This window comes from Trematomus bernacchii, unplaced genomic scaffold (assembly GCF_902827165.1).
Source record: "Trematomus bernacchii unplaced genomic scaffold, fTreBer1.1, whole genome shotgun sequence".
NCBI classification, from domain to species: Eukaryota; Metazoa; Chordata; class Actinopteri; order Perciformes; family Nototheniidae; genus Trematomus; species Trematomus bernacchii.
Genome location: NW_022988098.1, coordinates 907,204 through 1,051,382, shown reverse-complemented (window position 1 = coordinate 1,051,382; position 144,179 = coordinate 907,204). Strand labels below are relative to the sequence as shown.

The following is a 144,179-nucleotide window of genomic DNA, read 5'->3' as shown; positions in this document are numbered from 1 at the left end:
GCATCTCAACTGGGACTACAGTAACAAGTGGAAAGAGCAGGTGTACCAGCCGGAGTATGACAACCTGAAGGAGGAGAAACAAAGAGTGAAAAAGACCCCGAAGATGGACAACTTGAAGACTAAAGAGAAACTCAAGAATTCGGGGTCTGGAGACATGAACCAGCTGACGCCCTTGCCCCCCATCTCCCAAAACCCCCGATCCCCAGCTGAGGAAACCGCCAGGGACCAGGCTGTCTTCGGCTACAAACCTCGGCCAAATCGCGTCCTCATCAAGTCCAAGTGTTTGCCAAAAATCCTAAAGACCGTCCCCCTGCCTCCCACCGGCACCATGAAACTCCTGCCTCACCCGCCTCCCAAACCGTTGCAGCATCCTGCACCGTGCCGCAGAAGATAAGTTATCGGATCCACCGTCGAGTAGTGGGCTCAAAGTTTTAGTTTCAGTGTTAGTTAGTTCAATTAGTTTTAGTTAGTTTTTAGTTTAAAGTTATTATAGTTAATAGTAAGTCAGTGAGTTAAGACAAGTTTTGATTGATAGTTTTAGTTAGTTGTTTTAGTTTAGTTAGTTCGTTTTTAGTGTTAGTTAGGTTTTAGTTAAGTTTGACATTAAAGTTTTATAGTTAATAAGTTATAGTTTATAATAAGTTAGTGCATTTTCAATGAGTTATTAAGATAAGTTTTAGTTGATAGTTTAATTTTTATAAGATATGCCTTCCATCGGCACCGTGAAACTCCTGCCTCACCCGCCTCCCAAACCGTCGCAGCATCCTGCACCGCGCTGCAGAAGCTTAGCGTTATCGGATCCACTGAGAACTGGGTCGCCTTAACGCAGCGTCCACACGACAGCGTGCGTTGAAGCTTGTCGGCGGGCGTGTCTGAAGCTGGACCAACAACCAATCACACACAAGCACGCAGTTTGATTGTCTAGAGCTTGTACTGGCATATGATTTGATTGGCTGACGCTTCCGTCGTAGCTTGAAAAGTTCAACTTTTCTCAACTTTTGAAGCGAGCAAAGTGAAGTGACGGAACCACAATGCAGTTCGGCAAAGCGTGACGTCACCCGATTCAAAGTGAATGGGCAGCAGCGTTGAAGCTTCAACGCACGCCGCCGTGTGGACAGGCCGTAAGAGCAGCGGGCACAACGTTTTCGTTTCAGTGGTAGTTAGTTAAATAGGTTTTAGTTAAGTTAGTGCATTTTCAATGAGTTATCAAGATAAGTTTTAGTTGACGGTTTTAGTTTTTATAAGATATGCCTTCCATCGGCACCGTGAAACTCCTGCCTCACCCACCTCCCAAACCGTCGCAGCATCCTGCACCGCGCTGCAGAAGCTTAGCGTTATCGGATCCACCGAGAACTGGGTCGCCTTAAGAGCAGTGGGCACAACGTTTTAGTTTCAGTGTTAGTTAGTTAAATTGGTTTTAGTTCGTTTTTAGTTTAAAGTTATTATAGTTAATAGTAAGTCAGTGAGTTAAGACAAGTTTTGATTGATAGTTTTAGTTAGTTGTTTTAGTTTAGTAAGTTTTAGATTGAAGTTATTATAGTTAATAAGTTATAGTTTATAATAAGTTAGTGAATTTTCAATGAGTTAAGATAAGTTTTAGTTGATAGTTTTAGTTTATATAGTGTGTTAGTTTTTATAAGATAAGTTTCCGTTGATTTATTTAAAACATGTTTTTCTTTTTTTAGTTATAGTCATAGTGTGGTTTTCCAAAGTATTACGTCTGCTAAGGACATTTTAGGTTCAGTAAGTCTGCTTTTGTTATTGTCTGTCAGTAGGGATGCTCCGATCAGGGTTTTTGGGGCCGATCACCCGTATCAGAATCAGCCGATACCGACGTTACATTTATCAGACTGTTAGCGAAATATAACAACGTCTTATAACTCGAGTATAAGCACTGTTATAACTTGGAGTAATGACATTTCATCACGAGTGTAAATGGATCACATACCAGTACTTAATAAACCTTAGAAAACAGAAATGTATGTGTCCAAAACTGAATTATTTATATATAGGAACCAACTGTTGGGTTCAGAATTCCAGAAAAGACAGACAACTTCTAAGTTTAACTATTTATTGTAAAGAGAGCAAAAGATATATATTACTTGGCCAAGGACTCATTACGTCTTTTGGAATCACAGGCAGCAAAGCTGTAATCTGTAACCACCAAATCCGTCAAGAGCCTCGAACCTCGTGCGACAATACATTTTATTACACAGGGCGTTGCCCGTACATTTTTGATTGGTCAAGACTAGCTGAAGAGATACCATGGTTTAGACTTGGTTCTCTTTGGTTGGTGCGCAGACTCAGATAGGGTCTCTTGGCAACACGATCCTCCAATCAGCATTCGGCCGGCCTGTGGAAGTCCCTCCCTACTCTGGCACCATCATACTAATTTGTTTTCTCTAACGTTTCTTCAGATATAGCGCGAAACCATAATGTTGCTTCCTAGCTTTGCGGGGGCTCCCATACACAAGGCCGGTGCGATGTGCTGTTCTGACTATCTCTTTGTGTTCTCTCAGTCTCTGCACATGACCTTGCTACTTTCAATATTGCAAGCTAAACACTTTCTCATGTAACTTTTCCCTCCGTTCCTGTCCACCCCATCAAAACTTGGGGGGGTGATTGGGTCCATTTATTCCAAAGTCACAGCCACATACAATGAGCACAATAAGCTTATAATGTAATAATAAGACTCAGTCTTTCTAATGTTATATAAAAATAGACTCCACATTGTAACAGAGTTGAAAGACTTTAATTAATGATATCTTTCCTTTCAGTGCATATAGAGTGAAAGGCCAGTTGTTCGTTACCCTGAAACGTTACATTTTGTGCTGATGTCATATTTTATATTTCAGAACCATGGAACACACCTGGCCAGTGAGGGTGGTGGTTGGCGAAAAAGACATTCAAAAGGTCACTTTCCCTGCAAGACCTTTGATTTTGGAAGAACTAATAAGCGAGTTGAAAAAAGAACTGTCTGCACTTTGACTTCATGCTTCACTATGAAGACCCGGAGTTCAACAATGCTCTCTGCAACCTCACGGATATGACCGAATTCACTGATAGACCAACTTTGAAGAGACCCAGGAGAAGTTAGACCAATTTCCTCCCAAATTTTCCACAGGGTCATGATGCATCCACACTTGAAAGCTCTAGACAGCTACTTGAAAATGAAATGAAGAAAAGGTCACCAAATGTAACACTTGTGAATCAGCTGATGACCCAGACCTTCTCATTAAGACGTAAAGAAATAGTTGAAGAGCAGCCCTCTGTGAAACAGATATTGGAGCGCTGGCCGGCACTTTTCAGAAAACAGCAGGTAAGCCAGGGGTGGGGAACCTTTTTCCTCTCAAGGGCCATTTCAATTTTTCAACATCCTCCGAGGGCCGTACAAATGATTGACCTCTGCTTAAAAATACTAAAATCACAGCCCATTCATTTCACCTTTCTTTCATGCTGTGCAAAGAAAAAGCAACCTCTTAATCCAGATATCTTACCATCACTCGCGTATGCATGCATGTGCATGGTTGTGGCATGACCACCACAACAGAAAGATATGGACACAAGATGTGTGCAAATGCATTTAGTTTCTTATTCATGTCGACATGATTTAAGTGGGGGGGGGGACCTAACCTCCTCTAGGGGGGTCCGGGGGGCATGCTCCCCCGGGAAGATTTTTTTTTAAATGTTGAAGTTAAAAGCATCAATCTGGTGCACTTTGAGAGCAACATTAGGAGATCTATGGATACATCTCTCAACACCCATATGAAACAGAACTGTAAGCAGATTTTCTTTATGGATATTTTACAAATCACTCCCCTTTTAAACTGTATTCTTGTTTATTAATAACTTTTTTTTACCGTCATATAGTATTTTTATAGTTTACTTTATTCTCTTATTTTTTTATAACTATAATGATCATATAAAGATGTGCTTTTACCTCACTAGTTGGAGAAAAAGCTTCTTATATTCGTTAGCATAGCTAGCTAACCAGATGCTAATAACAACAAAGTTATTGACTGTATGATCAGTATGACAGATGAACAGATCGCCACTGGGCTTTCAACTAAGAAAAAGCCACGCAAAAACTGCGGCATGTGTACGGCTCCTTATGGGTACTGCAATTTGTGAAGTCCCGGCCCGGAGCCGCGTTCTGGTGCTCTCCGTCAGAACTGCACCCCTGTCAGACGGGACATATACCACGTGATGACACGTTAGGCTCGTGTTGTGTTCAATGACCTAACCCAGGAAAAACAGGCACTCGCTTGTTTAATTTTTTTGCGGTCTAGATTTCTTAAATTTTTTTCTTTTTTGCGTGTGTTTATAAATTACCTCGAGGGCCGTAGGCCTACCAAATGGTCTACAAGTGCATTAAATATAATATAATAAACAGTATGTTGCTTACTGGGGCAATGAAGAACAAAACACTTTTTCTAAATAAAATATATAAATTACAGTATAGCATGACATGAAAATATCTGGCCCATAAACAGTTTGTGTACCAAAATATTGTGGTCATCTCTTAACTTTGTACAATTGTTGTGTGGTTGTTGCTTTTTTCTTTGAAGGTTTTTGCAGAGTTCACAAGAGTGGCAAGTAAAGATCTTGAGCGAGACTTCTTTGAGTCCTTGGATCACCAAACTCCCGCTTCCTTGAGATCAGTGGCGTCGCCTGGCCTGGGCATCCGGGGCTTTAGCCCCGAATGTTTTTTCTGTAGCCCCGGACAATTCTCCCTCAATAATATAATACATTAACCGTGCTTTACGTGAACCTCATCATGACACAAGAGAGGACGGCAACACTGTAATTTCCCGTGTTCAGTGAATGCAACAGAGGCATGACACCAGACCAATCAGAGAGTTGCATGGAAATAAACGTGTGCTTGTGTCATTCAAGCTCGGCTCTGTGTGTGTGTGGCAATAGCGCATTTAGTGTGATAGAGAGAGAGAGAGGGAGAGAGGGGGAGGGAGGGACCGCTGCCAGCAGGGACCTGTTGTTAGCATCTGGTTAGCATCTGGTTAGCTAGCTGCACTAGCAAGCTGGAGGAGAGTCCTCTCCTCTCAGACTGAGAGACTCAGGTGAGCTAAAGGACTCTCTGAGTGTTTAGATACTTAACTTTAGTCTAAGTTATCTCAGTGGGTCTCAAACTGTTTGGTCACAAATTATTCAAAAGATTATTTCCGCGGCACACCTTCATATGATCATTATAGTTATAAAAAAAATAAGAGAATAAAGGAAAAACAGTTATGAAATACTATATGGCAGTAAAACAAGAATAGAGTTTAAAAGGGGAGTGATTAGTAAAATATCCATAAAGAAAAAGTACATCTGTTTACAGTTCTGTTTCATATGGGTGCTGAGAGAGGTATCCATAGATCTCTTCATTTTGCTCTCAAAGTGCACCAGATTGATGCTTTTAACTTCAATATTTAAAAAAAAATCTTCCCGGGGGAGCATCCCCCCGGACCCCCCTAGAGGAGGTGAGGTCTGCCCCCCACTCATAAAAAATATCACTTTACCCCTGCCTATATGCCGTGAGCTGATTATCGAGCCTTTATTGTAACAGTCGCGGGTGTACTGTGTGTGTGCGTGTGGGGAGTGTTGCAGTAAAAAATGCCACTAGTGCCGCCGCCACTGTGGGCTAAGCCCCGAATGTTTTCAGGCCCAGGCGACGCCCCTGGTGCCGCCGCCACTGTGGGCTAAGCCCCGAATGTTTTCAGGCCCAGGCGACGCCCCTGCTTGAGATATTCAAATCTAAAAGGGGCATTGTCGGCACAACACTTGCAGATATTCTTGCCCAAGTTGAAAAAAGGGTAAGGTTCCTTCACTTTACACCACACTTACCCAAAGCCTACAGCCCCTTTCAGTTGCCTTTATGCTATTAAAGCTAGGCAGATGCTGACTTTGTGTTGATATTTATCTAACAGACATGGTGGTTCTATTGATCTTCTAATCTCCCACCTCCGGTAGACCCATGATGTCGCAGCCATGAGGACAGCTGTCCTCCGATGTCTCCCAGTTTTCCTTGGAGATGATGGGAGTGATTTCTTCAAAATGTGTTTTGTAAGTATTGCATAATGTGCTATGTAGAAGTTTTTTCACAGAGTAGCAAACATTTTCTCCTCAGTTTTTCACATTGCTTTGTATCTGCAGTATTTAAATGCCATTGAAGATTACAAAGAGGTTCCTGTTGGGGTATTGACAGTTATCCATGAAGAACGACAGCAGCCAGGTCCAAATACCCTGCACCGTGAAACATCCAACATCGCCGTACTACTGGAAGCTACTGTCGTCCTGAATGAGATCGAGAGCCACGCTCAAGCTACAGTATTTGCCTTGCTTTTGCACTCATCTATAATCTTCATCTGGATTATCCCAAAAAACTCAAAAACACCGTTGACTTCATTCAGAGGGTGATGCTCAATCTGGGCGTAGGTATCCTGAGGCCAAAACTAGACCAGATCTAAATGACACACTCACACTTTTCTTCTGAGTGGACCAGGTGGTTGTTCCACTTCCCAAACTCATTTCTGAGCATGGAGAAGACATTGAACCTGTCTCCACACTTGAATCCTTTTTTGTATGTATTTTTTAATAAAGCTGACTCGCATTGTTCACACATTTTACCAACATTTTGTATTTGCATACGTATGGAAATGCACAAGAAAATAAGTTATTGATGAAGATAAACTGGAATTGCAATCACCATTTCATCTGAAACCACAAGGGGGAGCTAAAGGACGTAGTTTAATCTGGAAACTCATTAATTGTGGGAAGTCAGGAGAAGTTTGATTTACAAAGTGTATATCTGTTAAGAATCAAACGGCTGGAAGACAACACAAGGCAAACTAAAAAGTGTGGTTTGTTAGATTTTAGTATGACCCGTAGAAAAAATATTCACTGTCCTGTTTGTTATTATTGTTTTCTATATTGCAGGGTAGTAAAGTAGTTGCATGAAAGCCCTTAAAGTTGCAAATTGTTCACGTTAAGAATACCTAACCTTTAAGTGAGAAAATAGAGTTTTAATTTAACAGTAGAAAAGATTTGTAAGATTGAGTAGTTTCACCTGTGAAAAGCAAGTTGGAATAGCCAAATTACACAAACAATCAATTAAAGTCAAATTGTTTATTTTATTTAAACAAATATGTTTGAATTATAACAAATGTTATATGCATATTACAAACAAAAATGGCAATAGGAGTACATATTACACTTGTGATGGAAACTTCTGAAGCAATGGAGACGAGACTCAGAGAGACACAGGGAGAGCAGGAACTTTGATGGCAAACGCTGATGGTTTATTTGAAGCTTCGGCCAGAGAAGTCACCAGACATGTGCTGTGTCCCGAGTTGACACAGCGGTTGCCAAACCAATTCTGAAGAACTATTCCCCAGACCCATGTATTTAGCTAGTTCTGAGAGAATAATCAACATTGTACATAACAAGATAAAGCACTATAAGACCTCTATCAGCTGACGCCAACTGGCAGGAATAGGGAGACAAAACCCTGAGAGCACAGCAGCCAAGGTTGCAGGCAAACTGGGTCAAAGGTGTGGGCCTAGGAACATATTTCCCCAACAACACTACATTTAAAAGACTCCCTATCGACGTAGGACATTGACCTGCTCGGACTTTATATTTAAAGCAAATGTGTCTATTCTTCACTGGACAGGGTAACATTTTTTAAATAGAATATCAATCCTACAACAACAAGGGAAGTGTATTTTATATTGAAAAGAGGTTCAGTAGACTCATAGTTGAGAGCTTGACCCCCTCTAGAACTCCACCAAGTATGTGCGAGCCTTCATGAGGCGTTTAAGGCGACTCTGCAAACCAGCCCTCTGCATGCCAATGTCGCAATCCTCCTTCAGGTATAGCTCCAAATTCTCCTTATCCTGGATCATCAGCAGCATCTCCCTCTCCAGAGCAACGGCAGACTCCTGCAACATCTGGTAGCGGATCACCAGTGGGATCTGGTCAGCCAGACGCTGGCTGGCAATCTGAAGAAGGAAAAAGAAAGGGAGGTTTGAGAAAACGGGGTACAGGGTCTAAACCCTGCTGTATTTGTGCTTTTATTCATGAATCATCTCTATATTAAAACTTACTTTGTAATAAGATTTAAGGTGCGTCATCAGCTCCTGAAGTGTAGCATGATTATCCGTGCTGTACACCAAACTCCTTTCTTTATGATGTTTTTGGCTTAAAGTTGGAGCTTCCTCCTCCTCTTCCTCTCTCTTGCACTCACTCAAACTGCTGCTGTAGGTCCTGTCCTGAGAGTAAACAATCAGCTCCATCTTGAACTGAGTTCTCAGCATGGATTCAGCAGCGGACTCTTTTTCTTGCTTGATGGCTTCGATCTTTGCCTGAAAAAATAAGATTCCAGTCAGTCTGCAAGGGGACAAAAATGATGCATATCAAGTTTTAAGAGGTTCATAGAAGATGGCTACCTTGGCTATTTTGACCAGGTTCGGATATCCAATGAAGCTGCTCTGGGCAAGCTGTATGAAAACCCTCCTAACAGCATCTGGAGGAAATGGGAAAACAAGAAGACACAGCAGCTTTGAAGAATGGAAACTTGTTGGAAATGGTGAAAGCTGCTACTGGATGAATATGTAATTCATGCAACCATTTACCTCCTACATCCTTGAGTTTTTTCACAGCTGGCTCCTCCAGCTGTTTGATCTGGTCCTTGACCATGGTCTCAAAGGTCCTGTAGTTGATGAAGCCCGGCAGTTCTCTTCCACGATACGTCGCTTCGTATTCCTCCACCTCTTTCTCAATCTTTTTGTTAACTGGAAAAAACAAACGGACATTTCAGACTCCTGATGTTGCTCAACTGTAGACCAGATCTAAATGACACACTCACACTTTTCTCCTGAGTGGAGCAGGTGGTTGTTCCACTTCCCAAACTCATTTCTGAGCATGGAGAAGACATTGAACCTGTCTCCACACTTGAGTTCCTCTCCTGTAGTCAAGTTGATGGCATCATGAGTGAATGCAGTCACTTTCTGCAGCACACACATGACAGCAGAAACAGTTTACAGGGGATTTGTATTTATTTGAAATGCACACATGATGGTGAGTATATGTCTTGTGTAGCCAAGTGGATGTTATGCAGAGTTTGGGAGCTCACATCAAGGAGGTAGTAGATTCTTTCGGCTGTGTCTGACGGGGGGCCGTTGCCATATTTCTCCAGCTGTGCCTGAGTCTCTGCTAGTTTCTCCTCTATTTGCTCTTCCAGTCGAGGAAGAGATTTCTACACATCACACATAATAAACTTTAACGTAAAAAGTAAGCAAAAATACCTTAAGTTATTTTGGAGTAAGAAGTTACCTCAATGTGATGCACAAGCTCCAGTGTGAGTTTTTCAGCCAGTTTGGGAATAGTAGCATGGCCGTCATTATAGAGAGAGCTACAACAAGAATAAAAGACTACTGAGTACATGTCATATTACAAATCACAGTGAACAATGAAGACATTTGTCAAAATTACCCAAAAAGTATGAACTTACTGGAAAAACGCATGATCACTGAAGAAGGTTTTCTCTCTTTCTATTGCTTCAGTAAGAGACACTTTCTCTGTGATCTCCTTCTGACCTCGGCACTTGACGATCATGTAGCCTTTCTTCAAGTGGATGACTTCATTATTGACAATTTCCACAACGTTCTCCTCTGTGCCTCTGTCCACCAGGTCAGGCTTGGTCAAGATACCTGAGAAACATAGAGACAAATAGACAGTGATCTAAAAGTAAAGTAACTTGTCCAAGGAGTTGATTTTATAAAATCAGTTCTCTTTACCCAGAGTCCTCTCTCCTTCAGGATCCACTTCCTGGGCCATCTTCAAAGCTTCTGTGGTTGCTATGTCCACATTGCAGGGGACAACCACCAAGCTGATGGTTTCTTGTCTTCTGATGAACTTCTGGATCATGCTCTTTATCTGAAAGTAATAATTCAGATTATACATTAAGTTATTTTTTAAAACGTGGAGCTCATATTCTTTTATCTGTCATTTATTAGGCACTGTGTCGGCGGGGTGTGGTTAGAGCGCCGGCTGCTGGAGTGATGGGAGCGGCTCGGCCGGAGGCCAGACAGCTAATCAGAATCGGGTAATAATTCACTAAATAAAAGCATGCTGGTAACCTGGTTCTGGTCTCTTGCAGTAGGCTGGGTCGTGAGAGGGGGATCCACGGATACGGAGCCGCCTCAAAAAATAGAGGACGGCTATATTGTTTATAATATTTTGTGTGGACTACCTCAGTTTCTGCCACCCGGCCATTTTTAATAAAATGTGTTTCTTTTGCACAACTACTAACTAGCACTCTCCTTCCGTCATTGTTGTCCCTGTTCAGACGCCACTGTGAGCGTTCTGGCTCACACTTGAGTTAAACATGACGGAAGGAGGGCTTTTATTTAGTGACGTATTACCTGATTCTGATCATCGGTCTGGCGTCCGGCTGAGCTGCTCCCATCCCTCCAGCAGCCGGCGCTCTAACCACACCCCGCTGACACAAGCACATTTCCAAAGGTCTGGTTGACTTCATGTAAACACCATAGCTAAATACATTAGATAAAGCGGGGCAACAGCTAACCTTCACAATTATAGGAATGTTTCTACTATTTTAATGCCTGGCAAATAGTGAATAATCGGCTTAAAGCTGATTAAGCATCCACGGCATCATCCCCAGATTGTTTGTGTCTCTCACCTGGCAGGTTGCCTGGATTAAAGTTTATGTCTGAATCATGAGTCATAGCTGGGCCTGTTGCTCTGGTCCTGTCCTGGAAGTTGACAGTATCCTTATTAATCTTTAAGGCTGTCTATGTTGTAATTTTATTATGTTTTATCCATACACACACTGAATCTATTGCATGTCTGAGAGTCGTATGCTGTACACACTGTAAAGCTTACTGAGACTAATGTGATATTGGGCTATACAAATAAATGTTGATCGATTGACTGACACTAAAGTATCATACCTTGTCTCCAATGTTTGCATCCTGTCCCTTTACAGCCACCCTGGTGATGCCGGGCAGGTCAATGAGCGTCAGGTCGGGAACATCAGGAGAGGCGATCTCCAGACTGATGAGTTCATCACTGATCCCCACCCCTAGTCCAGCTATTTCATCCTGAGCTGGAGAGAGAGGAAGCATGTTGAATGATTACAGGATGGAGGTGCTGAACACTGAAACCTTAAGTAGCAGCTCCATCAATACTCTGTTTTTGGTAGTGACATTTAAGAGCTCTGTATACCGTACCTTGTCTGATCTTTTTCTCCACATCTACGGGGTCGTCTATCTCTTCCTCAAAGTCCTGGTAGCTTATCTTCCCGTACCACTCCTCTCCTTCTTTCTTTCTCTTCATCTTCAGTTCGAGAGGACATCTTGTCACAATGCCTGAGTTTATGAAGACAGAAGGATGATAATGAGAGGGAAAAGGGAAGTCCAGTATGATTGGTGAAATTAGGAGAAAAGCAATAGGCAACACAACTGATATCATCTTTATAAAACTGGTATTTATATTACATCTCCAAAATATCTTCTATGCATAATACATATGCTAGAGAAGTCTAACTAAACTAAAGAATGATGTGTCCTGCTCTGCTGATTTCTAACAATAACACAGATATTGTGTGATGTAAGGTGACCTGAAGTGCAACGTATTATAGCTATATTATATTTTGTAAAGCTCTATTTTGTTGATGCAATCTTTTTGTAACCTACAATTTGGCTTTGGGCCCTCATTTACATGGTTTGATTAACCAGCCATACAGGTTTTGTAATCTCCATTTCCGTGTTGAGAATTAAGACATGCCAACTGTAGCCTATTGAAGAAAATATGAAAACAGAAATGTGTCTTTCCAGTTTTATGTTTCATTTACTCCATCGACAAACACCAATCACTGCAGCTTTAGTTTTTGACTGATACTGATGGTTGTGTACTGTTTACTTTTTCTTTTTTTTCTTAATTTCCCCAATGACACTTATGAACTTTATTTGTCCAATAACTTGTGCGACGTTAGGCAAGCCACAACTTCTAAGCATCCATAATTTCAAAGAGAGAAAGAAAGAAAGATTTTATTTTTATTTATTTATCTTACCACTTCCTCTTGGTAGAGCTACCCCTGACAGCGCCTCCAGCACGGAGCTCTTCCCCGAGCTTTGGTCTCCAATGACGGCGATAGCAGGCAGAGCCAAGTCCTTTTCTACACCCAGAGAGCGAAGAGAGTCGATGAGGTCGATGCAGGGACGCACCTTCTCCTCATACTGTTGGTTCAGAGTGTTCATAATGATGACTTCTTCAATCCTGCCAGTAAAGTGCTTTTTGTTGTATATATTTGAAGATGTGTTCTTGGTTGAATCTGCAGTAGCAGCCGGTCGGATGCTGAGATTTGAGTGTGTCGGATGCGAGCTGCCGGGTAGCCTGTCCAATGAGAGGATAGGTTTCGTTTCTTTACCCGAGTTTCATTTCTTCGCAAAGTCTTTTCCAGTCTTGTACCAGCAGCAGGGGCTGATCGGCTCGGTTCGCTGCCGGCACCGCCCTTTATTTTTATTTTTTTAAACGGCATCATTTAAATTGGGCTGATAGGCGACTGAGGTCCACAGTTTCCCCGCAGCGAGGCTCCCCCCGCCATCCTGTTGACAGTTCACGGAGCGTCTAGAAATCCCCCCCACCCCCGTTGTTGTTTAAATTTGAGTTTATTGGTAGAATTTCGTACTTATAGCCAACTGTTATTGCCATTCAGTTTCCTGAAGTGTATTATTTTTTTCAACCAAGTGACCGGAAGAACCTAAATACAATTCTCAGTAACTTGATTAAGCCAAAATGTATTTTTTGAAAAAAAGGCACCTTTTTAAAACGAACTAACATGCCAGTTATTTTCATATTTTTGGACCTTATGTAGACTACTGTATCTGTGGCATGACATTCAGGCAATAGGCAAGTTGAATGAAAATAAGATATGATAAAATAGACCTTTATTGGTGCCCGTAGGGAAATTCAGGTGTTAAAGCTGCCACAGATTAAGAGAGAAACAAAGGACAGTACAGATAAGAGTTCACACAAGTGCAACAAGAACATAAGAGTAAACATGTAGGTATTAATATGAAGAAGAACAACCAAATTAATTAAAAGGCAAATAATGAATAAGAATATTACATTGGATCACTTATCAATAGCCACTTTGCTTTTCTAGCTTAAGTGACTAATAATATCACAAATCTGCAAAAGAAAAGAAATGTGATGAATGTGAAAACCCAACCAACTTCTTCCATCAGGAATCTGATTTTAAGGTTTGCGCTTTACTTGGGTTGTGTTGAAGTTGTATATGTTCATGCTAAAGTCATTCAACAGAACACGGGCCCCTGACATGCGCTTGAGGCTATTCTGAAGTTGTCTTCTCTTTGTTTCCATTGAAAAGTCCTCTTGAAGCAAGCACTCGGTTTTCTCCTTGTCCTGAGGCATCTGCAGCATCTCCCTGTGCAGCTGGTGGGCAGACTCCTGCATCACATGGTAGCGGATCACCAGCGGGATCTGGTCAGCCAAACGCTGGCCAGCAATCTTTAGTTTGGAGAAGAAACAAGTAGATATAACACGATGTTTAAAAGCCACCTTCAAAACACTTAACAAATAAGTGTGCATTTAATTGGGGGGTACAGATTCAAATGCATGATGTTTTTCTTTCCATCTTTATATAGTAGGTGCAATATTTTGATGTATCACATTTGCGAGGCAGAACAATAAAAAGTACTGCATGTAGATAACACCAGTGGTGAAAAGTAACTAGTACATTTAGATTTAGAGATATTTGTACTCTACTTAATGCTACTTTATTCTTCTACGCTGCCACATTTCAGAGGCAAATATTGAGCTTTTTACTCCAATACATGTATTTTAACACTTGTATACACTCATATATCAAAACACATAATATGCTGATATGGTATAATGCAGTACTGTACTACTAATCTACACAGTATTACACATATCTGAATTACTCCACATTGACCAATTCTATATTGCTCTCACATGTATAAAAACAGGATAATATAGTAAACAAAATATAATAATGTCGAAAGGAACCTGCAATAATAACTTTTAATTTTGATACTTGAAGTACAATTAGCTGATAATACTTCTTTATATTACTCTGAAATGGGACATTCTGCAGTATGAGTACTTTTACTTTTTGCACTTTAAGTATATTTTGATGCTAATACTTTTTTACTTACTTACTTAAGTAAAGGATCTGAGTACTTCTCAACACTGGATATCACTTACTTGGTAATAGGATTTAAGGTGTTTGAGCATCTCTTTAAGGGTGGCCCCACTGTTACTGCTGTACACAGTACTGATGCCGAACGTATTCGTTTGTGAACCAAAGGATGGCACAACAGTACTCGTTTGTGCACCAAAGGGTGACGCAGCAGTACTCGTTTGTGCACCAAAGGTTGGCGCAGCAGGCTGTTCTTCTTCCCTCTTCCTCTTGCCTAACTTCTTGCTGTATGTGCTGTCCTGGGTGTAAACAATCATCTCCATCTTAAACTGAGTCCTCAGCATGGACTCTGCAGCAGCCTCCTTCTCCTTTGTGATGGCTTCGATCTTCATCTGAAGGACATACACATTTGTCAGTTAATATTCAACAATACAGTACAGTAGCAAATGTTGCAATTTATTTGATACCTGGGCTGTTCTGATGAGGTTGGGAAGTCCAACGAGGCTGCTCTGCGCCAACTCTAACAGCTCCTTCTTCACAATTTCAGATTAATTTTTTTAAATCCAGACAATACAAGATCAATTTAAAATAACTCAAAGGTCTCACATTTTCAGATGGTCTGCAATAATTGTAGTATCATAACACATGCCTGTTACTCCCTTGAGTTTCAGTACAGCAGGCTCTTCCAGCCGTTTGATCTGCTCTTTGACCATGTCCTCAAACGTCTTGTAGTTGATGAAGCCCGGCAACTCTCTTCCACGGTACTTTTGTTCATACTGATTCACCTCCTTCTCAATGTTCCTGTGGACTGCAATACAGATGAATATGTGAAAGAAAGACATAATTACACTTTATAAGTCTCTTCATAAAGTGAGAAGGAGATGGCAATGTTTTATTATCTTGCTTAATGATTTACTTGATATATATTAATTAACAGCTTTGTAGAATCAGGAACAGGTTTATTGCCATGCAGGTTTACACAAGGAATTTGCTTTGGTGTATAATTCTGCATACATAAACGTAGTCAGAGGAAGTACGTTGTAAAAAAGGAGCAAATATAGAACTATATATATTTTGAAAATATTATAAAAGTAAAAGAAATCTTAACTTTCAATTATTAAAAGGTCTACAATATGGAGTATGGGAACATTACAAGTGTAATACTGACCAACTTGATAAGGCACTTACATGTTACCCCAGAGTCCTCTATGACAACTTTCCATGCAGCAAACTCTTTCCTGAGAATGGAAAAGATGTTTGGCCTGCCTCCAAATGTTAGTTCCTCCCCTGTTGCGAGACTGATGGCATCCTGTGTAAATGCTGTCACTCTCTGAAATATGACAAGTTTAGATATAAAAGAAGGCTAGTTATTAAAGGTCCCTATTATACTGTTTTTCATCAATATGTTATAGGTCTCAGATATGTCAGGGTAAGTGAAGCAGGCTCGGACGGACATCCCGGGGCAAAGCAGAGGCCGAGAAGGGGGACTCGGGCGGACGGCCCGGGGGCAAAGCAGAGGCCGAGAAGGGGGACTCGGGCGGACGGCCCGGGGGCAAAGCAGAGGCCGAGAAGGGGGACTCGGGCGGACGGCCCGGGGGCAAAGCAGAGGCCGAGAAGGGGGACTCAGGCGGACGGCCCGGGGGCAAGGTAGAGGCCAAGAAGGGGGACTCGTGAGGACGGCCCGGGGGAATAGCAACAGAGCAGTGAAGTCCGCGGCAGGGAAACTCAGGGGGTCGAAGACAGGGGTGAAGGCCTCGTCGGGGTAAATTAGGGGGGCGGACTCGAGGGAGAAGGCAGCGGCTGGGAAAGTCAGGGGGCCGGGCTCGAGGGCGAAGGCCGCGGCTGGAGAAGTCAGGGGGCCGGGCTCGAGGGCAGCGGCTGGGGAACTCAGGGGGCCGGGCACAAGGACGGGCAAGAAGGCGGCGACAGGACAGCTCCGGAGGACGGGCAGGAAGGCAGCGCCGGGACAGCTCCGGAGGACGGACAGGAAGACGGCGTAGGCCGCGATGGGACCCCTCCAGTGTCAGCTGGATCGCCAGAGCACTGGGATTGAGAGCAGGAGCTGGTGGAACCCCTGGTGGGTCAGGCGTAGACGGGACCCTGGACGGAACATGGGCTGGTGTTGACGGGACCCCAAACAGGACAGGACAAGATTTTGGCGGGACCTCCGGCGGAACAGGTGTCAGCGGGATAATCACCGGTGTTGCCGGGACAGGTGTTCCCGATGAAACAAGGGCTGGTGTCGGCAGGACCCTCGGCGTAGCACATGTCGGCGGGACCCCCAACAGGACAGGATATGGTGTTGGCAGGAAACCCGGCAGAGCAGGTGTCGGCGGGACCCCCAACAGCACAGGACATGGGGTTGGCAGGACCCCCGGCAGAACAGTAGTCGGCGGAACCCCCAACGGGACAGGACATGGGGTTGGCAGGACCCCCGGCAGAACAGTAGTCGGCGGGACCCCCAACGGAACAGGACATGGGGTTGGCAGGACCCCCGGCAGAACAGTAGTCGGCGGGACCCCCAACGGCACAGGACATAGAGTAGAGACTTGAGTAGGGACTCGAGTAGGGACTAGCTGCTAGACCATACCATACATCCCAGGTATGCTAGACTCCAGCATACCTGATTTTCAATGTTTCCTTTTGTCCGTTCACAGCCACCCTGGTGATGCCGGGCAGGTCAATGAGCGTCAGGTCGGGAACATCAGGAGAGGCGATCTCCAGACTGATGAGTTCATGACTGATCTCAGACCCGGGCCCGGCTATTTTATTCTGAGCTGAAGAGAGAAGACACGATGTATAATCATATCTAAGGATGGATGTGATTATTACTGAAAATAAAACTGCCTTCAATCTTCATCAATACTTGGCTTGGATAGTGACATTGATAGTAAAACAGTGTATACTGTACCTTCTCTAATCTTCTTCTCCACACCTGCAAGGTCTTTTAGCTCTTCTTCAAAGTCCTGGTAGCTTATCTTCCCGTACCACCCTCTCCTTCTTTCCTTCTCTTCATCTTCAGTTCGAGAGGACATCTTGTCACAATGCCTGAATTAACGTAAAGTGAATACAGAGACAGGGAAGAACAAGTTAAATCCAGGAGTTCTCGGGGAAATTATAAAAGAAGCCCACAGTAGAAATCCTTTCAAATAAATAGTTGGATCTCTAATAATTTAATCTTGTCAAAAGGAACTCTTTGAATAAAAGGGAACTCAAGATTCAAAGGTTTAGATTCAACTCCACACTTTCTCCCTTTCAGCTGGTATAACTTGTATATTATTAGTATCATTAAGTTCCCTGCAAATAACAATTTGCGATTGAGATATAATGTAGTAATAGTGAGAGAGAATGATTTAGAGGTTGTGTGAGGAGAGTGAGGATGGTATTTGGTTATTTGTTAGACTCTTTGTTTATTTAATTGTGTCATTTTGTATTTGGTGGATAGTTAGGCCTCATCGATGGGTAAATAGTTAAAGGTCACCTATTATGCAAATTCCACTTTTTCATGTATTTTATGCATAAACATGTGTCCCCTCTGTGTAAAGAGATTCTGAAGGTTTCAGGAAAAAAGATTCACACCATTTATATAATGTAATGTAATGTAATATAAAAACCTGTCTGAAAATGTTGGCCACTTTATGATGTCATAACGATTTTTTTGGCTTGTGTAACCATTAGCCAATAACCAACCAAGGTAACACCCACCCACCTTATCACCTGAATCTCCTCCTAGAGCACCATTGTGTTCTTTTTAACCAAATATCTCGCAGAGGGGGCGTGGGGAGTGGCTCCTTATTTTCATCTAAAATAAAAGATGAGAATCAACACTTTTGAAACAGGGCTGAAACAGAGGGGTTTATGGGATGCTACAATGCATGATCTGTTTGGTATTTCGAGCCAAACACTTCAGAGACATGTTTTGTATATATCTGAGACCTATAATATATTGATGACAAACAGTATAATAGGGGACCTTTAATGTCTAATAATTGTTATCACAATGCTTTTGTTTTCAATGAATCATTTAATTGACCCACCGCTAATGTTAATGTATGTGTTGTGGGATGAGTTATTTCTAGCTATTAAGTCAGAAGCAAAGTGTTTTTATTTATTTAACTTACCACTTCCTCTTGGTAGAGCTACCCCTGACAGTGCCTCCAGCACAGAGCTCTTCCCCGAGCTTTGGTCTCCAATGACGGCGATAGCAGGCAGAGCCAAGTCCTCCTCTACACCCAGAGAGCGAAGAGAGTTGATGAGGTCGATGCAGGGACACACCTTCTCCTCATACTATTGGTTTAGAGAGTTCATGATGATGACTTATTGTAGCCTAAGGTAATAGAAAACAGGAAACTGAATGACAATTCCTGCATCTGTCGCAGATAAGTGTAGTACAAAGTGCACAGGCTGTTTCTACGAGCTTGGTGTGCGGTACTCAACTAACACTGCAGGTGCAACCAGAAAATCAAGTTGGGCTTATGGGAAATCAAAACTACACTTAGGTTTCATTTTCCTGTCTGCCCTTTTCCTTGCAATGTTTGCTTGTAACTTCAATTACAAACCGGTTCTTCATGTGACATGCTTTGGTTATGATGCTGTAAGCCTACGCCCAGGGTCACTACTTTTGTGTTAAATTACATTTACAAATGTGTTTTTATTTAAAAAATAACCACATTTAAAAACATTTTTTTTAAATATATTGTTTTGTTGTTCAATACTTTCAAGTAAGCCCATTACAACTTCCATGTTAAAAAGGTGACTCTACTAGAAACAATTATATTCATTTCACTTTTATGCGAGCTCCTCTAGCTTGGAACACTCTGCAAAAAGAACTGAAACTGAGCATCTTGGTTCCCCTGCAACATATTAAAGCATGGCTAGATGCAATGCAATTTGATAATCTTGGTACCTGTCAATGTTGATAGGTTTGTAAATTGTACCCCTGTAATTATGTTGTATGATGTCCTTTTTGTTTTCTGTTGTATTTATGTTTTCATGTGTAACCAACTTGCTGCAGGTCTCCCTTGAAAAAGAGATCGTTTGATCTCAATGGGATTTTACCTGGTTAAATAAAGGCTACAAACAAACGTTTACCTACTGTGCTGGTATTGTCCAATGTTCAACACTTGCTCAGTTGTGTCTGGTATGTATAAATCGCAATGTGGGGTAACAATAAGGAGGTGGGAAATGTAAGAGAATATTTAGTTTATTTGTTTTTTGGTTTATTGTTTTCAGGATGTGCTGTTTGTCTCCCAGTCACAAACATAAGAGTTCATAAAATAGTAGTAGATATACACTAATCTTGACAGTTTCCATTTCACAGCAAGTAGAGTAAAATGGGCTAGAATGTTAAGAAAACAAAACAGCATTTTGAGATGATTTCCTGACATTTCGCTGCCAAAACAATTGAGAAATACAGAACGTGCAAATGTATTGTTAAAGAGTAGAGTCAAGTTCAGGTTATTTCAGTGGGACATGCACATTAAACACATAAGGGGTCCTTTGCAGTGTTGAAAGAAGTATCGAGATCCTTTACTTAAGAGAAAGTACAAATACTATGGTCTTAAAATAATCCACTACAAGTAAAAGTCGTGATTTCAACATTCTTCTTATGTAAAAGTACAAAAGGATTAGCATCAGAATGTACTTAAAGTATAAAAAGTGCTCATTCTGCACAATGTCCCATTACAGAATAATATAGTACAGAAGTATTATCATCTAAATGTACTTCAAGTATCAAAAGGGAAAGTACTCATTAGGCGCGTTCACACCAAGTACTTTGCAGTACTTAGTTCCGGCACTCAGTGCCCCGGCGGGTTTTTACCCCAGGGCACTTATGGAGCATTTCCACCATGGCGCGGAGCGCGGTTTAAGCGTGCCGTGTCGTGCCAGGCCCGTTTTTGGTTGCACTTCCACTAGGCCTAGTTCCGGCCCGGGGGTACTTTTTCACCTCTTTTCTGGCCCGACAAAATCGTGGTTCTATCGGGGCCAACAAACAGGGCTGAGTCGGGCTGAGTATGCTAAACTAGAGAGAGAATCGCTGGCAAGGAGGCTACAACTACAACAAGATGAACATATTTGACCGTGATTTAATTGTAATACACGTTTCAAAATGATGCCGAAGTAACAACATACTGATACCGGTTAGTAAAAACCATGAATTAATGCTTTGGCAAGTTTGCAGACAGACGGCAGGTGAAAAACCTTTTAAAATGCGTGTTTTCTAGATGGAGATTGGCTAAGCTAACTCAATATATGCTCCGACCGTCCACACTCACAACAACGGCCTATACAGACATAAATAAAGCAGCGACTGTACTCGCCATGACACAGGCAGTCTGTGGTGTGTACTTGTTTAACTTTTGTCTAGTTTCTGAACATATATGAGGAGCTGTGAGCTCTGAGTGCTAACAGCTAACGGCTGTGTTGTTTTTCTGGGGTTCTCATTGAAGATGACGTCACGGCTCCGCCTACACTGCGTTACTATAGTAACTACCCCAGTTCCTAAACTGTAATGGAAGCGCAGCATGAAGTGAGCCGGCCCTAACAAGGCCCAACGCGGCCTAGCAGTACCGAGCGAGGCCGAGGCCGACCGTGTGGTGGAAATGCGCCATTAGTACAGTGCAAGATGGACAAGATCAAAATCCAGGTGGCAGCATGTTGCATATTACATAACCTTTGTGAAAGTAATGATGAGTACAGGGACGAATGGACTGCCTTACCGGCAACCCAGCTTGATGGGCCAGCCATTGCCGAGGCTGGGGGGCAAGACACGCGCACAGCCCTTATGAGGCATCTGAACAGCGTGTAAATTGTACATTGTAAACATTTTGACAATAAAGCTGATCTTTTGTACAGTGCTTTTGTTTCTCTCTTTTATTTTCCAGTCAAGACAGGCAACATTACAATAGTGTACAGTGTGGCAATATAATAACAATAAACTGTGCCAGGTGTGTTGTATGCACAGTAAATAGGCTCAGCAGCAAACCCACCTTTATTATTTATTATATATCTTCCTGAGACCCACTGCATCCGTCTGCCATAAACACTATGGAAACCTACATGTTAGTTTCGGCCCATAGTGGACTCCATTTTGTGTTGTGTAAAATGGGGGGGGAATTAAAAGTTTGCAAATCCCCATGTCCTCCTCAGAGGATAATCATAAAAACATTTAGTTTTAGGTCAAATCATATTTAAAATGATATAAATTATCATATTTGTGTAAATAAATGATGATAAATGATGATGATATAATAAATGATAAAATGATAAATGATGATGATAAATAAATGACAAATAAAGCTTCGCCAGTTTATAACCGATGAAACATGATGGTATCAGAATAATCACTTACATGTGATGTATAGGATGCTACACAGGTCACTAAAGATAAAGTGTCAGGAGAAATAAGCAAGATACAGGATCTGTTTAATCGCCATGTAGGTTCTCTTTATTGCACTCTCAAGACATAACAGTAAATAGAAGTTCACATTTTTAATGTAAATAAAATAGAAGTTGTACATGTAAATTAACATTATCAATATAAAATAAAGTGTCAGTTGTATCAAGACTATATAATAACAGTAATAAAAACAATACAAAATGAACTGTCCCAGGTGTAGGGATAGGCTCAGCAGCAGACATTGTTAACAGTGGCAACTATAGGGAGGAAGACCTGTTGGCTTTCACTAGCTGGGAAAGCACTTCCAGAAACCCATTCTGAAAAGTGGTTTGTCGCTCATCCTGCACCGACACTTCATCCTGGTGCTCCATCTGGTGAGCATCTTGTCCTCCGTTTCCTGGACCTTGGTGAACAGCACCATCTGATCCCCGTGCATCAACTCTTTCACCACGGCACGCCGGTCCTCCAACGCCTGGACGGTGTCAAAGAAATTCGCATCCCGTGTCCGCTTTCCTAAGAGGGGAAAATAAGCAAGATACAAGATCTGTTTAGTCACCATGTAGTTTTACAACATACTAGGAATGTGTTTACTAGTCAACATTGGACAGTGTACACAATGGAGGTGTATAGTAGAAGATAATATAGGATCAAATAGCATAAAATATATATTTATATATATATATATATATATATATATATATATACACACACACTGAGTGTACACAATGGAGGTGTATAGTAGAAGATAATATAGGATCAAATAGCATAAAATATATATATATATATATATATATACACACACACACTGAGTGTACACAATAGAGGTGTATAGTAGAAGATAATATAGGATCAAATAGCATAAAATATATATATATACACACACACTGAGTGTACACAATGGAGGTGTATAGTAGAAGATAATATAGGAGCAAATAGCATAATATATATATATATATATATATATATATATATACACACACACTGAGTGTGTGTGTGTGTGTGTGTAGCTGCCGCTCAAAGTGCCCTTCTTTATTGTTTTGTATTTTTGAAGAGTGCTTCATGTATGCTTGAACTTTGTTTAATGTTGTTGAGGCAAGTTTTCTTACCGGAAGTCATGTGACCTCTAGCCCGGATGTTTACAATGTTTGTGAGAGAGTAAAAAGGCGCGAACATTTGTAAATGCCGGTCTAGGCGAATACGTTTTCACGCTGTTTCATAATTGTACCAAGAAGGAAATAAACATGATTGTGAACATCAGTTCGATGCGTAACGTTCTTTCAAGACAAAGTTACAGTGTGTGTACCTTTGCGTTTGGTTGCTGGTAAGGGAGACGAGCAAGCGCTGTGATCTTGAAGGCAAAGCTCGCTTGTTTCCAATCAGAGTTGTCCATCCTCGCCTGAAACACACGATTAGTGCCATGAGTTAGTGAAGCAAATTACAGAAACACTGCACAGTTATTCACAAGTCAAAACGTTTTCATACGGCCGAGAATATCTAGCTAGCTAGATGTAGCTAGCTCGGGGCCGGTGTTAGCCAGTTCAGCCTAGCATGGCTAGCTTGATCTACTGAGCAAATAAAAGTACATCTGAGACCATTATTGTGCAGATTAAAACCCCAGTGCATGTAGTTGATTTTACCTTCGTCGTGGTCGTCATCGTTGGCCACTGAATCCGCCGTTTGAGCGGCCTCCCACACCATCGTGCCCGAATCGAAGGTCGATGCTGTCCGGGAGAAAAGGTCTGTGGCCTAGCAGAGCATCCAAGCGCTCGTACCATTTACTGGTCTTCTGGTCGTTACCACTCTTGTTATAATAGTCTTTAATTTGTTTGTAGTCCTGCCTGAGTTTCTTTATTTTTAGCCGGTATGCCGTGGCGCTGTGCACGATTCCCAGGTCGAGTGAAAGCTACTGAACTGGCTTCAGTAGCATTCCCTGGGTCGCGTCCTCGGCGTAGATTTCCAGAAGCGCCGACACCTCCTCATCACTCCACCGCTTCGATTATATATTGATGCTTGCCATAACTGCTTTCAAAACAAACTACTCTCCGTTGGTGCGCTGGGTTTTTGTAGCGAGCAAATAAAATGGCGGCTTTACAAAACATTTCAGAGTTTTACGGGGCGCGGTTTGCAATTCGCCCAGCCAATCAGAACTGGGGCACTTTTTTCCCAAAGGAAAGTACAATCTCTCAGCAGGCACTAAAAATGGGGGTAAAAGTTCCCGAGATTAAGTAGGCCTACTCTTTTTGGTGTGAACGCGACATGAGGGGTACTAACGGAACTAAACGCGAAAAGTACGGTGAAAAGTACTCCGGTGTGAATATGGACCAAATTTGGATAGTTGAAATACTTTGTAGATTAGAAGTACAGTACTGTATTATACCATATTAGCATATCATGCGTTTGATATGCACGCCACTAAAAAACAACTAAAATATTGGAAATGATCAACATTGTCTACTGGCAATGAAGTGAGAGGTACAAGGTGACCACAGCAGTATGGGAGCTGGCTTTTTGCATGAGACTGATATCTGCTCTAAAGCTGATGCTGAGGACTTCCTGTTGTGAATGGTTCAGTGTCTAAATGCGTGTTGTCGCCCCCTGCTGGTCACTCAGTAGACTGCACACGGTCCTGAGTTCATTTCAGGTTCTAGATATGACTGCAGGTGGATATGACAGCAGTATGTATACTTTTAAATTAGTGTCAGTTAAAACGACAAACAGTACTTTCAAAATAAAAGCCTATGTAATTGTTTGACGTATTACGTGAATGACATATTTACAATTAGTGGCCTTAGAATATGGTTCTGGCTGAGGTTAAAATGTGACTTTCGCTCTTTTCCAGTAGTAAAAAAAAATTGATATTGAGCAGCTCATCTCGTCAGCATCAACTTGACTGTAAATTGAGTTTTTAATGTAAATTAATTGTAATATTGTAATTGTATTGACACATGCTGGTATTTACATTGTAGTGGTCTGTATCTGATCCGTCTGTATAATTGATAGTGTAATAGAGATTATTTCATGTTTTATGTCTGCAAATGGAAATTAGCTAATAGCTAAATCTGGCATAAATCATCTCTTCTCTAATAGAGATGAACTTATTTGTATACATTGTTCTTGTTTGATAAAGATATAAACAATAATTGACAGTTGGTGTGTATTGTGTTTATCACTAATAAAGGTATTCTGATTCTGATTCTGATGTATTAGCTACAAGAGAATGACAGAGGTGTCTATTTTCTCAAACATTTTTTGTTTATCTGGTAACATAGAAAACATCGGCAAAGTTCAAACTGTACATTTGACAGACAATCCCTGTTTGTGCGGACAACAAGGCAACAGGTCAAATGTCTTCTGGTGACACTTCAGTCTAAATAAGACATTATTTGTAATCTTATAAATGACAACTGTTCTTTTCTTTATGACATACAGCAATGTCAGTGAAGCAATTTCATGCAGTTGTACTACTAAAAAAGAAAAAGATCACTATAACAAACATGCCAGTTATTTTAATATTTTTGGACCTTATGTAGACTACTGTATCTGTGGCATGACATTCAGGCAATACGAAAGTTGAATGAAAATGAGACAAGATAAAATAGACCTTTATTGGTGACCATAGGGATATTCAGGTGTTAAAGCTGCCACAGATTAAGAGAGAAACAAAGTACAGTACAGATAAGAGTTCACACAAGTTCAACAAGAACATAAGAGTAAACATAGAAGTGATATATAATATGAAGAAGAATAACAAGTCATAATATTTATGAACAAAATTAATTAAAAGGCAAATAATGAATAAGAATATTACATTGGATCACTTATCAATAGCCACTCTTTATTTTACTTGCTGTTCTAGCTTAAGTGACTAATAATATCACAAATCTGCAAAAGAAAAGAAATGTGATGAATGTGAAAACCCAACTAACTTCTTCCATCAGGAATCTGATTTTAAGGTTTGCGCTTTACTTGGGTTGTGTTGAAGTTGTATATGTTCATGCTGAAGTCATTCAACAGAACACGGGCCCCTGACATGCGCTTCAGGCGTTTCTGAAGTTGTCTTCTCCTATTTTCCATTGAAAAGTCCTCTTGAAGCAAGCACTCGGTTTTCTCCTTGTCCTGAAGCATCTGCAGCATCTCCCTGTGCAGCTGGAGGGCAGACTCCTGCATCACATGGTAGCGGATCACCAGCGGGATCTGGTCAGCCAAACGCTGGCCAGCAATCTTTAGTTTGGAGAAGAAACAAGTAGATATAACACAATGTTTAAAAGCCATCTTCAAAACAATGAACAAATAAGTGTGCATTTAATTGGGGGGTACAGATTCAAATGCATGCTGTTTTTCTTTTCCATCTTTATATAGTAGGTGCAATATTTGGTGTATTACATTTGCGAGGCAGAACAATAAAAATTACTGCATGTAGATAACACCAGTGGTGAAAAGTAACTAGTACATTTAGATTTAGACATATTTGTACTCTACTTAATGCTACTTTATTCTTCTACTCTGCTACATTTCAGAGGCAAATATTGAGCTTTTTACTCCAATACATGTATTTTAACACTCGTATACACTCATATATCAAAACACATAATATGCTGATATGGTATAATGCAGTACTGTACTACTAATCTACACAGTATTACACATATCTGAATTACTCCACATTGACCAATTCTATATTGCTCTCACATGTATAAAAACAGGATAATATAGTAAACAAAATATAATAATGTCGAAAGGAACCTGCAATAATAACTTTTAATTTTGATACTTGAAGTACAATTAGCTGATAATACTTCTTTATATTACTCTGAAATGGGACATTCTGCAGTATGAGTACTTTTACTTTTTGCACTTTAAGTATATTTTGATGCTAATACTTTTTTACTTACTTACTTAAGTAAAGGATCTGAGTACTTCTCAACACTGGATATCACTTACTTGGTAATAGGATTTAAGGTGTTTGAGCATCTCTTTAAGGGTGGCCCCACTGTTACTGCTGTACACAGTACTGATGCCGAACGTATTCGTTTGTGAACCAAAGGATGGCACAACAGTACTCGTTTGTGCACCAAAGGGTGACGCAGCAGTACTCGTTTGTGCACCAAAGGTTGGCGCAGCAGGCTGTTCTTCTTCCCTCTTCCTCTTGCCTAACTTCTTGCTGTATGTGCTGTCCTGGGTGTAAACAATCATCTCCATCTTAAACTGAGTCCTCAGCATGGACTCTGCAGCAGCCTCCTTCTCCTTTGTGATGGCTTCGATCTTCATCTGAAGGACATACACATTTGTCAGTTAATATTCAACAATACAGTACAGTAGCAAATGTTGCAATTCATTTGATACCTGGGCTGTTCTGATGAGGTTGGGAAGTCCAACGAGGCTGCTCTGCGCCAACTCTAACAGCTCCTTCTTCACAATTTCAGATTAATTTTTTTAAATCCAGACAATACAAGATCAATTTAAAATAACTCAAAGGTCTCACATTTTCAGATGGTCTGCAATAATTGTAGTATCATAACACATGCCTGTTACTCCCTTGAGTTTCAGTACAGCAGGCTCTTCCAGCCGTTTGATCTGCTCTTTGACCATGTCCTCAAACGTCTTGTAGTTGATGAAGCCCGGCAACTCTCTTCCACGGTACTTTTGTTCATACTGATTCACCTCCTCTCAATGTTCCTGTGGACTGCAATACAGATGAATATGTGAAAGAAAGACATAATTACACTTTATAAGTCTCTTCATAAAGTGAGAAGGAGATGGCAATGTTTTATTATCTTGCTTAATGATTTACTTGATATATATTAATTAACAGCTTTGTAGAATCAGGAACAGGTTTATTGCCATGCAGGTTTACACAAGGAATTTGCTTTGGTGTATAATTCTGCATACATAAACGTAGTCAGAGGAAGTACGTTGTAAAAAAGGAGCAAATATAGAACTATATATATTTTGAAAATATTATAAAAGTAAAAAGAAATCTTTAACTTTCAATTATTAAAAGGTCTACAATATGGAGTATGGGAACATTACAAGTGTAATACTGACCAACTTGATAAGGCACTTACATGTTACCCCAGAGTCCTCTATGACAACTTTCCATGCAGCAAACTCTTTCCTGAGAATGGAAAAGATGTTTGGCCTGCCTCCAAATGTTAGTTCCTCCCCTGTTGCGAGACTGATGGCATCCTGTGTAAATGCTGTCACTCTCTGAAATATGACAAGTTTAGATATAAAAGAAGGCTAGTTATTAAAGGTCCCTATTATACTGTTTTTCATCAATATGTTATAGGTCTCAGATATGTCAGGGTAAGTGAAGCAGGCTCGGACGGACATCCCGGGGCAAAGCAGAGGCCGAGAAGGGGGACTCGGGCGGACGGCCCGGGGGCAAAGCAGAGGCCGAGAAGGGGGACTCAGGCGGACGGCCCGGGGGCAAGGTAGAGGCCAAGAAGGGGGACTCGTGAGGACGGCCCGGGGGAATAGCAACAGAGCAGTGAAGTCCACGGCAGGGAAACTCATGGGGGTCGAAGACAGGGGTGAAGGCCTCGTCGGGGTAAATTAGGGGGGCGGACTCGAGGGAGAAGGCAGCGGCTGGGAAAGTCAGGGGGCCGGGCTCGAGGGCGAAGGCCGCGGCTGGAGAAGTCAGGGGGCCGGGCTCGAGGGCAGCGGCTGGGGAACTCAGGGGGCCGGGCACAAGGACGGGCAAGAAGGCGGCGACAGGACAGCTCCGGAGGACGGGCAGGAAGGCAGCGCCGGGACAGCTCCGGAGGACGGACAGGAAGACGGCGTAGGCCGCGATGGGACCCCTCCAGTGTCAGCTGGATCGCCAGAGCACTGGGATTGAGAGCAGGAGCTGGTGGAACCCCTGGTGGGTCAGGCGTAGACGGGACCCTGGACGGAACATGGGCTGGTGTTGACGGGACCCCAAACAGGACAGGACAAGATTTTGGCGGGACCTCCGGCGGAACAGGTGTCAGCGGGATAATCACCGGTGTTGCCGGGACAGGTGTTCCCGATGAAACAAGGGCTGGTGGTCGGCAGGACCCTCGGCGTAGCACATGTCGGCGGGACCCCCAACAGGACAGGATATGGTGTTGGCAGGAAACCCGGCAGAGCAGGTGTCGGCGGGACCCCCAACAGCACAGGACATGGGGTTGGCAGGACCCCCGGCAGAAACAGTAGTCGGCGGAACCCCCAACGGGACAGGACATGGGGTTGGCAGGACCCCCGGCAGAACAGTAGTCGGCGGGACCCCCAACGGAACAGGACATGGGGTTGGCAGGACCCCCGGCAGAACAGTAGTCGGCGGGACCCCCAACGGCACAGGACATAGAGTAGAGACTTGAGTAGGGACTCGAGTAGGGACTAGCTGCTAGACCATACCATACATCCCAGGTATGCTAGACTCCAGCATACCTGATTTTCAATGTTTCCTTTTTGTCCGTTCACAGCCACCCTGGTGATGCCGGGCAGGTCAATGAGCGTCAGGTCGGGAACATCAGGAGAGGCGATCTCCAGACTGATGAGTTCATGACTGATCTCAGACCCGGGCCCGGCTATTTTATTCTGAGCTGAAGAGAGAAGACACGATGTATAATCATATCTAAGGATGGATGTGATTATTACTGAAAATAAAACTGCCTTCAATCTTCATCAATACTTGGCTTGGATAGTGACATTGATAGTAAAACAGTGTATACTGTACCTTCTCTAATCTTCTTCTCCACACCTGCAAGGTCTTTTAGCTCTTCTTCAAAGTCCTGGTAGCTTATCTTCCCGTACCACCCCTCTCCTTCTTTCCTTCTCTTCATCTTCAGTTCGAGAGGACATCTTGTCACAATGCCTGAATTAACGTAAAGTGAATACAGAGACAGGGAAGAACAAGTTAAATCCAGGAGTTCTCGGGGAAATTATAAAAGAAGCCCACAGTAGAAATCCTTTCAAATAAATAGTTGGATCTCTAATAATTTAATCTTGTCAAAAGGAACTCTTTGAATAAAAGGGAACTCAAGATTCAAAGGTTTAGATTCAACTCCACACTTTCTCCCTTTCAGCTGGTATAACTTGTATATTATTAGTATCATTAAGTTCCCTGCAAATAACAATTTGCGATTGAGATATAATGTAGTAATAGTGAGAGAGAATGATTTAGAGGTTGTGTGAGGAGAGTGAGGATGGTATTTGGTTATTTGTTAGACTCTTTGTTTATTTAATTGTGTCATTTTGTATTTGGTGGATAGTTAGGCCTCATCGATGGGTAAATAGTTAAAGGTCACCTATTATGCAAATTCCACTTTTTCATGTATTTTATGCATAAACATGTGTCCCCTCTGTGTAAAGAGATTCTGAAGGTTTCAGGAAAAAAGATTCACACCATCTATATAATGTAATGTAATGTAATATAAAAACCTGTCTGAAAATGTTGGCCACTTTATGATGTCATAACGATTTTTTGGCTTGTGTAACCATTAGCCAATAACCAACCAAGGTAACACCCACCCACCTTATCACCTGAATCTCCTCCTAGAGCACCATTGTGTTCTTTTTAACCAAATATCTCGCAGAGGGGCGTGGGGAGTGGCTCCTTATTTTCATCTAAAATAAAAGATGAGAATCAACACTTTTGAAACAGGGCTGAAACAGAGGGGTTTATGGGATGCTACAATGCATGATCTGTTTGGTATTTCGAGCCAAACACTTCAGAGACATGTTTTGTATATATCTGAGACCTATAATATATTGATGACAAACAGTATAATAGGGGACCTTTAATGTCTAATAATTGTTATCACAATGCTTTTTGTTTTCAATGAATCATTTAATTGACCCACCGCTAATGTTAATGTATGTGTTGTGGGATGAGTTATTTCTAGCTATTAAGTCAGAAGCAAAGTGTTTTTTATTTATTTAACTTACCACTTCCTCTTGGTAGAGCTACCCCTGACAGTGCCTCCAGCACGGAGCTCTTCCCCGAGCTTTGGTCTCCAATGACGGCGATAGCAGGCAGAGCCAAGTCCTCCTCTACACCCAGAGAGCGAAGAGAGTTGATGAGGTCGATGCAGGGACACACCTTCTCCTCATACTATTGGTTTAGAGAGTTCATGATGATGACTTATTGTAGCCTAAGGTAATAGAAAACAGGAAACTGAATGACAATTCCTGCATCTGTCGCAGATAAGTGTAGTACAAAGTGCACAGGCTGTTTCTACGAGCTTGGTGTGCGGTACTCAACTAACACTGCAGGTGCAACCAGAAAATCAAGTTGGGCTTATGGGAAATCAAAACTACACTTAGGTTTCATTTTCCTGTCTGCCCTTTTCCTTGCAATGTTTGCTTGTAACTTCAATTACAAACCGGTTCTTCATGTGACATGCTTTGGTTATGATGCTGTAAGCCTACGCCCAGGGTCACTACTTTTGTGTTAAATTACATTTACAAATGTGTTTTTATTTAAAAAATAACCACATTTAAAAACATTTTTTTTAAATATATTGTTTTGTTGTTCAATACTTTCAAGTAAGCCCATTACAACTTCCATGTTAAAAAGGTGACTCTACTAGAAACAATTATATTCATTTCACTTTTATGCGAGCTCCTCTAGCTTGGAACACTCTGCAAAAAGAACTGAAACTGAGCATCTTGGTTCCCCTGCAACATATTAAAGCATGGCTAGATGCAATGCAATTTGATAATCTTGGTACCTGTCAATGTTGATAGGTTTGTAAATTGTACCCCTGTAATTATGTTGTATGATGTCCTTTTTGTTTTCTGTTGTATTTATGTTTTCATGTGTAACCAACTTGCTGCAGGTCTCCCTTGAAAAAGAGATCGTTTGATCTCAATGGGATTTTACCTGGTTAAATAAAGGCTACAAACAAACGTTTACCTACTGTGCTGGTATTGTCCAATGTTCAACACTTGCTCAGTTGTGTCTGGTATGTATAAATCGCAATGTGGGGGTAACAATAAGGAGGTGGGAAATGTAAGAGAATATTTAGTTTATTTGTTTTTTTGGTTTATTGTTTTCAGGATGTGCTGTTTGTCTCCCAGTCACAAACATAAGAGTTCATAAATAGTAGTAGATATACACTAATCTTGACAGTTTCCATTTCACAGCAAGTAGAGTAAAATGGGCTAGAATGTTAAGAAAACAAAACAGCATTTTGAGATGATTTCCTGACATTTCGCTGCCAAAACAATTGAGAAATACAGAACGTGCAAATGTATTGTTAAAGAGTAGAGTCAAGTTCAGGTTATTTCAGTGGGACATGCACATTAAACACATAAGGGGTCCTTTGCAGTGTTGAAAGAAGTATCGAGATCCTTTACTTAAGAGAAAGTACAAATACTATGGTCTTAAAATAATCCACTACAAGTAAAAGTCGTGATTTCAACATTCTTCTTATGTAAAAGTACAAAAGGATTAGCATCAGAATGTACTTAAAGTATAAAAAGTGCTCATTCTGCACAATGTCCCATTACAGAATAATATAGTACAGAAGTATTATCATCTAAATGTACTTCAAGTATCAAAAGGGAAAGTACTCATTAGGCGCGTTCACACCAAGTACTTTGCAGTACTTAGTTCCGGCACTCAGTGCCCCGGCGGTTTTTACCCCAGGGCACTTATGGGGCATTTCCACCATGGCGCGGAGCGCGGTTTAAGCGTGCCGTGTCGTGCCAGGCCCGTTTTTGGTTGCACTTCCACTAGGCCTAGTTCCGGCCCGGGGGTACTTTTTCACCTCTTTTCTGGCCCGACAAAATCGTGGTTCTATCGGGGCCAACAAACAGGGCTGAGTCGGGCTGAGTATGCTAAACTAGAGAGAGAATCGCTGGCAAGGAGGCTACAACTACAACAAGATGAACATATTTGACCGTGATTTAATTGTAATACACGTTTCAAAATGATGCCGAAGTAACAACATACTGATACCGGTTAGTAAAAACCATGAATTAATGCTTTGGCAAGTTTGCAGACAGACGGCAGGTGAAAAACCTTTTAAAATGCGTGTTTTCTAGATGGAGATTGGCTAAGCTAACTCAATATATGCTCCGACCGTCCACACTCACAACAACGGCCTATACAGACATAAATAAAGCAGCGACTGTACTCGCCATGACACAGGCAGTCTGTGGTGTGTACTTGTTTAACCTTTGTCTAGTTTCTGAACATATATGAGGAGCTGTGAGCTCTGAGTGCTAACAGCTAACGGCTGTGTTGTTTTTCTGGGGTTCTCATTGAAGATGACGTCACGGCTCCGCCTACACTGCGTTACTATAGTAACTACCCCAGTTCCTAAACTGTAATGGAAGCGCAGCATGAAGTGAGCCGGCCCCTAACAAGGCCCAACGCGGCCTAGCAGTACCGAGCGAGGCCGAGGCCGACCGTGTGGTGGAAATGCCGCCATTAGTACAGTGCAAGATGGACAAGATCAAAATCCAGGTGGCAGCATGTTGCATATTACATAACCTTTGTGAAAGTAATGATGAGTACAGGGACGAATGGACTGCCTTACCGGCAACCCAGCTTGATGGGCCAGCCATTGCCGAGGCTGGGGGGCAAGACACGCGCACAGCCCTTATGAGGCATCTGAACAGCGTGTAAATTGTACATTGTAAACATTTTGACAATAAAGCTGATCTTTTGTACAGTGCTTTTGTTTCTCTCTTTTATTTTCCAGTCAAGACAGGCAACATTACAATAGTGTACAGTGTGGCAATATAATAACAATAAACTGTGCCAGGTGTGTTGTATGCACAGTAAATAGGCTCAGCAGCAAACCCACCTTTATTATTTATTATATATCTTCCTGAGACCCACTGCATCCGTCTGCCATAAACACTATGGAAACCTACATGTTAGTTTCGGCCCATAGTGGACTCCATTTTGTGTTGTGTAAAATGGGGGGGGAATTAAAAGTTTGCAAATCCCCATGTCCTCCTCAGAGGATAATCATAAAAACATTTAGTTTTAGGTCAAATCATATTTAAAATGATATAAATTATCATATTTGTGTAAATAAATGATGATAAATGATGATGATATAATAAATGATAAAATGATAAATGATGATGATAAATAAATGACAAATAAAGCTTCGCCAGTTTATAACCGATGAAACATGATGGTATCAGAATAATCACTTACATGTGATGTATAGGATGCTACACAGGTCACTAAAGATAAAGTGTCAGGAGAAATAAGCAAGATACAGGATCTGTTTAATCGCCATGTAGGTTCTCTTTATTGCACTCTCAAGACATAACAGTAAATAGAAGTTCACATTTTTAATGTAAATAAAATAGAAGTTGTACATGTAAATTAACATTATCAATATAAAATAAAGTGTCAGTTGTATCAAGACTATATAATAACAGTAATAACAATAATATAAAATAAACTGTCCCAGGTGTAGGGATAGGCACAGCAGCATACACACCTTAGTGCAAAGTTGTGTGTCAGTATTAATAAAAACAATACAAAATGAACTGTCCCAGGTGTAGGGATAGGCTCAGCAGCAGACATTGTTAACAGTGGCAACTATAGGGAGGAAGACCTGTTGGCTTTCACTAGCTGGGAAAGCACTTCCAGAAACCCATTCTGAAAAGTGGTTTGTCGCTCATCCTGCACCGACACTTCATCCTGGTGCTCCATCTGGTGAGCATCTTGTCCTCCGTTTCCTGGGCCTTGGTGAACAGCACCATCTGATCCCCGTACATCAACTCTTTCACCACGGCACGCCGGTCCTCCAACGCCTGGACGGTGTCAAAGAAATTCGCATCCCGTGTCCGCTTTCCTAAGAGGGGAAAATAAGCAAGATACAAGATCTGTTTAGTCACCATGTAGTTTTACAACATACTAGGAATGTGTTTACTAGTCAACATTGGACAGTGTACACAATGGAGGTGTATAGTAGAAGATAATATAGGATCAAATAGCATAAAATATATATTTATATATATATATATATATATATATATATATACACACACACTGAGTGTACACAATGGAGGTGTATAGTAGAAGATAATATAGGATCAAATAGCATAAAATATATATATATATATATATATATACACACACACACTGAGTGTACACAATAGAGGTGTATAGTAGAAGATAATATAGGATCAAATAGCATAAAATATATATATACACACACACTGAGTGTACACAATGGAGGTGTATAGTAGAAGATAATATAGGAGCAAATAGCATAATATATATATATATATATATATATATATATATATATATATATATATATATATATATATATACACACACACTGAGTGTGTGTGTGTGTGTGTGTAGCTGCCGCTCAAAGTGCCCTTCTTTATTGTTTTGTATTTTTGAAGAGTGCTTCATGTATGCTTGAACTTTGTTTAATGTTGTTGAGGCAAGTTTTCTTACCGGAAGTCATGTGACCTCTAGCCCGGATGTTTACAATGTTTGTGAGAGAGTAAAAAGGCGCGAACATTTGTAAATGCCGGTCTAGGCGAATACGTTTTCACGCTGTTTCATAATTGTACCAAGAAGGAAATAAACATGATTGTGAACATCAGTTCGATGCGTAACGTTCTTTCAAGACAAAGTTACAGTGTGTGTACCTTTGCGTTTGGTTGCTGGTAAGGGAGACGAGCAAGCGCTGTGATCTTGAAGGCAAAGCTCGCTTGTTTCCAATCAGAGTTGTCCATCCTCGCCTGAAACACACGATTAGTGCCATGAGTTAGTGAAGCAAATTACAGAAACACTGCACAGTTATTCACAAGTCAAAACGTTTTCATACGGCCGAGAATATCTAGCTAGCTAGATGTAGCTAGCTTGGGGCCGGTGTTAGCCAGTTCAGCCTAGCATGGCTAGCTTGATCTACTGAGCAAATAAAAGTACATCTGAGACCATTATTGTGCAGATTAAAACCCCAGTGCATGTAGTTGATTTTACCTTCGTCGTGGTCGTCATCGTTGGCCACTGAATCCGCCGTTTGAGCGGCCTCCCACACCATCGTGCCCGAATCGAAGGTCGATGCTGTCCGGGAGAAAAGGTCTGTGGCCTAGCAGAGCATCCAAGCGCTCGTACCATTTACTGGTCTTCTGGTCGTTACCACTCTTGTTATAATAGTCTTTAATTTGTTTGTAGTCCTGCCTGAGTTTCTTTATTTTTAGCCGGTATGCCGTGGCGCTGTGCACGATTCCCAGGTCGAGTGAAAGCTACTGAACTGGCTTCAGTAGCATTCCCTGGGTCGCGTCCTCGGCGTAGATTTCCAGAAGCGCCGACACCTCCTCATCACTCCACCGCTTCGATTATATATTGATGCTTGCCATAACTGCTTTCAAAACAAACTACTCTCCGTTGGTGCGCTGGGTTTTTGTAGCGAGCAAATAAAATGGCGGCTTTACAAAACATTTCAGAGTTTTACGGGGCGCGGTTTGCAATTCGCCCAGCCAATCAGAACTGGGGCACTTTTTTCCCAAAGGAAAGTACAATCTCTCAGCAGGCACTAAAAATGGGGGTAAAAGTTCCCGAGATTAAGTAGGCCTACTCTTTATGGTGTGAACGCGACATGAGGGGTACTAACGGAACTAAATGCGAAAAGTACGGTGAAAAGTACTCCGGTGTGAATATGGACCAAATTTGGATAGTTGAAATACTTTGTAGATTAGAAGTACAGTACTGTATTATACCATATTAGCATATCATGCGTTTGATATGCACGCCACTAAAAAACAACTAAAATATTGGAAATGATCAACATTGTCTACTGGCAATAAAGTGAGAGGTACAAGGTGACCACAGCAGTATGGGAGCTGGCTTTTTGCATGAGACTGATATCTGCTCTAAAGCTGATGCTGAGGACTTCCTGTTGTGAATGGTTCAGTGTCTAAATGCGTGTTGTCGCCCCCTGCTGGTCACTCAGTAGACTGCACACGGTCCTGAGTTCATTTCAGGTTCTAGATATGACTGCAGGTGGATATGACAGCAGTATGTATACTTTTAAATTAGTGTCAGTTAAAACGACAAACAGTACTTTCAAAATAAAAGCCTATGTAATTGTTTGACGTATTACGTGAATGACATATTTACAATTAGTGGCCTTAGAATATGGTTCTGGCTGAGGTTAAAATGTGACTTTCGCTCTTTTCCAGTAGTAAAAAAAAATTGATATTGAGCAGCTCATCTCGTCAGCATCAACTTGACTGTAAATTGAGTTTTTAATGTAAATTAATTGTAATATTGTAATTGTATTGACACATGCTGGTATTTACATTGTAGTGGTCTGTATCTGATCCGTCTGTATAATTGATAGTGTAATAGAGATTATTTCATGTTTTATGTCTGCAAATGGAAATTAGCTAATAGCTAAATCTGGCATAAATCATCTCTTCTCTAATAGAGATGAACTTATTTGTATACATTGTTCTTGTTTGATAAAGATATAAACAATAATTGACAGTTGGTGTGTATTGTGTTTATCACTAATAAAGGTATTCTGATTCTGATTCTGATGTATTAGCTACAAGAGAACGACAGAGGTGTCTATTTTCTCAAACATTTTTTGTTTATCTGGTAACATAGAAAACATCGGCAAAGTTCAAACTGTACATTTGACAGACAATCCCTGTTTGTGCGGACAACAAGGCAACAGGTCAAATGTCTTCTGGTGACACTTCAGTCTAAATAAGACATTATTTGTAATCTTATAAATGACAACTGTTCTTTTCTTTATGACATACAGCAATGTCAGTGAAGCAATTTCATGCAGTTGTACTACTAAAAAAGAAAAAGATCACTTTAACAAACATGCCAGTTATTTTAATATTTTTGGACCTTATGTAGACTACTGTATCTGTGGCATGACATTCAGGCAATACGAAAGTTGAATGAAAATGAGACAAGATAAAATAGACCTTTATTGGTGCCCGTAGGGAAATTCAGGTGTTAAAGCTGCCACAGATTAAGAGAGAAACAAAGGACAGTGCAGATAAGAGTTCACACAAGTTCAACAAGAACATAAGAGTAAACATGTAAGTGATATATAATATGAAGAAGAATAACAAGTCATAATATTTATGAACAAAATTAATTAAAAGGCAAATAATGAATAAGAATATTACATTGGATCACTTATCAATAGCCACTCTTTATTTTACTTGCTGTTCTAGCTTAAGTGACTAATAATATCACAAATCTGCAAAAGAAAAGAAATGTGATGAATGTGAAAACCCAACTAACTTCTTCCATCAGGAATCTGATTTTAAGGTTTGCGCTTTACTTGGGTTGTGTTGAAGTTGTATATGTTCATGCTGAAGTCATTCAACAGAACACGGGCCCCTGACATGCGCTTCAGGCGTTTCTGAAGTTGTCTTCTCCTATTTTCCATTGAAAAGTCCTCTTGAAGCAAGCACTCGGTTTTCTCCTTGTCCTGAAGCATCTGCAGCATCTCCCTGTGCAGCTGGAGGGCAGACTCCTGCATCACATGGTAGCGGATCACCAGCGGGATCTGGTCAGCCAAACGCTGGCCAGCAATCTTTAGTTTGGAGAAGAAACAAGTAGCCTAGATATAACACGATGTTTAAAAGCCACCTTCAAAACACTTAACAAATAAGTGTGCATTTAATTGGGGGGGTACAGATTCAAATGCATGATGTTTTTCTTTCCATCTTTATATAGTAGGTGCAATATTTTGATGTATCACATTTGCGAGGCAGAACAATAAAAAGTACTGCATGTAGATAACACCAGGGGTGAAAAGTAACTAGTACATTTAGATTTAGACATATTTGTACTCTACTTAATGCTACTTTATTCTTCTACGCTGCTACATTTCAGAGGCAAATATTGAGCTTTTTACTCCAATACATGTATTTTAACACTCGTATACACTCATATATCAAAACACATAATATGCTGATATGGTATAATGCAGTACTGTACTACTAATCTACACAGTATTACACATATCTGAATTACTCCACATTGACCAATTCTATATTGCTCTCACATGTATAAAAACAGGATAATATAGTAAACAAAATATAATACTGTTGAAAAGAACCTGCACCAATAACTTTTAATTTTGATACTTGAAGTACTTAGCTGATAAAACTTCTTTATATTACTCTAAAATGGGACATTGTGCAGTATGAGTACTTTTACTTTTTGCACTTTAAGTATATTTTGATGCTAATACTTTTTTACTTTTACTTAAGTAAAGGATCTGAGTACTTCTCAACACTGGATATCACTTACTTGGTAATAGGATTCAAGGTGTTTGAGCATCTCTTTAAGGGTGGCCCCACTGTTACTGCTGTTTACAGTACTGATGCCGAGCGGATTCGTTTGTGAACAAAAGGATGGCACAACAGTATTCTTTTGTGCACGAAAGAATGACGCAGCAGGCTGTTCTTCTTCCCTCTTCCTCTTCCCTAACTTCTTGCCGTATGTGCTGTCCTGGGTGTAAACAATCATCTCCATCTTAAACTGAGTCCTCAGCATGGACTCTGCAGCAGCCTCCTTCTCCTTTGTGATGGCTTCGATCTTCATCTGAACGACATACACATTTGTCAGTAAACATTCAACAATGTACAGTTGCAAATGTTGCAATTTATTTGATACCTGGGCTGTTCTGATGAGGTTGGGAAGTCCAACGAGGCTGCTCTGCGCCAACTCTAACAGCTCCTTCTTCACAATTTCTGATGTAAAATAAAAATCCAGACAATACCAGATCAATTTAAAATAACTCAAAGGTCTCACATTTTCAGGTGGTCTGCAAGTATCATGATAAGACATGCCTGTTACTCCCTTGAGTTTCAGTACAGCAGGCTCTTCCAGCCGTTTGATCTGCTCTTTGACCATGCCCTCAAACGTCTTGTAGTTGATGAAGCCCGGCAACTCTCTTCCACGGTACTTTTGTTCATACTGATTCACCTCCTTCTCAATGTTCCTGTTGACTGCAATACAGATGAATATGTGAAAGAAAGACATAATTTCACTTCATAAGTCTCTTCATAAAGTGAAAAGGAGATGGCAATGTTTCATTATCTAGCTTAATGATTTACTTAATATATTAATTAGCAGCTTTGTAGAATCAGGAACAGGTTTATTGCCATGCAGGTTTACACAAGGAATTTGCTTTGGTGTATAATGCTGCATACATAAACGAAGTCAGAGGAAGTAAGTTGTAGAAAAGGAGCAAATGTACACTGTAAGAAATGGCTGTGAAATCCACAGGTATTTACAGTGTTTGTGCACAGTAAATTACTGTATACCATTTTAGAGTATAATACCGTGTTTCCAACCAAAAATTACAGCAACTCTGGAGTTACTGTAGAAATAGCAGTAGTAATGTCCCAACTGTAGAAGATCACAGTAACCAACAATGTACTGTAGATATTCACAGTAACCAACAATGTACTGTAGAAGATCACAGTAACCAACAATGTACTGTAGATATTCACAGTAACCAACAATGTACTGTAGATATTCACAGTAACCAACAATGTACTGTAGAAGATCACAGTATATGTTCTGTAGAAGATCACAGTAACCAACAATGTACTGTAGATATTCACAGTAACCAACAATGTACTGTAGAAGATCACAGTAACCAACAATGTACTGTAGATATTCACAGTAACCAACAATGTACTGTAGATATTCACAGTAACCAACAATGTACTGTAGATATTCACAGTAACCAACAATGTACTGTAGATATTCACAGTAACCAACAATGTACTGTAGAAGATCACAGTAACCAACAATGTACTGTAGATATTCACAGTAACCAACAATGTACTGTAGATATTCACAGTAACCAACAATGTACTGTAGAAGATCACAGTATATGTTCTGTAGAAGATCACAGTAACCAAAAAAGAAAGAACCAACCGAAAAACGCCATTTCTAGAATGTCTAGAAATATCTCAAATATCTTAAATAAACCAACATCTTTTTCTTAATATACATAATTTTGATGCAGTGTAATAACTAGTTTGTCTATACTAGATATTTTATATACTTAGTAGATATATATTTTTAAGACCCTATATCTTTGCAAACCGGAAGAACTACAACTGTGGTGCTTCCGGTTTCTGAGATAATGATTTTGGGGTTTTCATTAGCTGCAAGCCGTAATCATCAAGATTTAAAAAAAATAAAGCCTTGAAATATTTCACTTTGTGTGTAGTGAATCCATATAATATATGAATTTCACTTTTTGAATTGATTTAATGAAATAAATTAACTTTTCCACGATATTCTAATTTATTGAGATGCACCTGTGGCTATATATAGTGGCTTGGCCAAACCAAGTTGAAACCAAGGGATAATTAATAGTAACAGAAAACACAAAGGACACTGACAAAAACCCAAATCCCCCCTTTAACATGGAAGCAGGTGGTTTGTCCCAATCTGTCCCAATTGGCTCCTTGCAGTATTTAGGAGTCCTCAGCGCTTGGCCACACACTTTGCTGAACCAGGAAGTAACCTCCCCCAACAGCCACGGTAACTCAAGAGACAAAGAAAGTAATTAATACAAACAATTTTGTCAGTTCATTTATGTAATCAAAATGTCTTACAGGTGTAAGGTTTGTAAGTTCAGTACAGGGTCCATTCCTGCATGCATTTGGTTGTTTGTATTCAAAGTGTTTTAAAATATTGTGTATTATCTAAGAATAGTGATAATGTATTTGCCAAACAGTGCCTTTTGTTGTGTCTCGTCAAATGTGTTAGTTATGCTTATGTATTATGTCTGTCATTTCATGTTTAGTCAGTTCATGTTTATTCACGTCATGTCAGGTCTGTCTATTTATGTCATTCCTCTCTAGTTAAGTCCCCGTGTTTCATGTCTCGTTTTCCATTTCCTGTTTCATTTTGTACTTACCTCTCTCATTTCAGGCCCTGTTACTTCCTCCCTTTGTGTGTTTTCTCGCCATCGTCAGTGTCTGCCCCGCCCCTGATTGTTTCCACCTGTTCCCACTCACCTCATGTTTAAAGGGGACCTATCATGCAAAATGCACTTTTGTACGTCTTTCATACATGAATATGTGTCCCCGGTGTTCCAGGGAACTCACCAAGTGTCAGAAAACACAACCCTCTCTATTTTCCTCCATACCCAAATCTCTAAAAAAGGGGCTGCAACGGATCTGATAAAAACTGATCCAGATTTGAACACTTCAATGACGTCACAGAAGTGGCGCTACGGCTATTGGGCCAACTCTCCACCTATTATGGGGAATGTGGGGTTGGGCCACGGCCGGCCATTGCCGCTCGAAAGCGCTGGAGACGCTGTAGTACATATGCCAGGCCTGTAAGTGGCGCTGTAGTCTGCCACAAAAGCAGCGAAGAAGACTTCCCGCCCATAGTTACCATGGTTACCCTTCTGTTTATTCTCCGCTGTGGCTTTTTTTCTCCCTCCCCGAGGCAAGCGTTTGCTCCCGCTGCAATGCAATCCCTCCCCGTCGAGGCAAGCACTGTAATTCTCTCCGGTTAGTCCACCAGCAGATGACAAACACCCACCTCTCCGCCTCTTCCAAGGAACAAGGGGACCGTGCGGCAGAGTTTCAGTTTCAGTTTCTTTCGCCGGTCAAGATGTCCGTTAAAGTTTAAATCTTCCGGACAAAATTTGAAAAGTGCCGGTCAAAGGTCTTTGTTATTTATTGAGCTTTAAAACAAATGAATAACGATTCTATATAATAAAACACGGAGGACGGAGATCTCTTTTTCTCCTCCTCTTGACTTGATCAGAGCACGGCTCCCCTCTCCTGCAGGGGGGCGTGGTCAGCTGCAGCTCACAGAATCAGCCCCGTAGACAGCAAACAGCACATAGAGCGAAATGAGGCATGGCTAAAATGCATGATCTGTTTGGTATTTTGAAAACAGAAACATATAAATATACCTTTATATAGGTATGGCCCTACAATATATCATTTAAATATAGCATGATGGGTCCACTTTAAATAGTCCTGTCTCCCCCCTGTCCTGTGTTTGTTCCCACGTGTGGTCGTGCCAGGCCTCAGCAAAGAGAGGATCGTTTCCAGTCTTGTCAGGTTTTGTTAGTTTAAGTTTATCTTAAGTTCTCTTTTTGTTATGCTTAGTTTTTTCCTCCTTGTGAGCGTTTATTTTGTTATTCCAGTACTTACTCTGTTAAGAGGGATTTTCTGTTCAATGACATTAAAAAGACCATTTTTGTTACATTCAAGACTGTGTCTCTGGGTCGTGCATTTGGGTTCTCCAGTTTGTGTCGAGGTCGTGACCTTTTCAACTACAGCACGTCTCTAAAATGGCTTGGCAGAAGAAATGGCTTCATATTTTTTGTGTTTTGTTATCGCCACTGTTTTAAAAATGCAATCTCCATGTTTTTGGATATTAATATCGATTGTTTTATGGATGAAAATATTTATAATTTAGCACAAGAAAATACATGTTCTTGATACCGTTCAACAATTAAGAATACATTGTTAAAATGTATTGTTTGCTGTCTCCCTGCAGTTATTGGTGAGCTTTAAAATGGTGTCAAGAATTTCTGGTAATATGTAAATTACCAGCATGACATGAAGTATACTATAATAAATTGTTTTACAGTTACAATACTGATACTGTAACTTAAAATGATAGCATTAAAGTTTCTATTTTACAGTTGAAACACTATTACCATAAACAAAAATACAGTACTTTTTAAATGGCAGTGTTTTATTTTATAGTTAAAATACTATTACCTTAAACAAAAATACAATGCTTGGAAATTACTGTGTTTTATTTTACAGCTATAACACTACAGCTGTAACAAAAGACAGTACTTGGAAGTTACTGTGTTTCATTTTACAGTTAAAACACCATTACCGTAAACACAAATACAGTACTTGGAAGTTACTGTGTTTCATTTTACACTGTTACTGTTAATAAAAACCTGTAAATACTGTGATACCTTTACAGTATTTAACTGGCAGCAATTGACAAGTTACTTACTGTAATTCATTTTACAGTATTTAACTGGCAACAATTGACAAGTTACTTACTGTAAAATGAATTACAGTAAGTAACTTGTCAATTGCTGCCAGTTAAATACTGTGAATTTCACAGTACGTTTCTTACAGTGTAGAAATATTTATTAAAGCTATTTTGAAAATATTATAAAAGTAAAAATACATCTTTAAATTATTAAAAGGTTTACAATATGGAGTATGGGAACATTACAAGTGTAATACTGACCAACTTGATAAGGCACTTACATGTTACTCCAGAGTCCTCTATGACATCTTTCCATGCAGCAAACTCTTTCCTGAGAATGGAAAAGACGTTTGGCCTGCCTCCAAATGTTAGTTCCTCCCCTGTGGTGAGACTGCTGGCATCCTGTGTAAATGCTGTCACTCTCTGAAATATGACGAGTTTAGATATAAAATAAGGCTAGTTATTAAGCTTTATTAACTCTATCTAGAATGTGAGTCTGAAAACTGTCAGCTGGTAAACTCACATCAATGAGATAACCAATCCTCTCCGTTGCGTCTGGTGGGGGTCCATGGCCACATTTGTCCAGATTTGCCTGAGTAGTCTTAAGTTTCTTCTCTATCTGTTCTTCCAGTCGAGGCAGAGATCTCTACAAATCACACATGGTTAAGACCAGTAACATCTGAAAAGGGCTAAGCAATCTGTAGTTAACCATAAAGGTGAGGCACAACAAACTAGTTACCTTGATATGATGCACCAGCTCAAGAGTGAGTTTCTCCGCCAGTTTAGGAACAGTGGCATGGCCTTCATCGTAGAGAGTCCTACAGCAAAAGTTAAACCCTTCTTAACCAGTGAAACCGCTAATCGTTGTAATTAGTACCTAAAAAATAATTAGCTTACTTGAAATAGGCATGTTCGCTGAAGAAGGCTTCCTCTCTTTCTAGCGCTTCAGTAAGAGACACTTTGTCTTTGATCTCCTTCTGACCCCGGCACTTGACGATCATGTAGCCTTTCTTCAGGGGGAAAACCTCATTATGGACAACTTTAACCACTGAATCCTCTGTGCCTTTGTCCACCAGATCAGGCTTGGTCATGATCCCTAAAAGAGAAAGAGAGGGAGAATCCACTTAGACCTACAAAAGTACATACAAGTTTTGAGTGAAAAAGAGTACAACTCGGTTTAGTCAATAAACCTCATCCTCATTGGTCAATTAAGGTTGGTTCAAACTCATTACTTGACAAACTGTGGAACTTATGTCTGCGATGTACAGTATTACCTGATCCAATGATACTTTGCAATGTACAACTTTAATCTGTTTACTCTGAATATAAGACCACTAACACAACTCCATTATATATACAGCATATATATATTGTAACCTACAATAACCTACACATTCGTACAAAATAATCCAAATCATTCTTAATAATCCAAGGTATTTATTACCCAGAGTCCTCTCTCCTTCAGGATCCACTTCCTGTGCCATCTTCAAAGCTTCTGTGGTTGCGATGTCCACATTGCAGGGGACAACCACCAAACTGATGGTTTCTTGTTTTGTGATGAACCTCTGGATCAGGCTCTTTATCTGAAAGTATGAATTCATATCATGTGAAGTATAATCGTTTAAATCAGTGAGGATCATCCCAAAGACAGCTAAAGAGCGGCTTTTCCTCCTCCAAATGTTGTGGAGGTTAAACATGGACTGCAGGATACCCTGCAACTTCTACAGGCCATCAAGAGTATCCTGACCAGCTGCATCACATCCTGGTATGGCAGTTGCACCCCTTTAATTGTAAGTTGTTCACTATGTATGTGTTACAGTTAGGTTAGATTACAACTTGTTAAATCAATTGTATTTATATGTATTTCTACGATAGGACATCATTCTAATGAAGCCAATTTGCCCAGAGGTCAACAACAGTGTGATGAGTGTTATTTGTCATTTGATTTGTCCACAACAAATAACATGGGAGAAAATGCTTCCACTTCTGGGGTCTTCTGCCATGAACGGATGTGTTGGGGAATTGGACATGTAACCTGTTAAGTGTTTTTGGCACCAGAGCACTCTGGGAACACCAAAGTCATTTGAGGATTAATCTTTGAGTACCATAGTTGTCTCTGGACCAAAGTAAGGTCTAGCATACCTGATTTTCAATGTTTTCTTTTTGTCCCTTTACAGCCACCCTGGTGATGCCGGGCAGGTCAATGAGCGTCAGGTCGGGAACATCAGGAGAGGCGATCTCCAGACTGATGAGTTCATGACTGATCCCAGACCCGGTCCCGGCTATTTTATTCTGAGCTGGAGAGAGAAGACACAATGTATAATCATATCTAAGGATGGATGTGATTATTACAGAAAATAAAACTGCCTTCAATCTTCATCAATACTTGGCTTGGATAGTGACATTGATAGTAAAACAGTGTATACTGTACCTTCTCTAATCTTCTTCTCCACACCTGCAAGGTCTTTTAGCTCTTCCTCAAAGTCCTGGTAGCTTATCTTCCCGTACCACCCCTCTCCTTCTTTCCTTCTCTTCATCTTCAGTTCGAGGGGACATCTTGTCACAATGCCTGAATTAACGTAAAGTGAATACAGAGACAGGGAAGAACAAGTTAAATCCAGGAGTTCTCTGGGAAATGATAAAAGAAGCTCACAGTAGAAATCCTTTCAAATAAATAGTAGGATCTCTAATAATTTAATCTTGTCAAAAGGAACTCTTTGAATAAAAGGGAACTCAAGATTCATTCAACTCCACGCTTTCTCCCTTTCAGCTTGTATATTATTAGTATCAGGGCCGGTTTTGGCATAGGGCGCCAGATCTGGGGGGGCGTTGCGCTGGTAGCTCCGGGAGGGAAAAAAACATTTTTGACTGTTGGCGCTCATCCTAATTTTCGGCCTCGATGTAACAACATTCATAATTAAGTAAATGTAACACCCTTTTCACCCCGGTTACACTTTTCGTTTGCCCTGTACGATGGGCGCTGTAGGCTAAGTGATGAAAGAGGGGGATGTTGGCTTTTCAGGCGCCCGCAGCTCACAGCCGAAGTGCGAGTGGGCGTGGCGAGAGAGAGAGAGAGAGAGAGAGAGAGAGAGAGAGAGAGAGAGAGAGAGAGAGAGAGAGAGAGAGAGAGAGAGAGAGAGAGAGAGAGAGAGAGAGAGAGAGAGAGAGAGAGAGAGGAGAGAGAGATAGAGAGGAGAGAGAGAGAGACCCGGCCGCACCGGTACCGGGGCTTGTTGTTATTAGCATCTGGTGCTAGCTGCTCTAACGGATATAGAGTGGCGAAGTCACGCCCATCTACTTCCGGTCCATGGGACCTTATTTCGGAAAAATAATGTATTGAAGTCAATGGAGAGAGAAAACTTATCTTTCGATCCCGTTTGAATTGTGCCATGAATTACCAACCCAGTCACACGGCATTTCGTGTTAGAGTCACGAAATTAATTTAATCTATTGATTCGTGTTCACCAACACGATTTTCACCTTTTTTTCGTGTCACACAGAACGATTTTAAATGCAATGTATTTCTATTGGTAGTATGTTTCGTGCCTGCACCACGTCTTTTTGTCCGGTCGGGTCTTGGAAGACCAGAAGCTGTGTGGTTCATAAAAACATTTTCTTACTCAATATCTTACCCTAAACCTAACCCTATCCCTTTTATTTTAAATTGAATAATGTCTGAGTTTTTTTGCCGTCAGTGAGGAAAAGAAATGGGGCAAAGAGCCTCAGAATACTGAAATCTGTATTTTTTGTCATCTTTTTTTCCTTCTAATTTATTATTATTTGGTGCAGGCACGAAACACACTACCAATATAAAATACATTACTTCTAAAATCGTTCTGTGTCAGAATACTGAAATCTGTATTTTTTTTAATCTGTTTTTCCTTCTAATTTGTTATTATTTACATTGCTTTTAAAATCGTTCTGTGTGACACGAAAAAAATGGTGAAATCGTGTTGGTGAACACGATTCAATAGATTAATTTCGTGACTATAACACAAAATGCCGTGAGACTGTGTTGGAATTACACATATGATGTTTGTCAATCTTAAAAAATAATTTCCATGTCAAAAAAGTCACAATTTGTCGTAAAACTGTTGAAATATAAGACTATGAAAAATACGCAACTAGAAAGACTACAAATCCCAGAGTCGCGTAAGTGATGTCACAATTGTTTTCCTCCACTAAGAGATAGCTAAGATCAGCGCCATATAGATATAATCTATCTATATGGCGCTGGCTAAGATAAGATAACTTTAACAAGATGCCTGTGTGCTTAGTACCAGGTTGTTCATACCAGCAATGGGTCTTGCTCGTTCTTTTGCTTCCCGTCTGATGAAAGGACCAGGAGTGGCTTGATCAAGTTAGCTACCTAGCTAGTAGCTAGCACGTTAGTTAGCATTACAGCCTTGTCATTTGTATTAGCCTTAACATGAAGTAACATTAAGTAACCCAAAATGTTAAACAGTAAGAGTAGTAGTCATATTTCGTGAACCCTTTGAAGAGTACTGTCACCGGTGTGATCATTCTATAATACACAATTTAAGCCCGGGGGAGAAATGCTAACGCTAACGCTAGCATCGGCGATCGGCGATCTTTTCTACTTCATGCTATCTGCACAAATGGTTGAAATTAAAAAGACCAGGCAGTTCAGAGAGAATCAAAGGAAGGCAGGCAGGCAGCTTTGCATGACATTCTTCTGGACGTGTTTCATTGTGGTGATAGGGTAGTCAATCGTTTTGTTGACAAGACAGTAGTGACGGCCATCTTGGTGACGTGTGTTGTTGACCAGAGATGTAGTTCATTGAGCGTTTCAACACAAACAAATGTGTTACTTCACAGTTTTACGACACATTTTATTTTTTTTGACTTGCAAAATTATCTTTTAAATTGACAAACATCATATGTGTAATTCGTGGCACAATTCAAACGGGATCGAAAGATAATCTTTCTCTCTCCATTGACTTCAATACATAATTTTTCCGAAATAAGGTCCCATGGAGGTCCACCGGAAGGGGAGGGACTTCGCCACTCTATAAGAAGTAGATGTTTCTACAACAACGTGGAGGAGAGCTCTCTCCTGTCAGACTGAGAGGCTCAGTGAGGTAAAGGACTCTCTCAGTGTTTAGATAGTTAACTTTAGTCTAAGTTATCTCAGTGGGTCTCAAACATTTTGATCACAATTTATGTAAACAAATATTTCCAAGGCACACCTTTATAATGATTGGGATGAACAGGTTTGAAATCATTCCAATGTATAGGCTACTATAGGATAGTAAACCAAAAATGTCGTTTAAACTGGAGAAATACAAAATATGCCTAAATAAATGTTAACTAGGTAAAAAAAGATATGAATAAACAACAAAAATAAAATAAGTTACATTTATTTGTTATTGACTATGGTAGGTTATTGGTTATGTTCACATACTTCTACTTTTACTGAAGCCTTCCGAGTAAATCGCCAGAACGCCGACACCTCCTCATCACTCCACCGCTCCAATGTTTTTTTTTGTGTTGCCAGAAGTTATTCTCTCTCCGTTGGTGCGCGGGGCTAACGCTAATGCTTTAATTTGATTATTAAAATATAAACCGATCTTTTTCACATGGGTTTTTAGAGTTGTACCCCCTAGATCAGGTCTCTAGTAATTGTGTGCTCAAAGTGCACCAGATTGAAGCATTTTACTTTAAAATGTTCAAACATTTCTTCCCGGGGGGGCATACCCCCAGACCCCCCTAGAGGATGTGACGTCCACACCCCAATTAAAACATGTTCATACAATACTGAATACATTTGAAGCCTTATTGATGTATATTACCTATGTCAATACGTTTCTGTTTTTGTAGTGTATTGGTCTTTTGTAGAGATTTTTCATTAATTTTTTATATTTTCTATTGTGTATTCCTTGGGTACTCTATTGATACAGCGATAATGGGTTAGAACCGGCCCTGATTAGTGTCATCAAGTTCCCTGCAAATAACAATTTGCTATTGAGATATAATGTAGTAATAGTGAGAGAGAATGATTTAGAGGTTGTGTGAGGAGAGTGAGGATGGTAATTGGTTATTTGTTATACTCTTTGTTTATTTAATTGTGTCATTTTTTATTTGGTGGATAGTTAGGCCTCATCGATGGGTAAATAGTTAAAGGTCACCTATTATACAAATTCCACTTTTTCATGTCTTTTATACATCAACATGTGTCTCCTCTGTGTAAAGAGATTCTGAAAGTTTCAGGAAAAAAGAATCGCTCACTTTTTGTCCTGATCCATTTATATAAAAACCTGTCTGAAAATGAGCTGTTCAGATTTTGGCCACTTTATGATGTCATAACGACTTTTTGGCTTGTGTAACCATTAGCCAATCATCAACCAAGGTAACCAATAACTTTTTTCTCCCCAGGAAAGTGCCACCTCTCTAGCAGGCACTTAAAAGGGGGTAAAAGTTCTCATGAACTATTGGAACTGTACGGGGAAAACCCCCAGGGGCGTGGGGAGTGGCTCCTTATTTTCATCTAAAGTAACAGACAGAGAATCAGCACTTTTGAAACAGGGCTGAAACAGAGGGGATTATGGGATGCTACAATGCACGATCTGTTTGGTATTTCTAGCCAAACACTTCAGAGACATGTTTTGTATATATCTGAGACCTATAATATATTGATGAAAAACTGTATAATAGGGGACCTTTAATGTCTAATAATGGTTATGACAACGCTTTTTATTTCTAGCTATTAAGTCAGAAGCAAAGTGTTTTTTATTTATTTAACTTACCACTTCCTCTTGGTAGAGCTACCCCTGACAGCGCCTCCAGCACGGAGCTCTTCCCCGAGCTTTGGTCTCCAATGACGGCGATAGCAGGCAGAGCCAAGTCCTCCTCTACACCCAGAGAGCGAAGAGAGTCGATGAGGTCGATGCAGGGACGCACCTTCTCCTCATACTGTTGGTTAAGAGAGTTCATGATGATGACTTCTTGTCGCCTAAGGTAATAGAAAACAGGAAACTAAAGGACAATTCCTGCGTCTGTCGCAGATAAGTGTAGTACAAATTGCACAGGCTGTTTCTACGAGCTTGGTGTGCCGGACTCAACTAACACTGCAGAGGTGCAACCAGAAAATCAAGTTGGGTTTATGGGAAATCCTTGCAATGTTTGCTTGTGACTTCAATTACAAACCGGTTCTTCATGTGACATGTTTTGGTTATGATGCTGTAAGCCTACGCCCAAGGTCACTACTTTTGTGTTAAATTACATTTACAAATGTGTTTTTATTTAAAAAATAACCACATTTAAAAACATTTTTTTAAATATATTGTTTTGTTGTTCAATACTTTCAAGTAAGCCCATTACAACTTCCATGTTAAAAAGGTGACTAGTAGAACATGTTATATTCAATTCACTTTTACCTACTGTGCTGGTATTGTCCAATGTTCAACACTTGCTCAGTTGTGCCTGGTATGTATAAATCACAATGTGGGGTAACAATAAGGAGGTGGGAAATGTAAGAGAATATTTAGTTTAGTTGTTTTTTGTTTTGTAGTTTTCAGGATGTGCTGTTTGTCTCCCAGTCACAAACATAAGAGTTCATAAAATAGTATTACATAATCACTAATGTTGACTATTTCCATTTAACAGCAAGTAGAGTAAAATGGGCTAGAATTAAGAAAACGAAACAGCATTTTGAGATGATTTCCTGACGTTTCGCTGCCAAAAAAAAAAGAAAAATACAGAACGTTCAGATGTATAGTAAAAGAGTAGATTCAAGGTCAGGTTATTTCAGTGGGACATGCACATTAAACACATAAGGGGTCCTTTGCAGTTTTGAAAGAAGTATCGAGATCCTTTACTTAAGAAAAAGTACAAATATGGTCTTAAAATAATCCACTACAAGTAAAAGTCATGATTTCTAAATTGTTCTTATGTAAAAGTACAAAAGGATTAGCATCAGAATGTACTTAAAGTATAAAAAGTGCTCATTCTGCACAATGTCCCATTACAGAATAATATAGTACAGAAGTATTCAAATCTAAATTTACTTTGAGTATCAAAAGGGAAAGTACTCATTATGCACATTGGATCTTTTCACCTATTTTATTATTATGGTTTATATTATTATCCTGTTTTTATACATGTAAGAGCATTTAAGTATTGTAGTTGGTCAATATGGACCAAATTTGGATAGTTTAAATACTTTGTACATTAGTAGTACAGTACTGTATTATACCATATTAGCAGATCATGTGTTTTATATATGTACAAAGTAACTAGTATCGGAGAGTGTTATATACATGTAGTGTGTAGTAGAAGTATAAAGTATCATTAGATGGAAATACTTAAGTAAAATAAAAATGTGTCATAAAAAGAGTACAATACTTGAGTAAATGTACTTAATTACTTTCCACCACTAAATAGACAACAAAAATATTGGACATTTTCAACATTGTCTACTGGCAATAAAGTGAGAGGTACAAGGTGACCAGAGCAGTGTGGGATCTGGCTTTTTGCATGAGACTGATATCTGCTCTAAAGCTGATGCTGAGGACTTCCTGTTGTGAATGGTTCAGTTTCTAAATGAGTGTTGTCGCCCCCTGGTGGTCACTCAGTAGACTGCACACGGTCCTGGGTTCATTTCAGGTGCTAGATAGGACTGCAGGCAGATATGACAGCAGTATGTATCGTATGCAAGGGTGTACATTTGGTTTGAGAAGTGGGGGGGACACAAAACTGTCTGTGAATAGAAAACATCGGCAAAGTTCAAACTGTCATTTGACAGACAATCCGTTTGTGCGGATACTAAGGCAACAGGTCAAAGGTCAAGTGTTAAATCTACGAGTCCTTGACTAAATCTAATTCTCAGTTGACTGACACTCATGCAACTTCTTAACTAATCAGTTAAGTGCTTTGTTTGGCAGATCCGTAAAACCGAATTTTTAACTTCTGCAAAAGCAACGGTGTTAGCCAGAGATGTGTTCATGGGTGTCTTGGAGACAAGTCATTCAACATTAAAGAAGCATTCAAAAAATTATAATTTTTCACAGTTCAATGTTAGTTTTCATACATATCAGAGAAAGAAAGAATCGAGGGCTGAAGTCGAATAGTCCATTTAGCTTAGGAACCTTCCTAACGGAGTGAAATGACCCGGAAGTACCTCAGTGGCAGCCATGATAAGTGCCGTTCGAATTCTCTAGATGATAGCAAAGGAGGTTTCAAACTTCCTTTATAACCTCCTTTAGCTTAGGAACCACTGGAAAATGCTGCCCCACAATGCCTTGCGGCCGCAGCATTTGCCGTCACACAACAGTCGGCCGTTCACGGAAACAACCGATTATGACCGAGAAATGATATCATGAAAGTTACGGTGCTTCTTAAGCTTTTTAAAACGTATGTGGTAACTTGCCATTGCCAAAGTCCTTTGTTTTGAACGTTCATCAGTATTATAATCAAAAAGAGAAATATGAACGTTAGTTTTTACTGCAATGATCAGATAAAGTCAACATTTCACAGTCTTTACTGAGCTGTGTGGGGTTTGTTCAACTTTTAAAAGATGTTTGAATGGTGATATACACAGTGTTAAGGACTAACGTTTATAATAAATACATTTGTATTGATTTTAAGATCTTTTCACAGTTCATACAATCATACGTATTGGGATCATTTGTATTAATGTGGACCGGAGGGAGAGGGGGACGAGCATAAGTTTCACTTTCCTTTTTTATTTCAATTCCAACTTTGGTCATGAAGAATATGTTTCTCTGTTGTCCCCGTTCATAAAGCATAAAGCAACAGCATCAGAGCATGGTGCAGAGTCTCTAGATGAGTTTACAGTAGTCCCTCGTTCTTATTATACATCCATGTTGTAGTCCGCTGTATAGAAAACTGTAGTTTCCATAGTTTTCCCACAGCAGCAGACGCACATTTATGACGTCCGCTGGCGCATCATAAACGCGTCGGATAGTGAAAGTGCAGTCGGATTCTCTAAAGTACCGCAGTCTCTTCTCCTAAATCCTTTTGAATTCTCCTATCCACTATCCCTTAACCCTGTGACGTTTCACTCAGAGGTCAAGGAATAGACAATAGGGTTAGAATTTAGGAGCTGATTTTTGGATTATCCGAACGCAACAGAGGTATGCAAACAGGTTATTTATGCAAATATGTGCATCTTTAATAGCATGAATGCCTGTAAAATACCCACACTCATAAAGTAATTGTGATTGTCAGAATATAGACCCCTACACATCTATCATGAATATTCAATCTGCTTTATTACACTGATGCAAGCCACATGCTTAGGAGTTCAAGAAACAGGGTTGCACATTTCATATTAATGATAACAAACAGCATTATCTTGGAATAAAACATATTAATGCGCAGTTGTTTTTTTTATTTATACAAATCTGGATTGTTATTTAAAGTCAACAAAAGCTCAGTAGTGGTTACGTACAGATGAGTCCACGATTCGCTGTTATCACTGTGGTATGGATGTGCTTTTTCGCTAGGCTTAAGCGTTTCTCTGGTCATGCTTTAGCGAGGTATAACGTATATGGTTATAGTGTCCCAGTACTCTGAGGATAGCATAGAAAACAGTCACAGTATCGAGCAGGAGAGGACACTTGTAAACATGAAGGGAGGCAATCTCTATGGGATTAGTTTTGTATCATAAAGATAAAGCAACACTTTCTCAGAATAAAGCAAAACTATGAGTTTAAAAGAAAACAAAACTGAGTCAAGCAAAATAAAATAAATTTCAAAAATAAAACTATAAGTTGCAAACAAATCATTTGTGTAATCATGTAAACTATAAGTATTTTTTCTTTGTTTTAACATAGGTTTTTGTTTGCAGTTCTTGTTTCTTCTTTCTCAATGATCAGACTTTTGATCTCGCTGCAGCTTTCTCATTTGCGCTCCTTCACTTTTTGTTTGAGATTCTGACACAAACCTCCCAGGTGGGCGGGACTTTCAGGGGTGCGTCCCCATTGGCTACTCAGTTTTTGAGTGACAGCCCAGTCCTCCAGCGATTGCACAGTGCAGGTGATACCGATCACAATTAAACTGGGCAGATCACAGCTCCACAGCTGAAGACTTCTCCACGCTGCTTTCAAACTGTGAGTAAACTACGTGTGCTTCACTTGTAGGCTGTCTGAAGGTGTACACAGGTCTCAGATGGACTTGGTATGTTTTGAACACACATCCCCAGTCACCTCATTGTCATTTTGTAGTCCTCACTGTACGCGTCCGGATTTCAGCATCGCAACCACCTCTCACACTGGTACTGAATGTGCATCAAAATGTTCCTATCCAGCCAAATATACCAAAAGATAAATGTAAACGACAGAAGAAGCGATCGAAATGTGTATTTCCTGGTTATTCGACAATGGCTCCTCAAAGTACACGCCCCTGATACATTCCTACCGTTATAGAATATCACGAGTTCCCCGCGCCACCAGTTAAACGGTAACACCTGCACTGTACAATCGCTGGAGGACTGGGCTGTCACTCAAAAACTGAGTAGCCAATAGGGACGCACCCCTGAAAGTCCCGCCCACCTGGGAGGTTTGTGTCAGAATCTCAAACAAAAAGTGAAGGAGAGAGCAAAAGTCTGATCATTGAGAAAGAAGAAACAAGAACTGCAAACAAAATCCTATGTTAAAACAAAGAAAAAAGACTTATAGTTTACATGATTACACAAATGATTTGTTTGCAACTTATAGTTTTATTTTTGAAATGTATTTTATTTTGCTTGACTCAGTTTTGTTTTCTTTTAAACTCATAGTTTTGCTTTATTCTGAGAAAGTGTTGCTTTATCTTTATGATACAAAACTAATCCCATAAATCTCCCTCTTTAGATGGACAAAATGACAGTGTGGCGTAGTCTGTGCAGATGCAATGATAAAGAGGAAACCATGGGAATAGAAACAACATGCTGCAATGGTTGCATACTTTTGTTATAGACATCCCTGTATGCACTTTAAAGTCATTGCTGCTACCTGCTGTCTGACAGGATCAATGTCACATTTGGGTTGGAATGTATTTGTTTCTAGCAAATATAAGACATACATACGTATCACTAAATTACTTTCTGAATTAGAAATACCCATTATCAAAACTTAGTTCCACTTAAATAAGAAGAAAGTAATAGCATAGATCTTAAATAAAATGTCAGTAATAAGTCAGGGCAGTGTGATTGTGGTAAACTTTCAGAGAGAAAATGTTTCTTTAATTAATTTCACATAGAGCATCTTAGCAAAGACATCATGCACTGAGTCGACACTGTTTTGCCAACTTGAAGAATGATACGAACACAGAGCACTTTTCCCTTTCACAACAGGGCAAACCACTTACAAAATACATCCCTCGTAACAATTACCAAGCACAAAGACACCTTCACTTTTGAAACAACGACAAATACGACATTTAGCAAACAACACCTCTGACAGATAAAGAGTAAAAGACTCTATCCAATCATTTTTTTTACAATAACCAACAATACTTATATACACAATAGGTGACACCCTTAATGCCTTTTTTTCTTAGTTTTTTGACAAACCTACCTCCTCTCTGATCCTCCCCTGATTGCCCTATTTGAAATGCAGAAGTGCCCGCTATAAGAAAAGGCACGGCTACATCTGGTTGGAGAAGGAGGTTGGCCCTCCCACCTGGCTGTACTCAGACGGCTGGTCGTAGTTGCCCTGGGTGTTGTAGCTCCCTGATTGGTCAAAGCTTCCCTGGCTGTAGGTCTGCTGCTGGTTAAAGGTGCCCGCCTGTTTCTCTGATGCCCCGTCTGCTGACCTCGAAGCACCCTTGTGCCAACCGGTCTCCTTAAAGACAAACCAGATGTTCCCTGCCCATAGAACGAAGTTGAGGAACCCAAAGACCTGAAGGGGAATAAGACAAAGCAATATTTTTAAAGTTAGAAAATGTTACTTAGTTAAAAAGTTCTTATTTCAACTTATTTTCCTACCAATTTCATTAATCAACAACACATAACAAACTCCTCTTCATCCTACTACGTTCAACTGACATTTGAATTCTTTCCTATGTGTATTTTCATACATGTCTATATTTCCCATTTTAATATATGTATACATGCCACTAAGTGGAGTTGATTGCCAACAAAGATAATTTTGTTTTGTTTAACATGCAATGACAATAAACTCAATATCTTGGATATTCTTTTCGAAGGTTCTATTCTCTTTTGTATTGCATTGCATTTGATAAAGCATCTCATCATGTTTGGGAGGAACATTCATATTAAAGTAATGTATCTTGTTGAAGCCGAATATCAAATGCAATGCAAATAACAATGAGAAAATTATAATCAAAAATGTTTCCTCTGCTCAGTGTTTTATTTATAGGAAAACCTGCCTGTCATAAAGCATATTCAGGCAGTAGCATATACACCAACAAGTCAAATAATAACTTTTTGTATCTAAATACATAATCCTGGTACATGTAATCTGTCAATCCCCAAACCTGTGTACATATGTTTAATTGCACACTTTCACCCTATCAGGTGATCATGTTTGAACAACAGAGAAACCTTTTTCCGTTTGAACTATTTCCAGTTTATACAGAAGTTACACCAACTGCCATCAGTTTCAACACTTCAGCCCACTTCTTTATTTTAGTTCCAACACTTTCTTTCAGGATTTCAACATCAACTCAAATCTCCTACTCAATACAAAAATGTTTTACTAAAGCGTACATTTAAACTCCTTTCAGTAATTCAACTTCACTCAGGGCGTACACTTAAAAACGTAAGGTTCAGCATTTCAACGTATATGTGTGTAACTGACTTTTCCACTACGACTGTATCAGTATTTCAACTACTTCAATTATTTTCATTGCCTTTTTCTGGTTGATTTATGTATTCATGCGCAGTGTTCGGGTCACACATCCTGCGAACCTACCACTGAGGTGTTGAGACCCGACCAGCGCGGTCCATGCACAGAGCCGCACTTGTTAGACTGGACTTTGCAGGCAGAGATGAGGAACTGCACCTCATCTGGATCAGTGGCTGTTTTCACATCAGACAGAGCTTTGGTCCAGGCGGAGGAACTGACCAGCCACATGAAGGAGAACACCACTGTCACTACAAAGTCCTGACGGCGAGAAAGAGAGAAGAGACAGGGTATGGAACGATTAAACTCAAGGGTAAGATTATACAATGTGAGTAACTGTTAGGACAAATATCACTCGTCACCGGCTTCAGCTTCAATATCAGGATACATGTATTTATTATCCTTGCAAAAATGGAAGTAGTCATCACATACAGAGCTGCATGGGACAAATAGTTCCCCGAATAGTGTCCTTCACATGCCTTATATACAAGAGAGGGTGTTACAGTCACAAGATGGAGGAATACCGGTTCAAAGCCGTATACAATGTTTTGTTCAGATTAGCTAAGGCCTGCGTAAGCAATAAACATGACAGTCATATGCCTATCTCCATAGAGGCTGAATCATGTTAATCGTTGTCACATAGCTATCATATTCCTAAAACAGTGTGTCCTGATGCTCTTCGAGGTAATCATACATCCTGTCACAGCTACAGTTGGGCCTTTGTTATCATGTGCTACTCTGATATTAGAAGAGTACATTCAGTATTTTCCCAACAGTAACTAACACTAAAACCTAAGATGTCCTTGGTCCACTGTACTCACAATGAGAGGTCCTCGGTTGTTTTCACGATACTTGTTCTGAAAGAAGATGTAGACAATGGTGGCCATGAGGGAATAGAGGAAGGCAAAGACCGCAATGGTGACAAAAAACTCTGCAGACGATGAGAAGTCTCCGATGAGGAACACACGCTCGTTTCTAATGCCTTCACACGCGGGCGCTTCAAAGGACACCTGGTGCAACCTGAAACACACAGAGGGAAGTGCAGTGGTCAAATCCTATTCACTTTACAAATTGGTATCAATAGCACTCTTTTATATGTATATGTTTAACCAGGAGGTCCTAGTAAAAGATGACACAGCAATCTATTCATATCTTCCCTGTCTTTAGCTCTTGCATGACATCTTCCGAAATGCAGTATTTTACCGTAAAGCATTTGATAAAAGTAGTTATTTGCAGATGAGAACAGTAAATTAATCATTTTATTTTATTTTATACAGATTGCAGCTGTAAGGAATTATATATCTAGAGATGCAATGATTACTTCACCACCAGTAAAAACATTATTTAAGTAAATAAAGTCCCTTTGGGGGTCACGTTATCATGCACAGGTTCATACTCATGCCGGTAAACTTGAAAACAATGAATGAAGACCTCTCACCTGAAAGGATAAGCAAAGTCGATGCCGATGCTGAGGTTGCTTCTGGCCTTTTCCATGCAGTCCACACTGACCCGCAGCTGCCCAGAGTAGCCCCCACATGTTGCAAATGCAAAAATGGCAAAAAGCTGCAAAAAGAAAGAACAGAAAATCATATATCGATAGCAGATTAGGACCAACACACTCCTTGGAAACATAATCATTTATTTTTTGCCTATGAGTCCGGGCAGCCAGATGAGAAGGCACACAGTATACAATATTGTTAATCTATTACACAACAGGTTTTTTTGTTATACCCTCCTTACAAAATGTCCTTATACAATGAGCCTTTCACATAAACGTGAGCCACAGAAAACTTTAAAACTGTCCTTGAAATTAATTCCTAGTAACAGACCCAAGTGTCGAATAGTGAGTGTCAGCAGTCCCCCATTTCAAACATTTTGCTCACTTACATCTCAAGCCAATTTAACGCCAGCTGATAGCGTTTTGGCCACATCAGCACATGGACTATAATAGCTGCAGAGAGTGTGTGGGCTGAGCTGAATCAGGACAGAGTCCGGGGGTCCAGAGGAAGACATCACTGTTTGTCCTCCTCCTCTGGCACCTGATGATGATTCCAGCAGGCTTTTAAGGTTAAAATAAAAAAAACATTTGACATTATTCTTATTTTTTATTCGTGGACGTGTGTATGAATTGTAATGACAGATACAATACGCATAAGCAATGTATTAGAGAAGGATGACTGAACTCTCATTATCGGGCCACAGTTTTTTCTTTAGGCAGAACAGATATGAGGGTGCAACAAGCTGAATAAACTTGAGCCGAAATGGCCGTGATACCACTTGAACAGCAGGAAACAGCACTGAATGTTAGTAAGTGCAGCGTAAAGTCAGACCTAAGGTAAGAGGATGTAAATCAAACGGATGTGAGGAATGTGATGTTTTCACCTCGAAAGTTTGAACTTCAAATGCATTTTCAAAAAAAAAAAACGTTTTTTAGAATGACACATTTATTTGATGTTCTGCTCTTGTGTGGAATTTCCCATAGCTATGCCATCCTTGGTTAGGGCTTGGTCTACTCTTTAGATAAAGTTCAAGGAAATGGGAATTGATTGGAAAACAGAATTTGACACAACTTTATGGATCAGACTTTTTGAAACAATAATTGAGATCCAGCATTGGGCCAATATCTGCCACATCACATTTTAAGGTAAAAACAATGGTGGAGTCAGATAAGACATGAGATGAAACAAAGAGCCAATAAGGAAAATTGAATGGTTTACTGAGTGACTGCCAGTACAGACAGCAGCTTGTCAAAGTCTTTCTGTGTCTCCAGTTAAAAGTGGATGACTTGAACCCAAAGTAAGGATCTTCCACATAAACATGCTTCTCATTACTATCATCAAACATGACCGAGCACGCACATATGATCCCAGACACACACACATACCCTCTGCCCTTAATATGCTCTGCTCAGTTTTCTATACAAGGCTCCAATAGCCTGAAGCCTTCTCACAAGCATGATCACCATAATCAGACCTGATGCCTGGTTAGCTCAAGCCTCCCCTCTCCCATATTACAGGCAGCTGGACTTGAGGCTGGCCAGCAGCTGGAGAAGAGATATCTCTGTAGTTTGAACGCCCTCAGCCTCTGGAGGGCGCCATGTAATAAGCATCAACATTACAAGATCATGCAGCAGCACTGTTTACACTCACTCTGGCAGTAGCTGTGAGCCTGTCATTGAAGAGATGAAGTGTGCATGTTTGTAGCAAGCATGTGTTTGCATTCACAATGTATACATATGTACTTAGTAAAACAAAATTCACTTATTAAATGCATGCCAAAAGTGTGAGGGTTAGGGTTAAGGTACTTCATTGGTGTTACATTCTCTGGCTTATTATCAGTTATGATGCAAATCCACCACTATGCAGATGACATTGCCAAACTGTAAAATGTGTCTGCTCGTGGCCTGAATCAACTGTTTTTTAGCGAACACATGTTCTCTTAAATGAACAAATATTGAAATAGATAAGAAAATACAGTCCCTACTGAGTTTTTATGTGACATATAAGAGTTAGAAGTTAGAAACATGTCAGTCACACAACTTATAATCAGGTAGTTTATGCCCCCTTGTGGATAAATGCTATCATTTAAGGACAATCTATTCATCAAATCTCCATGCAGAGCAGATTTAAGTGCATCGACTGATTTATTTTAACGATTACAACCTCAAAGAGGGATTTGAATCAAAGCACAATTCATACAAAATTATCTTAACAAAAGGGATCAGTGGGTATTATCAAAACGTAACCATATTTGTTCTCATCACATTAACAGGCAGAAAACATAAATCTGAGAACTGCTAACAGGGACAGTAGCAGGTGATGTGAGGGTAACTCAGGGCTTTAACTACGTGTGGCTGGGTCAGCCCAGAACAGAGCCAAGTGCTGTATGAAAAACAAAAGGACTTGAATGTCCACTTGTTTCCTGCAGCGTCAGGCCTCAGGTGGAGCTGGATGCTGTCACGGTGTACAGCTGGAGCCTCTGCAGGGAATTCCTCTATACTGAAAGGTTTTAAAGTGATTCACTCACTTTACCTTTGGTTGGTTTAGAGGCAAAATGAGGACACACACAAAAAGCAAAGTGCTTATACGTCTGCATAACCCCTTAACAAATTCACATATGCAACTACAGTAAAAGGATAAATACTGTAAATGCAGACTGTGGCTTATCTGAGCAAACAAATGGTGGAAGAAAAGTGACCGAAGGAGCGAGAGAATAAATACTCCCCCCTAATTATCACAAACACTCCCAGATAAACATCTCTCTCTCTCTCTGTACGTCGTTATACTCTGTGTCTCTCTGCTGCAGCTGCCTCCTCTCCCTGTGATTTTCAGCTCGGGTTTAGCCCCTCTCATTTCTGGCTGGGGCCTTTGAACAGGAGAGCGTGGCATTGTGAAAGGAGGGTGGGTGCTAAGCCCCGCGCCCCGTGTGTTTATCTGCCTCTCCCAGCTGGGCTCCTCAGGGAACAAGAGATAGACGGAGGGAGAGAGAGACAGAGAGAAAGAAAAGCCAGGGTACAGGAATGAAAACTGTATGCAGTGCAAAACACAAGCTCTGAAACATCTCCCTGTTTGCCCCCTTCTCCACTGACCTACATGGCGTTGACGATCACAATGTGTGAATATCAGAATTTGCTTTCAGACCAATGCAAGGTTTAATGAATACACCTTGTGATATTTTAAACAGATTCAGGTGGGTGGATAAGGTTGCATGGTTTCTGTCTGAGGAGATGTAAATGTTTCTCCAGCAGCACTGGAAAAAATGCTGCTCCAAAAACAAGTTAAACAATAATAAAAACAAGGTGATTTCACTTTAAATAAGTTAAAAAATCTGCCAATCGAACAAGTGAAAATTTGCTTGGTAAGAGAACTTGAAATAAGAAGGGATATTTAGATAAATTAGATCTTGTAATTAGCTGGGAGAACTCATTTTGAACTATATTTGACCCGAATCAGGAAATGTTGTGTTACAATATAAGCCGCAAATACTCAAAGGTTTTCTGTTTTCTGATGTTAGTTGGTGATTTTCTAATAAATGTGTAAGAAAATATGTGTTTCATCTGAGATACAACTCAAAATAAGATTGTTTGACTTAAACAAGATGATGCATTGTCTAAAAACAAGACCCGATATCTCACTGCAGTGCTACTTCTGAAGTTATTATGTCTTATATCAGGTGTGAAGACATATTCTGACTAGATAGACAAATATACTTGGCAAGATTTCAAGTTTTTATAGTGAGGGTTGGAGGCATGAATGAAGATATGAATGACAGCTGTGGAAGAGCGGAGGCTGCCTGCGGATTATGAAACAGATCCTCAGGCTTCAGGGCTTTACCAGCATAAATCAGACCCACTGTTTAATACAAACAGCCCTCCATTGTAAAATAGGGGAAAGTGAAGGGGGTGGAAAGACTGAGGATTTAAGGAATGGTGACTCCGTATGATTAGGAACATTTGACTGTAAAGTAAACACATTATTCAGCTGATTGAACAAGAGGAGAAAGCGGAGGAGGCTTGGAGGTGAGGATCCCGTCAAGTGGCAGACAAACTAAAAGGTGTGTTCTCTGATGATCTGCACTTGACTTTTTCGCAAACGGGACAAAAATGGCCACACACACATGGTCCACCTGCTATATTCAAGTGGATAGGAATTGTTACAATGTCGAGTGGCTGCGTTGCGAGGAGAAAAACGCCTCAGATGTTCAGCCCCTCTCCCTGCCTGACTGAGGGGGAAATATCTAGGACACTCTTTATGAAGACAGAAAGATTAAACACAGAGAGGCACATCCCTTTCAAATTGCTTATCTTATGCTATAATTTAAAATTAAACTCCACTTAAAAACCACACAAACCATCTGTATGGAGTGTGTTCTTCAGGGAGCAGAAAAGCATGCAGTTAGGACAATCTTTTGGGTTTAGGATATTCGAGAAGGACGTATTCGTTTTGATAATTTTCTCATTTCGGAGGGATCTGACTCGGTCAGGGGTCATGTTGAGCTCCATAAGATTTCCATATGAACTTAAATTCGACCTGAATCAATTGAAAGTAACAACAGAAAGTATCTAACGGGATGTGGTATTGTAAATGCAATCACCATTAGCTTAAAGCTAACGTTAACATTTCCTGGTTTTCGGATCCTTTTCCTGTTTTTGTAAGTTCTAAATAGCTGCTATCAAAAGCATTTTGTTGCGTTACTGTTCTGTGAAGAAGTTCATGTCTGCTTGCCTGTTATCTATTGGCAACCCTGCAGATCAAGCCATTTTCCACTGATTTCCTGCAGATTGTCAATGATGCGTTGTGTTTTCTAGCCACATGAACCCATACCTGCCTGATCCACAGGTTGATGACTCCTGCCTGTTGTCTTTTTGTCTAATTTTGACATTTGCCTGCGTTTTGATTTAAGTCAATGTAAACGTTGATCTCAACCTGTCTGTCTGTCTGTCTGTCTGTCTGTCTGTCTGTCTGTCTGTCTGTCTGTCTGTCTGTCTGTCTGTCTGTCTGTCGCTTTATGATCAATTTTCTGTTTTGGCGCACTTAGCTGTTTTAAGTCTGGTGATCTTTATTCATGTAATATGCTTCTGTTGATGGAGAAGCATGTGTCATGTGTTGTGTATTCATTCAGCATTTCCATTCACTAACAGTACATGTCAATGTTTGTGTGTGCATGGCTGCATGTGTGTCACATTGTGTGTAATCTCTCTGTGCATGTGTGCATTAATCTATATGTTTAAGGGCCTGGATGTGAGTTTGTAATGTGTGTATGTATGCGAATAGTGCAAAAATAACTCACTTCCTCCACTCAGCCAGAAGCATTAGCCACACACACACACACACACACACACACACACACACACACACACACACACACACACACACACACACACACACACACACACACACACACACACACACACAACACACACACACACCAAACACACACACACACACCAAACACACACACGCCAAACACACAGTCTTACACTCACTGCTAGTGTGAAAACATGAGCAATTTCACAACGCCAGCTAGTTGAGTCCCAAAAACAAAGAACAAATTGAGATTCGGATTGGGGACAGTGCAGACAAATGCACATTTAAATGGAACCCTGACATCAGAGTAATGAAGGGTTGTCACCCTAACTGAAGCACTGTTGATGGGGCAAAAATACTCCTACAGATGTGCTTTTGCCGATGATTTGGATAATGGCTCTTTGTGTGAAATCCAAACTACAGTGACACAAAGACGCGACGAGCACAAGCCTTCATGTGAAAGCTGCCTGATCTTTGCTTCGCTAGCAGCTCCACAGAACACAAATCAGTAGCTCATTTAGCGGCGGCTAATCCCTTCCTGCACGGGGAGCGCTTTGTGCCCTGCATAGCCCAGATTCATCTCTCCCACTATCTCTCTGCTCCCTCCCTCTGTAAGCTTCACTGACCACCACAGAAAATCTCCATTTTATATTTGCAACAGTGTCCCTTCTTGGTGCTCCTTTTCTCTCCATAGGGTTTCACCGGCTACTTAGCCCTGTGACCCAGCTGGATCCCGACCCCTGTGCCCCGGGACAGTCACTGCACTTATTAAGCTGGGGGCACCCATCAGAAATATAAAACCACCCTACTGTGTTTGTGTTTTTGTATGGTGTTTGTTTTATATCTGCAAGGAGGAATTGTCTTCATAGGAATTTAAAGATGATCCAAAATCATGTCAGTCCCTGTGTTTCCCTTTTAGAAGGTAAATTAGAGGGCCAGATTAAGGACTTGGATTTGGGGTCAGTTACAGAAACGTCCTATTTTAAGTGTTGAGTTATGATAGAAAGGGGCAAAGATACGATTTTCAACAAGATAGTTTTAGAAGCAAACCTTATCTCAGGTTGGTAAATCCTAAATACTCAATCCAACATCAGGTATCAACTTGTATACTTTTATTTTTCTTTCATTCTATTAAATCTCCAAACTAATTTAAGTAGATTTGATGCGAAAACAGTACTGTAAATATACATTTATATATGACATAAATTAATCTTAATTTAATTTTAATTGATTTGGAAATGTTAGCAGCATGTAGACCATACTGTGCAATTCAGGCCATATGTAATTTATAAATGGAGTTTCAGGCATGATAAATATAATTTTAATATAGTGCTATTTATGAAATTGTACCTTAACAACTTTTTAATAAAATAAAGTATATACAGTAATAAATTCTCTTCAAATGCATACAAATAATTAATGTATTTCTAATTACATTTGAATTCAGCAAATAAAAAATATAGTTTAGAGTTGTTTTTGTCCCTAATATTGTTTTCTCATCTTGAATAATCTCAGTTATAACAATCATAGTGTAGTAAAATAAATACAGTGTGTCTTTTCTGTTTCTTCATGCTCTTGTCCTCGTACACACTCTCTTGCCACCTGTGCTCTTCCATGTACGGTGTTGGTGTGTGTTGTTTGAGAAGACACATCCACCTACAGGAGAAGACAGGCCAACCTTTCCCTGCCTGAGTCACAGATGGCGGACCATCGTCTCCGGGTTGAGGGGAACACGGAGGTCCTGCTCTGAGCTGAAAGTCAATAAAGTCACATCCAGGAGCTCCAGGACTAACACAACCCTCAACCCCATGTTAAGATCACATCATAAGTTAAATGTAGCTCAGATATGACTAGAGAGGGGGAAACGATGACCCGTTGCTGGCTCTGAAAGATGGACCACTAAACCATTTGAGAATTTTTTTTTTTTTTTTCAACCAAACATTTAATTAGTATAATTACAATTGCAGTTTGTATCATTAGACATCAAATATTTAAAGATCAGAGACATTAGAAGATACCAGACTTTCTTAGATTATATTGACTGAATGATATGGGTTCTGGTAGATGTCACCAACGTTTAACATGTGTGACAGTTATTAAGGAAGGTGTGCAAAAGTCTCATTGTCATTGTTGCTCTAATTCCCCTTGTCAAAGTGAGTGATCTTAGAGCTGTAAACCAGATCTTTGACCTGGCAAGTCTCTTGTGATATCTGTCATCCCCCTTTCATCACTTGTTTTCCTCTCGTGTGTGGGCTTATGATCCCGCACAAACGTTTATCATGAACATTGTGCCGCAATCTGTCACAACCTGTAACACATTACCAAGGTGAAAGGTCAATAAAGAAATAACACAACATGTGATGGAGGAAAGAGAGAGAAACAACGAGAGGGTGAGGAAAGGAACTTTTTACACATTTTTTACAAAGAAACCGAGCATCTTATTTTGCCAATCCTGCTGAAAATGTAAGGCTTTGTTGTATATCCAGGACTGCAGAGAAATGCTGGCCCATCTCATTCAGCCTCACAACGGCAATAACTAGTATTCATTTGTTCTAGTGATCCACTCCCAATCTGTAATTCATCATCAATACAAATTCAGTCTGCATTAATCAGAGTAGGATGTCGATGTTATGCCTTCTTGAGACAAACCTAATAATAGGTATTTCATATTAATTTGAACAATGACCAACATAATATGCATGACAGCTTTGACTCCCAGATCATTTGCAAAGGATATGTTCAGTTCTGGGATGTAATGAAGCAAGCAAACTATACACATGTATTATCAGTTTGACTACAATTTGTTTCTAACTAAGATTCATGAAAAATGTCAAGAAACACATGTTCTAGCTAAAGAGAGCGAGTCCTTGATCTTTTCATTTACAAACATTTAGAAATGGGGTAAAATGACCATCATAATTCCCCAGGGACCAACATGAAGTCATAAAGTATCCATCGAAACCCAAAGATATTCACTTAACGATACAAAACTGAGAAAAGCAGCACATCCTCACACCTTGGAAGCTGAAACTAACATATGTTTAACATTTTTAAATAGATTAATTGTTGGTGGGTTTCGAATGAGAGGAGGACCCTTACATTAGACTCATGACGACTCATTCTTTGTGACTCATCCTTAGCCGGAGGTTTGCTGCAGTTCAGGAAGATGCTGAGTTTATACAGTACTTGCAAAAGTGCCCCGTGTGAGATAATAGAACAGCCATCCATGATGATGCACCGGTGCATAAAAAAAAAGCATGTATATCATTTGCATCATGTGCTCTATCAACTGTACGATGTTGTTCCCTTTCTCCTCCCATACACACATGAAGAAACACACACACACACACACACACACACACACACACACACACACACACACACACACACACACACACACACACAGTGAATGGTTTGGGCACATCTCAAAGGACAGCTTCTGCATGACTTGGTCCATGGTGGAGAGGAGGGGACCTTACAGCTGTTTTGTAGCGGAATATGCCATCCACTGACAGTGTGCCACACAGGCCAAGAGCTACACACACACACACCACACACACACACACACACACACACACACACACACACACACACACACACACACACACACACACACACACACACACACACACACACACACACACACACACACACACACACACAGTGAAACCATCCTCTAGAGTCTAGAATCTCCTGCAGACATGGCTGATTATTAATTTGCCTCGCTCTTGTGCAGACTCAGTACTGACTGAAGATTCAGGAAACCTACTACTATGCCACAACTATGCTGACTGAAGTAAACCTTTAAACCACAAAACCAGTCAGCCACACAGTGTAGGGTTCATTATTATAAGCCAAGTAAATGTCAATAGCTGCCTTAACTACAGCCTTTAATGCCTCAGGGCATGTTAACAAACCAAACTGACAAGCGTGTGTTTCTACTGGTGTCATAACCTGGGAAGAATTTCACTTTGGGCCTTTTTGATGATTAATTATGTGATTGCCAGAAGCACAGGAGGTATGAGGATGATATTGTTTGTTTTTATTACTAGTTTTTGAGTCTTGCATTCTACTGTGAGGTTTTTCCTATTCTCAGGTTTCTCTTGAAAACGTGATCTAAATCTCAGTTGCTTTTTTCATGGGAGTCATGGGAGCCTGAAAACCCATAGCATCAATTACATCAATATTTGACATTTCTACAATTCATCCAAATCCAACATAAAGTGCAGGAAGTGGTGTGGCCTTTATGTAACAATGTAAAACATATTTGACTTTACTCTGGGAGACCAGAGATTGCATCTTATCGCAGATTTGCAATAAAAATAACCTTTTCTTAACCTTAACTGAAGGAGCCAAATGCTAAGATAGCCTGCGTTCATTAAACATCGTTAAACCCTAACTTCAGTATGGACTATTCTGAAGAACGCGTCACAGCAGTGAGACAAGTTTATACCAAAATATCAGATTTATTTGGAATTATGTCGCAACATTAACCATATTTTTAGTAACCTAAACCATAACATAGCCAAAGGTGAGCTGAAGGCTAACATAAAAAAATGGCAATGGATGTTAAGAAAACGTTGTCGATGGAACACAATCTGGGATTTTTGCAGAATTGTCCAATATAAACATTCTACTAACAGTATACTTCTGTCCTCCTAGTCCCCTTTATAGTGTGCTCAGTGGAGTCAGAGATTGGTCAACTGAGGGCAAATAGTTACATCATCTATACTCCAGATGTAGGCTGAAAAAGAGAGATCATTCTAAGACCAACTTTCTGGGAGATCCCTTTTCTCTCTGGTACCGTCTTAAAACACAACTATAACACCGCTGTTGACGCTGCAGAATAAATCACCCGTGTTGTAGTTTGATTTGTTTGCACATGGCCATCAAAGAGGTTGAGATGCTGGTGAGGTGAGAAAATAAGGAAGGCACTGCAAGGAAAAGGTCACTTTTATAATTGTGTTGTGAAGGTGTGATGATGAGGATTGTTTGTGCATGTAGGGGAAGTGGAAAAATGTCAAGTTAATTAAAGCCTGCATAGCATCGCGTACATCAGAGTGATCAGCAGGTGATCCCTGGATCAATATGAATGTTACAGAGTGCAGTCATGCTCACAGAATCACACACATGCTGCCCTTAACCTCTCACTCTCACACAGACACAGACACGCACACACACGCACGCACGCACGCACGCACGCACGCGCACACACTCACACACACACACACACACACACACACACACACACACACACACACACACACACACACACACACACACACACACACACACACACACACACACACACACACACACACAGAGTAGCAATAAGACACAGACGGCACTATGACAGTGCTATCGTAATCATACAGATGGTGCTTTGGATCATCTGCTTGTTCTCTGGCTCTGGCCCACAAATATCAGTGAATCTGGACACTCACACACAAACAAGCTGAAAGGGACGCACTGGGGAACTCACCTCACTGATAGACATCTGCCTTTTCTCAGTTAAAGTGTCACATGTCTGTTGATGAAAGTGAGCGAGGTTCACCCCACTTGCATGCCACAAAAATCATATTTGTTTTTATTTAGGGATGTACCCTTCTGCTTGAGGATTCTTTGCACATTTGATTGCATTTATAAACTGTAAAACAAACACGCACACACACACACACACACACACACACATCATATCTGTGCACTAGCTGAATACCCTCATGGCTACAGTAATTTCTCTAAACTCACATCAAAGAAAATCAGTGATCTCTTCTTTGCCTTAAGGCTTCTCTGCACTGTACACTAAACATGGGAGAATACACTCAGACAGAAAGAGGTAGGACAGCTTTGATTCACTGAGAGCTAGGACACCCCGTACTCATTGTTGACTCCTGTTATATCATTTCACTTGGGGTAAAATTATGCATTTTTGGTGGACAGGCGCAAAACGCGAAGGGTTGGCACAACACATCCAAAAGACGCATAATTAAAAAACTATAGCGGTTTCCCCTGGCGTGTAGTTCTCACGGAGCTAGACATCCGTACATACACTTGAGCCATTTAGTCATGGTAAAAAGAAAAAAAGCCGAGATGATTGCGGGTAAACAATAATATAAAGGCACCTAAAAGCCAACAGATGCGATAAAGTTGAAGTTGCAGCAAAGAGATATGAAGGAATTGAAGTCAAAAGCAGATAGTAATAACATCATCGCTTAAGGACACGTATCACACCATGCACTATATCTATCATTTAATAACATGTATAGGATACACAGCATAAGTTATTTCATGCAATAACCATCAAAACTCACCCATTCCAAAACACGGATAAATCCCAGAGGTAATTTCAGCACATGAAACGTGCCCGCAGATGCAAGCTGCATGGGGACACAGGATAAAATGGTAATTTCTGTCACCAATTAACAACACATTGGCCAATTTAGCCCACCATCAAACACATCTCTGCGCCAAAAGCAGTCTCGCAATTTGCAGATTTACTCACCTGATCGGCGGTATCCATTTCAACAGCAGGCTTCTTTCGTTCTTACTTGTTTGATTGGATGTAAACAATGTAAAACCTCAAGCCAAGACCCGATTGATGCGTCTCCCGCGCGTAAAGTCAGGGGCTTTCGGCTCTGATTCCGAGACCAACCGGAAAAGCCCGAGTCTTCTGCGGATTTTTGTTATGGGGGGTGTTGTTTGGCATAGAGACAGGCGAGGAATGGTCTCCTCATAGAGTGACGCCTTCATTTTTTGTCATTGGAGGGAACTCATTTGTTATTTTATAAATCTAGGTCGTTATTCTTGTCTGTTATTTCAGATGCACACTCATTGATCAAAAGAAAAAGCTAATTCAGATGAAATGCACTGCACTCTAATATGTCCCGGTAATATAATAATTTGAATTAAAACAATTTATTTGGGATTGAAGATAAATAAATGTTCATTGAATCTGAACTAATTTGAATTAGTTTATCATTTAAATTACTTGTAGGCTGCCACAGCTGCAGCTAGAGGGCAGCAATATACTATTAAACATATTAGTATTATATGTATTATAGGTAGGAACTTACATTTACAATAGCAAACTCAAAATAAAACGTTGATACAAAAATCAATTAAAGTTAAAATGTGATAAATAAAAAAGTAATAATTACTGTATGTATTAAAATTGGAAATTGAAATTATTGAAGTCCAAAATAACAAAGTAATATTATTCCTACAAAAAAGAAAACATCTTTCTACAGTATATTGTAGCAACAATAATTAGTATGGTAAACCTTACCTTAGTCATTTATGTAACGTGTACAGTAAATAAAGTTACAGAAGTGCACTCTTATTTTTTTCTTTGATCCATAGAATCATGTCTGAAATGCAGCAGAACCACTCCTACCACTTTGGGGTTTGTATTATGCAATCTTTGACAGCCAGGGACAAACCAGGCTCCATTCATGCAAACAAAGACACACATAAAAACACACACAACCACACACACACACTTTATTTTTGCCGCATCTACTGAGAGAGAGAGAACCTGAGTCTCTCCTGCACTCAGACACTTGAAGCAGACATGCGCCCCCTGCAGACTGATAACACATCCTACCCAATCACCTTTATTTGCTTGTCATTTGAGCGGTCTCCTTTGGTGACTGAGATGAGAGAATTAAAATCCAGAGTCTGATCTCTGTCCGGGCAACAGAGCAGCATTGCCTCTGCAGGTAGGGTTAAGAACATATTAGATTTAGAATATATACTTTCTTACAGGACGTAGTTTTCCTTCTTATCTTTCAAAATGATTTGCATGATGCTTACAGATGAGAGTGCTGGCTGCCGCTTGGTCTTCCTCCCTACTGACACACACAACCACTGTTTAGACTGCCAATAAGAGTAAGTGTTTGCTTACAGTTGTTGCAGCTGATGAGATCATCTTCAATAAATCTGACTCTAATTATCCAAAGCAGTTGTATGTATGTAATGTAATTATTTCTAAAACTAGTTTTACTCCTGAACAGCTACATTTCACTTATATGTGACACAGAAAAGGAAAAACAACGTAAGTGATACAGTTTTCGCCATACTTTAACAACTGACCGTGTTTCTTTTAAGCTTTACATTTCACGTTCATGTAGCTGGTTTTACAACACGTCATAATACTGAACTGGACTGTGGCAAATACAAATAAAAATAATAATATACAATATCAATAAATATATAAAACAACTTTACAGTACAACATAGACACTATGTCACGAGTTAACAGATAAGGTACCACCATTGTGAATGTTATTATGATGCACAATTGAATTTAAATGGTTGATCGGTTATCTGTTTTATCTTTTTTTTATGCCACACAATACAATTCTGGCGGTTCATATTAATGATTACGAGAGGTAATGAAAACGGAAGAAATGGGAGGCTGTGGCTCAGTGGAAGTGTGTTGGACTTGGAATCAGGGGGTAGCATGTTCGAGTCCCACTGCAGTCAGCATGTCGTTGTGTCCCTGGGCAAGACACCCCAAATTGCTCCTGTGGGGATTGTCCACAGTACTGAATGTATGCAAGTCGCTTTGGATAAAAGCGTCTAACAAGTGACATGTAATGTAATCTAAAAATGGAAAATAGTATCTTAATGTTCAGCACATATGAAGTTTAGTAATGGTTAACAACTTCAGACAGGCAGCACTTTAAATCCTTCAGTGCTCTGAAGCATGAGGCGTCCTTGGGACTCTGTAGAATACATTCAGCCCTACATTGTCTGTATATGTAAATGTTTGTATTTGTTTATCTAATGGGCCTCTACAAGGAATGTGTATTGAACCATCACATATTTTTAGTAATACTATTTGTGTGCATTTTTTGGAGCTAGAGCCAGGTAACTGTTAGCCTAGCTTAGCATTAGGAATGGATGAAACTATAGACAGCTAGCTTGGGTCTGTCAAAAGTTCATACACCAATCAGCACCTCTAAAGCTATCTTTTAAATATGTTGTAATATAATAAATATATTTTATACCTTGATGGAATACATTATTTTCTAAACAAGGTGTATTTTTGATCTTTGAAATGGAACCAGGCTAATCTGCTCTGAGTTGTTATGCTAAGCTTTCACCTCCTTACATCTACTCAAACTAACTTTTCTAAGAGCTTTCCTAAAGTTCTTGTATGGCTATATTTATATTAGACAACATTGAAATTTGCTTCAAGAACAAAAACGGAATCTGTAGTGTACCGCAATTACAATCCAAAAAAGCCAAACTTTGAAAAAAAGGTTCTGGTATTGGGACCAAACTTCATGGAGCTAGTATCCAAACATTTTAAAAGATATGTAGCCTTAGTCGTTATGACTCTGGACTGTACGCAACATGCGGCATCATTGCGTCTGCTCTGCAGGACTTTGACTAGTGGACAGTTTGACTCCGTGTACTTTCTGCATGTGCCTCTTCATGAGCAGCCTCTCTGTAAATAACTCGTCACAATCCCCACATTTGTACGGTCTCTCCTCTTTATGTTTGGCTAAAACGTGTTTTCTCAGAGTTGAACCTCTGTTGAAGGATTTGTCACAGATGTGACAGCTGAAAGGCTTCTCTCCTGTGTGAGTTCTTATATGTTCTGTCATGTGTCCTTTCAGTTTAAAACACTTGCCACAGAAATGGCAGCTGTAGGGTCTCTCTCCGGTGTGCACTCTCATGTGGTTCTGCAGATTGCTCTGACAGGGTATGTGTTTGCCACATATGTGACAGTCAAAGTTCCCCTTGCTGTCATGTGACTTGCTTTCGTGCGTCTTGAGGTGCCAGGTAAGCACACTTTTCTTGGTGAATATGTAGTTGCATATGTGGCAGCGGTACAAGGTGGTGCTGGTCTTCTCTTCAGAGGGTTCTGGATCCTGTGCAGGGGCCGGCTCTGACTCTCTGCCCTCCTCTGCGGCTCTGCAGTCTTCTAACTGTTGCACCGTTTTTATGAGTTCTTTCGTCAAGGCGTCGCCGTCATCGCTGTCGTCTAATGAAGGTGGCTCGTTGATCCTGTTGATCCACAGTTCCTCTTTCTGCTGCTCTTCCTCCTCCTCTTTAATCTGGGAGGGTCCCGGCTCATCCTGGCACACCCCAGGGCTCCACTCCGGCTGTCTGGGTAGCGTCTCCTCCGAAGGTGGCAGTGTAGTTGGTTGTTTGGTATCTGCAAGGGAGGAAACGGAAACACATTACACTCAAGATCACAATCAAGATTGCCACTGCAAAAATAGTGATGCCATTAATCCACACCATTCGGGACTTTTACCTTTGAGATCAGCTGCCTCAGAGCCACATCAACTTCATGAAGGGAACAAACAGTCAAGAGTAAAAACCACAGAAGAGGCCCAAAATGAAGGCCTTTTTTTCTTATGTTACACCAAAACAATCAATTACTTTTTTAAGTTAAGGAGCCATTCAAAGGATGTGATGTATCTGGTTACATAAAATGTGTTTTTTCTAGCTTTCTCAGTCACATGCCAAAAAAGCTTTTGATCTTCTTAGCACACAGTTTTCACCCACACGTCATTTTGCTCAAACTAACAAAAAGTGGAGTGTTTTAACAGTCAGTCTTTATTCTCAACAAACAGACAATCTAGTACAAGCATGGTACACACAGAGTTTGTGAAAGCTAGTAATGTATATGTAATCTGTAAAGCTGAAACATTGTCCAATACATTCATACAGCACAGAGCACATGTATCTTCAACTCAGTCCTGCTGCATTGAAGCGTTGCTATAGCCGGCATAGTATCAATGTTTTGTTAAGGCAACACAAACAAACAAATTAATTATAATCCATTAGCAAATGCATTTCAGGGTCTACTAGTATTAAAGTATGTTTAAACAATCAAGCGAACTATTTATATCAAACCTTAAATACAGGTTACTGCAAATCAAACTATGAAATCATAATAAAAAAAAGCACATCAACAGTCTCATCAAACATATTGGTCTTCAAAAACTTTGGCCGGACTAAAACAAAAATCCGAGTACAGAACTGTTTGATTATTGAACAGCAAGTTAAAGAAAGCAGCAGAACTAAAGATATTCTGTTTTAACAACACTCCATTACCCACAATGCAACTCTATGCTTTGACAGTTAGGTCAGGAATTTGGATGTTTGATGCTGGTAGCAGCCTTGAGCCACAAGCCTTAAGCAGATGCATGGGGAGCAGGCAACAGAGGTCTGTTCAACACTTTCCAACTCTGAACATCCAGATTTGATAATTTTCCGACTTGTAGTCTTAAGTCACTGGAGGTGATTTATCAAAGTGTACACTGCTCACTCTGGAGGCTAAAGGTTTCTTCTTCCCAACCTTCAAACAGACTTTGCTATGCAAAACCTTCAAAGTCAATTCATACCGTCTCGAGGACATCTTTGGTTAAAGTTTCAAGTCCATTGCACACATGTCAACAATCAGCATCCATGTTGATGCGACCAGCAGCTTGCTCACTAGCATCTGTAACCACACCCGAATGTCATGTCCCTTCTACATTACTTTTCTATTTCATTTGAGCCTTATAACTTAACAAATGTAGGATCCTCATCAAAAGGTTTGCTTTAATTCAAAAAGTGAACATCAATATATATTTGCTCTTCCCTTCAGAAAACACATGAACAGCGTGTGCAAAAAGCTCATTTTGATTGATAATAAAAGCCCTTTAGATTCATTTAGTTTTACCAGTAGTAACTTCTGAACTTTTACAGTCAGCTACAGAATGTCACACAGAGATATTGACGAAGTGGACCCTCTTCATGTGCCGTTTGAACATAACGAGCACAGGAAAGCGCTGGCTGCATTGCATGCACTTGAAAGGCATGCTCTCCCTGTGTTGGATCCGGGCGTGTTTAGTCATGTTGGAAGATCTGTTGAAGCTCTTCCCACAGGTGAAGCAGGGGTAAGGCCGTTCTCCAGTGTGAGTCCTCACATGTTCTTTTATATGACTTTTCAGCTTGTATCCCTTACCACAAATGGGACAGGCATATGTTTTCTGGTCTGTGTGCGTTATCATGTGGGGGATCGCTTCACTCCTGTTGTCGCTGGACGTTGGTGAACTTGTTGTTGCATGAGCTGCGAGGTGCAATTGTAACTCTTCTTGTCTCAGGAAATACTGACAGCAAATTTCACAAAAAAAAAAAGGTCTCTTCTTTGTATATAGCGGAGATACTCCAAAGGACGGTAACGGTTGGTCATCCTGTGAAGGCATGTCATAATCCATGTGCTCTCCGACTGTTACAACTCGACTCAGGCTGTCTGGCATTTCGTATTGGCTGTGCTCTGCAAATGTCACAACTTGAATTAAATTGTCTGGCATCTGATTTTCTTCATGCTCTCCTTCTGTGACCCTCTCAGTGAGGGTGTGAGTAGTGCTGCTGTACCCCGGATGTACCGGTGAGTCCACAGCCTCGGTCAGTTCCTCTTTAATGGGCAGGTTTTTTTGCTGCTCCTGAGCAAAAACCTCCTGTGTCGGTGTGGGCAGTTCGATCTGCCTTGAATCTGTAACAGTGGATAGGAAAATGATTTTGGTAGCAGCTTAAAAAAATCACTTCTCTGATCACACAAACTATATTGGTGGACTTGATTAATCCCAAGGCGTGGTGCTCGTCCTTACAGCAGCAGAGACATATAATTCAAGTTATGGTTTTAAAACAGTGAGCAGGAACGTCTATAAAAACATTACAAGACACAGAGTACATGTCTCTCAAGTGTGATTCACTAGTTTACTGGATTACTGGACATTTTCATTATGGGCCATTCATAACATATACAGGTGAACAACTGATGAAAGAAACAGCCACTTCATTTTTAAATAGTTTAAAAAAAAACAGGAATCTGCAAACCAAAATAAATTATTTGCAGGAACTTCTGTTTTATTTTAATGCATTTGCTGTTCCAAATACTTGTGTTTTCCTTACAGTGATTGTATATAAGCAATAAAGTAAGTCCATGAATACAATATGAGATTCCTCCTCTGTGTTTCACTTCTTGCTTTTTCAAAGAATGTTTTCTTTGTGCGCCCCACGGTGTTCAAGAGAATACTGCAATGAACAACACAATGTATCTATGTGTGCTTGTAGCTTTTTGAACATATCTGCAGGGCCACGGTGCTTTTGCACGTGTATGAACATTGAGACAGTAGGTTGTGTGAGCTGGTGAAAACACATTCATCTATTCTGCACACCTGAGATTTTTCTATCTGAAGAAAGCTCTCAATTAGGCCTCTTTATTATTCATAGATAGTAAGCGTAAGGTAATGTACTTTATTAAAGGAATCAAAGTGATCATTCACTACACAGGATGAACACATCATAGTAAGCACCTGAGCAAATGATAACAACACCCAGATCCACACTCAAAAAATGCATTCAAAATGTTGTCTGTATAAAACTGCTGTCACATTATTCGCCCTCTTTATTATAAGTGGTTTTAATGCAGATTATTTACTTCTCCTACAAGGTGTCGCACAATCACACTGTATGGAAAAATGTACTACTAAGCGTTGCTTGCACTCCAGATTGACATCGTATGGTAGAGGGGAATAACTTTCCTGTGTTGACAACTTGTGAGCAACAATTCTGATTACTCCAATATGACATGAACCTAAGATAACTCTTGTCTGGCTGATACATCAACAATCATTTGGCAAATGTAAGCTCTATTTAACACACAATCCCAGGTGTGATTCAATACTGTGAAGCTTTGTTTCACTCTACGGGTCAATGACTTGAACTTCTCTCACCACAATCCCAACATGCTTTTTTTTTCCAGCCACGACTAGGTTGGCAGAGAGGTGCAAACAGCCTAAAACATTCCCATTAGGAGTAACGCACTGCAGCTTCTAGAAACAATGCAAATATAAAACACACAAATATACACATGCAAATGGTAAATGTTTCTCAATGCTGCGCATATGTTGTCAAGTTGGTGAAGACATTTCTTCATTTCCATGTGTTTTGGCACATTTGTGTTTTAATATTTGCACGTTTTCTCCTGAGAGTAAAGTGTCGGGCCAGCTACTTATATGATGTTGCAGACAGTTGGCACCTGTCGGCCACCGTAAACTCCTCATAAAAATGACCAGGTTAGAATTACAAACAGAAAATCACAAAAGAGAAATGCAGTTTCAATAAGCGACATCATATAAGCGACACATTCCTGGAAGAAAACAATGTGACAAACAATGAATGTAAGCATTGACGAACCATTGTTGTTCATTTTCTTACTTGCAAGAGTAGCGTTGCCATTGGTGACGGTGTCAAGGCCATTCAGGCTAAGGATGGCCATATTACTGGGCTCTTCTCAAGGTGTTTTTCATGTTATTTGCTACACCAGATCATTTGCAAATGTGCTACAATCTAAGGGTTCATAATCCCCCTGCCTAAATATGACCTCTTTAACAAGACTATAAGTGGGGTTTGATTTAATACAATTGGTTATTGTTAGATCGGTACAATTTAACACCATTTGACCATGGTATCCCTCAAATATACAAATATATTTGTTTTATATGCAGTACATAAATCCATATAAATAATTTTGACTTGCACTTCAGGGCCACCGTATACATATTCTGAAATGCTGTGGTGTTTTGTGAAATGCTGTGGTGTTTTGTGAAATGCTGTGGCGTTTTGTGAAATGCTGTGGTGTTTTCTGAAATGCTGTAGTGTTTTGTGAAATGCTGTGGTGTTTTCTGAAATGCTATGGTGTTTTCTGAAATGCTGTAGTGTTTTGTGAAATGCTGTGGGGTTTTGTGAAATGCTGTGGTGTTTTGTGAAATGCCGTAATGTTTTGTGAAATGCTGTGGTGTTTTCTGAAATGCTGTGGTGTTTTCTGAAATGCTGTAGTGTTTTGCGAAATGTTGTTTTGACATGCACTTACGTCTTTCTAAGACCAATTATTATAATTGCCCGTATAACATATATTATCATACTATGCCTACATATAAATTGACCGGATATTTACTCTCTTGACTGTCTTCAGCTGGAAAACAGTAACGCTAGCTAAAACTGCTTGCTAACATAATGTAGCTTAATGTAGCAAATACACAGCACGTAACAGACTGTAAACGGTGTTAGCTTCTGTGCTTTAATTAACGTTACTGGACAATTACCATGATAGCGTATAGTAAGGTTAGGTGCACACCGAGAAACATACCTGTTCTGTGCAGCCTTATCTCCGGCTTGTAGACCAGCTCCAGCAGCCTCTGCAGCCTCTGGTTCTCCAGCTTGGTATGGTACACTTCATCCTGGTAGTCCACGATGGTCTTCTCCACGAACCCGTAGATGTCCACTGCAGCTGCGGTTAACCTCTCCGTGAGAAAGACATTGAACGACTGGAGCGTAGCGTTAGCCATTTTATGATAACCTGACTGTCAGCTCTCTGTTGCCAGCTGTGTGTGTGTGCACCAAGCCCCCAGGAAGTGCGCCGGACTCGGGTGAAAATATTCGTTGTGTCCAAACGGCGTTACTACAATTTCCGTATCAGTCCGTGACGTCACTGGGCCCAGAAAGACTTTTCCCCATTGACTAACATTGGGAAAGAGACGTCTGTAAATCAGCGGATAATTTTTTTTAAACTAAATAAACTACCCAGTATGAACTATTTTATAGCCCTTATTATAATTATAAGGTCCTTAAAGTTGTAAAATGCACTAAAAGCCGAATCTAGATGTATTGTCTGTCTCCATTCATTCTACTGAGCTGGTGTGCACTGTTTAGTGGACCAGCCTTTAATATCCAATGTAACAAGAGTCATACCGCCCCCTATTGTACTGGACTGTGTATTACTGTAGTATCCTGTAAATAAAAAACTGTTGCAATATACCCTTGTGCAATTTAAGCTTGAATTGTATTCCACTGTATTGAAAATATGTAAACAGTACCAGCTACTTATATGATCACAAAATATATACTTCTACTTATTTTTGTACTTATTGGGTTTATTTACATATTTATATAATATGTAAGTCTAGTCTGTTTACTTAATCGGTACTATAATTTTGCTGATGTAATACCGAACATTTTGACCGACACATATAGGAATTCTGATTCTGATTCTGTCTAATTCTAATTCCAAAGATTACAGTGCATATTTATATATTGAAGCTAATCAACACATTAGATGTCACCTGACTTCCCTTTCTGGGCTAAACACTTTTTTATCAAGTTGAAAATCTTAACGTTTGTAAGGCATCACTGTAATGTCTAAGGTAAACGTGTATTCATATTTTCAGACAAATAGGCTTTAGTATGCTCAGAAATTATTATGTATTTGTTTTGTGATGAGGACAGGTGCACTTTTGTAGTTAGGAATGCAAATAAATCCTGAGGTTGCCTGCTTCACCAACAGTATATGTTCAATATTCACATAACATAAGAAGACGTCCTGAAATCATATTAAAAATATGTATTATTTGTACTTTATAGTAAAACAATTCTGCCTTGATTTTGAGTAAATGAGTCACATGATATAAAAGCTACCGGAAAAATTGAGAATTTAGACTATCTTTCCTTAAAATATTGAAATAAAAAAACAACAACACTTAAACAGGAATACTACGGTATGATAAACATTGGAAGAAATGTGTTAAATTGTGCCCACAAGAGGTCCCTGATGGTCTAGTGGTTAGGATTCGGCGCTCTCACCGCTGCGGCCCGGGTTCGATTCCCGGTCAGGGAACACCATTTAAGTCTGGCGAACAACTTCAGGAATAAATAAATAAATATAAGCATAAATAGATATTGAAATTAATGAATGTATAAATAAATACAAGTGGAGAATGAAACAGAACACACTTCTTCTATATTTCTACATTTACATTCACTTACATTGTTCAGAAAACAAAAGGCTACCAGGCAGGGGCGCCGTAAGGGGGTGAAAAGTTAGGACGATTCTAAGGGCCCGTGACTGACAGGGGCCCAAACAATTTTAGAACATTAAGAAAAAAATGTTTAATTAACCAATGTGATATATTTTCATGGGGCCCAAAATCCCTGGCGGCCCCCCTGCTACCAGGGCATCTGGAGTCAGGTTTCTTTAATATGCCCTTTAGAAACAATGGAATTAAGCCTCGGTACCTTTCCAACTTTACCAAACTTCAGGTTTTTTACCCATTTAAAGAAAACCTCCATTCAAAACGGTTATCTCGTTTTGAAGTCCATAATTCGCCTGTGGCTGAGAGGTAAAGCTGTTGTCTTTGAGTCAGAAGGCGGTGGGTTCAATCCCAGCCATGCAGTCATCATGTTGATTTATCCCAGTGTGTAGTTTGCCGCTTGTTAAATGTGTGCGTTATCTCACTGCTATAGTGGAGAAAAGCTTCAAAATCTAAAATCTCAAACCTGTTAGAAATCCCATCCCTTACACTCCTGTTACTGAGTTTTAGGTAGTAGCAAAACCTTTAATAGCAACACCATTGTTGGCGCTAATAAACATTTATATCAGGCTCTTGAGGGGCTCTGAAGAGAAGTGTACTTCTTGCGCCAAATACATCAATAAAAGTAAATCAAAGTTTATTTAATTAGCCCAATATCACAAATTGTACTTTTGTCTCAGGGGGCTTTACAGTTTATACAGAACATGAATATGCCGGAAATTCCCGGTGCTGTAAGCTTTCAAAATATGTATTGAAGAGAGAAGAGCCACTTTGTGTACAACTTGACACATAGCTCCCAAATAAAAGTGGGACTGGTCACAGAAAGTAAAAGAAAATATTATAGCAACTCAAAGATATTGTTAAAGACACGTCCACTTGTTGAACGTTCAGAGCAATTGAAAGTACATTTGTTATAAATGTTGTTGTATCCACAGAATACAAGGCTACTAAGCCTTTCAACATTGTGTGAAAATGAAAATTAATTAATAAATATATTTATATTAGGGAAAATAAATGTAGAAATTCATTAAATATAATGCGTGTTCTGTTTTAGTCTCAACTAATATTTCTTTATTTATACATTTATTTATTCTTGTATATTTTTTAATTCCTGTATTTATTCTGTATTTATTTATTTGTTACTTATGTCATGTTCTGTCCTCCATATCTACCCAGATACGCAGCCTTGGAATAAACTAGGATCCCAGAAAAAAACAAAACTTGAATGTCTGTTCTTGCTCTTTTTTTTTAATGAACCAATGAAAATATACAGCATGGCATCACTGGTATTGATACTAGACATATTTAGAGTGGATTGACGTATGGCCATCAATAACTTTTGCTGCCTTCACCGTCAAGAGAGGGAGTTTTGATACAACTTTCTTTTAAGGTTTGTGAAATAAAAATGGCATCGCAGTCATTTTCCCGTTTACTGTTTCAAGAAAGACAACAAATTGGTCTGCATTTGTACATTTTAAAGTGCATTGCAGTATATAAAAAGTGAGAGTTTCACTGACACTTTTATTAGCTGAGATGCTTGCTGGGATGTTAACAGTTAAAAAAAGATCCACCCACACTGAATCACAGGGCGATATACTGATGCTGTTCTGATAGAGATGTTGAAGTGTGATGGAGGACACCTGCTGTGACATCACTGATTTGGGTGTGGTCAGAACATATAGGCGTGCACCTTGGATGTTTAAAGAGCAGCACAGCAGCAGTTCTCATGTTTTTCAGATTCATGATTTTTAAAATTGGAAGCATTTTTTTATTGCATAATCGGAACAATCCACACAAAACACAAGTCAACTATTTTAATATTCTTTAATGTCTGCTTAGCTACCATTTGTGTTTTACAAGTAGTAGAAATGTGATATATATTATACAATATAAGCTTATCAAAACATTGGTGAGGATTGCACACCCTCCGAACTGGCTATGCTCATGAAATATCTTATAAGATGCAATATTCTACTGCTCCATATCATTATCGTTCTGCAGAGTCTTCATTGCCAGGCCCCACAGAGTGACACTGGAGGTAAACTGGCCCTCAGTGGACCTGTACGACCCACTGATGGGCCGGCTAGAGGAAGTGAGGGAGCCGCAGTGATTATCTGTGGGAGGAAGGTAGGGTCTCCCCATCGGATCTCTGCCCATTTCCCCTGACATCCCATTCTCCACATACGGCCCGTACACCGCCTCCTCACAGAGGTGGAGGGACTTGGCTAGCTTCATGTGGTCTGAAGAAATCATGGCTGTGCTCCTCTCCTGGTGGTTGGAGGAGAGCAGGTGATGGGGGACCAGGGATCGCAGCTCTGGAAGAGGGGTGGGGGTGGGAGCTGGGCTGATTTGCACGCTGGGAGGTGGAGTCTCTGTATGAGGTGTTGGTGGTGGTGAAGGCGATGAGGGTTTCTCTAACCCTGCATGGGGCGTCGTGCTGGAGAAAGGCTGCGAAGTGGAGGCGGGAGGACGTTTTCTCAGGCGGACAGGTTTGGGGACAGGGGCCCCTTCTGAGCTACAGGGGGGGTCAGAGTTGTCTGAGGGCGGGCTGTCGGTTGGAGCCCCCTTGCAGTGTCGGTTGCTGTGTCTCCTCAACATGGCGGAGCGGGTGAAGCTCTTTCCACAGGCGTTACAGATGTAAGGTTTCTCACCCGTGTGTGACCTTATGTGGCGCTGCAGGTCCCCTGAGCCGATGAAGCACTTTCCTACAATATTTAAGAAAACACACATTAAATGTAGATACTGTGAAGGCATTAGCTAGAGTATATTCTGAAGATCAAGCTCTACTTGGTGAATTCATCACTTGACTTAAGAATTTTCATGTCACAATTTTTGTTAATAAGCACCGGGTAACATTTTCTTGGAGATTTATTGATTCGAAATGACTACAAAACTCAATGTTTTAAATCAATAATGAAATGATGACAACAAGTCAGCATCAACACATTCAAAATTCCATTATGCTTGGAAAGCCTATCATTAGAAATAGTAAATCAAAAGATAATAGCATTGATTTATAATTTAGTTTTTAACATTTTAGAAAACACTGAAAAAAACATTTGGAATTCAGTAAAGCCCAAGGTGTCGCACTCAAAAGATTATTTTCAAATCTAAAGTAAATAACCGGAAGACATGCAATTTATAGTCACATTAGATAAAGAGCCTCAAGTCCTTCCCACTAAAAAGCTATCACCAATAAATGTTAACTTGTTTTTAAAACATGAATAAAGCAACTAATCAATTATCAAGATAGTCGCCGCTCAGTTTTCTGTTAACTGACTAATCATTTCAGTCCTAGGAAAGGGATTTATGCAACTACATCCAAAGTGAAATCAACGTGAATAACACTTTCAAGAAGATAGACGCTGTTCCCATCCTTACCGCAGGTGGCACAGCTGTGAGGTTTCTCTCCAGTGTGGCGGCCCTTGTGCTTCAGAAGCTTTCTGTGCGTGTTGAAGGACTTCCCGCATTGGTCACATGTGAATGTCTTGTCTGCGGTGTGAGTCCTTTTGTGCTCCTTGAGATTACTTAAATTGTTAAATCCTGAGTGACAAGACAAGAACAGTGAATAACACACCAGGAGAAACATATTTTACAGCAGAGTCTGTGAACAACGCAGCTCACACCACTGTGGATGATTTTGTAAAGGTTTAACTTGAGAACGAGACCATTCATTAAACACTGCAAATAGATTGATTAGGAATATTATAAAGAAAAGTGATTCTGTTTAGAGCGATCATTTACCTCGACCACATATATCACACAGATGGGGCTTCTCTCCTGTGTGGACCACTTTGTGACGATGGACATCCCCCGAGGCAGTAAAGCTGGAAAACACAGATAAATATTGAATTTTAAAGTCCTGAAATCTACGTAAATTGCCAAGATTTTGGAAACTAGTAATCAGTTAGGAGTTAAGGCAGACACACAAACATAAAATAAACACAACATTGAAAGATAATTCCTTTATAAGGGTAAGGGGAATGACAACAATGTTTAATTAGATATAGGGACATTTGATACATGGAGTTAGCTTACCTTTTACCACATAACTCACAGATGTACGGTCTTTCTCCAGAGTGTCGCCGCAAATGTGTCTGTAAATTTCCAGCCTGTGAAACAAAATAAGTTAGATTGATATCTAAGAATAACTGTGGGAAATAAGAGTAATACACCAGACAATACCTGTGAGAAATGTCTTCCACAAACATTACACTGAAAGGGCTTCTCACCTGCATGAAAGAAAAATAGGTTTGTGTCTGAAAACAGTATTGCAATTACATTACAATTACTACAGAAACGTGTTAGTGTTAATGTGTGATTTATAAAGACTAAATACCGGTATGTGAGCGCTTGTGCAGCTCCAGGTTGCTCGGGTGTTTGAAGATCTTCCCGCACACCTCACAACAGTAATGCTTGTTTCCGGTCTGCAGCGGTGGCTCGGGCACAGTCTTCAGACTTTGCTCTTCTTCGTTCACAGGTGGAGATCTGGGAGGTTGTACTTCTGTTGGCATCTCTGCAACAGGCTCCTTGTTGACGTTAAGGTCCTCAACCGGAGCTTCTGTAGCTTCAGTCTGGACCACTGTCTCTTCTCGCTGAATCTCTTTGGGACAGCTGAGGACAGGCTCACTCATGGACTCAGCAAACATTTCCTCCAAAGCCTTCTGAGACCGGAGGTAGTTGTATTTCTTTAGGTACACAGCCTTCTTTGGGCGCATTGGTTTGTTGAGCATGGGGTCTTCTGAGTTAGAGCTGGGGGTGTTTAAATTATCTGAGGGTGTTAAAGAAGAGACAGGGTTCTTGTCGACTGCCACAGATGTGCAGGGAGGATTGGGCTGAACTGTGTTTCCTGAGCATACAGGAGTGTTGCTGCCTCCCTGACCGACTCCAAGCTGAATCTGTGGCTCTTCCACCAGCACCAAGGGGCACGGAGCTTGATTTAAGGCTGCACTATTAGTCTCAAGTGCACTCTGTTTGAAGTACTGCTTACTGTAGAAGTTACGGAGCTTGTAGCCGTGGACAAGCTGTTTTTCTACAGGCGCCTGAGTGCTGCCGGCTGTGTCACAATTTGAGCTGCTATTAGAAACAGAAAGCTGCATCCTTTTGTTGTGGTCCATGTCTGCGCTGAAGCTGGTCCTCTGGGTTTCTGAGGGACAGTGGAGGTCAACATCGTGAGGAAGACCGCTCCCCAAGAGGCAGTCGTGCTCGGAGCTCAACATGCCCGGGAGAGAAAATGATGGGATCTCCACGGGTGGAGGGCAAGGCTTGAGGAAAGTATTGCACATGATCTGGACATTTAGAACCTGCAAACACTGAGCAATGTCCAGGAGTGCTTGAACATTATCTTGGTTGATGTCAAGATGGGAGGTGTACATGTAGTCCAATATTTGTCCCATACCGCTCACATCCTGGATGACCAAATTGAACACCTCATTCTTCTGACTGGGGGAATTTTGGAATAAAGACCTGGAAAAAGATCAGAGCAGTACTTTGTTACTCTAAAACAGCAGCGAATGATTACTGTGCTAAATAGAATGGATGGAAACCACACAAATACACTGATTCAACACTCCATTTAATACAAATAGGCACCTGAAATATGAGCTGAAAGCAGCAAGGACGTTTTTGTGGGCTTTGAAGCAGACACCTTTGACCACTAGCATGCAGTCACAGAGCAGACCCTGGATCCTCTGCTCCTGGAGCTGCTGCAGCAGGTAGGAGCTGTGGGTGGACAGGGCGTCCATGCTCACTCAGCTGCTGAACCACTCAGATCCAGAAAAACCTAGGGGGACATGTGTAAAAAAAAAAATAATATATATTTTTTAAATAAATACGATTTATTTCGTTTGTTTTAATTCATGAAACACAACCACATTTAAAGTGATGGTAGTGGGTTTTCTAAATGGATAAATATATAATTCAACAACCGCGCATAATCTAGTCGGTCTGTGCTACGAGACCACCCATGCAAAAATTGGGATGAAACCCACCAACATGCTAACTACAATGCTAGGCTAAACAACTACAACGGTAAACAGTGTGAGTCGGTAAGGCATTAAATCCCTGAAGAAATACATTTAAAACCGAAATTGAAAGTCCTGAATCCTTGTAGTTCAGTCAAGTTTGACATAAATATAACCTACGTCTGAGGAGTCCACCTTTTATTTGGATGATGGGTCACTTTTCCAGAGTAAGAAACGTCACTTCCCCTCCTGGTGCAACCTGTATTTAGAGCCGTCAAAACATGAAGCAGGAGAAAATAGAATTATAACTTTGAGACTAAGAAGCAATTAAAGTGTAATATAACGTGAAGTGTAAAATAAGTGTAATCTCCTGCTATTTAACTACCGAATAAAAACAAAGCTTTGCACACGGTTTGTTTTCACCCTGGTCGGAACTTCTCTCATGTTACAATTTTACACGGAAGACTTTAAGTGGCACTAACGTGTGGTGTGGTTACGTGTGTTTTGAAAAGTTTACGGGAATGGAAAGACACACGGCTCCATTGGCATTAATACATCCGCAGTAATTGGTTAATGTTAACATTTGCTGTCTTTGGATAACGTAAGCTTCTTTCGGTTAGCTAACATTAGCTCAAACCATTGCGGTGGACATATTCCGCATGAAGATTGTACCGATTTCGTTTTAACGTTAAGTGACACGTTGGTTGCAGATAGTAGGAACCAGGTTCAATCAAAGTTATAAATCCTTTTTAGACTAGCAAAATTGTCGTTCAAATATGGTATTTTTCACCTGCAACGGGTGTGGTGAATCCCTGAAAAAAGCTCAGGTTGATAAACACGTGAACATGTGCCGGGGTTGCCAGAGCCTGTCCTGCATCGACTGCGGAAAAGACTTCTGGTAATGACTGACTATTTACTTTTGCTTAACTTTAAAATGTTGAACCCAATCTGACTTTATGTGTGTAATGGTGTGTCTATGTTCACATTAAACAGGGGTGATGACTACAAGAACCACGTTAAATGTATCAGTGAAGACCAGAAGTATGGAGGCAAAGGGTACGAGGCTAAGGCAAACAAAGGAGATATAAAACAGCAGCAGTGGATCCAGGTACAGAGAAACGACACCCCTCACTCTTGTGTATTTGTTTTTAAATCGTCTTTTGTTGCTAACTTGATGATTCCCCTCCCTCAGAAAGTCCATGACGCCATGAACAAACCTGGAGTCAGTGCAAAGCTAAAGGATGTGCTAAAGGAAGTCAGCTCGTATGACAACGTCCCTAGAAAGAGGGCCAAGTTTCAGGTTGGTATTACTTCAGTATATCAATCATTGGCTGTTTTATTGAACATCTTGTGTTATTCAATACCAACAAACAAGAATATCTAGTCCCAGGCTCCTCACAACAATGCAACACAATTTTATATATATATATATATATATATATATATATATATATATATATATATATATATATATATATATAGGACATAAAACAAATCAAACCAACAATTCATAAGAATTCTGAGTAGAGCTATACGATTTGCAAGTTCCCATGGTTTTTAATAGAAGTTTGAAGAATAAGTTAAAAAAACTGGGAGTTTGTGGTGAGTTATTATGAAATGACGCACATGTGAAAGTGAAGCAGACGCAAGTGTGTGTTGTTGTGTCTCTCATGCATCTACTCAACTCTTATGTTTTTCTTCAGAACTGGATGAGAAACAGTCTTAACATATCTAACACAGGTCTTCATGATGAAGTGTGGGACATCCTCTCTGCAGGTGACAATGTAAGTAACTCTGCCTAAAGCTTACTTTAAGTTTTGTTTGACCAATTCTCTTTACACACCACTCACTGTGAGCCATTATAGACAGAGGTGAAATAGTTTGAGTTAATTCAAGTCAACAGTAATCAAATTAACTTGGTTTCTTGAGTTGCTTTAACAAGTACTCTTCCACTGCTTTATCAATATGTTTCTTATCTTATCAACAGTTCGAGAGGCATTAAGTGGCTCTGAAATATTAAATAAGCACGCTACACAGATTTATGTTATCTGACCCAATTCATATTATTTTCATATTGATAGGTTATCGCTTTATGTGGTTTTCCTTTTGCGTTTTTTTTATACTCTCTATTATTCCCTACCCATAATCCAGCAGCCTCCTCAGGCCCCCCCGGAGACTAAAGAAGCTAAACAGACAGTGGCTGAAGTCAAAGTGGAAACGAATGGAGACGAAAAGCAGAACGGCAATCAAGACGCGGAGAAGAAGAAGAAACTTAACAAACGGGAGCGTAAAGAGGCCCGGCAGCAGAAAAGTGGGAAGGCTGTGAAAACTGCTGAAAAGACGGATGCACAGGAGCCAGGAGAAGGCAAAAAGAAAAAGAAGGACAGGAAGAGGAAGCACAGCAGTGAGGAAGAAGAAGAGGAGGAAGAGCAGAACGGTGCTGGGAATGAGACAGCCAGCAAGAAAACAAAGACAAGTAAGGCACCCTTTAAAGACATGCTTACAGTATTTGATAAGATTGTATTGCTTTTTGCAACAGTAAGGCATTGTGTCTATTAGGGCTGTGCAATTAATCGTATTTTAATCTCGATTACGATTTTGGCTTGCAACGATTACGAAAACAACGTAATCGAAATAAAACGATTATTTTTATTTAAAAATAAATAAAATGTAATTTATTTATTTTTGGTTTTTCAGTTGAATTATACTTAAAGTTCAGGCTAATCAACTGTTAAAAACATACTGTTCACATTTTTTTTTTCAATAAATTGATGTTTTCAAAGTAAATGAATAATCGTTTTTAATAATCGTGATATCAATTATTGACCAAAATAATCGTGATTATGATTTTTGCCATAATCGCACAGCCCTAGTGTCTATTAATGAATATGTGTGGAATTGCTAAATTTTAGTTTGTTACAAATAATTAAGATTGCAATGTATTTTATTCAAGAAATGATGGTAAATGAGTTTATTATTCAGAACATCTGTTTTATTGCAGTGCGCTCTTATGTCTTTGTGTTAGGAAATATTGTCTTTATAATTATAGCGGATTATCTTTAAAACAAAAAACTTTCTTTTGATGTCTTTATGTAATATGCGTTATTTAGCTAAATATATACATGTTTATATTCTCTTTTTTTTCCAGCTGACCAAGAGGAGGATGATTCAACAGAAGAGACAGAGGACCAACAAGTTCCCAAAGGTAACATGGTTCCCATAGATGTACATGTTATAGAAGTGATGGTTTAACACACCAAAGCCACCAGGGGTCATTGTTGCTTCTTTTGTTTACAGCCAGGAAATGTGAATAATAAGTGTATTATCAACTGGCAGCTCATTTATGTTTTTGATTAATTTACAGGCAAATTCAACTGGAAGGGAAATATCAAGGCAGTACTGAAAGACTCAGATGACCAGGAGCTGCCCTTAAAGAAACTCAGGAAGAAGGTGAAGCATGAAGTGAAGTGTTTGAATACCATGAGTTTGATCCCAGCACGTTTTTTTCAGTTCTCTTTGGTTAATTATGATGTTAAGAGCTTGTTCCTCTTTTTCCAGGTTTTGGCAGCGTACTACTCTTTCACTGGTGATGGAAACTTTAGGAAGGAGGAAGAGGTGCTCGCGATTTTCAACAAGAAGGTCACCAAGAATCCCAAATTTAGAGTTTTGAAAGAAAAAGTTAGACTTATAAAGTAGACCTGTTTGTCCCGCCCGTCTGGCATGAAACGTATTGTTCATAGACTTTTAAAATGTAAAAGCCTTTGTTGTCTGCCATCTTCCCTCGGATGTTTTTGTACAGATGACCTAATCTCAAAGATTAAATCATTTTATAACTGAATAAGGTGTTGGTTGTTTTACTGATTGTATTGAAGAAGGCTTTTACAAATTACCTTACAAGGTGTCATTGTTTAATGTATGAAATGACAATTGTGACAGACGGCCGCTCTGTTTCACATTCCAAGCCCACGGTAAGTCTGGGAAATGGCACCTTATCTGTGGGATTGGATGTTGGAGTGGGGGAAGGGAAACAGGAGAGGTGCACCTGAGGTGAATTTGACTCTCACACGGGACGAAGCTAATGCACATTCCTCGGCACCCCGAACGGGGTTCACTTGGCCAGGGACACAGAAGCTCCATAGAAGCAAGATGCTTGGTGTCAGCCTGAGGTGAAGTTTTAATGCTGTCTGATTTTCAACCGCTAGAATGAGCAGCCTCTACGCCACACACACACACACACACGGAAATCAGCCCAGCTTTATGAAGCTCTAGTAATCCCGGCAGGTTTAACACTGATGCTCATTCATCACTCTGCTCACCTGTAATTGTATATTGCATACTTTGGGTATTAGTCAAGCTGTTACTCAAGTTTTCTAGTATCAACACAGTGTTTTTGTGTTGTGTTTGTTTTAATCTAGACCCCACAGGATACTCCAGATAAGCTGAAACTATACCTGTCTTTGCTGTTGCAAAACAAATCTTGGATTGATTTTTTTTATCTCTACTACTTGATACTGTAAGATTATCTGTGTGGCCATGTGTTATCTGTGGGTGCAATTTCCTCCCTGAACTCATAACACTGTCTTAGGTAAAAAAATATGACATGTTCGTACTGAAACAATAATGATATTAAAAAATGTCCATGCAAGTGAAAAGTAAAGTAAAAACACCTATACTATTTTCAATAGTTAGGGGTTCTACTGCCTAAACCTTGGTAGCTGGTGAGACCATTAGCTTAAAGTGCTAAAGTTAGCGTAAGCAAACTTGGGATTGATATCACTGTGGTGGAAGTCGTTTTCAGATCTTACTAAAAGTGGCAAACATGGTTATAAATGCTCTGTTACATGTACAAGGTAATTAAACATCGCTCTCCAGTAAAAGCACAAAAGTATTTGAATTAGAATCAGGAATTTGAATTGGCATCAAAATATAGTACAAGTATGAAGCAGTGATAACTCGGGAATCAAGTAAAAATAAATGTACTTAGTTGCATTGCACCACGGTTGTTGACATTAACAGCTAGTTTGAAGTTTTTATGATCTTAGCATGGAGCTTTTGATACATTATGTTAAGAGAAGTTACGTTTATTTTAACAGTCAAGTAATTCAACACACCATTTCTAAACTTGGCATTTATTCAATATATGGCCAATACTTTTTGGTGGATTCCTAATCCTTTTATCATCCATTTTTTTAGTTTTAGCATTTATCATTACCTTGTAATTGTCACCGGTGGCTCTGTCTAGCAAAAGTTGGTCTCCCTTAAATGTGACACAGAAAGCAGTACAGTAGTGAGTACATCTATTTTTCTTTTGCTATCGTAAGGAGGCGGAAAACATGACCAGGTATTCCTTCTCTTACTAATCCCCAGGGTAAGAGCCAGACTTCTCGGGCTGATATCTCAGAGTATGAGGTAACACCCTTATCTGGTGCATCTGCACAGGAACAACAAATGCTCAGTGGTGGAGGAAGTACACAGATCTTCTATTTAAGTAAAAGTAGCCACAGGCCTATACTAAAGTGGTACAAATCTTCATAAAAAATGTTACTCGGGTAAAAGTATAAGCATCAACATAATACTTAAGGTGTTCATTATGAAGAATGGCCAAATGCAGGATATTATATTATTGGATAACAATAAATGCAGTTTTTATCACTTCAATGATAACGCTGGTGCATCTTTTAATTACAGGAGACTAATAATAGTATTTTTTAAATCTATAATCAAAATGATTTATGTTCAATCTTAAAAGAAAATAGCAGCTTTTAGTCGTCCAATACATTTTGTGGAGTAGAAGAATAAAGTAGCAAGGAAATAATCAAGTAACATTTCTTAAATTGTGCTTGAGTACAGTCTTTTAGTAAATATACTCACTTACTTTCAACCGCAAATGGTCACATGTGCACAAGCTAACATTTGACTACATGCCTAAGAGTTTGATTAACACTTGTTTTAGGTGTACCCAAAAAGCATCAGAGTGTTACTGTTGCAGAATGAGTGGGAGCAGCAAGTATCCTTCACTTGTCTTCACTACACGTGCCCTGCCTGTGCCAGGTTGAAATTGATAGTGAATTAGTATAAAGGTATCAGCAGTGTCAGATTAGTGCCCGCGCTATGTAAAAGTATACATTCAAGATAAATGTTGGAGTACAGCCAGCTATTATGTATTCTGTAAAGTTTTTGAGGGATGGAAGCAAATGTGCCCTGTTTGCCTTTTTTGTTCCAATATCCTCAGTTAGCCTTTGAGGGTCAGTTTCAATTCCAGCCCGGTGGTCCAGTTTGTTTCGTGCTGTCTTTTGCCAAGAAAGAAGGATCTATACACAAAACACAGTGCTTGCATCAGACAATTTGGTTTTGTATAGATAAAAAAAAACAATGGGCAATTCATATTAGGGAAATGTTAATTGTAGATATCATTTATTGTTATCATGCTGCTCATTAGTGTGTTTTACTACGTTGCACTACAGTTGTGGGTACCATGTAGGCTTCTAGTGTAGGCTTACATCAGCTTTCACTATACTCTCAGGCAATATTTGAAAATATTTTATATTTGGGAAAACTTAACATTGCTTTCCATACTCAAAAAATAACTTGTGTTTTCACAGGTGACAGGAATGGATAAGATTAAAGGATTACATACAAAATAAGTATGAACATATTTAGAAGTAAAACTGGAAGACCTGTAGTTCTTGGATTACTTTTTGAATCACTTCGAAAACATTTCTAATGAATACAATTTATATTTTCGACGTTGTATTTTAATATTGATATTGTTTAGCTATGTGTTCACGTTTGAAAAAAATGTTTCTTTAAAAAAAAAAAACTACAACTGTCGCTTTCGAGTGCGTCATAAGAAAGCGACTCTGTCTAACAGGAAGTGCCTTCTAAACACTGCTTAGCCGTAGCTGTGAGATAAATTTAGCAACAACAAAATGATGAACGACAGTGAACTTGCCACTTTGCGGAATAGATTTAAGAAAGATGCGGAGGTTCTTATGCAAACAAGGACACATGGTGACGAAGATGAGAAGAGTAAGCTTCAGAAACATTGTGTTTGCTAGCGCTGTTAGCCACATTTTACAGGGTATTTTAAGAAAGTGCTTTCTGTTAACACTTGAATGAAACGTTCATTTTAAACTCTGTTCCTCTTTGGGCACTATCTTAATGAATGTAAGTGCTAGTGACAACACGTCAAATAAGCCGATCTTGGGGGCTAACCTGAGCTAACATAGTTGTAAGAAGACTAGCTAACCTTTATTGGTAAATCTATAGAATGGCCAGTTTGTAGTCCACTGGCCATATGGTTTAAATGCCTTTCATGTTCCTTTCACAAGTTCAATCATATATGCAACATTTTTTGTCTAATGTGGGGTTAAATGGTGGACAATTGTCCCATTTTGAGGCCCTTCCTGGTAGAAATCCAGCCATTCTTGATTGTTTTGAGTGTGAACAAACGCTGTGTCAGCTCAGACACATAATATCCTCTTCTCTGCTCACTGTCCTTAATCCAAGGGTCATGTCTTTGCCAGTGTAAACTGATAACTGTAATATAAGTTCGATTTTTCCAGTAGTAATCATTGCTGCTTTTATTCAAGTGTACACATCCTAGGTAGTCCTTCTGGCAAAACAAGGTGGTATAGTTTCAAGTCGTATCAAAGGTGGACCAACAGCTATAACTTTGATTAAAAATGTAGGCCAACTATTTTCCAGGGCATGGAGTTCACTGTGAACTCTGCACAGACTAGACCAGCATACTGAGACATTTAAGCAGCCAACAACATCCTCTGATATGTGGAATCAACCAGTAAATTATAGAGATGAATATCTCTCAGAGAAGTGAGATTATCTCAAAAAAGCTATCGTTTCACCTAAAAGAAACTCCTTACCCCTTTTGAAGGAGGGGATTTAGCACAAGACAAGTCCACTCTCATATTTGGTAGTACAATCTATACCAAATTATTTGATTATTTTGAGTCATGCAATATTATATATTGATGTACCACATTTAAGTGTATTTGCTATGAATAAATGTGTTGTTATAACCTTTTTAAGGTCTCTATTTTTCTAACGTTTACATAGGATGAAACATGCTTTTGAAACTATTTATTTCGTTCTTTCTTTCAGGTCAGGAGGAAAAAGATGCTAAGTCTCTCCCTCGCATTAACAGACACTCTGTTTTCTGGATCTCGGCATCTGTAGCTGTTACCTACTATGTGGATTTCTTCAGCAACATCATGGAGAACGATGATATCAAAAGGTGATTTAATCACACACACATTTGTTGCAGCTGTTGTTTGTTTTTTCTCTATTACAACCATTATAAGGCAAGTTGTGTTGAGTATGGTAAAGCGGGAAACAAATTGAAGTATGACACCGTTGTTTTGGGTATATTTCCTTTGAATTACCTATAAACACAGTAAACCTATTTGTTGGAAAGCATTGATTTCACGAAAGGTTGTTGCTCACGTAAAAGTAACATATTCTTTTGTAATATCACTGGTATATGATACCAACGAAACAGTGTCACTGAAGCAGTTTGTGGTGTTAACTATATTTTATGTTTGAGAAGCTTTAATAAGTCCCTATAGATTGCGTTATACTTTATCTCTTTTTAATTCCTATTATCCAGTTGGTGGTTCAATGCGGGTCTGGTCCTCCTCGGGATCTGCCTGTCTCTGGCCGTGTTCTGCATCATGTACCTGGAGTGTTACAAAGGCATCAATCACTACGAACAAGTGTACCCTGCCATTCCTCCCGTCACCACCGCAATCTTCATTGCTGCATCTTGCAGGTAAAACGGCAAAAACACATTTTATTATAGGATATTTTTTCAGTGAAAGTACAAATATTTATTTTCTCAAACTGTGAAAGGTTTTTAAGGATATCGCACACAATGAACCTCTCCTATCTAAACATGCAATTTCAAACTCTTGAAGCTTATGGGGAGGGGTACAAAAAATATTTGGTTCGACAACACTTGTAACATTTGTGGTTACCTTAAGGAGATTTATAGGCCCTACATCAGGGGTATCAAACTCAATTTCATCTCGGGCCACATCAGCATTATGGTTTCACTCAAAGGGCCGGTTTTATATATATATATAAATATACATATATAAATATTTAATATATATAAAATAATGTATTATATTACATGATTGCCTCTGCATTGGATTATTATCAGATAGGGTAATAACTTCATCATTAACTACGTCTCAAAGCAGAAGTCTAGGGCAAATAATTGCAAGTCTCTTCAGTGAGAATGTCACAAAATGATTTAAAAAGAAAAGCCAAATTCTGGAGAGAAAAAAGTCAAAATCAATAAAAATAAATGAAAATTCGAAAAAAATACGTTACATTTGAAAAAAAAGTAACATTTTGAGAAAGAAAGTCACATTTGAGATGCATTGTGGGACATGTAGTTTATGGACAACGTGCTTCTGTAAAGCGGCATGTAACCGTATACTAAACATATTATATTCTTTGCAAGCTCTTGTGGGGCCACATGAAGTGAAGTCACAGGCCGGATTTGGCCCCGGGCCTTGAGTTTGACACCCCTGCCCTACATGCACGTTGAATACTCACATGTGTTTCATTTCTGCTTTATAAGGCACAACACAGTGTACTTAATGTAGTGTACTTAATGTAGACCTCTTCTTAGGACTGTGTGGATGTGTACAGGAAGGGCTTATCTTTGTTTCCCTAATTTTGGATCTCTCGTTCACTGAAACGTCACTTTTGAAAAACATATTTTACTTACAGGGTGTGGAAATCTGTATCACCTTGCACTGGGTTTAATGAAAAAATAGGTTCTAACTAAACCCCCATAGATCAGTTTGTATATTTGTATTGAAATTAATTTATCCAGCTCATTTTTCTTGATAGGATTTAATATAGTATATTTAAATGGTTGAAAAAAACCATACATTTTTTAAGAAATATGTACAGCGATAGCTTTTGCCATGACTATAAAGAGCTTAAAGGTAGGGTAGGTAATTTTGGAGAAACCAGCTCGAGTGCGCTAGAATTAAAAAATACACAGCCGGAAAAAATCTGCCACTTCCTTACAGAGCCCCTCCTCCAACACACACGAATGCGCACATGACCAATGAGGGCACGAGATAAGTTTGTGCACAGATGGAAGGCTGACAGGCAGGTAGGCCATCCAGTTATTTTAGCCGGGCTGGCTAAAATGATTGGTCGTGCTTTTTACAGTATTACGGCTTCCACAGATGACATTTTTTTTATGGATTTTTTGTCAAAGCACTTAAGATATTCATTGCTATCGGGATGTTAAGAGCATTCCATGGAATATAACAAAAAGTGTATCTCGAGCCGGTTTCTCAAACTTACCTCCCCCACCTTTTAAGGGAAAAAATGTGAACTGAAATTGCTCTCTTATGCCCCTTTCACACCAACGCAACTCCGGTTCAAGCTCCGTGCTAGAGCTTTTCTGGTTCAGAACCGGTTCTTCGGTTTAGCGCCGGCTCTTTTCACACCGCTCAGAGCCCGACTGGTGCTGCCGCTGCTGCGTCATGACGTCACAGTTTACGTCGCTGAGTTTCTCCCCAACGCCGGAGCTCACCTCACAACAACAACGGGCCGGGGACTGCGTCGGGTCGACGATCGTGTTGCTTTTAATCATACGAAGCCAGATTAAATTAAATAACGACTTCTCCAACCTTATACTTTTCTCCAGAGTGCCGTGGTTCATTGTTTATTAATGTGTTTCAGCGGCATTTACCGACCGCTGCTGGCTGCTCTTCAACGGGAGTGTATTCTCCCGTTAGCTCCGGGTTAGCTCACACGGCTCTAAAGTATTCACTGTCTGACTGTCACACAAGCAGCTGATACATATCCCCAGTTCCCCTTAAGTGAATGTGTGTCAGTCTGAATTGACGCTGTTTGGCATCACAACGCTGTTATGAAAGTTTCTCTGGTATAACATGGGTGATGTTAGCATAGCAACCGAAGCTAAACTGACTACTTGCTAAGCAGTTTTCTACAGGCACTTTTTACCGGCGTATTTTTCATTATGATTCTACTTGTGATAGTCGGACATGACAACCTGTGCAGCCCATGTATTGATTCCATCCGATAGCTGCTATAATAACAAACAACACGTCTGCCTGCTCTCCACAATGATCAATAACAGCGAACGGATGGTCAAAGTAAGGTACAAATAAACAGAATCACACGAAGCCTGGTTAGTGTTGCCTGACTTTATAAAGCGTGTTTTTTTTAACAAGTGTGTGGTTGCGTTCTCGTCACTTTGCTCAGCACTACTGCTTGTTACAACTTTTATTTGCCGTACTCGCCTTAACTGTTAGCTCAGGTTAATCTCGCCCCCCTCCGATGTACGCGTGACGTATGCGGTTCTTGCTTCTAGACGGACAACTTTTTGGTGCTCGAAACGAACCGGATTCCGGAGCTATGACGCTGCTCCGCTGCGGTGTGAACAGGAAAACCCGGTGCTTTTCAAGCACCAGCACCGAACCGGCCCTGAAACACCGTTGGTGTGAAAGGGGTATTACATGTTATGCCTGGTTAATGCTGTTTTTTCTTATCTGACTTTTTCAACTCTTCACAGTTACTTTAAATGATTGGCCACTTAGCCTTCATTGTCCTGTGATTGGGTAATCCACATTGTTTAAAATGTTAAGAAATGTTGACATGAATCTGTGTCATTGGAGAGTGGGAAGCTTTCAAATGCAAAACGTGTTAATTTGGATGCTGCCTTAGAAAGAGAGACATGTGTGGACTTGTCTTGAGGAATTGAATATCCAAAAAGACATCACCGGCATTTTATAGCCTCCCATTCTTCCTCTGCAGAGCATGTGACAACAGGACAGTGTAGAAACACCTAAGATTATAAGTGTGCATGTTGCAAATGTTATTTACTTTGTCTTGCAGCCTAAACATTGCCCTGTGGCCAGTGTGGTCCTTCCTCACTCCACTCATCCTCTTCACACAGTTCATGGGTGTGGTCATGTTCATCTCTATGCTTGGGTGAAGACGATACTTTCCTTTCTTTTTCAACAAAAAGCTCTTTAATTTTTATTTGCACAAAATGTATTTTTTTTAATGAATATTGTATTTGGCCTTAAATTGGACATAGACATATGGTTCCTGTGTTGTTAAACATGAAATATGCTTTGTACTAGTTTTCTTCGTATGGGTTTTCTGCCTTACATACACACATTTCTTAAACAATGCTTAGCTGCATCAACACACACTGGTGCCTATAACATTTAAAAATCTTAGACACTCCAACACTAACAGAAATGGTCCCATTGTCTCCCCTCTGTCCCTCACACCTCCTGGTCTTACACCTGCAGCAGATTGTAGAGCGTCCTGAAACCACACAGCTGTTGTCAGTGTGTATTGATGCTTTAGGCCGGGGCAGGTCAGCACTGTGGTGTGTGTGTAGCCTGAGAGTGTACCATCTCACTTTATGATTTGTCACTGCTATGTTTTACTGAAGAAAAGAATGTATGGAGATGTGTTGCATTGTGTAGAGTGTTTGGCAAACAGCACTAGTGTGACGAGTGATTCGAGAATAGCCTTTTTCACAGCAGACATTTTGGCGTGTTGCAGTAGGACAAGGTGTCCCCTAATAGCAGCTGCTACCAATGATATTTGAGGTAAAATTAGCCCACAATTCACAACCACAGGGCCTTGTTATGACAAGTTAAAATATCCACTGTGAAAATGACCTTGTGTATTTATATATATGTGTGTGTGTGAGAAAGTGTTGTTACTGTTAATGAAACTAACAAAGATTTTAAATTATTTTTCACTTTTCGTTCTGGAGAATTCAAAGACTTCTCATATTGTGCAAAATGTTCTTTCTTTAATAAACATTTATAACTGTTCACTACTTTCTGAAACTGTTTTCATTGCAAGAACCTTGAACAAATACATAACGTAAAATAATAATGCTAACTTGCACTTTTGGCATTGTCAGAGGGATGTTGATAGAGGTCTGTGTTGACTTTATTTGACTTTAATTTGTTATCCACTCTCGTTTACACACATAGCAAAAGCGCCTCTCAATACAACGCGATACAAAACGACAATAGTCACCAGAGCTGTGGGATTTGGAAAGGTCTTTCTAAAATAACAAAAGACCTGCTCAATATTTCACCATTATAAGATGAACTTTGGTGGCGCCATTTAATGGATTTTAAAGGCCAGTTTAAAACAATTTTTGATTTGATTTTCAGATTAAAAAAAAGAAAAGAAAGGGATATGTTTAAAATAATAAGACATTTGGGAGGTTAAACTTCTTACTTTCTGACTTTCAGTTTAACTTTATTATCCAGTGGTCCAGGATGGGGTGGATACGGTATTCAGACATTTACTTATAATGATACTACAACGTGAACATATTAACTGCATTTAATATTTTACTCAAGCAATAGTACAGCATTATTAAGTTTCAGAAGTAATTGTGCAAAGTGTCTAGTTTCAGAGTAAGCTATTTATTGTTTATAGAGTCTTTAGCATTTTTTATAAAATAAAAATAAATCATATGCACACTGGAAAATATACAGCATTAGAAAAATAAGCATATTTATTATGTATATGTTATACATACAGATATTCATGATCAAACAATATTCTATTTATAATAAATAGATGAAAAACAGAGCTCCCAATACCTAGAATTTTAATATTTCAGGGCAAACTAAACATTTTGCATATTAGGATGTTCATTATATCTCATCACTATTGAAAGTACTAGTATACCTTAAATTGATCTAAACTCTAAACGACTCCTGACATTTCCCTCTGTGTGATTTTACTTCTGCTGTTGTAATTTATTGTCTTCTGTTTGCTATTATATGTCATAGTTGCTACATTGTACTGCCATGTGGTAAATGTTTATATGCTGCTCATGCTCTTTCTGAATATCATGTATTTATTTTTGCTATGTATATAAATGTCATGTTCTTAAATGTTGTATGTGAGGGACTACGGATGGAAACTAGCTCAAAGCTAAAATCCGGCATGTTTACGTTTTTAAAGCATTATATGTTTTAAATGTTCATCAAGTGCACTGTCCCTCTTCAAATAAACGATTTAATGAAAAATGTAGTAAAGTGTTTTTATTGCATGTCCAGCACTTTGGCTCGACCAAAAAAATCGTTTTAAATATGTGCTATATAAATAAAACTTGATTTGATTTGATAAATCTTAAATTTTTTTTTTAAAGATGACAATTAGTCGGTACCACTTTACAATAAGACTACCATTATAAAGGGTTTACGAATAGTTTGTAATTCATTTATTAATTAGGTTGTGAACACTTTATAAATCATTAATAAGCTTTTATAAGACATGAGATAAACAGGGCAACTGTGACCGGTTGCTTGCCAAATAGTGAGCCCACATCTATCTGTACTGCTAAGCCACTTCGTTTTCTTCATCAGCCAGCATCCTTGGTATCTGTTGTTCACTGAGTTGATTCTCGCTAAATAACCATTAATAAAGTGTTTACAACCTAATTCATAACCTAATTATAAACCCTTTATGAATCCGTTATAAGGGTAGGCTTATTGTAAAGTGGTACCAATTAATCTTATCTACAGTGATATTGCTTTGTCCTGAAATGTTGTTTCAGGTATGTTGATGAGAAGCAAACAACAGAGAACTAATTTGAACACTTCCAGATTAAATCAAAACATGTTTAGACTTTAGCAGGCGCCCATTAAAAAGCTCCCTGATCATTAATTGATCTCACTCTTCCTCAGTGATCAACAAGTCAATCATTGCTTCACAGGGAGAGCTTCTGTCCGCGTGATGGTGGAGGCTCCACGCGATAGGTGATTGGGCCTGATTCGGTTTATAGGGGCATAACGTTTCCTGAGCATGACAAATGTAAACAATGACTTTAGCTGACGCTTTTATCTAAAGCGACTTACAATATATTGATATCTGAATCAGGGCTGCTGCTGTTTACATGAAAGTTAATCGATGTCCTAATTGTTGGTAGCCTACTAATTAACCACCAACTATCAATGGGAGACCCTCACCCTATTTCATCCACTTTTTATATTAAGTCTTATGGCTGACTGTCCCGAGGGACTGAGGCAACGTAAAGACTCCTAAAGCAGAAAATGAGCTATTGTTTGCTGCGTTTATCAATTTCACTAATTGTATTTCACTTTTTAAGATGACCCTTTACAATGAAAAACAAAGAAAAGTAGCCATACACCTTTTAGTTAATGATTAAAGGCCCTGATGAACACTCCCACCCCCTCCTAAATTCAACACCAATCACCTCTCAATCTATGTGAGCAGTCGTTCCATTGTTATTCTGATTGCGCGCATCCGCTTGAGCTGTTTTATCTCCAACCAGAGGTTACCTGGTCATATCCATAAGAGCTCCCAGTGCCTGTGTGCTCCTTCTTTACATCCACTCACAAAAAGCCATTGTGAATTTGACCACTGAAATCCGATTCTCCTCTTTTTTTCCTCAACTTGAGGGTAAGGTTTTGAACACATCTCAGCCACATGGACATAAGGATTTGAGGAGGTGGCACTTGGATTTGCGGCGCTGTCAGGGCAGGTCACTTTCCTCCAGCCTGTAAAAATCGCAGGTTTGTGAAATGCCATCTCCCGTTTTATCTCACCAAGGCCTGTACGCTTAACACCCGATAGCCACCCTGAGAGGATTTCAGCAGACTTGGAAAGACTGTCTGGCGGCTGCTCCGGAGACGTGGATTTGGGCGGTTTTTTCTGTTATTGTGGATAATTCCTTGCTTAGCGTTTTTTTTAAATTCTGTATGCAGTGAATGGCTGGCACAGCAGGCCTAGTGATTTCTCTGAAACATATGGGAGTTTCATGAGTACGGGGGTCTGGGATCACCAAAGACTGAAACGCAATCTACCATTTTCAGTGACTCAGCGCGCCTGGTACGAGACCAGATATTTTCAGTTTCAGGTTTAAAGATGACAAAGGCATCTATCAAGTCCATCCTCAGCGAGGCTGGACATTGAAACTATGCGTGACCACTGAGCCGGACCTTGAAGATTGAATGGGCATGTTTGGCACGGTACCTATTTGTCTGAATCCCCACCTTGTAGCAACAGGTTAGACACCTGGCCTCCCCCAAATGCTCTTATAGCGCTAGGCTTTGACTTTACTCCTCTCCGATATTTTCCCTCATGCCTCCCACCATGGTGGAGCACAACGGCCTGGACATGTGCCTTAACAAGTACTGTCACAGTTCCTCCTCGTCGTCCAGCTCCGAGCAAGACAAGAAGATTTTCAGCAAACTAAAACTCAGTTTGTCAGGGGATTACCCGAGGAAGAACGCAGAGATCCTCAGCGGCCAGTACGGGACCAACCTGCTGCTGATCGGGCTGGCGTTGATGCTGGCCATCTCGCACCATGGCCCCTCTGTCAAGGAAGAGCACCTGCTGTCCTTTGTCACATGCCTCATGATCCTCCAGCTGATCTGGATGATGTGGTACATCCTGGTGCGGGAGAGACAGAAAAACACTCGGACAGAGAAAGATGTCCACGCCACTACATGCTGGATAAGAGGTGAGCTTGTAAGATTACAGCAGCAGTAAATGCAAAATCAATCTAATTGATTTTTTAATGTTTTCCATGTGTCTAGAGATAAAATGAGATCACACATCAACATAATGCAATATCAAATGGTTTGTGATTGATTGAACAATGTTTTGCTAAACCAGAGTGACAGTTTTTAAATTGATCTTTATTTCTCTGTAGGTGGTTTGACTCTCCTTGCACTCCTTTCACTGATCATGGACGCTTTCCGAATCGGGTATTATGTTGGCTATCAGTCTTGTGTGTCTGCTGTGCTTGGGGTATATCCTGTCATCCATGCAACTCACACCATTGCACAGGTACGTTTCTAAACCCACTTTCATGTCAATACACAATAATCTTTAAGCAGTGTTACACGCTGTTTTTTTTTGCTGTGCACCACTTAACCAGGTAGGTCTTTGAATAATGTGGTCTTTGTTGTTGAGGCGAGCACTGCAATAATATAATCCTGTCATTGTCCATGTTATTTGAGTGTTACTGACAAGGGAAATCCTTCTGGTGAGGGGATTTAAATTATACTCAAGTGGTTTTTGCTGTCTATAAAATAGGTTTGAATAAGAAACATGTTGGATAAAAATGTGTCTTTTTAACTGTTGTGTCTTGTTTTTTGCATTTTGTTTAGGTGCATTTTCTCTGGTTTCACATCAAGGATGTCATCAAGAGCTTTGAAACATTTGAGAGGTATGTGAAAAGTGTAATTACATAATTTAACAACACTTTTTTGACATCACAATCATGAGAAATATCAACTTCAACTAAAGAATGAGCAAAATATTGAATCTGCATGCATCCAGATCACAAGAACTTGTATCATCATCCTAACACTGCCCCATTCTGTCAAATGAACGCTCATAAACCTTGTTTCTCTCCAGATTTGGTGTAATCCATGCAGTCTTTACAAACCTCCTCCTGTGGTGCAACGGCGTCATGTCAGAAGCCGAGCACTTCTTGAACAACCATAAGAGAAGACTCTCGGCGCTGGGCTACGGAAACCTCACTATAGGTAAGGGCCAAGGGGTTGATTGCTGGCTTGTACCTGGAAGACAAGTACAATAGTCCACTTGAGAGCTCACTTCAATGGATGAAAGAAATGAGGGAAGGAGAGGAGGGAAGGAGAGGGGAAGGGAGGTTAGCTCTGCAGCCCAGTGGGTCTTGTTTGTGTCGAACGTCTCTCTATTAGGTTTCAGGAGACACACAGTGTTGCTAGTGCTAGTTCACCACCACCCTCCTTGGCAACCCCCCCGCTTGACCTCAGACGGCTTTGTCCCCAGGCTGCTTACTCCCATGGGTGCTGCAATTACAGTAACTGATACATCTAAGCCCAGGGTTGGGGGGTTCGGCTGCTCCTCCTCATATCCGGCTGACTGTGAGGCTGGCTGCACCCTGACTGTTGTTTCATTTTTAATTAAAGACTGCAGTACCATAGTGGTGGCCTTCGGGAGGGGATAAGGGGGGGGGGGGGCACACGGCAGGGTTTTGTTGAGATGATCTCTAGAGGGCATCAGCATTACCATAGCGTGGCAGGCTTGACAAGGAGGAAGTATAAGAAGTGCATTGTCATCACCATCTCAGATTTTCAGCTAATGAGTCGGATTTCTAATAAAATCAGGAGAATATGACGAATGAATAAGACCATCAAGGGGTCAGATAGGAATTTATAATGGAGCTTTGTGCTGCAAGATAGCGCCCAAACTTTTATTAAAAAAACCAGACACGATTTGAACTCGCTACCCTCTGAATTATTGAAAAAGGCTCAAAAAAATCTATTAAAATGTGAATGCCCTCACAAATCCAAATACTTAAGAAGTGGTGAAAAGGACCATGCTCATTTCTTAGTTGTAGGGAAGGGAAGAAACATACCGTGGTTGTGATTGAACTGGTCACAACTAGTAAATAGTGTGCAATGACAAAAGACATTGCAGCTACAAGCAAAACCGTTGGGAAACACCGCCTTAGTAAACAAAGATGTGATCTTCTGATCTCTTAGGACTGTAAATAAGTGTGTAAATAAGATTGCACTGTAGCAAAAGGAAGTCAACAAACCCAATCTGCAATTCAAAATAGTTCTCTTTAAACATGTACGATAAGATTGGATTAGAGTAAAGGTTCGGTGGCCCCTCAAAGCTTTGTTTACAGTTCAAATATGTTAACATTAAATTACATACATCTTCAAAGCCCAGATACGACATGTTTCCTTCATTCAGTGTGGTCACCAATATTTTATTGGAGTATATTCAAAAGTATTGCCATGTTCTATCATGAGCCTATTTTCATTCAGGAACATGTGTGCAGGAAGGGGACTTAGATTATAGTGCACAAGTGTGTGTATGAATTTGTAAACTGATCGCGCCCCCCATTTGCTTCAATTCATCACATCTTTTCTCCACGTTTTGATTCGTCAATCGATTGAGATATACATGAAATATTTTCTTCAAGAATTCAAGTTAACACAGGATGCATGTCGAATACACAGTCTTGTGGATAAGGTATTCCTCTAATGTTGTTTTAAAAGACAGAATTAGTATTAATGTAGAGCAGCATAAACATGTCTCTCATGAATTTGCATCTGTTTTTATTTGTCTTGCAGTGCACTCTGAACCCCACTGTAACTGCACCACCAGCACTTGCTCCATGTTCTCCAGCAGCCTCTTCTATCTCTATCCCTTCAACGTCGAGTATCACATCTTTGTCTCCGCCATGCTCTTTGTCATGTGGAAGAACATTGGGCGGACCATTGACCTCTCCTCGAACCGTAAGAGGCTGGCTACCAAAACCCAAGGCCTGACGGTTGGCCCCATCCTGGGTCTTCTTGCACTGGCCAGCACTATCGGGATCCTGGTGGTCTACGTCACCCATGTGGAGGAATCCCTCAAGATGCGCCAGTCAGCCATTTCCATGTTCTACATTTACGGCATTGTCATGCTGGTTTTCATGTGCTCTGCTGGTGCTTCAGGTCTGATAATATATCGAGCTGATCACGTGCCGCTCGACACCTCCAAGAACCCATCCAGACAGCTGGACACGGAGCTGCTGTTCGGGTCCTCCATCGGCTCCTGGCTCATGTCCTGGTGCAGCATAGTGGCCGTGTTAGGGGCCGACAGCAGCCCTCCTTACCGCTGGACCAACCTCATATACTCTCTGCTAATTGTGCTGGAGAAGTACATCCAGAACCTCTTTGTCGTGGAGTCCCTGTATCGCAAGCAAGAGGATGGCGAGAGGGAGGACCCCGAGTTACCAGCTTCTCCAGAAATCTTCTCGGTGACGTCGTCTTTGGCCCCGCCGTACAACGGCATCATCAACCGGGCATATGTGAGTCCTGACAGAACCTGCAGCACCATGGAGAACGAGCAGGAGGAGAGCGGACAGGTGTACAGATGTCCCAGGAAACCTTCCGAGGTGCCGCTGACCGTTGGAAACAAAGTAAAGGAGCCCACAAACATCAAGAGGCAAATCCTGAAAAACATTGCTGTCTTCCTGATTATGTGCAATATTTCGGTAAGCATTTGTATTTGTCAACCTGCATGTAGATCATTACGTTAACGTTTTTTTATGGTAGTGACACACCCACAGAAAATGATCACTCAACTTTGTTGTTACCTGCGGAGCATTTGAGCTTCTTTTAGCTCATTATTTGGGTTTTCATTTTCATCACTCTTATTAACATAGCTGTCAGCTTTTTTTTAAGCGACAAGCTTGTATGTTAGTCCTGTAGGCAGACACAGATGTCAACTAGCTTTTGAACATAGTGAAGCATTTAGCAGCGATTGAGCAAGATATTTCCTCTAAGAGTTGGTGGAGACCAAAGAAGAGCCAACCGCGAGTGAAGGCGCCCAGAAACACAACTTCAAATGAGTGCTAAAGTTGCTTTAAGTAAATTGGTAGCCTTTTGCTAACAGCTTAACAAGGTCACTATAATGACGCTATTCAAAGTTCCAGTTCCGCCAAGGCAATGCCCTATATAACAATGCTGACAAGAGTGAAAAAATAATTGGTGTCTCTGCCCATAATACAGCTTTACTCAAAATGTAATGGGTTCTTGGCCAATGCCTTCCACCAAGTTTCCAAGCTTCTTGAGAATCAGGCTAGTTGTTTTTATCCGTAATCCTGACCTCCTTGGCGAGGGTGACAATATGTCAATGTAGTGAGTACAGCAGGTTTTGCTGCCCCCAAGTGGCCAAAACAAGTAAATTCAGGATTAACTAATTAAAGTTCTGTCTTTCTTTCAGCTGTGGATCCTTCCTGCCTTTGGCTGCCGGCCACAGTACGACAACGGGTTGGAACAGGAGACGTTTGGCTTCAGCATATGGACCACAGTTCTCAATTTCGCTATTCCTTTGAACCTTTTCTACCGCATGCACTCAGTCGCCTCCCTTTTCGAGGTGTTCCGCCGAGTCTGACATAATAGCAGACGGCTGACAACGCCAGATAACATGCACATGAACACTTGTCACCACCGGCTCCCGAGAGTGTCTCCCAGCGCAGGTCAGCCGTTCAGGAGGCGGTCTGGGTCACACTCCAACAGACTTGGCAAAAAAGCTGTGGAGACGAACAAAACGTAGATCCCTCTGTGTGGGGATTAAGGAGGAAGACAAACCTATTAGCCCATGTTCCTTGGAGAATGACCTTGTATAACACGAGGCTTATTAAAAATGGTGATGAGAAGGACCTTTGGTTTTGAGAATAGACCTTTGTACTTCTTTTTCTGTAGTCACAGTTCAGTAGGCTTTCCTCACTGGTTCATTGTGTAAAATGTATACGCTGTAACCGACACACACATTTTGTATTGTTTCATGCTACTAGTATTTAGTAGCTCACTGAATACAATGGCTAAGAAACCCCTGTCACAAACATCTAGAGAGAGCAAGAGAGCCACAAGTGACCCCTACTCTATCTGCATGTGAAGTGTTCATACTGTCTATGGATATGGTTCTCATTTCATTCCCTTAGTAGTTCAAGTCAAATGACGAACTAACACTTGAGCTGCAAAGGTAGCTGCAATCTGAGCACTATATTTTGTATTATCTCTATGAGTTGGACTACAGTTCTCGGACTCTCAGTTGTATAAGGTTGATCAATGTCGCTTTGTTCTATGATCCTCTTCTGTCAAGTTGTGTTCAAAATGACGTGTTACTGTCTAGATAACAGTTTTAGGTCAAATAACAAATCCACTGTCAAAGAAGTGATTCACTTTATGGCCCGTTGATGTTAAATAAATAACAAGGTAATATTGTTGAAATCAGGTGCCCCTATATTGTCAAAAGTGAAAATCTTGTATCAAAATTGTTTGAGGATTTTTACACAATATAAAAGAATGAAGAGCTTGCATGTTTACACCTCAAAGATAATCAATAAAACCCACCCCAGTCTGTGACACTACTTTTTAAACATATAAAACACAGATATACTGTATACTTGTACTGTACCATTTTTATATCCAATCAATGTATACCATAGTCAGTTCTCAACCTGGTGCTATCTCACTTTGTGCCAATTTATGGTAAAAAACATGTTTTTTTTATTTAGGTGCAAATCCAATGTTATATAATCTTTGTAAATACTGTCGTGCTGATCAAAATCATTCAGACACTGTGTTACGAGTTTTATGAAATTCTAATGAAATGGTGCTCATATGAAATAATGTGTACAATAGTGATGAGTGTATACCTTTTGCCTGTTGAAATAAAGACTAGCTTTCTTTTGTTCATAAAGAGGACGTGTCATGTGGTTTTCTGCTTTACACTGAAGATCTCTGATCAATGTTCCTACATTGTTACCTTTTTATTTAACCTTCAGCCTTGGACATTTTCACTGACTTTCTTGATAGGCAGGCTTTGTAGTACATATTTACTTCACAAGGTGGCGCCAAGTATTTATGCTTTTCCAGGAGCTTAATCTCACAGTACAAAAACTCCATTGGTATTTTCAACTACAGTTTGGATTATTTCACAATCATACATTTAGAGAGAATCAAAAGTTATTACATTTAGAGAATCACATTTTCTTTTCAGATATATGAATAAATGGGCATTTATCATGATCTCTTAACTGAACATCGACCAACAATAACTTTATTCGTATTTTCAATGTTTAACTGCTTTTTTTACTTCTAACATACAGCCACAATATTCTACACAAACCATTCTAGACATTTTTCTCTTCGACACTTGACAGACACTTGAGTTCTTTCAGCATGACAATTCACTGGCTCTAGTAACATTTGTATTCATGTTTAATACGTGAAGTATAACAAATGTTGTTCCTGGCACAAGTTGCCTCCTGCCTCCAGAGATTATAGGTTACTCCAGAGTATTTGGCATCGGGCGTTGGGGGATTATTTTTGACGTAGTGTCACAACGATTTGACAGGCACGCAGACATATCTAAAAATACCTCATGACGTTTCAAAGCCGGAAACGCCACTGCTGCTGCACAGACAGACGCGCAGACGGAACTGGAGCGAGTCCGCAGAGAGTGTGAATGTGACTCACCTGTTCAGGGTGACTCTGAAAAGTGGTTGAGCTATTTGCCCCATTCTGTGGTCGTCAATTCGCAAATAACCTAAAAAAAACAAAAACATAATGCATACTATTTTAAAAGACCCATTGGATTTTTTCCTTAAATCATACATATTAAAACTACAATATAGCTTTTAATGCCATGTTGTAAAACATGTTTCTAAAATACTGAGGGGATTCTGAAGACATTTGCCTTTTCAGCACCATGGACAGCTCTTTGCTTGGTTCCCTTTGCAATCACAGTTCCTCCTCATGGTTTAAATAATTATGCTGATTGGGTGAGTCTAAAATCTTTATTAAGTTAATACAATTAAATACTCTCTTTGGTTCTTTATTAATAGTTTTGTCAATTGTGTGGACACAGTTTGATCCTGCACACAAAACCATGTCTCCATATTGTTTCTCCTGTCACTGCAGTGTTATGTGATGGCACATCCCCATGGAGAGGATAGACGATCCATAACTGAAATATATCTCTACACTGAATTTGAATTTGACTCCTTCAAAAATGTGTAGGGCTTCTCCTCACACCCTTTCCTAGCGCAGTGCTGTGCGTAACCCCACCCACTAAGGAGGCGTGATTCTGCAACCAATGCGCCCAGCCCTGGTCAGGTTAGTGCGCGTTAGGGACTCCCTGCGCACCCACACCGCGTGCAGGATACCTCGGACTGAGAGATTCGCAGGGGCAGCCAGGTCAGACGACCGGACCCAGGCACGGATTTCAACATGCGCTCCTCTCTGCTTACTGCGTCCCAGCTCCAAAGCGCACCTGGCACGTTGCACGGCTCAGTTTTAAGGCGATCAATTTTCTCTTTCTCTGTGTTTTGCACTCCACATCAGGCTGGCAACCGAGCGTGTCAATGGGAACAATACTATGAATGGCTGTTAACTGCGCCTGTCCTCGCGCGCGGAGCAATGGACTGCAGTTTTACCTGAAGAGACACATGGAGAACCCAGCAAAGTATCTCTCAGCGGTGCAGGTGATGGAATCAGCGCCGGCACCCCTCGGAGAAACTATGTGGAACACCACCGAAACGGAGGCAACAAAGGACGGCAGGACGGATATGGTGGCGCGCACCGTGACGGGCTGTCTGCTGTCCCTGCTCATCCTGTTGACCCTCCTGGGGAACATCATGGTGTGCTCCGCGGTGCTGCGCTTTCGGCCCCTGCGGACCAAAGTCACCAACATTTTCATCGTCTCCCTGGCTCTATCGGATTTATTCGTGGCCATCCTGGTGATGCCCTGGAAAGCTGTGGCAGAGGTGGCGGGGTACTGGCCGTTTGGCACTTTCTGTAACGTCTGGGTAGCGTTTGACATTATGTGCTCCACCGCCTCCATCCTCAACCTCTGCATCATCAGCATGGATAGATACTGGGCCATCTCGAGCCCCTTCCACTACGAGAGGAAGATGACCCAGAGAGTTGCCTTTGTTATGATAAGCATAACTTGGACGTTGTCTGTGCTCATCTCATTCATACCGGTCCAGCTGAACTGGCATAAAGCCAACGATGACGAAACAGCGGGGACGCACAACTCCTCCACGAGCCGGCTGTTGGAGGAGAACTGCGACTCCAGCCTGAGCAGAGAGTATGCCATCTCCTCCTCTTTGATAAGTTTCTATATTCCCGTCGCGATTATGATTGTGACTTACACCCGAATATACCGGATCGCACAAATACAAATTAGAAGAATAGCCTCCCTAGAGAGAGCAGCAGAGCACGCGCAAAGTTGCAGGACAAACAGAATAGAGTGCCAACGCCATAACACCTTGAAAACGTCAATTAAACGCGAGACCAAAGTTTTCAAAACTCTGTCGGTGATTATGGGTGTGTTTGTGTTTTGCTGGTTACCTTTCTTCATCCTAAACTGTATGGTCCCGTTCTGCGACAGGCCGGCCACAGATCAGGACGCGGGCCTGCCGTGCGTAAGCGAAACCACTTTCGACGTGTTCGTGTGGTTCGGCTGGACCAACTCCTCCCTGAACCCCATCATCTACGCCTTCAACGCAGAGTTTAGGAAGGCTTTTGCGAGCCTCCTGGGCTGTCGCAACTTCTGCTCCAGTACGCCAGTGGAAACTGTGAACATCAGTAACGAGCTGGTCTCCTATAATCAAGACACCCTCACCCACAAGGAGATCGTGAACGCATACGTGAACATGATGCCCAACGTGGTTGAATGTATCGAGCACGAAGAGACTTTTGACAGGATTTCTCAGTATTCTCACAACAATGAAATCGCCACCGACTCTGTTTGTGACTTGGAAGACTGCGAGGCAGATATCAGTCTTGACAGGATGTCACCGTTCACACCCAATGGAATACACTGACTCCAACTTTGTTCTCCCAGTGCATTTGGATGTATTACTTATAATAATCTCATCGTTCATCACCTCTTTTGTCCCAGAAGCTGCTCTCCATATGAGCCCACATGGTGAGGATCTACCACGCTCTGAGCAGCTGCTGCATGGACACTTCAGCAGGGTGCATGCCTCTCTAGCCACCAGTCCCCCCTGCCGCCGCTTTATGTCAATAATGAGATGTGACGTTGTTGTTCTGTTCTGAAATAAGTGATGTAGGTGTTTATTTACATGAAAAGTGAAGTCTTTGTTTCATCTGTTAAAAAGTTAAATGTAAGCTGTTGTTTACCGGAAAGGCTTCTGTGTCTCATCCACTTGCAGGGGGGAAAAAATGTTTGTAAAAACTCACATGAGGAATTATAATGGAAACCTTTTTGCTGCTTAAAAACCTCCGTGTATCCAGTGCCCGCCTTTCCACTGAGTATGAAAACTGAGGGAAGCCTTACTGACAGTGCAACCAAGATATCTCTACTCAAATGCAGTCATTTTCAGCGCCTTATCTTATTTAAGGAAGAGTTTTGAGACGAGAAAGGAATGTGTCTAAAGTTACATGATGCCAAAATGCAGTATCAAAGTGTTTTACCCATGCACTACACCCACCCTGATGGCTCCTCCAGCACACCCTCTCTGCCTCCTTTATGCAGTTTGATCACAGATGGCCGGAGGAAAAACACGATTTAAAGGCACCAGACCTAATGCTATAAACTTGCAAGAGTTACACTGAAATCCAAATCAAATAGTTCTGACCAGAACCAGTAGTTATTAAAGCGGTCAAAATCGTTAACTATTTTCTGTAACCTTCATTTCTCCTTGAGGCCAAAACTACTGAATGGTTCTGTGTTATCAACCAGTCAGCTCTTACTGACCTTACAAAAGAAAAGAAAGGATCAAGGCTGTCCTGCACGACCAAAGATTTCAAGGAGGGAATCAATAACTCTGACACAATAAGGCTACAGCGTTTGTCAGCTGCAGGAATAATTGCTATAGAAAGCCTGTACAGACACACACACACACGCACAAGGGCCACTGGGCCAACACAACTGGATGTCATACATCACCTCTCCAACACCTCTATCTTTGTACTGTACAGGTGACCTGATCTGAATGTATACTGTACTTTAAACAGTGAAGTGTGTCATCATTTGTCTAATAAAATGCTGTCATGCTGAGAGGAACAGAGTGGTATCTTCCTGAAGGTCACATTACAGTTTATGGGGTTTCACGAGTGGACAAACTTTGCTGGGTTGCAGTTTTTTTTTTAACTTTAGTTCAACCTTCATTTCAAGTGTACTCAGCAGCTCTTATGCATATTCAACTCTGACCCCTATTATTTTTTCAAAGTCATTTTTTAGCTCTTTGGACAGTTTCACAGTAGAGAAAGGAGTATTACTTTTGGCAGAGAAACAGAGAGTGAGTCAGAGGTCCCCAGGCCAGAAGACTAAAACGGCATTATGTTAAAGTGGTGCGTATGTTAGAGTCTGCAGCTCCTCCAGGACTCTTCCTTCGACCGTCATGTCCTCCAGATTGAAACACCTGAAATATTTCTTCCGACAGGGCTAGAGAGTCAAATAAAAATAATAGGCAGTTGTGTATATATGTTAGTAAAGTAATAAAAAGTAATAAGAACACACCTTGAAGAACAGATCTGCCTTTCATGGTGGTGTCTTCTTCTTGGCAAGTGTTTAACACTGCTTTGTTTTCTTTGAACCAATATCAATACTTTCATACAGAAGCTCTACCAAAGCGGGAGTAAGATCACAATGCGTCAGTTGAATAGCCAACGGCATCTGTCAATTCAATCTTTTGCAAGCAGAGAAAAAACACCCGTCAGTGTGTCCATCTTATAAAGGTCTAGGCACACAAGACTTAACAGACACATTCAGCTTTTTGTATGTAAATAATTACAATAATAACTCGATAAATACATTTACCTCACCCTTTGAGATTCTTACCTGCCTTTTGTCAGAAATTGACCTTTAATCTGGATGCTTGGTACTTACTTTTCAGTGGTGTTTATTTGAAGTACTAGGCACACTGATGGTAGGATTCACAATTCACGTCTTCTCCGAGGGCTAGAATATGCATATTGCATCTGGAGAGAATAAAGAAATATAAAGTCTGAGCCAATTATCTCTGTTGTCGGCCCACCAAGGAAGTCATTTGCTGCTGCAGTGTGTGCATGTACAGCATGCCAAGTGAAATAAATAAACATAAACAATAACAACTTAATTTGAATTTCTAAAACTTTATGTGACCTTTCTCTGAACCCAAGTTTTCATTTTGACTCATGCATTGGGGGCATAGGGACAAACAGAGGCAGTGGTGGAAGGAATAGAGAGCGCTTCATCTTTAAGGGGGATTTGTGATGCCCTTTGTGACTCCAGAGGGAATTTTGTGGACTCGGATACATTACTTCATCTGGGGCCTATACTACGAAGCCGGATTTTCGCTTAGCCGGCTGACTTCAGGGAAATCTCGGGCTTTCCGGTCCTACGACGCTGGTTCTCTTTTTAGCGGGCTAGATCTCCATGGTAACTTATGCTGAGCGGCTAACCTCCTCGGGAGGAGGTTAGGTTGCAGGCTAAGAGATCAACTCAGTGAAAGCACCGCCTGCTGACCAATCAGAGCTCCGTGTGCGGAGTTTAAAGCTATCAAGTCATATTACAGGATAGAGGAAATACAGAAAAACTGCCGTTGCAGGAAAGACGGCCGGCAAAAATCAACTGACTGTGTGAACGTGAAAATTAATAGAATATCCCCTCCCATCTTCAGAGCAATCTGACTATTATAACATTAGCGTTACTTAAATATCTGCCACGACATAAGTAACCGGATCAGAGTAACATTAAGTACAGTCCGCGGCACTGTGAGTGCAGACGTCGATGTGTCCCATTATCATTCATATCATATCACATCATAATGTATCATATATTTCCTTATCTGAGTCAGCTTCTTGAGCCGTATCTGGCCGTGCAACACTCACAGTGTCACATACTGTATGCAGAAGTATTATTTTAAGCAACACATTAAGTTGACGAAACACTCGAGTCAAATGTAATTAAAGTCAGAACGTGTCTTAGACGGGGGATATCATAAACCTGTTAATGTACGCATTCAAACACTTTTTCTTTTACCAGCTGTATTCACCTTGCAGGTGCAGCTATGTGGCTTTTATCCTGGATAAAGTGTTTAAGTCATGGATGTTTAAAGTTTAACTTCTTCATATTTGACTAATATTAAAGTTCACTTTTCATTCAGGAAGTATGACGCTGCGCTGTCAGTACGCTTGTTCGTGTTTGAGATTGGTCGAATGCTCCAAATACCACCCCTTTCACGTGAACGCGCACCTAACTAGATAGGACACGGCTGGCTTGAGCGATTCACTTGATAACCAGCGTCGTAGTACAGTTTAGCGAGAGCGCGTATGTTTTGGATTGGGCCAACCGGCTAACTCAAACATATCCAGGTTAGGTTGAACCAGCTTCGTAGTGCAAGCCTCTGGAAACAACAAATCTGAAAATAAAAATATTATTGGGGTGCAAAATACTTAAGAGAACATAGCAACTTCTCCTTTTGCAATGCAGTGGAGAGAAGTACTGTTTAATGTAGCATAACATTGAGATACTTAAAGGGGACCTATCATGCAAAATGCACTTTTGTACGTCTTTTATACATGAATATGTGTCCCCGGTGTTCCAGGGAACTCACCAAGTGTCAGAAAACACAACCCTCTCTATTTTCCTCCATACCCAAATCTCTAAAAAAGGGGCTGCAACGGATCTGATAAAAACTGATCCAGATTTGAACACTGTCCTGACGTCAGGACGGTGGCGCTACGGCTATTGGGCCAACTCCACCAATCAGGAGGAGACAGCCACGGCCATTGCCGTTCGAAAGCGCTGGAGACGCTGTAGTACATATGCCAGGCCTCTAGATGGTGCTGTTCTCACTGAATCAACCCTTGCAAAAACAGAGCTAAAAAAGGTGCAAATTGAGCGAAATGAGGCATGGCTAAAATGCATGATCTGTTTGGTATTTTGAAAAGAAAAAAGTATAAATATGCCTTATATAGGTATGGTCCTACACTATATTATTCAAATATAGCATGATAGGTCCACTTTAAGTAAATTACCCTACATGTAGCCTGTATGTGTATATTGTATGATTAGTATCGTTGGAGCATTATTATATATATACATTGAATTGTAATCTTTTAATTGACAGCAGAATAATTCAATTAAAGCAGTTTTTAAAATATTGCATAGAATAATTTTAAACAAACAGACATTTTTCAATGGGATCACTCCAGCCCCTTCCCCTTTGTACCCTCGGTCTACAATTACTTCAAACTTGCCTTTACTTTGATCGAAACCACACATCTGTTAACTTTCGTGAATGCATCTTACATGGTTGTAAAGCTATCGTGGGGAGATCATCTTTTTGCAGACAGAAATCTAACAACTGGCAAAGTACTGAAAAACCTCCTCTGTGGAAGCTCCTTCTGCAGTAAGTGTCTTCAGGAGCATCATTTGCAATGATGACACACCACACGCATACTCATGACATACTCAGGAGCTAAAGAAATAAAAGCATAATGACATTGCTGTTCTCCTCACAGGGTCTCCCTTGACACATTTTCCACAAATCAAAACAATCTTTTATATTCGCCTCATAAGAGGATCATCACACAGCTGGGAATTAGATGAAATGACAATGAGATAAACGCCCAATTGCCTGAATCCCTGCGGCAGTGCTCCAGTGATTATACACCTCCCACCTCCATCCTCTTTGTGATCAGTGTTTTCCCAAGAGAACAAAGATGAGAGACAGCGTGATTATCTGTGGATCAGGAGGTTGAGTTATTCAGATCTGAAAGACAGGTGATATCTTAGCAACGAGTAGTCAAACTGATTAAATTCAAGACGACACTGGTGAAATTTTGATCAAACCTGAAACATTGATGCACTTTGACACTGCATTTTTAAAATGGACGGTTTAATTAAGGCCTGCTGTTCACATTTCGAAACCCATAACCTCCGCTGTTAATCGTAATTAACTGGAGCCGGATTGATGATACTAAATATTATTTTATCTAAAACACATAACGCATTAAGTAATTTTGTCCAAGCATTCATTTCCAACCAAGTATGAAATAAGGAAGCATGCAGCATTCCCAGGGGTTGATGTGTTTACTTGTTCTATGTGTTACGTCCTTGCAATGCGGAACAGATATGAAAGGTGGTTTGACCTCGATATGCAGCCGTGACAGGAGGGCTGGAGTGGAAGTGGAGGCAGGCTTAGGGCCGTTACACCATCCGTCAGGACACATTCATCAAAATCACTCCACCGGTCTCCTGCACACACGTACATGTCCACGCACATACAACACACAAAACAAATAGATGCACCACTGCTACAAGGTATTTGGTCTGAATCTCCTTTCTCTGTCAAACTGCACAAACACACACACAGACACACACACACAGACACACACACACACACACACACACACACACACACACACACACACACACACACACACACACACACACACACACACACACACACACACACACACACACACACACACACAGACCTTTGGGTTTTATTTTTACCATCTCCTTTCAGTTCTCATTATGCTTATCTTCAATCATCTAAGGACAGCAGAGAGGCAGTTTAACTTCCTGTTGCTTCGCCTCTCAAATGGCAGCGTTAAGGCTGACACTACTTTGAGCGTATTGTAGCTGCATGAGTAACAAGTAAATTAAGCCTTTAATTACTGTGGACAAGCTTGACCTGTTGACCAGATAGTCCACGATCGACCTGGGAATAACCTCGCCAAATTTAGAGTCTCGCCACCTCCTCACACACCCTGCGCTCCCATGTTCCACAGTGACTTTCTCAACTACGACTTCATTTGAATGAAGGCATGTTTTATTCTCATGATAAAAGAAACTGTCTCTGTCTTTTGACTTGCATCGTTAAAAAGAGACTTCATTTAGATCACTAAGCCATTGTTGCAAATCTGTATGTGAGAACAGTTTGGCTTTTGAAGATCAGACGTTTTGCTTTGAAACTCCTTCTTTCACCTCTCGGTGCCATCCTATGCTTCCTGTCTCTCTGTAGTGTTGAGTTATTTTAGGTGGGCTCGTATAAAGATACCTTTTTCCTAAGGCTACTGGTATACTTTGTCAAGCCTATGGCAAGCACAAACTCTCTCATGATCTATTTAATAAGTCACATTTTCTACAAGGCAAGAGCAAACTAGAGTGAAAATGCAATATATTTCTTTGGCTGAATGAATCTGTACATTTTAAATGTGCTTGTAAACTGCAAATTTGTAAAACGTATTAATTATAAAATCAATATTGATATTTTTCACATTTAAAGTCATGGTAAAATCATACTAAAATCAGAAAAAGGTTTGTTGACTAGTCCTTTTTATTGAAAGTGTATTGCAGGCTTTGCAAACATATTGATAGAGGGATTTGCAAAGTCTCTCATGAGAATATGTTCACATTGGCGGTCACACCTCCTCCACTTTACCGCTGAGCTCTCCAGGGATATGTGCTCAGCCCCCTGCTGTTCATGCTGTACGCACAACTGAAGCCCTTGACATGTTATTTTTTTATACTTTTTGTTTCTCTACAAGCTTAAATATTAATGACTAAATATGCAACATACAAAGTCAAAGTTTGGAGAAAAAATACATCTCCGGGTATTATTTAAGCAGATACAATTTGCACCCGGGTGTGTATAGTCAACAATGCTATTTGCACCCGGGTGTCTATAGAGAACCGCAGTGACGCGTCCTAAAACCCGGAAGTAAACTTCTTCCGGTTCCTTCGACAAAAATGCAATGCAATTTCTCCATAGGATTTTGGAAAATAGCTTGAAATAAGGTCTGTGGTTGACACACATTTAAGAGACAGATCACGTTTTGTTCAGCCGGGAATTATAAATCTATCGATTCGATTTATGACCACAACAATGAAAGTTGTGGGATAGTCATTATTAAACTATGAGATGCTCACCAGGAAATAATGTGACTCTAGGTTTTAGCAACTAGAGATATTGAAGTCACAATTGCAAGAAAGTTTATCTGAAAAGTTTTCTTTTCTTTTGATGAAAGCAATGGACTTCAGAACGACATTCTATTCTATTCAATCAGATAAAAAAGTAATCACATTGGCAATGGTGAACAAAGCCAATGCTGAAATGGTGTGCCCAGGCCTTTATAGCTTGTCACTGAATTGTTTCAACAGAGGCACCGCAGGGGCAAATTACCTGGACTGACTCAATATGAGAGTGAAGGGAATGAGGCAAGAGTTGTGTAGCTAAATTGGAAAGAAGAAAACATTTACTATAAAAGGTACAAAATGCCCCCTTGCTGACCAATCAAAACACTCCAGAAAGGAACGAGAGCCTTACAATAATACCTGTAGGAACAAAGAGAGGGTAATTCAACACTTGCTGTGCTTGTAAATAATCATCTGATGACTCAGCATCCCTCTGCATTTCCCTCACCATCATCTGTCAGTCAGTGTGATGGATTGCTGCTCTGCAGGAGCTAACAGTTCAAATGGCAAGGTCATGTGCGCCTATTTGACATTCAGGAGCTGAACAGCAAGATGTTGGGCATTAGGCCAAACCGATTAGTAAATATGAGGTTCATTTCAGTGACTGTCATTTCATTGGTATTAAGTTATACATCTAATAAATGTGTTTCTCACATTTGGAAGTTGAGAATGGCCATACTAGCTATTCTTTCTTTTTAAAATCATATTTTTTTCTCTTCTGGATAACAGGTTACAGTTTTTCTCGATTGCTAACACACTTTTTTTTTTAATTGCTCAGTTTCTCAGAACACTAAACACAATTCACAAAACCACACACCCAAAGTGCAAAACACCTCATTTCTCCTGCTGAATGAAGAACTGCACTCAAAACTACATAAACACTTACCAAATGCAAACTTTTGCACCACATATAACACACTTCATTCATAATACTAGATGGTTTGACCACCCAACTACACACTGCTGAGCATAATATAAAGCACTTCCATCTGTTATGGGCTATGTTCTGTACATAGAGGTTTCTGCAGAGAAAGATTGCTTGAGTTTACAGAAATACAGTAAGTGAAGAAATACAAATGAGTTGTTGAAAAAAATCACATTTTATTCAAAAATAACATTGTGCAACATGCATCTCAGCACATAGTTACTATGCTTCGGATCTGTCCAAGTGTGATGCATTGTTTGCCAAAACCCAGTTTGTAACTGCTGCTTCCTGCCTCATTGAGAATCCTTAGCCTTCCACCTGCACCTCTTTGTTTCTCAGTCCTTCAGATAAACAACAAAGATATACTTATAGTGGTTGGTCAGTGTCTGTGTTGCATAAAAGTAAGTTTACCACAGTACATTGTGCAGGATTTCTGTACAGTTATAGTATGCAACATGCCAACAATTCAATCACAGTAATGAAGTAAATACGTTTCACAAAACAGATATAAGCATTGATATATCATGAATTATGCAGAGCTACAAACTGGTAACCTGTTTTCAAGTCTAAGTGTCCGGATTACAGAGGCAGCAGTACATCGGCTTAGATTAGGCTGAACCCTCTGTCCAGCCTCTCTCATCGTCACACCATGGTTGATAACATTTCATTTCATTAGAGAGTATTCTTCTTTGTCCACGTCCTCTCCCTCCAGCTCTTCCTCTCATTCTTCCTCCTCTCACTCTCACCCCACCTCTTCCTCCTCCTCTCACTCTCAGCCCAGCTCTTCCTCTTCCTCTTCCTCTTCCTCTTGCTTCCATGTTGGCTTCCATTGTTGCTGTAAGAAAGTACTCACCTGTGGTCTTTTTATAGTGCTAACATCCTGATTGATGAGCCAACAATAATGCTATCAGGTGCTTGGTCAGATGGAACGTGTTTCTTGATCATTGGTCCATGTGTGAGGCATTTTGAATATCAGTGTTTAAAACCTGCTCACACGTGACTTTATGTCAGATTCCTGTGTCTTACAGTACGTGGAGAAACGTGTGCAGTGGTTTGCAAAAAGTGCCATGTTGATTTGCAAATTGTGTGAAAAGCTGAAAACGTGTTTAGAGTTTTGGAGATTTGAGCCGATGTTTTGCTCTTTTGAGTGTCAGTTAAAATAATTGTGCTTTATGTATAATTTTTGTGTGTTAGCAATCGAGAAAAACTGTAACTTATGTTGATTCATGGGAAAAGCAAATTGTTTCAGGTAATGAGAAAATATATCACTACCAAACAACGTATGTTTTCTTGAAATCACGAGATGAAAATCTTGAACATTTGTGTCAGGTTCTTTGATCAGACCTGATTGGGGAGGATTTAGTAAGTCAAAGCATGAATGTGTAATTTAATTAATTCACTAAATGTTTTATCTGCAACCGGTCTAGTTTTCGTCCTAAATAATGAGGATTAATCTGAATGAGAAACACTGAAATTACAATATGTTGCATTGATCATTAATGTACTCCTTAAAGGTAGGGTAGGTAAGTTTGAGAAACCAGCTCGAGATCGCTAGAATTTGAAAATACACAACCGGAGAAAATCTGCCACTTCCTTACAGAGCCCCTCCTCCAACACACACGAACGTGCACATGACCAATGAGGGCACAAGATAAGTTTGTGCACAGATGGAAGGCTGACAGGCAGGTAGGCCATCCAGTTATTTTAGCCGGGCCGGCTAAAATGATTGGTCGTGCTTTTTACAGTATTACGGCTTCCACAGATGACATTTTTTTATGGATTTTTTGTCAAAGCACAAGATATTCATTGCTATCGGGATGTTAAGAGCATTCCATGGAATATAACAAAAAGTGTATCTCAAGCCGGTTTCTCAAACTTACCTACCCTACCTTTAATTAATTAAAACAATTTCAGCTTGAATCTGTTGCTATAGTTGTCAAGATGCACATCTACAGGTTACATGGTTGCATAGCATCGATGATCTCTGAAAATACATTTTAAAGAAAAAAAGAAAACAACCTTTTGTTTTTGGAACAACCTTGTAAATTGATTGCAAGAATGGCAGTTCTCCGCTTCCATACATTAAAATGACTGTGCTAGTCATTGATAAATCACATTTCTAATAGAACATATTGTGGGGGAAAACTTCTGTGTAGCAATGCAGTGGGAGTCACCGGCAGAGGAAGGAGACACGGGGCGAGCTGGAGCTTTGATGTCAAACACTGATGGTTTATTAGGAGCTTCGGCCGGAGAATTCACATCACAAGTCACACAGTCAGAGGGTCTGACTTCACGGGAGAGTTGCCACGTCAATTCTGAAGAACTCTACCCCAGACCCGTGTATTAGCTAGTTCAGAGAGAATAATCAACATTGAGCATAACAAGATAGAATCATAACACCTCTATCAGCTGACGCCAACAGGCAGGAACAGGGAGACAAACCACTGAGAGCACAGCAGCCAAGGTTACAGGTGCGTGTGCTCAGCCAGGAGAGTATGAACTGATAAACTGGGTCAAAGTTAGGGGCCCTGGAAAATATTTCCCCAACACATATCACATTTACCTTAGCAACATAACATAAACCACCATCTTTAATCTGCTATTTAGTCCCCTTGGCATATTATCTTCTTCAGTTGTAGCCTGATTGAGTGACAGCAGATACAAAGAAATGGGTTATTACGACTTGGCTGTATCCTGAAAAGGAGTCAGGTCAGCCGCCATTATGTCAAAGGAAACGACTCGGCGCTGTCAGGAAGGTCATCCTCTTCGGGTGGACAGCGCACGAACATGACGGTGCATTCCTGAAATGAGACTATATGGCAGCAATTACTGCCAGCGAGTACAATAATTCATTACCATAAAAGCTATTATTGGGAGCAGACCTGAACAAGTCATTGTCTCCCTGCTCTGATTTCACCCTGCGATGATGGACAGAGCTGATTTATGAGCAGGAGACTGGGACTCTGTTACAGCTGCTTTCAGAGGAGCAAGCTGAGATATTCCCTGCAGAATGAATAAAGGCCATTGACTTTGTAAACAGTATGGCAGTTTCCATAATGATTATATGGATGGCCCGAGTTAATAATTTAGTCGCTCCAATATTAATATGAGTTCACAAAGAGATTGGATTTTTTTATTAAGCTTCGACCTCACGCACTCACTTTCTTTGAAACTCATATTGTTGCAGACTATTGCATTTAAAAATGTTACCTTTCTTTTATTAGCATTCGGGAAATCTGTGCGTGAAGGAGGAGCCCCGCAGAGAGGAGACGGACATAGACGTGATCAAAGTTGATCATCTGTTGTTCCACAATCTGTTTCCACAAAAACAACAACAGATTAGTTTCAGGAATGTAATTATATAATTGTATTATAAATCTGTGGACCATACAAAGAGAGTCTTTGGGAGGCTGTATAGGCTCATTGATGTTTTATAATGTTTACCATGGTCACCATCTTGTGTTCTGGTTTTATGTTTCAGTATTTGTTTTTGTTTTTTGTAGGAAGGGGCAGGTCAAATAAGATGTTCTTCTCCCTGCTCCTTTCCACCATGCGCTAAAAAACCCAACAACAACAACCAGTAAGTGTACATGTTTTATAAAGTGTACATGTTTTGTTTTAAAATAACTGCCATGTGTGGAATAAACAAATAAATAAATACATCTTAGCTTAGTGTTATAGAATGCTAACTAGCGATGTGCTAACCGACTCTTTTCACAGACTCGGTTATCTCCAGTTGAGACATGTATCAACTATTCACCAACGACATCATGCAGTTTTTGGAGCTGTGTCATTGCTCATTACAGCATGTGTTTGCATAGATGTAAGAAACGTAATGTGCTCTGTAATCATGAATTATGCTAATCAAGAGAAACATTTGTCCCCCTCTGCAGATCTGTGAGCAGATACTTTGAATTACAAAAGAGTGAGAGTCCAGTCCCATGGTGCCTCCAATAAGACGTCCCCTGCTTCTGTCAAAGTTATCCGGCTGATGTCAATATTTTCCTTCCAACAGAACACTCCGTCCTCCTGCTTATTATGCCGTTAAGTGCCTGCAAAAAGCATCCGTATTTTCTCTGATAAAAAAAGAAGGGACCAGTGATGGTACCTGAAGGACAATGCTGCACTTTAGTGCGATGAAAACCCTTGCAATTTTTATTTTTGTGATTCCTGTTACATGTTAATGACAATGTGCTAGCAATGACATGAATGCCTTCACCTTGCGTTAAAATTCCCTGTCACAACATACTTCATATCACTATTGAGACTCTTTATTATTAATGTATGGCTTATAACAGCAACTGGGACAGATAGAGAACCATGCTGACCTTCATTAATCTTTCATACTGTATGAGTTTTATTTGGGTTCAAGTAGAAAATATCATGTGATTTGAATATGATCTGCAAAAAGTGTAGGTATAATACGTTTTAGATTTAACCTGCACCTTATCGTTCATAGTTTAGTTTTTGCTTTAAATGCAATGCATTAATGTTATTTAAAAAAGATTCCGGTGTTTTCTTTTTGGAGAATTGTGAATAAAGACTGTAATAAATGTATAACTACTACTCATTACAACATATCCAGTCAATGGCCGGAAATTGAAATGATTACAATCTGATTTAGAAATGAGTGGTTAGCCACAATACCCATATTTCACAATAAAGAGAGCATTTGTAAATCACGGTCCTGTGTAATGGATTTTTAAGCTCTTTTGTGCCACTAACAAAAGCCTTGTGCATCAGAGCGAGGATGTCTCTGAAAGCTTCAGAAACACTGTCCCCTGGTTTAATGTGTGACTCAACAGATGAGGTGAACAGATGCTGCCGTACATGCTGCCTTTATATTCTGCGAGGGTGTCTCACGCTCAAAACTGCAGTCTGTGTGCTGGACCTCAGCTGTAAAGAACAACCTCACAAACTCAAAACAACATGAACTCGTGTCTGCTCATCCTCCAGAGATGTACTGTATAGAGAGCTAACAGTAACAGCTATTGTGTCAAACACCCCTTGTTATCATGATCTCCAAACTCCATATAGACACTGATTGTTTAAATCTGCGTTCTAATCAAAAGGCTGATGAGTCTGCATCGTATAATGTCTGCATGCATGCAATTATAATCTGGGATATTTTCCTGTCAGTTGCTAATTGCCATTCAGTCCCACAGGACCACTGATGATGATGTCACTGGTGTATTATGTACCACCACAACCGAACACTGTGTTTTTCGACTTGGCTGGTTGGCAATCACGTTGTGTCCTGTCTCCCTTGGTCCCCATAGTGATTGGATCATTGATATTAGGTTGTGATCCACTAAAAAACAGCTAAACATTTCCTGATGGAATTAAATGAAATTCTAGAGCAGCTGAATTTCATCAGTGTTGAAATGCTTGGTAGAAAATGTAATAACATCCTGCAGCCTGGATAACAATCAGGGTCACTAATTTATTTAATAATGTGGAACATGTAATGCAATATGGAAAGTAACTGTGTTAAAAATGAGTGATCTTTGGAAATGGCCTATTAATGGACATATAAACCCTACCACTGGAGGACTAATGAGCAATTACTCCACCACATAGACCTACATCAATGTCAGAGAAAGGGCAAGGCTGTTTTGAAAGTCCTAGCAACATTTTCAAAGATATGCTGGCAGATAAAAAAGTATAGCGTTTTTTTAATGTGTAAATTCATTCGGTCATGCAGCCAGGGAACAAATCCGACGGAGAGTAGATGCTGTGTAACTGAATCTGTGGTGATACAGCAATCCCTTTAACATTTAATCAATAGGGCTGACTCTTACACTTGTGGCAATTACATTTGTCAACATTTCATTTCCACAAGTGAAATTGCCCATTTCATCATAATTTCCAAATGTTGAAAACTAATTGTGACAAGTTATTTATTTTAGATATCAGCAATAGCATTTGGGTATGTGCGACATATCAACAAACCATGTTTGCGTCATATGATTAACCTGTTAAGCACTGGGCCAAGGCTATTGGTCAACTTTGAAATAGACTTTGTAAAGAACATTCAACAAATGCTAATATTTTGTCATAAAACACTCTATTTCCCATTTGCAACACTAGCTCCACATTACAATATTTAGTTTTAGTATATACTGTACTGCATGTCATTGAAGTTATCTACAATAACATTTTGACTAATAGAAAGTACATGTCAGAAACATCCTTACTATTTACAATGCCAAGCATATTTATCAATAATCAGTTTTGACCAGTCATAAGTATATTTTAGATATCTCTAATATGAAAAAAAACCAGATTCCTACAATGAACATTCACAAAAGTAAAAATGTAATATTTGGTTTCACTCATTAGAATAGCAACAATTAAATAAATAACCCCATGGATATGTAATTTCAACTTGTCAAAAGGATTTAAAGATATCAGTAATTAAGCTGAGATTTTATTAAGCTACAGAAATCGTTATCAATGAACATTTATTAATGAACATTTTGATTAGTGTATTTTATAAGTATTATATTTTGGGATATGTTGGCTGGGTATTCTGACTGGTCAGAAAGCAATTCTTGATATCTGTGAATGCTATCAGCGCTCCAGATTGAATGTTTGAGCGGCTCCCTGTAGAGCTGCGGCTGCCGCTCTGAGTGGAGTCAGTCATGTTATCAGTGGCAGGAAGGAGGGTAGTGGATACCGCTTTGGTGCCTTCAGAAACCAAGGAATCAGATTGCAAAGCCCCTGTCAACTGACACAGCAGTGGATATGTGTGTGTGTGTGTCTGTGAATGTGCCGGCAGGTAACAAAGTAAGTAAGGCCATAGTATGGCCTCCTGGAAATGTGCAATGTCAGGCAAAGGTGAGACAGTGTTCAGTGCAGCGGCATACGCAGCAACTGGGGGTGTGAAGCTCACCTGCTGCGTGCCTCCAGTCACAAAACCAAAGTAATACTCACATATGAAAGTTCTCAGTGAGCATGCAGCTGGCGGTAGAGATCTAGGACAGCACACTACCAAGAGGAACTGGGAGTGAATCTGCAGCGTTAACTTGTGCTATCTAATTGAATATAGTCATATATGTTTGGGCCAGTCATGGTATAATAACAACATGCTTTGTAATATACTAATGAGACTCAGATTGTTCAGAGAAAATTCATGATGCTACAAATAATCTGCTGCATTATTTTATGAAATAACTCAAATCAGACGTCATTGAAGTTCTTTAGAAGCATAAAAGCAAAACGTTTGCTCAAGTACTTGAAGTGGCTGTCATCATCAACATATATCTGCATTTCTTTATCAACAATTGCTCATATAATAATGTGTAATGAGACGAACCCACAAAGAATCTTGGCAGGAAGCTGCTATTTCTATTCAGAACATACTTTTCTGTTTTTAGCTTTGTCTTTGAAAGAAAAGCTCTTAAAGCCACTGTACTACTAAATGTGCAACAGCAGATAGACACAGTTGGTGATGAGCTGGAGATCATAGCGGAATATTTAGAGACAGGATATATTTGTTTTAAAGAGTTTGTTACGACTAAAGCCGAGCTGAAAGGAGAGTAACGACTCCAAATGAATGCCAGTGTTGCTTCTCGTCTGCCGGGTGTGTTAAGTGAAGAGCTCAGTAAAGTAACCGATCTTCCACCACTACTGACCGGGTTGTTTATCAGGTCTTAACGTTTTATTTCCTATACAGTATAATTATGGAGATGGATTTCCAAAGTGAGTTCAATAGGATTTCAAATTAGGTGCAAATATGATCCACTTGAAACCATGAATGGAACCATTTGGATATTGTGTTAATGTTTAGTAATTGATTGATATATAGAGTATAATTATTCTCACAGCAACCACAGGCAAGAGCACTGACCTCTGCCAAGGTCAAATGGCGTGTTTGCAATGTTAAAAAAAAGTAAAATTATAGTTTGTTGGGGAATATTTTGCTTAGGTATCTAACCCTTAACCCAGTCCATCACTGTCTCCTTTCCCATGTCATAGGTCTACGGCTTTGGGTTATTGCTGCTGTCTCTCTTGAAGAGGAGCAGCTCTGGCTCCTTGTGTCATGGTTTTGGATTTATGTTTTCATTTTACACCTTTTTTATTTTAAAATGTTTTCCTCCTTTTGTCTTGTCTGGTCCTACTTCCTGTGTTTGCCTTCCTGTCTTTAGTTTCCCTGGTGTGTCTGATTGTCTGATTGTTTTCGCCTGTTGCCCTTGTGTTTCTGCCTCCCCTGCCCAGCTGTGTCTTGTCCTGTGATTACCCTTCTGTGTATTTAGTCTTGTCTTCCCCTGTGCTCCATGTCTGTTCGTCCTTGTTTCTCGTCTATGATTCCTGTTAGCCTCTTTGCTCTTGTCCATGCTGCCTGTCACGCTCCATGTTTGTTCCTGAGGTTTTTTGTCCTGATCCTTCCTCGTGCTCCTTGATTTCCTTCCTCGTACTCCCCCGGTTTTGGTATGTTAAGTTGTTCCTTGTTTTCTTTTTTCATTTAGCTTTGGGAAATAAAGCTCGCTTTTTGTTACCTGACCTTTTGGTCCTTTTACTGCATTTGGGTCCTATTTTTCCCCAACCCTGACACCTTGTTGTTCATCACTGAGCACAAGCAAGCTGACCTGAGATAGTTTATTGTTTGTGGACATCTGGAACTCCTTCTTATCGAGTGCATAGATCCCGCTGGCGTGCATTCTTTGGCCATGGACAACAGTTTTAGTTCGATTTAGTGCCCTGTATGATTAGTCTTATTGATGAAGAATGTTGACTCTGAACTAGGTAAAACCTCCGACTATGGAAGAGATCTTCAGAACTGATCGGGCAACCGCTGTCTCTGGCCATAACTTCATAATAAACCATCAGTGTTTGATATCAAGTTCCAACTCTCCCCGTGTCTCACTGAGTTTCGACTCCATTGCTCCAGAAGTTTCCATTACAATGTTAACATGTTATTTTTTTCTTCCATAGTCCATGTAACACAGCATGTTTCCTCAGAAATCAGGCCTGCTGTTTCGCTTATAAATCTGATTCAATGTAACATAAGAGAAGAATAAGTCACAAGTGACAGCAGAGGACAATTGAAAGATATCAGATGGAAATCAAATCTGTAAGAAGTGTAGTATTGTTTTTAATAAAAAAGCTCCATGTTTCCCATCGGTGCCAACATAACAACTGTATGCTCAGTAGTTCAAAGCCTTTCTCTGGAATATGGAGCTTGATATGACTTTGTCACAGTGCAGTGTTTCCATCAAGCTGTCAAGTAAATGTTATGTCAACTATAGATATGATACATGGAAATGTTAGGTGCACTTCCATCAAGGGGAGGTGAAAGCAACAGAAAAAGAGACACCCAGAAACACACACACACACACACACACACACACACACACACACACACACACACACACACACACACACACACACACACACACACACACACACACACACACACACACACACACACACACACACGGGAACTGATTAGTGAGTTGTCACTCTCTAATATCAGACAATGTACCTTTATCCAAAGACAAATAGAAATGCACTTTGTAATATAATGAGAGGGGTGCAGGCTTCACATTTGACAAGATTATGTTTCAAAGAGATACATGAGGATCGTCTGATGACGATTCTGCACGGACACAGGAGCACACTCTTCAGACTACCACCATAAATCTTCCTTGAAATGTCTTTCTTTTCTGTAATATTTGTTACATAATTTGAAGACAAATGATTTAACCTACTGTATGTCAGTCATGGCATTAACACAATCAATGTATTCTAATATTAGTTGTTCTACAGGCAACACAAAAAGTGCATTTAAAAAAAGAAATGTAATCAGCATGGGGGAGAGAAAAAGTTCCAGTCAGTCTTCCAAATTATATAACTGTAAAAATGTAATCAGAAATCCAACAGAGCAGGAATGGAAGTGCATGTGTAGGGACGGTGTCATATTCATTTCATTTCATTTCAAACCTTTATTTCTCCAGGTGTATCCCATTGAGATCATTGCTTTTTTTTCAAGGGAGACCTGCTCAAAATTATATATTAAAATATCTCTTTCACTCTAGGCCAGTAAATCATACCTGATGGTCTCTAGTTTCAGGAACTGCGTGTCTCGAGACATGCCGCATAATCGTTTTCATTTTGACACTGATAAAAGTGGATCTGATAACAAATATAAAACACAACTGCTGACAAACAGATGGAAAATATGAGTGGGCTGATTTTTGGTTATACGAGTGAATATTTCAAAATGATATTCCCAACAGATGTTAAAATTGCATTTAGATCTGAGGGATGGTTTTATTTCCACAAAAAAGTTACTCAGTCTGTGCCATTTTGAATGTAATGTTATTGTGTGTATGTGTTGCCCCTATTCACTTGATCCTTAACAGACTGTCAAGGGGTGAACTTAGTGGCATGAACTCAAATGCACAACTCAGACTCAGACTCGGGTGGTATTCAAAAATAAAGACTTTACTGGATTTAGCACAGTAACAAAACAAGGAAACACAAAATTACTCTTTAGAGGAAAAACTAATAGCAATCATCAGGAGCATGAAAATGGAATACGACCATGGAGCAGGCTTGAATGTAGTCATGAATGATAACGAACTGGCACTGGACAGGTGGGGACTTAAACAATATATACACAAGGTGAGGGACACAGGTGGAAACAATCAGGGCGGGGTAAACAATCACGAACACAGGAGACACATAGGGGCGGGGAGCATGGAGTCCTGAAACGAGAGGGAGAATTACTTTTCACAATAAGACAGAGGGCACAGGACAAAGGGACATGACAAAACTAATATAAAGAATACACTTTCATAATGAGTTTCCGAGACATGACAGTGTCTCACTAAAAAAAACTAAATCCTTACCTGTGTAAACCTTCGTGGGACTAAAACAGTCTATTCACTTCCCTTTCTTGAGGATGTCAAGTGTTTCTTTTCTAATTTGTCAAATAATTACAACTCTAACTTTGGAGTCTCTTTATGTGGGACTCGGACAGATAATCTTGTCTCCCCAGCATCTGCTCCAAAACACAACCATATGGATCCTCATTGATTCATGGAACAAAGACAAACACCTCCTCTGTATTGGCCTCCTTACAGAATTTATTTGAAGATGCTTTTGTTTATAAACCGTATTGACACTCCCCACCGTTATTCCACCTCCAAGTGTTAGAAACTCTGCCAGTAACTGCAGTCCATGTCTTCCCACGCTTTGAGACTCACAACGATTACATTTACTATAACGTTTATTTTTCAATTGTATTTAAAGGGGACCTATCATGCAAAATGCACTTTTGTACGTCTTTTATACATGAATATGTGTCCCCGGTGTTCCAGGGAACTCACCAAGTGTCAGAAAACACAACCCTCTCTATTTTCCTCCATACCCAAATCTCTAAAAAAGGGGCTGCAACGGATCTGATAAAAACTGATCCAGATTTGAACACTGTCCTGACGTCAGGACGGTGGCGCTACGGCTATTGGGCCAACTCTACCAATCAGGAGGAGACAGCCACGGCCATTGCCGTTCGAAAGCGCTGGAGACGCTGTAGTACATATGCCAGGCCTGTAGGTGGTGCTGTTCTCACTGAATCTGCCCTTGCAAAAACAGGGCTAAAAAAGTGCAAATTGAGCGAAATGAGGCATGGCTAAAATGCATGATCTATTTGGTATTTTGAAAAAAAAAAAGTATAAATATGCCTTATATAGGTATGGTCCTACACTATATTATTAAAATATAGCATGATAGGTCCACTTTAAGCATTTCGGTCAACACTATCTGTTTCTAAATGGGGTTTTTAAGAATAATTTGACTGATTTGAGTGGTCAAGCGGGTTTCACTTCTCATTTTCCCATATCATTTGAAATAAACTGGATACTTCATCAAGGGAACATTTCTGTCAGAGAAATTCAATTATGTGGTCAATCAAAATTCTATTTCCCATCTTTTCCTGAGGGATTTTGACATCCTTACTGAACAATGGCACCCGTTTGTCAAAGGGAAATCTTTTCCTATCTTCTCTCAAGGGCACATCATGAATTAGCTGAGAGTGACACCATCCTGCAGAGTGACTGTAAAGTGACTGCTGGTTGAACCTGTGCAGGTCAGAGAACAGCAGTGCGCTGTATTCATCTATTTGTAAACAGCAATCAGCCATTGTGTTGTTTATTTGTATAGAGTAGACCATTACACTAATTTATGCTAATATCATCTACAATCATGCAATTGGTAATATGCAGGTGAACTATGCTGATGGTTGAAGTGCTGGAGAAATTATAAATGATAACATCTAGTGAAGTGCCTCATTTCTTGTTTCACCCTGTACATTATGTTAAATCATTTTCTTATGAATCATCTCCTGTTTCAATGTCACACACATGGGTTATCTGTATTAAAGATAAGGTTTTTAGGAACTGTTTGAGTTTTCTTACTGAGTTACATAAGAAACCAATACCACTCATATATTTTATATAAAGCAGCTTATTAGACTATAAACAGCTTAATTGCTGGGTATGCCACTTTACATCTGTTGAAAAAAGGACAATTTGACGTCTTATTGGGTTTAACGCGCCAGACAATTGTCAAACACCAGATGGGTGCAGCGACATCCCGGGGTCTCATGCTGTCAATGTGTGGTTGCCAGGCAACCAGGATAGACTTGTTAAAGTCATTGCCCAGAAATAAAACGTGTATTTTTTCCATTTGATGCTTTGGACAGATTCCACAAAAGAGATATAACAGAGCTGACAGCTGCAAATGTGTACGGTGACCCACGCTGCACATGTTTTGTCAGGTTGGTGAAGATGTTTCTTCATTTGCATGTGTTTATCCGCATTTGTGTTTTTATATTTGCCCTGTTTCTCAATATGCAGCATGATTCTTCTAAAGGAAGTGTTTTAGGCTGCTGTAGCTCGTTTTCACCTGTCAGCCACTAAAGATCCTCTAGACCAGGGGTGTCTAAACTGTTTTCAGCGAGGGCCACATACAGGAAAATATACGAAGGGCTGGGCCACTCACTAGAGGTTTATTGCCTCATAAGTTCAGTTATAAGTTAGCAAAATCAATCAAATGTTGGTAAATGATGCTTGTGAGTGTTGGCAGCTCATCCCTTAAAACAGAAGCCACAGATTGATTATAATATGGAGAAATAGGAAGGGTGTATTTCAAGCTTGTTATGTAAATAAGTCATTGGGCTTTTTTCTTATCAACTAAGATATGTTAGAAAATGTTTCCAACTTGAATTGACTGAATTTATTGTCTTATTAACACATGAATACTACTGTGTAATATATTTTTACACTTATATTTAAGAAGTACAATATAAGTAAAGCACAAGTTTCATTTGTGGGCCATATTCCATTATACTTTTAGAATTTGCTGAGGGCCGATTCAAAATGGTCCGCGGGCCGCATTTGGCCCCTGGGCCGTAGTTTGGACACCCCTGCTCTAGATGGTAGTATATATATTAATCAATACATCATATACATACACACATATATGTTTATTTATTTATTCCAAACATGTATATGAGTGCTTGAGTTTCTTTCCCATAGTTTGTCTGTCCTGTTAATCAAGGCTTTTCCATTTCTATCTGCCTTTCAGCGAATCCACATATCATGTTGGCCAATAGGCTGATATTTCTCTCAGGTAAAAGGATTTATTAAATGTAATCCCTAAACCTGTGTTGAACAAAAGCCTAATATTCAATGTGAGCCTGAACATTTATCTTATTGATCAAGATCTTCTCATTCGAGACACAGAAAAGCCTTTTTTGTCCAAGTGGCTTTTAGTAACAAGAGGACCTTCAAATGTTTTTATGTTACACACACTTCAATATGATGTTCACAGCCCTGCTGCCTCTCAGACAGTTTGAGCCATTCTCGTTTTCCAAGGACCTTTTTTCTGTCTTCTTTGTCTGCACCCTTAAAGTTTGACCATCGATCTGTGTTTTTACATGTCTCTGTACATTTCTCTGACATTGTATAGTGAGAATCTTTGCGCCTTCGTTTCTTTAAATCCCTTTAGATTGTTTTGTCTTTGACCTATGACAAAATAATCTCCAAAGCTTTACCAGTGTTTTTAAGATATGTGGGTTTTTCCAACAGTTGAACTAAGGCTACACACAGAGCTAAGCCCTCTCCATCCAACAGCCAAGATCAATAGCTAAATCCAACAACTCATTTATGAAATTCAAACGCTTCCCCGCTAATAGACAGGAAACCTACTTAAAAAAAAGGTTTGCATTAAAGATTGAATGACATGTGTATTTATTTTTACACTATAATTAAGGAAACTCGTGAGCAATTCCCAAGAGACACAATGCACACTGACCTAACAGGACACCATCCTCTTGTGTTTGTGTGTCCGTGTGTGTGTGTCTGTGACATAAGAACAATTCAAGCGTGAGGTTGTGTGCACAGACCCGTGTGTGTGTGTGTGTGCGTGTACTGCGAACGTGTAAACCCTTCACAGATCTTGTTTCCAGCAGCCTGTAATTAGAGGAAGACCGACCCCCGTACAACAGTGACTAATGTTTTCCAGAGCATCGGTGGTTACAAAAGCTCCAATCTCAAAGAAGCAGACGTAAATTAAATATATTTATTTGTAAATGCAAAACACTTTATCTTCAACGGCACACAATTCCCCTCTGAAGAAACTTAAGAGCTTTGGGCTGTATGCATTTGACATTATTTTGTCTATTTCATTGTTGCTGAGAGCCAGATAAGAAGAACAATACCATTGAAGTATTTGTATGATAAATATGGAGATAAACACAGTACCTGATTAAATTAACGTAACATAAAAACTTAAAGCTTACAGGAACAGCTAGTTAGTCTCCATCCCAAGGTAACATACTTTTACTGGATCGATATTACAGTGTGGTATTGTTACTTTTACTTAATCATTTATATGAATACAGGTATATACTGTATTGTAAGTACATTATTTCTGCCAAATAAAAGATTATGATTATACATAATCAGTGAAGACAAGAAATCGTACTCATTTTTATTGAACTTTTAGTTACAAGCCTTAAAAAATCAATACCAGTCATTTGTTTTTAATGATAAACCAACAGAACACAAAGTCTTCCAAAGATAATCAATAGAAATCAGGCCACACAACCGTGTAATTGCCACTACAATCACTTTAAAGCATCACCATCACTAACCTAATGACCTTCATTTGCTCAAAGATCCATTCTTAAAACTGGCAGGCAGTGAAGTGAAGGGCAGCAAATACGGTGTTGAAACCTTAGCTGGGGTCCTTGCTATCGTTCAGCTCCACATGGCCACAGCCTCTTTGGGTTCGGGCATTGTTGAGGACGACTCTTCCACATTGCTTAAAGCGCAGCTAAGTTTGAAAGCGTTAACTTTAATGTGTATTTTCTGGATGCTGCTTTTCCTTGAATGTCACATCTGTTGTTTATTGGTGCTTTTGTGAGAAAGATATTTTGATGAACAGCCGGTTTTGAACATCAGTGTTTTGTACAGCATGATGATTCAGCAGGTGCTTTGCTCTTATCAGCACTTGCTAAAACTGTTTATGTACCAACCGTACTGCTCTCCTACTTGGATGAATCTCTTGAAAGGAATTTTCTTGAAATATGTAGATATTAGGAGATAAAATTATTATGAATAGAAAGAAGACATGCAAGGTTGGAGCATGATAATGGAGAGCAGGTTCACACCTAGAGGTCTGTGTGGATTATGGATTGTCCATCAACTGGTCTGGTTTCTGATCACAACAGTCCAATCATTGTAAACAAAAGTGGTGAAGTGGTAACATTGATTATAGGATTTACTGTTTGCTCCTCGCCACGTCTGATGTGTTTCCTACAAATCAGTCCAAAAGAAGAGTTAAGCTCACATTATGCGCAGTAAAGCGGTATTACTTGTTGCCATTGTGTGTCTATTGAGAGAGCAATGCCGCCAATTGGGGGAAGTTCTACCCTCGGCTCAAATGTTCAATTTTTTTTAACTCTGACCTTGTTTACCGCTGACCTTTGGACGTGCAACCAATCAGATGAGAGCTGTGTGTAGCTTTTACTGCAAGGCCCTGCGCCCAACCTTGCAGATAGCAAAGATCAAATCCTGTATCTTGTGAATGCCGCTATAAATCTTTAAATCTTTAACCAATGAAATGACACATTAATGGTTTGTTGGAATGGTGATCAGACCAGAAATCAACCAATCCAGAGTTGACTTCACAATGGTCTGAAACCATGCCTTTAAGGCAGATTGGTGAGTGGTTGTTTGGTCTGCACCAGAGTTTGAGTAGGGTAACGCTCTAGGGTTTGTTTCAACCAAATTGAACCATGTACCCTAAGACTAAAGGCCTTCATATGCACCAGAGAGAATAACACATAGCTGTTTACCAATAACATAAACTTCTGTCAAACCTCCAACCAGCTCTCAATCACACGACATTCAATGAATTAAGCATGAATATTTGTTTGAAATCAACATTTCTGATGTAACCACATGCAATATCCTGTCCGCTGGCTATGAAGTTTCTCTGATGTCGTATTGGTGCAACAAACAACCCGACAAAAGTCATTTTCACACTTTTCCAAAACAGCAGAAGGATAATAGTACTCTGTCTGAAGTCACAATTTCATCCATGCATCCTGCAGTCATACAGGGTTACGTGCAACAGGCTGTAGGTGAAGTTCCACTCAAATTACACTCGCAGAAGCATATTATTTCCCAAATTTCCACTGTACAGATCGGGTGGCGTCTAAGGAAAATGTGTAGCTCCGGTTTGTAACCCTGATCCTCAAAGTGGCCCAGGAGTGATTAGTGAACAATGAGCATTATGAAACCGGACAATAGTGAAGCTGTAAGAGGCAGAGCTGAAACCATAAGTCATCAACTGACCTGAACTTACATCATCCCAACGATCATTGCTCTGCAACTGCGGGTCAAAATGCGAAATGTATTAATTAAAGGGGACCTATCATGCAAAATGCACTTTTGTACGTCTTTTATACATGAATATGTGTCCCCGGTGTTCCAGGGAACTCACCAAGTGTCAGAAAACACAACCCTCTCTATTTTCCTCCATACCCAAATCTCTAAAAAAGGGGCTGCAACGGATCTGATAAAAACTGATCCAGATTTGAACACTGTCCTGACGTCAGGACGGTGGCGCCACGGCTATTGGGCCAACTCCACCAATCAGGAGGAGACAGCCACGGCCATTGCCGTTCGAAAGCGCTGGAGACGCTGTAGTACATATGCCAGGCCTGTAAGTGGCGCTGTAGTCTGCCACAAAAGCAGCGAAGAAGACTTGGTTACCATGGTTACCCTTCTGTTTATTCTCCGCTGTGGCTTTCTTTCTCCCTCCCCGAGGCAAGCGTTTGCTCCCGCTGCAATGCAATCCCTCCCCGTCGAGGCAAGCACTGTAATTCTCTCCGGTTAGTCCACCAGCAGATGACAAACACCCACCTCTCCGCCTCTTCCAAGGAACGAGGGGACCGCGCGGCAGAGTTTCAGTTTCAGTTTGTTTCGCCGGTCAAGATGTCCGTTAAAGTTTAAATCTTCCGGACAAAATTAGAAAAGTGCCGGTCAAAGGTCTTCTTTGTTATTTATTGAGCTTTAAAACAAATGAATAACGACTCTATATAATAAAACACGGAGATCTCTTTTTCTCCCCCTCTTCTGACAGCCCAGCAGCTGATCAGAGCACGGCTACCCTCTCCTGCAGGGGGGCGTGGTCAGCAGAATCAGACCCGTAGACAGCAAACAGCACATAGAGCGAAATGAGGCATGGCTAAAATGCATGATCTGTTTGGTATTTTGAAAACAGAAACGTATAAATATACCTTATATAGGTATGGCCCTACAATATATCATTTAAATATAGCATGATAGGTTTCCTTTAAGAAAGAAAGATAAAAAAGTTAGGAACAACACAAAGCTTCAATCTGAAAACCAACCAGTGTGTGAACGTGTGTGTGTGGTCTTAAACGTCATTTTTTGCGCTGATGACACACAGCCTCTTCAACCCTTTTTATGTAGCTCTTCATTATAGGGTCTTGTATTACCACAGCTAAGAGCCTCTCATCAAACAAAGTGTCACCAGACAACACACACCATCAATTTATGGGTGGAAATATAACGTCATTTCTGCAGTATAGCTGTTCTACGCCATAAAACAGAGAGATGAGACATTTCTATTTATCTATTTGCATATATTTATTTATCTTTTCTTTCTAATTGTCGTCTGCACCTTTCAGAAACTGAGTGTATCTTGGAAAAAACAGACTTATCTTAAATATGTAATGGTTCATTTGCATGAAAATCCAATCATTTAGTCATTATATTCAGTGCCATACTTTGAGATTCAATCCAATTTCCTGTTATAACTTTCAGAGACTCTGCATGAACAAAACCTCATTTGTTCATGTTTTCTCTTCATTTCAGCCAGCCGAAGCAAATTACAAGCCGTCAACTCACAAGGAAATGCAACAGAGTTCACAAAATATGTTCAAATACGTAGGTAGCTACCGATTTAATGTATTGTTCTGAGAAAATAGGTAAAAACTAGAAAATGATGCTGAAAATCTTTTCTTTCTTTACTTTTTTGCTTCAAGCATCTGGTCTGTGGGCATTTCTGTGGAAAACTTCTGGGAACAAATATACATCACTTTTTTACTTCATTCATTTAAACAGTTTGTCTATGGTGACACTTTGTAAGGTGAATTATCCACATCATTTTAAACCTTCACAGATTGCACTGAAAAAAGCTGTTTTTCATTCAATGTATTTTTTCTTGATCCAATTTCACAGAATTATTGTTTTGTTTTCATTTAAACTAAACTTAAAGGGGACCTATCATGCAAAATGCACTTAAGTCATCAACTGACCTGAACTTACATCATCCCAACGATCATTGCTCTGCAACTGCGGGTCAAAATGCGAAATTTATTAATTAAAGGGGACCTATCATGCAAAATGCACTTTTGTACGTCTTTTATACATGAATATGTGTCCCCGGTGTTCCAGGGAACTCACCAAGTGTCAGAAAACACAACCCTCTCTATTTTCCTCCATACCCAAATCTCTAAAAAAGGGGCTGCAACGGATCTGATAAAAACTGATCCAGATTTGAACACTGTCCTGACGTCAGGACAGTGGCGCTACGGCTATTGGGCCAACTCCACCAATCAGGAGGAGACAGCCACGGCCATTGCCGTTCGAAAGCGCTGGAGACGCTGTAGTACATATGCCAGGCCTGTAGGTGGTGCTGTTCTCACTGAATCTGCCCTTGCAAATACAGAGCTAGAAATGGTCAAATTGAGCAAAATGAGGCATGGCTAAAATGCATGATCTGTTTGGTATTTAGAAAAAAAAAAAGTATAAATATGCCTTATATAGGTATGGTCCTACACTATATTATTCAAATATAGCATGATAGGTCCACTTTAAGGAAAGACCAAGCCCCAATATATATATAAACTTTCTCATTTATTCGTGGATGAACCTATTTGTTTGTTTTATTCAGATACAATCCAATCTGGCACATAGAAATCAAACCTTTTTAGATTAAGCTTGATTTGGAAATCGAAACACATTTTATTATTATAAATTATTAATTAATGTAACAGTGACAGTGCACATTAATAAAAATGTCTGTAAATACGAGTTACGAGTTAGCCAAGAGGATATTTGTCAGATTTTGTATGTTACTCGAAAAAACTAATTTAATCAAAAATAAGAAGTAAATACATGCAACATGGAGGCCTATATTACTGGAAATGCTAAACATACATACACATTAAATAGCAAGAAGGCAGAAGAGAAAGACAGAGGGCTCTACATTGCAATAGCTTGTTTTAGTGTTGACAGAGCTAATTCTTAACTAATAAACATGTTCTAGTATCAGTAGCAGTGGGCAGATATTATAAATCACAGCGTCCGGGGAGCAGTGTTTGGGTCAGGGGAACTGGCAGCTTTCCAGGTACCAAAACACACTCTATCAGGGATCCGGTGACCCTCAGGATCCAAAGTCCCTACAGACTGAGCTGCTGCCGCCCACATCGTTTACACTTCTCTTAAACGAGCCTACAACACGAGAAAAAGCAAGTTGATACTGGAAAAGAAAAAAGAAGCGATTTTTCACACTGGTGATGCTAACTTCAGTATATCTGACCTTTGACTCTGGACATATTTCACCACTCACACTTGATAGCCTAAGATCTTTTTGATCATATTATAACCATTCGCTATTTTGTAACTCAGTAAGTTGAAGGTCAGGCCATGGACTCACACAATGTTAAATAAAGCTCAGTGTTCAATTAGGAAGACTACCAGTGTTATTCATTCTCTCTCCCACTTTCCCAGCTGCCTCTAATAGGCTTCTCATGAAACCATGGGGGTACGGCTTTTGGTTAACCATCTACATTTCGCCACAATCTCCAACAGCCAATCATAGTGCTGCAGTCACACTTTAAATCTGTTCTCCTCTCTTGCTGTCAGCTGTCATTTAATGTGTCATGTGTGGGACGTACAATAATATTGAACCTGGTCATTTTCTGAAATATGTTCATGTGCAATGCCAAATGTAATATTTAGAAGTTAAAGTTACAATTTCAAGGAAAGGAAGGTGAAATTCGGAAGAAGTAAAGTATCACTGATTAGAAGGTGCCCGGATTAAACAGCCAAGATGCAGTGATGTGCTTGAGTTTTTCAAAACGAAGACATTTTCTTTATTTTAAACATAAGCACGCCTGGAAGTCTATTTTATTCCCAAGCATAGATCACATGGCTGCGGCCCTCCTTCACCACATCCCCCGCCGTGGGCCCGGTTTAGCTCATCAGAAGTCAACATCAAATCCAGATCTGCACCATCCTTTTCATCCTATCATCATCACTAGACCCCAGGGGGGTTTCCTAATATACCTATGGCTACAACTCCCTCTTATACATCATATGTGGTCGCCAAAGGCTATTTACATTTCTTTCATCTTGTGCACATGTCTATAAATATTATTTAAACAGAGAATAAGTCTTTCCTGATTGAACTTTTGCCAGATCAGATGAGAGACTCTGTGCTTTGCTATGCTGGCACACATTAGCAATGAACTGTTGCTGCTATTTAAAATGCATATATTCACATATGGCCACATAGTTCTATTCTCTTTTACTTAATGCAGAAAGACATTGACAGAGTTGCAGGGTATGTAGAAATGTTTCCTGAAAGCCAATCAATCATCCCATGGTGCTAAATTGCTGTTCAGGATGGAGACATTTCTCTCCCTGCTAAGTTCACCTCAGCCAAGCGGAGCAGAGGAAACTATGGATAAAACTTGGAAAGGTAAACCGCACACACCTGAGATTGACTGCCGCAGCATGCTTGAGAATCCTGTCTGAATGTGAGAGAGATAATTTCCATTACAGCCTTCTTGGATTCTCAGAGACACTCCTTCCTGCTGTACTGCATGCAGAGCTGAGCTGCAAATCCAGCCTGCCCCTCTTTAATCTAGTTCAAAATCCCCTGGATAAAGTATGAATGTGAAGTGGCCAATGTACTCACCTTGACATTCATGCGATGCTTCTTGGCCTGTGATGGAATATTAATATTCCTCTTTTCCTGGAGAAGTTGCAAACACTTGAAAGGCCAGAGAAGATGATTTATTTCTATGTACTGAAAGGTTTATGAAATCAGTGGATTTAAATTGTGATGCTCAGTATGGTGGAGTTTCTATTAATTTTGCAAACAAATTGGAATTTTATCTGCAGAATTCGAGTGAATTGTGGCTGTTGCCGTGCTCTGGTGATGGCAGCGAGTGGCCAAGGTGCTGTGAGAAGGCAAAATAAATGAGGGGAGTGTGGAAATAATTTCAATGAATCTACGCTGAGTGTGGTTCCCCTTCGCAGTCATGCCACCGAAACTCATGGCGGAAAATCTGCATTGCAAGACTGTGTGCCGCATGTTTTCTCCTCCCTATAGAGGTCAATCTCATGTTTGCAGGGTCAAACTGCTCTTGGGCATAGCATGATGACAAAAAAGATGGATTTCCAGGAAGAAATTAGCTCCAGGCGTCAGTCCATCTCTCAAAAAATAGTTAGTTGTATGTGTGTGTGTGTGTGTGTGTGTGTGTGTGTGTGTGTGTGTGTGTGTGTGTGTATGTGTGTCAAAAGTGATTTTGTTTTCCAGCTTATCGGGCAGTGGTTAATAAGATAGCAAAAGCTTGTTTGTGCCATTCTGTTACCTTCATTCATCTGCACATTTTGTTCTCCTGGATTCACTGCCTGATTGTGGCTTGTGTGTGTGTGTGTGTGTGTGTGTGTGTGTGTGTGTGTGTGTGTGTGTGTGTGTGTGTGTGTGTGTGTGTGTGCGTGCATCTTGTGTAAAGCAACAGAGGGCACGGTGTGTTGTGCCACTATAAACACATAAATAATAATGGCATAAAATGTGCATTTCACACACAGAGTCTGTAAAAAATAATCCCACCAATTGTATTCTAGGTTCGAAGCTAAACCCACATCTGACTAAGTCTTCATTCATTCTGTTGACATAGACAATCTCTGACTGTTTTTTGCTGTTTTTTAGATAAAACATTGTTTGCTACTTAAACTCTTTTGCCCGAATGATGTCAGCCACCACATAAAAACTTCATGAATAACATCCCATTTAATCAGAAAAACATACATGAAAAGCCTGCCTTTCAGGTTCCCTCTGTGGTGTTGAAACACTTTGACTACTGATGCGATCTCCCCAAAAGTTAGAGATAATGAGGCGGCTTGAGTGGGAAAATTCAGCAATGAGTTTCACTTTGCTTTGAGCAAGTTGTTGTGTGTCCTACACTCCCACAGATATCCTTGTCTTAAACATTTGATCAATAACAACTAAACACTATCATTAGTGATATTCTTAGGAAAGTAAACTTCGAAGATTCACTTTCACATAGAGTTCATTGTGAATGAAACTAAATTGGCATTTAGTGCCAGCAAAGAGCCTGGCAGCAGTTCCATAACAGAGCAAATCCCTCCACATGCTGCCACATTTGTCTCTTTAAAGGCCCGGAGGATTTTAATGTCTAGAATCTTACTTGCTTTAAGAGTTGCGATTCGTCAGCAGTGTGGTCGTCAAAAACAGCCTGCAGGGTGTTAATCCTGCATCAACAATTTAGTATTACTCCTGAAATTCTGACGGACGGTCTGCAACATTCATCAGAAAGCTCCGGCTTATTATTTTTAGGCAGACTGTGTTATTTTGCTTTTTGGGATGACAGAGAGATTTCCTCTCCAGTCACATGGGCACTTATTTCTGCACTAATATTTTAAATCATCCGCCTGTGTTTAGATGGACAGGTGGCTTTTAGGTATAACCTAGAAAAACCATGGCCTAAATCCGTGGCTTATCATCTTCCGGAGATGCAGAGACTTGTGCACACAAACAAACGTACGCATGTTGGCAGCTCGGGAACATGGCTCACAAGATCAGAAGTGCTGTATATGAAGCCTCTGGTGCAAGTTTCCACATAAAAGAAGATAACCCTCTCCGGTTATTTCTTGCTCTTTAAAGGAGCCTTTAACATGTTTTTTGTTTCTCACTCAAGCGCCAGGAAACCGGAGAGACCAGGGAATGATGTGCTCTGAACATTTTGTCTGAGTGTACTGCATCAATGTGACAGCTCTTCGGGAAGCTGCAGGCTAGTTTGTGTCCTCTTTCTTTCCAAGAAAATCCCT

General features: G+C 40.1%; 9 protein-coding genes, 1 non-coding gene and 2 pseudogenes across 13 annotated transcripts; 5 read left to right on the top strand and 7 right to left on the bottom strand.

Annotated features, from left to right (window-relative positions):
- Positions 1-7,273: 7,273 nt before the first annotated feature.
- Positions 7,274-12,422, bottom strand: LOC117475439 (interferon-induced GTP-binding protein Mx-like). Its single transcript, XM_034121637.1, has 12 exons — positions 12,095-12,422; positions 11,253-11,390; positions 10,974-11,128; positions 9,798-9,936; positions 9,512-9,710; positions 9,334-9,412; positions 9,134-9,256; positions 8,867-9,008; positions 8,634-8,792; positions 8,448-8,524; positions 8,106-8,363; positions 7,274-8,000 (listed from the first exon to the last, which is right to left on the bottom strand). Exons 1-12 carry the CDS (start codon positions 12,279-12,281, stop codon positions 7,776-7,778), a joined length of 1,881 nt encoding a protein of 626 aa, XP_033977528.1. The 5' UTR covers positions 12,282-12,422; the 3' UTR covers positions 7,274-7,775.
- Positions 12,423-12,949: 527 nt separating this feature from the next.
- On the bottom strand, positions 12,950-18,631 carry LOC117475336 (annotated as a pseudogene).
- A 6,563-nt stretch (positions 18,632-25,194) lies between these two features.
- Positions 25,195-30,822, bottom strand: LOC117475335 (annotated as a pseudogene).
- A 6,677-nt stretch (positions 30,823-37,499) lies between these two features.
- LOC117475437 (interferon-induced GTP-binding protein Mx-like) lies at positions 37,500-50,647 on the bottom strand. 2 transcript variants are annotated; one of them, XM_034121635.1, is made up of 12 exons: positions 50,325-50,647; positions 45,989-46,126; positions 45,700-45,854; positions 45,002-45,140; positions 44,455-44,653; positions 44,297-44,375; positions 44,081-44,203; positions 43,839-43,980; positions 39,399-39,557; positions 39,223-39,299; positions 38,857-39,150; positions 37,500-38,134 (listed from the first exon to the last, which is right to left on the bottom strand). In XM_034121635.1, the coding sequence occupies exons 1-12, from the start codon at positions 50,509-50,511 to the stop codon at positions 37,862-37,864; spliced, it is 1,965 nt and encodes a 654-aa protein (XP_033977526.1). In that variant the 5' UTR covers positions 50,512-50,647; the 3' UTR covers positions 37,500-37,861. The 2 variants fall into 2 exon arrangements, with proteins under 2 accessions (XP_033977526.1, XP_033977525.1); XM_034121634.1 differs by having other exon boundaries at positions 39,223-39,557.
- Positions 50,648-55,356: 4,709 nt separating this feature from the next.
- On the bottom strand, positions 55,357-70,942 carry LOC117475440 (synaptoporin). Its single transcript, XM_034121638.1, has 6 exons — positions 70,695-70,942; positions 70,504-70,569; positions 58,825-58,949; positions 58,208-58,406; positions 57,456-57,647; positions 55,357-56,420 (listed from the first exon to the last, which is right to left on the bottom strand). Exons 1-6 carry the CDS (start codon positions 70,710-70,712, stop codon positions 56,166-56,168), a joined length of 855 nt encoding a protein of 284 aa, XP_033977529.1. The 5' UTR covers positions 70,713-70,942; the 3' UTR covers positions 55,357-56,165.
- Positions 70,943-71,678: 736 nt separating this feature from the next.
- LOC117475615 (endothelial zinc finger protein induced by tumor necrosis factor alpha-like) lies at positions 71,679-79,625 on the bottom strand. Of its 2 annotated transcripts, none has more exons than XM_034121922.1 (2): positions 79,353-79,625; positions 71,679-74,360 (listed from the first exon to the last, which is right to left on the bottom strand). In XM_034121922.1, the coding sequence occupies exons 1-2, from the start codon at positions 79,549-79,551 to the stop codon at positions 73,561-73,563; spliced, it is 999 nt and encodes a 332-aa protein (XP_033977813.1). In that variant the 5' UTR covers positions 79,552-79,625; the 3' UTR covers positions 71,679-73,560. The 2 variants fall into 2 exon arrangements, with proteins under 2 accessions (XP_033977813.1, XP_033977814.1); XM_034121923.1 differs by lacking the exon at positions 71,679-74,360 and adding an exon at positions 74,750-76,694.
- Positions 79,626-80,804: 1,179 nt separating this feature from the next.
- trnae-cuc lies at positions 80,805-80,876 on the top strand. Its single transcript has one exon. It is a non-coding gene; the product is annotated as a tRNA-Glu (tRNA).
- A 1,433-nt stretch (positions 80,877-82,309) lies between these two features.
- Positions 82,310-87,256, bottom strand: zbtb49 (zinc finger and BTB domain containing 49). The gene is made up of 8 exons (XM_034121546.1): positions 87,213-87,256; positions 86,662-86,851; positions 85,409-86,535; positions 85,255-85,301; positions 85,108-85,181; positions 84,814-84,896; positions 84,451-84,612; positions 82,310-83,774 (listed from the first exon to the last, which is right to left on the bottom strand). Exons 2-8 carry the CDS (start codon positions 86,811-86,813, stop codon positions 83,041-83,043), a joined length of 2,379 nt encoding a protein of 792 aa, XP_033977437.1. The 5' UTR covers positions 86,814-86,851; positions 87,213-87,256; the 3' UTR covers positions 82,310-83,040.
- A 250-nt stretch (positions 87,257-87,506) lies between these two features.
- Positions 87,507-90,870, top strand: lyar (Ly1 antibody reactive homolog (mouse)). 2 transcript variants are annotated; one of them, XM_034121827.1, is made up of 8 exons: positions 87,507-87,930; positions 88,026-88,140; positions 88,225-88,332; positions 88,736-88,816; positions 89,187-89,508; positions 90,181-90,237; positions 90,397-90,482; positions 90,591-90,870. In XM_034121827.1, the coding sequence occupies exons 1-8, from the start codon at positions 87,809-87,811 to the stop codon at positions 90,726-90,728; spliced, it is 1,029 nt and encodes a 342-aa protein (XP_033977718.1). In that variant the 5' UTR covers positions 87,507-87,808; the 3' UTR covers positions 90,729-90,870. The 2 variants fall into 2 exon arrangements, with proteins under 2 accessions (XP_033977718.1, XP_033977716.1); XM_034121825.1 differs by having other exon boundaries at positions 87,509-87,930; positions 89,184-89,508.
- Positions 90,871-93,887: 3,017 nt separating this feature from the next.
- Positions 93,888-99,906, top strand: tmem128 (transmembrane protein 128). The gene is made up of 4 exons (XM_034121828.1): positions 93,888-94,061; positions 95,154-95,286; positions 95,659-95,820; positions 98,943-99,906. Exons 1-4 carry the CDS (start codon positions 93,962-93,964, stop codon positions 99,040-99,042), a joined length of 495 nt encoding a protein of 164 aa, XP_033977719.1. The 5' UTR covers positions 93,888-93,961; the 3' UTR covers positions 99,043-99,906.
- A 3,296-nt stretch (positions 99,907-103,202) lies between these two features.
- Positions 103,203-108,405, top strand: otop1 (otopetrin 1). The gene is made up of 6 exons (XM_034121899.1): positions 103,203-103,584; positions 103,777-103,913; positions 104,237-104,295; positions 104,487-104,617; positions 106,202-107,109; positions 107,841-108,405. The coding sequence occupies exons 1-6, from the start codon at positions 103,203-103,205 to the stop codon at positions 108,009-108,011; spliced, it is 1,788 nt and encodes a 595-aa protein (XP_033977790.1). The 3' UTR covers positions 108,012-108,405.
- Positions 108,406-110,873: 2,468 nt separating this feature from the next.
- Positions 110,874-112,455, top strand: drd5a (dopamine receptor D5a). Its single transcript, XM_034121900.1, has one exon. The coding sequence runs from the start codon at positions 111,007-111,009 to the stop codon at positions 112,453-112,455; it is 1,449 nt and encodes a 482-aa protein (XP_033977791.1). The 5' UTR covers positions 110,874-111,006.
- Positions 112,456-144,179: the final 31,724 nt, after the last annotated feature.

Excerpts from the sequence above, each read along its gene's own strand:
- LOC117475439 (XM_034121637.1), bottom strand. The coding sequence starts at position 12,281 with ATGAACACTCTGAACCAACAGTATGAGGAGAAGGTGCGTCCCTGCATC. Across the intron at positions 9,009-9,133 it reads GAATCTACTACCTCCTTGAT|AAAGTGACTGCATTCACTCA; the intron begins GTGAGCTCCCAA and ends TGTGTGCTGCAG. Across the intron at positions 8,525-8,633 it reads AAAACTCAAGGATGTAGGAG|ATGCTGTTAGGAGGGTTTTC; the intron begins GTAAATGGTTGC and ends CATTTCCTCCAG.
- LOC117475437 (XM_034121634.1), bottom strand. The coding sequence starts at position 50,511 with ATGAACTCTCTTAACCAACAGTATGAGGAGAAGGTGCGTCCCTGCATC. Across the intron at positions 45,855-45,988 it reads GGAGAAGAAGATTAGAGAAG|CTCAGAATAAAATAGCCGGG; the intron begins GTACAGTATACA and ends TTCTCTCTCCAG. Across the intron at positions 38,135-38,856 it reads ACCTTGAATCCTATTACCAA|ATTGCTGGCCAGCGTTTGGC; the intron begins GTAAGTGATATC and ends TCCAAACTAAAG.
- LOC117475440 (XM_034121638.1), bottom strand. Across the intron at positions 58,950-70,503 it reads TTATCCGTGTTTTGGAATGG|CTTTTTGCCATTTTTGCATT; the intron begins GTGAGTTTTGAT and ends TTCTTTTTGCAG. Across the intron at positions 57,648-58,207 it reads ACAACCGAGGACCTCTCATT|GACTTTGTAGTGACAGTGGT; the intron begins GTGAGTACAGTG and ends TCTCGCCGTCAG.
- LOC117475615 (XM_034121922.1), bottom strand. The coding sequence starts at position 79,551 with ATGGCTAACGCTACGCTCCAGTCGTTCAATGTCTTTCTCACGGAGAGG. Across the intron at positions 74,361-79,352 it reads GATAAGGCTGCACAGAACAG|ATACCAAACAACCAACTACA; the intron begins GTATGTTTCTCG and ends CCTCCCTTGCAG.
- zbtb49 (XM_034121546.1), bottom strand. The coding sequence starts at position 86,813 with ATGGACGCCCTGTCCACCCACAGCTCCTACCTGCTGCAGCAGCTCCAG. Across the intron at positions 86,536-86,661 it reads GCTTTCAGCTCATATTTCAG|GTCTTTATTCCAAAATTCCC; the intron begins GTGCCTATTTGT and ends ATCTTTTTCCAG. Across the intron at positions 84,613-84,813 it reads GTGTGATATATGTGGTCGAG|GATTTAACAATTTAAGTAAT; the intron begins GTAAATGATCGC and ends CTTGTCACTCAG.
- lyar (XM_034121825.1), top strand. The coding sequence starts at position 87,809 with ATGGTATTTTTCACCTGCAACGGGTGTGGTGAATCCCTGAAAAAAGCT. Across the intron at positions 88,141-88,224 it reads AACAGCAGCAGTGGATCCAG|AAAGTCCATGACGCCATGAA; the intron begins GTACAGAGAAAC and ends CCCCTCCCTCAG. Across the intron at positions 90,238-90,396 it reads GGACCAACAAGTTCCCAAAG|GCAAATTCAACTGGAAGGGA; the intron begins GTAACATGGTTC and ends ATTAATTTACAG.
- tmem128 (XM_034121828.1), top strand. The coding sequence starts at position 93,962 with ATGATGAACGACAGTGAACTTGCCACTTTGCGGAATAGATTTAAGAAA. Across the intron at positions 94,062-95,153 it reads TGGTGACGAAGATGAGAAGA|GTCAGGAGGAAAAAGATGCT; the intron begins GTAAGCTTCAGA and ends TCTTTCTTTCAG. Across the intron at positions 95,821-98,942 it reads TTCATTGCTGCATCTTGCAG|CCTAAACATTGCCCTGTGGC; the intron begins GTAAAACGGCAA and ends TTTGTCTTGCAG.
- otop1 (XM_034121899.1), top strand. The coding sequence starts at position 103,203 with ATGCCTCCCACCATGGTGGAGCACAACGGCCTGGACATGTGCCTTAAC. Across the intron at positions 104,296-104,486 it reads AGCTTTGAAACATTTGAGAG|ATTTGGTGTAATCCATGCAG; the intron begins GTATGTGAAAAG and ends GTTTCTCTCCAG. Across the intron at positions 104,618-106,201 it reads CTACGGAAACCTCACTATAG|TGCACTCTGAACCCCACTGT; the intron begins GTAAGGGCCAAG and ends TTTGTCTTGCAG.
- drd5a (XM_034121900.1), top strand. The coding sequence starts at position 111,007 with ATGGCTGTTAACTGCGCCTGTCCTCGCGCGCGGAGCAATGGACTGCAG.